Source organism: Oryctolagus cuniculus, chromosome 7, assembly GCF_964237555.1.
Source record: "Oryctolagus cuniculus chromosome 7, mOryCun1.1, whole genome shotgun sequence".
Classification (NCBI taxonomy): Eukaryota; Metazoa; Chordata; class Mammalia; order Lagomorpha; family Leporidae; genus Oryctolagus; species Oryctolagus cuniculus.
Window position 1 is genome coordinate 130,247,589 of NC_091438.1, and position 137,142 is coordinate 130,384,730.

The window sequence follows — 137,142 nt, forward strand, 5'->3', positions numbered from 1 at the left end:
GCCAGCATCCCATATGGGCGCCGGTTCTAGTCCTGGCTGCCCCTCTTCCAATCCAGCTCTCTGCTGTGGCCTGGGAAAGCAGTAGAAGATGGCCCAAGTCCTTGGGCCCCTGCACCCACATGGGAGACCTAAAAGAAGCTCCTGGCTCCTGGCTTCGGATCGGCGCAGCTCCAGCCGTTGCAGCCATCTGGGGAGTGAACCATCAGATGGAAGACCTCTCTCTCTCTCTCTCTTTCTGTGTAACTCTGACTTTCAAATAAATAAATAAATCTTTTTTTTAAAACAAGTGAATGTCAGTAGTAACGGTGAATGATACGTATTCCCAAGAACTTTGAAGTAAGAGAGGTAAGGCTGCCACTGTAGATATATATTTTTGCCACCTGTCATCTAATCACTCAATTCAAGGAGAAGCCCTCCTCCCCTACTCCCAGCCCATTTGTGTGTGATGGAGATGACTCCATTCCGAACCCCCAGGCTCAATAGCTGACCCCTGTCAAGGCCAATTAAAGCTTCCCATTTGCCTGGTCCCAGTGATTAGTTCCAGAAGGGATCCATGACCTAATCAAATCCATGCGATAACAAGATGCAATGATGCTTTTGTGGGAACAATTAGGAGTGAGGCAGTCGCATTTTTTAGCTTGTACTCAAGCCCAGAAGGATAGCTCCAGCTGTCTTTTACCACAGGAGGCGGAAAAGCTGTCCCTGAATGGAGCCAACACAGACAGATGGACAGGCAGAAGAAAGGCTTGAGTCTATAGTCACCAGGCCTGGAGCCAGACTTTCAGCCAATGAATTCTCTTTCCTTAAGCTGAAAGTGCTTAGCTTTAGAATCAACCTGTAATGCATGTTAAGCAGCTCTTGATACATAGAGACAGAGGCAGAGAGAGAGAGAGAGAGAGAGAGAGAGAGAGAGAGATCTTCCATCTGATGGTTCACTCTCCAGATGGCTGCAATGGCTAGAGCTGCATTGATCCGAAGCCATGAGTCAGGAGCTTCTTCCAGGTCTCCCACATGGGTGCAGGAGCCCAAGGACATGGCCATCTTCTACTGCCTTTCCAGGCCATTGCAGAGAGCTGGATCAGAAGTGGAGCAGCCAGGACTAGAACCAGTGCCCATATGGGATGTTGGCTCTGCAGGCGGCAACTTTACCCACTATGCCACAGCACTGCCCCACACCTGGCTAGTTAAACAAAATGTTAATAGATGCAAAGGGAGACATAGACTCCAATACAATAATGATGGGGGACTTCAATACACCACTTTCAGCAATGGACAGATCAACCAGACAGAAAATCAGCAATGAAACAACAGAGTTAATCGACATTATAGACTAAATGGACCAAATGGATATCTACAGAACTTTTCATCCTACAGTTGCAGAATACACATTCTTCTTAGCAGTGCATGGGACTTTCTCTAGGATAGGCCACATGCTAGGCCATAAACAAGTCTCAGCAAATTCATAAAATTCAAAATCCAACCATGCATCTTCTCTGACCACAATGGAATGAAGGTGGAAATCAATAACTCAAGAATCTCTAGAACATATGTAAACAGATGGAGACTGAGCAACATGTTCCGAATGAACAGTGGGTCATTGAAGAAATCAAAAGAGAAATAAAAAACTTTCTGGAAATGAATGAAGATGACAATACAATGTATCAAAACGTACGGAATACAGCAAAAGCAGTGTTAAGAAGAAAGTTTATAGCAATTGGTGTCTACATCAAGAAACTGGAAAGGCACCAAATAAATGCGCTATCAATGAACCTCAATGACCTGGAAAAACAACAGTAAACCAAACCCAAAACTAATAGTAAAAAAGAAATAATTAAAATTAGAGAAGAAATTAAACAAAATTGAAACAAAAAAATAAAACACGAAACATTAGTGAAATGAAAAGGTGACTTTTTGAAAAGTAAACAAAATTGACGCATCATTCAACCAATTAACCAAAAAAGGAAGGAGAAGACCCAAATCAATAAAATAGAGATGAAAAAGAAAATAACAACAGATACCATAGAAATAAAAAAATTAAAAGAATCATCAGAAATTACTACAAAGAGCTGTATGCCAACAAATCAGGAAACCCAGAGAAATGGATAGCTTCCTGGACACATACGATCTACCTAAATTGAGCCATGACAACATAGAAAACCTAAACAGACCCATAGCCAAGATGGAAATTGAATCCATAATAAAGACCCTCCCAACAAAGAGCCCAGGACTGGATGTCTTCACTAATGAATTCTACCAGACCTTTATAGAAGAACTAACTCCAATACTTCTCAAGCTATTCAAAACAATTGAAAGGGAGGGAACCTTCCAAACTCCCTCTATGAAGCCAGCATCACCTTAATTCCTAAACCTGAAAAAATATGAGAGAAAGAGAACTACAGATCAATTTCTCCGAAGAACACAGATGCAAAAATTCTCAACAAAATACCAGCCAATCGAATCCAACAATACATCAGAAAGATCATTCACACAAACCAAGTGAGGTTTATCCAAGGTATGCAGGGGTCGTTCAACATTTGCAAATCAATGTGACACATCACATTAATAAGTTGAAGAACAAAAACCATATGGTTATCTCAATAGATGAAGAGAAAGCATTTAATAAAATACAACATTCTTTCATGATGAAAATGCTAAGCAAATTGGATGTAAAAGGAACATTCCTCAACAAAATCAATGCAATTTATGACAAACCCACAGCCAGTGTCCTTTTGAATGGGGAAAAGTTGGAAGCATTCCCACTAAGATCCAGAACCAAACAAGGATGCCCACTCTCACCACTGTATTCAATATAGTTCTGCAAGTTTTATCCAGAGCCATTAGGCAAGAAAAAGAAATCAAAGAGATACAAATTGGGAAGGAGGAAGTCAAACTATCACTATTTGCAAATGACATGATTCTATACATAGGGTATCCAAAAGATTCCACTAAGAGAATACTGGGACTCATAGAAGAGTTTGGTCAAGTGACAGGATATAAAATCAGCACACAAAAATCAATAGCTTTTGTTTACACAGACAATGCCATGGCTGAGAAAGAACTTCTGAGATCAATCTCATTCATAATAGCTACAAAAAAATACCTTGGAAAAAATTTAACAAAGGATATCAAAGATCTCTACAATGAGAATTACAAAACATTAGAGAAAGAATAGAAGACACAAAAAATGGAAATATTCCACGCTCATGGATTAGAAGAATCAATATTATCAAAATGTCCACACTTCAGAAAGCAATTTACAGATTCAATATGTTGCCAATCAAAATACCAAGGACATACTTCTCAGATTTAGAAAAAATGATGCTGAGGGTCCAGCACTGTGGTGTAGCAGGTAAAGCCGCCGCCTGCAGTGCCAGTATCCTATATGGGCGCCGATTTGACTTCCGGCTGCTCCACTTCTGATCTAGCTCTCTTCTATGGCCTGGGAAAGCAATAGAAGATGGCCCAGGTCCTTGGGCTCCTGTACCCATGTGGGAGACTTGGAAGAAGCTCCTGGCTCCTGGCTTCAGATTGGCACAGGTCTGACTGTTGTAGCCAATTGAGGAGTGAACCAGCGAATCGAAGACCTCTCTCTCTCTCTCTCTGTGTAACTCTTACTTTCAAATAAATAAATAAATCTTTAAAAAAAAAAGAAAACATGATGCTGAAATTTATATGGAAACACAGGAGACCCCGAGTAACTAAAGCAATCTTATACACCAATAAAAAAAAAAGCCAAGGCATCACAATACCAGATTTCAAGACATATTACAGGGAAGTTATAATTTGAACATTGACCAGCCTTGTACTGGAATAGAATAGAAATGCCAGAACTCAACCCACGCATCCACAACCAACTTATCTTTGACAAAGGAGCTAAAATCAATCCCTGGAACAAGGACAGTCTCATCAACAAATGGTGCTGGGAAAACTGGATTTCCACATGCAAAAGTATGAAGCAAAACCCCTATCTTATACCTTACACAAAAATCCACTCAAATTAGATCAAAGACCTAAATCTACAACCTTATACCATCAAATTATTAGAGAACATTGGGGAAACCCTGCAGGGCATTGGCATAGGCAAACAGTCTTGGAAAAGGCCCCAGAGGCACAGGTAAGCAAAGCCAAAATTGACAAATGGGATTCAATTAAATTGAGAAGCTTCTGCACTGCAAAAGAAACACTCAGCAAAGTGAAAAGGCAACTAACAGAATGGGAGAAATTATTTGCAAACTATGCAAATGATAAAGATTGATAACAAGATAATATAAAGAAATCAAGAAACTCAACAACAACAAAAACACGCAGAGCTGTAGCTCACGGCTGTTAGGGACATGTCATTTCACAGCAGGTTTAAATGTGTTTCTAACTATGCACTTTTCATCCCACTTCAGCTTAGTAACTGTTTCACCTAAACTCTCAGTATCTCATGTCACACACGGTGAGTGTTGGGGGGAGGGAGTTCTATGAATTTATTCACAGCCATTTTCTATGATGGGTTTGGGGAACACTTGTCATAACCTTCATACAACTTCAAAACACATCAGCTTTGCACCTCAGATTGGCAATGAGTCCACAGGCTTTGGCACCAAAATGCCTGCTTCTGTGGCCTTGCTGGAAAAGTGTGATCAGGTTCTGGTGAAAGCCCTTTTCCAGGCTGTATCCTGACATGACAGAGTGAACAGCAGAAAGAGTCCTCTTTATGAGACCACTAATCCCAATCATAAGGCTCATTTGTTGAGTGATTTTAATCATCAAAGGGTGTTGGATTTTATCAAACACTTTTTCTGTATCAACTGAGATGATCATGATCATGGGATTTTTGTCCTTCATTCTGTTTTTTTTTTTTTTTAAGATTTTTGTTATTTATTTGAGAGAGAGTTACAGACAGAGAGAAGGAAAGAGAGAGAGAGAAAAAAAAGTCTTTCATCCAGTGGTTCACTCCCCAAATGACTGCAATGGCCACAGCAGGGCTGATCTGAAGCCAGGAGCCAGGAGCTTCTTCTGGGTCTCCCACTTGGGTGCAGGGATCCAAGCACTTAGGCCATCTTCCACTGCTTTCCCAGATGCATTAGCAGGGAGCTGGATCAGAAGGAGCAGCTGGGACTTGAACTGGCACTCTGATATGGAATTCTGGTATTGCAAGTGGAAGCTTAACCTGCTGCACAATGCCAGCCCCTCATTTATGATGTTAAACATTTGAGTCTTCTCTACCTTTTCAAAATTAATCTACCTGGGGCTGGTGTTGGAGTGTAGTGGATTAAGCTCCACCTGCAATGCTGGCATCCCATATGGACACTGGTTCAAGACTCAGCTGCTCCACTTCCAATCCAGCTCCCTGCTAATGGCACCTGGGAAGGCAGTGGAGGATGGCCCAAGTGCTTGGGCCCCTGCACCCATGTAAGAGACCTAGAATAAGCTCCTGACTCCTGGCTTCAGCCATTCCCAGCCCAAGCCATTGTGGCCATTTGGAGAGTGAACTAGTGGATGGAAGATCTCTCTCTCTCTCTCTCTCTCTCTCTCTCTCTCTCTCTCTCCCTTCCTCTCTCTCTAACTCTGACTTTCAAATAAATAAATCTTTTTTAAAAATTAATCCAGCCAATTCTCATTTTTTCTATTTGTTTATTTTCTACTTCATTTATTGCTGCTTTAATCTTTATTGTTTCCTTCTGCTAACTTTGGGCTTCTCCTTTTTCCAGTTCTTTGAGGGATAAAATTAGGTTGTTGACTTGAGATTTTTCATCGTTTTTAGATGTTCACTGCTCTTACCTTCACTGGTGGTGCTGCTTTGATGCATCCTGTAAACTGTGGTAAGCTGCATTTTCACTTTCATCAGTCAATATATCTTCTGATCTCACTCATGACGTCCATTTTGGTTGCTCAGGGGTATATTGCTCAGTTTCACATCTGACAACTTTCGTTTTCCTTTTGCTATTGATTTCTAGTTTCAATCCAGTGTGATTGGATAAAATAATATAGTTGCAATCTCTTACATTCTTTAAGACTTGTTTTGTAGCCAACCCAGTGTTGTATCCTGGAAAACACTCAGTGTTTACATGAGAAGAAGGTAAATCCTGCTGCTGTTGGGCATCCGTGAGGTCCAGCTGATCTGGTGTATTCCTCCAGTGCTGTTTCCTTAGTGATCTTCAGCCTGGTGCTTCTGTTACTGGAAATGAGGGACTGGGATCTCGCTCACTGTGTCACTGTTTCGCCCTTCAGTTCTGTCAGTGTTGTACATATTTGTGCTCTTCTGTTGGGTCCATGTGTATTTTTAAAAATTTTTTTTGACAGATAGAGCTATAGACAGTGAGAGAGAGAAAGAAAGGTCTTCCTTTTGTTGGTTCACTCCCCAAATGGCCACCACGGCCAGTGCTGCGCCGATCCGAAGCCAGGAGCCAGGTGCTTCTTCCTGGTCTCCCATGTGGAAGCAGGGGCCCAAGCACCTGGGCCATCCTCCACTGCCCTCCCAGGCCACAGCAGAGAGCTGGACTGGAAGAGGAGCAACCAGGACTAGAACCCGGCACCCATATGGGATGCCAGTGCCACAGGCAGAGGATTAACCAAGTGAGCCATGGCACCAGCCCCGGTCCATGTGTATTTATTATTGTTACATCTTCCCAAGGAACTGACACTGCTATTATATAAGGCCCTTAATTGTCTCATAACAGCTTTTGAATTAAAATTTGTATTATCTACAAAAAGAAAGCCACCCCTGCTTTCTTTTGCTAAATGCATAGAATGTATTTTTCATCCTTTCTCTTTTTTTTAATAAAGATTTATTTATTTATTTGAGAAGTAGAGTTACAGAGAGAAAGGTCTTCCAACCACTGGTTCACTCCCCAGATGGCTGCAACGGCTGGAACTGGGCTGATCCAAACCCAGTTGCCAAGAGTTTCTTCTGGGTCTCCCATGCAGGTACAGGGGCCCAAGCATTTGGGCCATCTTGTACTGCTTTCACAGGATATAGCACAAAGCTGGATCAGAAGAGGAGCACCCGGGACATGAACCAGCGCCCATACGGGATGCTAATGCCACAGGCAGAGGCTTAGCCTACTGCTCCACAGCACCGGCTCCATTCTTCCTCCTTCAGCCTATGGGTCTTTTTGTATCTATAGCGATTCTCTTGTAGTACACAGCATAGCATCATACATTTTTTTTTTTTTTTTGACAGGCAGAGTGGACAGTGAGAGAGAGAGAGAGAGAGAGAGAGAGAGAAAGAGAGAAAGGTCTTACTTTGCCGTTGGTTCACCCTCCAATGGCCGGTGCGCTGCAGCCAGCGTACTGCGCTGATCCGATGGCAGGAGCCAGGTACCTTTCCTGGTCTCCCATGGGGTGCAGAGCCCAAACACTTGGGCCATCCTCCACTGCATTCCCGGGCCATAGCAGAGAGCTGGCCTGGAAGAGGGGCAACCGGGACAGAATCCGGCTCCCGGACTGGGACTAGAACCCGGTGTGCCGGCGCCACAAGGCAGAGGATTAGCCTAGTGAGCCGCGGCGCCGGCCTAGCATCATACATTTTTAAGACATGTATTTCATTGGAATAGTTCTAGGCAAACTGAGAGGAAGGTATAGACATTCTCTGAACCCCATCGCTCACACTTGTATAGCCTCCCTCATTATCAGCACCTCCTACCCAACGGGCCCATCTCTCCCAACTGATGAACCTACACTGACAACGTCACTATCACCCCAAGTCCATGGTTTGTGTTAGGTTTCACTCTTGACACTGTACATTTTATGGGCTTGTACAATGACAAGCAGCCATCATTAGTGTATTACACCTAGTGTTTTCACTGCCCTAAAAATCCTCTGTGCTCCACCTGTTCATCCCTCCCTCCACTCTTTCTCCTAAACTGCTGATCTGGGGGCTGACGTTGTGGCTTAGTGGGCTAAGTCTCCACCTGCGGTGCCAGCACCCCATATGGGCACTGGGTCATATCCCAACTGCTCCATTTCCAATCCAGCTCTCTGCTATGGCCTGGGAAAGCAGTGGAAGATGGCCCAAGTCCTTGGCCCCTGCACCCATGTGGGAGACCTGGAGGAAGCTCTTGGCTCCTGGCTTCAGATTGGCTCAGGTCTGTTGCAGCCATCTGGGGAGTGAACCAGCAGATGGAAGACCTCTCTGTCTCTGCCTCTCTCTGCAACTCTTTCAAACGAATAAAATACATATTTTTTAAAAAATAAAAACTATTGATCTGTCTACTGTCACCATAGTTTCATTATTTTTTTTCAGAGTGTCATATAGTTGGAATCACACAGTATGTAGCCTTTCCTCATTGGCTTCCCACATTCAGTAATATGCATTTACATCTCTCCATGTCTTTTCACGGCTTGAAAGCTCATTTTTTAAAAAGATTTGTTTATTTTATTCGAAAGGTAGAGTAAGAAAAAGGGAGAGGCAGAGAGAGAGAGAGATCTTCCATTCACTGGTCTACTCCCCAGATGGCTGCCACAGCTGGAGCTGGGCTGATCCAAAGCCAGGAGCCAGGAGCCTCTTCCAGGTCTCCCATGTGAGTTGCAGGGGCACAAGGACTTGGCCCATCCTCCACTGCTTTCTTGGAAGAGAAGCAGCTGGGACTCAAACCAGCGCCCATATGGGATGCCCGTGCTGCAGGCGGAGGCTTAACCTACTAGGCCACAGTGCCGGCCCCACAGTATCCCCTGTGTCAACGCACCACAACATAGCCATTCACCTACTGAAAGACATCTTAGTTGCTTCAAGTTCTGGAAAATGTTAATAAAGTGACCATAATATCAATGTGCACATAGAAACCAGTGGACATATATGGCTGCTGGCTTGATGCTAAATGTTTTTTTTAGTAACTGCCAAACTGTCTTCCAAAGTGGCTGTATAATTTTGGGTTCCCACCAGCAATGAATAAAAGCTCCTGTTGGGCCCAGGGCTGTGGCTTAGCAGGTTACACTATTGCCTGTGACGCCAGCATTCCACATGAGTGCCAGTTCAAGTCCCAGCTGCTCCATTTCTGATCCAGCTCCAGGCTCCTGCCTTCTGCCTAGCCCAGTGCCGGCTGTTGCAGCCATCTGGGGAGTGAGCCAGCAGATGGAAGACCTCTCTCTCTCCTCTCCACTCTCTGCAAGTCTGCCTTTAAAATAAATAAGTAATAATCTTTAAAGGAGGAGGAGGCAAAAGAGAAGGAAGAGAATAAAGTACAGTGGTACATTTCAAAACAATGGGCTTCTGCCTTCCCAGGCCAGAAGCACGAGGGGGCTTCTCTCCCACACTTACTTTGAGAACCTGGCCAAGCCTCCAGAGCTTAAATTCACACATGCGTGCTGCCCTCTCCCCTCTCCAACCGACCAGCTCCCCTGGGGCGTTTAACCCTGTCTTGTGCACACCTGGCTTCCAGACATTCATCAATTACAGTTTATGTTTTCCTGCAGTGGCAGCGGCTCCCCCGGAGGCCGGGTACCAGGATGTTGTACCTCTCCCTGTACACGCATCTGCCTCTCCAGTTTGGGAAGCAGTGCTTTATTGCCCTTTTATGTATCTAAAAAGAGCTGCTGATTCTTCAGTTTGTTCAGCAGTCATTTGTTAGGACAGCGTGGTGACCTCCAAGCTCCCTATGTGCAATCCAGAGCTTGGACTCTTATTTTTAAATCCATTCAGCCACACTGTCTCTTGATTGTGGAGATTCATTTACATTTAAAGTAATTACATGAGGCCGGCACTGTGGTGCACGGGGTTAAGCCACAGTCTGCAGCCTTAGCATCCCATATGGGCGCCAATTCAAGTCCCATCTGCTCCACTTCTGATCTAGCTCCCTGCTAATGCACCTGGGAAAGCAGCAAGGGATGGCCCAGTGCTTGGGTCCCTGCACCTGCATGGGAGACCCAGAAGAAGCTCCTGGCTCCAGACTTCGGTCTGGCCCAGCCCTGGCCGTTGTGGCCATTTAAGGTGTGAACCAGCGGATGGAAGACTTCTCTCTCTGCCTCTCCCTCTCCCTCTCTGTAACCCTACCTTTCAATAAATCTTAAAAAATAAATAAATAATTGCTGATAGGGAGCAACTCCTGTTGCCATTTTATGATTTCGGTCCTGTAGCTGTTCTCTCCTTTCCTTTCCGCTTCCCCTCGTGCTGCGCCGATGATTTCTCTGTGTTGATGCACCTTCACGCGTTTCTCATTTCCTCCGGTGTACCTTTTGTGCTTGCCGTGAGGCTTACACAAACCCCCTACAGTCCTAACAGTCTACACTAGGCTCACAACAACTTTAGTCCTATACAACTGTTCTCCTACACCCTTCACTTCATGTCAAAAATTACATCTTTGTATATTTGGTGTGTGTTAACAGCTTCATCATCACAGTTATTTTATTCTTTTCTCTTTTAAACTCTACCCAGAACTGAAGGTGATTGGCACCATGCTTATGCTGCTCTGTATCTGTGCACACATTCGCCCTGAGCAGCGAGACGCACGCTTTGGGACCACTTGTTTTGCTAACATCTTTCTGTCTCACCTGGGGCGTAACGTTGGCATATCTTGTAAGGCAGGTCTAGTGAAGACGAGTTCCCTCGGCTTTCGTTGGTCCTGAAGTCTTTCTTCCTCCCTCATTTTTGAAAGGCAGTTTTACATCCTTATTTGACAACCTTTTTTCATTCTTTCAGTTCTCTGACGTGATCACTACACTCTCTTCCGGCCTGCAGTTTCTGCTGAGAAATTCCGGATCATTCTATGGAAGCATCCTTCTACGGGATGACTCCCTGTTCCCCGGCTACTTCAGGGGTCTCTCTGGATCTGATGTGGACAGCTGCACTGCACGTTGCTTGGTGCGGGCCGCTCTGGTTCATCTCAGTCGTTCTTTGAGCTTGGGTTTGGACATTCACTTCCTGCCTCAAATCTGGGGAGCTCTCTGGCTCCTTTGCCCTCCTCTCCTTTAGAAACTCCTGTTCTGCACATTTTGGTTCCCTGGATGTGCCGCCCAGAAGTCCCTATGATTTCCTCACTTCCCTTCATTCTTTTTTATTTGTTCCTCTGATTTGATCACTTCAAACCGTTTCTCTTTGTGTTTGCTCTTTTACTTGATCAAATCTGCTGCTAAAATCTAGTGGATTTTTAATTCAATTATTGTATTCTTCAATTTCAGAATTTTTTTCATAGGTTCTGTTGTAGTCTTTATTCATGCATCCCATTTCTGTGGCTTAACAGACTGACTTCATCGGGGAAAACCTTCAACAACCAGCCCAGCTGGATTCTGGGGGTTTCTGAATGCCTCTGTGGGGAACTTCTCTGAGCACCTGCTTTTAATGTCCCCAAGAGGTTTCCCAGTTTCCTTTTCAGGAGTTCTTGATCTTGTGCTCCCCCTGGTGTCCATCTGCAGTACTGCAGGTTCCCTGGAACTAATCTGCAAGCTGCCCGGCCCTCCTCAAAGCTCAGTGGTCCCCATTCAAATTATGCCAGATCCTCCTCGGCACCCCAAACAAGACAAAAATCAATCCTTCAGGCAGCTCCTCCCACCCTGCCTAGGTAGCACCCCAGACCCTTCTCTTCCCTCCCTGCGCAAACCAAGCCGCAAGTTGGGAAGCCTCTCCCAGGGGCGCCTGCCGCTCAGGCTGGGCAGGTCCCCTGGTGCTGCAACCCCAGTCTTTGCTACCAGTGGCCACCACGCATCCCAGCTGTTCCAAGGTCAGTGGCACTTCAAGCTAGGCAAGAAAGCCGGGGGAGGGGCGGCAGTGTGTAAAGTGAAACAGCTCCTCCTCCCCATTTCACTGTGGCCTTTCTTGGCTGCTTGTCTGGGGTACTGAGCCTTCTGAACTTGGGTCCTACAGTGCTCCCAAAGGTATCTAGCCCATTCCTAAGTCAGTGCCTCTGTGGGGGCACAGAGGTTGGGACTTCTTATTCCACCACCTTGCTGAAGTCACTGCCTCATATTTTTATGTGACATTTCACCTAAAATGTCATCAACTTTAAGAACCCTCCTCACTTAAGAGATGTTAAGGCGGGAAAAGAAACCTGTAGCAATGGTAGGTCAGCATGTACAGTAAGATGCACCACAGCCATGTGACAACAGCCCAAGGAGGGACAAGGGCCGAGACGGGGGAGAGGAAGCTGGTGATCTTTGTGATGCCCCCAGGTCTAGAGAGGATCAGGAACTTAGGTCGCTCACTCGCTTACTCCCTCAGTGTGACAGAATCTGAAGAAGCTGATGAAGGCACTGAGTTCTGTGACAGGGATAACAGGGCCAAAACAAAGGCAGCTCACAAGGGCACAGAAACCTCAGATGGATCAACGGGCCATGGACCCCAGGAGGGTACAGAATTGCGGGGAGGGTTTGGACTTCTCCACTGTGTGGAACTGGCAAGGTTCTGAAGCCAAGGGACAGAACTCCCTCTGGCCGGAGAGGGCCCCGACTGGCCCACGGTTCACATAAACAGCACAGTCGCAAATACTTGAGCCTTTTAGTTAATCTTTCATGCTGGCCTAGTGTTCTCCATGAAGGGCGGATGTGACCCTGTCATCCACAGGTTAAAAACTCTTCATTGCCCACAGTCCAAAATGCCTCTGCGTGGCGCTGAGCGTCAAAGTCGGCCGGCCTATCTTGCCAGGCCTCTCTGCTCACACAAGTCACTACTACTACCTCAAGTACTTCCTTGTTCCCTAAAACACCGAGTTTCTCTCCTCCATCTGAAACAACCTTCTGCTTCTCTTTACCCGGTAAACATCTACTCATTCCTCAAGACAAAATTCAGTATCCTCTCTCCCCCACTTCACCACTCAAGTAAATGAACTACTCTGGATTCAAAAGCATGGACTAATTCAGCAACCCTAGCCTGTGAACCTTAGCCTACGAAAAGGGCAAATGAGATTGGCTAGGGAGTCATGTCCCAAGAGTGACACAGGTGCCTGGTACACTCATCTTCAGCCTGACTGGCAGCCGAGTCCCAAAGAGTCACAGCAGGTGTCACTCACACCAAGCATGACCGTGGGTACAGTGGGATCAGACAGACCTTGATTCAAATCAGCTGTTAGTAGGGCAGGCCATGGAGCCTTGCAGGATTCTCTTATGTAGAAAGTGGGGACACCTTCCAGGGTGGCATAGGACTCAAATAGCAATGCTAAGGGCGTAACTGGCCCTTGGCAGCTGTTCCATAGACGGCGGTTTTTATCATTTACTGAATCAGCCATTCAGTTGTACCATTTACAGGTGCAACTTCAGGTGACCATATGCTTACAATACTTTGTGTAGACATTCTCAAGGAGTGGGAAAACGTGTACAGAATGAAAGTGCATACAAATTGTAAAGAGAGAATTCAATTTAAGAGAATCACTGAGGAAGTCTTCCTTTGTAGTTCAAAAAAATTCCAGGGTCAGCTCCTAGCTGTCTGACAGCCTGGTTCCATGCTGTCAAATGCAGGCAATTCTTACCTCACAGGGCTGTGGTGAGAATTCACTAAGATGATGAGTGTAAAGCTCGCGTAAAGGCATATCCCTTCCCGGGCAAGAGGCAGGGCCCAAATCAGACAGCCAGGTGGTCACACTCCACCCACTGGCTACCAGTGAGGAGAGGCCTCACTCTAGCAGCTCTGGGCTCCAGCCTGACAAGAGAGGTAGAGAAGGGTCTGTCGTACTTGTTAGAGGAAAGCTGTGTGGGTGCTAAACTTCCACACGGAACATTCTAGTCTGCCACGTGCAGCCAGCTGTAACCCAGGAAAGGAAGCCAGGCCTGATGCCTGCCAAGCTGCCCCAGCCGTGGGGACTGCACAACTGCCACTCAAGGCAGGGACTCTCTTTGTGGGTCTTCGATTTCTCTTGTCTCACCCCACTCCTCCTCCCATTCCCTGCCTTTGCCATTTGTCCTAGGCATAGCATCAACCGTTCATCTGAAGTTGAAAAGGTTCTCACTTCCCACAGAGCAAACTGCCCAGGGCCAAAGCAAGAGGCCACACTGGCTCCCACCTCCAGCCAGACTCCCAGGCGGCTCCTCCAGAAGCCACCCAGGTGAGTGGAGTGGAAGGAGCAGGACAAGCAGGATGGAACTCCACCTCCTCCACACACCTGCTGCGAGACTCCACAAAGAACCTCTTTCTTCATCACATACCCTTGAGGGTGGCTGTCACAGCTGCACAAGATACAGGATGTCAACGTGGCGGGTAGAACCAACAGCACAGACTGCATACTTGATTAATGCCAGGTCCCACGTTTCCCCTTCTCCCCAAAGGCCCCGGTCTCAGCCGACTTTCCTTTGCTTTCAGAGCAGCTGTCTGTCCATCCATCCTAGACTTCAACTCCTTCCACAACGGCTGCACTGGGACAATCTCCCCGGCTTCCCACTTCCCCGAATAAGTACACAGGTCCTTTTCGTTGAAAGGTTTTACTGCCAATCTCTCTGAGGACACAGATGCGGGTCGGGATGGGGAGAATGGGTACAAACGTGGGGTAGTGTGAAGGTTGCTGGACCATGGCTCCCTGAGGGCTTCCCTGAGGCAGGACCTCAAACCTCTTCTCCAGGCCAAGGAGACCCCTCCCACTGGGAAGGCTGCTCCTTGCAGCCCGGGCATCTAGAAGCTACGTCGGGGACTGCAGGGGGAACCAGCAGGCCATGGTGTTGCACCCTAAGTGGTTCACAGTCTGGAGGACCTTCAGACGTGACCCCATCTCACAGCTACTTCCTGGGAGGCCGGGGGCTGCTGCCCTAATGGCCCAAGCATGTTCTGCGATCATCCCATTCCTTGTTCACCTCGTGCAGCAGAAGCCAGAACTGGGGCCTCTGACTCTCCAGGGCAAGAAACCTCCTGCCAAGAGGCAAGGATTGTCATTCAGAGCCCCTTTTAACACCTTCCCGGAGGCTTCACTGTAATCGGACACCATCCCCCACATGTGGGATGGAAGGGCTTGAGGTCAAGTGGCAGCGGCATACCCTAAAGATCGACTTTCTCCATTAGGTTGGGTCTCGTGCGGTCTCCCTGTCTAAATGGGACCCCCTTCAGCTGCAATCCTTGCCGGCCTGCTCGCCCAGGTGTGTTTTCTGGTGGCGGATGAGGTTGGAGCTCCGGGAGAAGTGTTTGCCACAGAGAGTGCACCGGTAGGGCTTCTCCCCACGGTGGGTCCTCTGGTGCGCCCCGAAGTTGGAGATGTCGCTGAAGGTGCGGCCGCACTCGGCGCACTCGTAAGGCCGCTCGCCTGTGTGCGTGCGGTGGTGCACGCCGAAGCTGGAGCTGTTGCTGAAGCTCTTGCCGCACTCGCAGCAGATGTAGGGCGCTGGCTCCAGGTGGGTCCGGCGGTGCACGGCCAGCGTGGCGCTCTGGCCGAAGCTCTTGCCGCAGATGTCACAGCGGTAGGGCCGCTTGCCCAGGTGATCCTGCTGGTGGGTGGTGAGGTCCGAGCGCCGCCGAAAGCTCTCCTGGCACTTGGGGCATTGGTAGTGCTTCTCCTCCAGGTGGATCCGCTCGTGCCGGATGCGGTTGGAGCTCCTGGAGAAGCTCTTGCCGCACTCGGAACACTTGTAAGGCTTCTCGCCGGTGTGGATCCGCTGGTGCATCCTCAGGTTGGAGGTGTTATTGAAGGTTTTGCCGCACTGGGCACAGGTAAAGGGCTTCCCGTCTGCCTCGGGCCGTGGGTGAGCGATAGGGCCCCCTGGCTCTCCGGCTGGGGCAGCAGCTTTCTGCCAAGGCGGCTGGGGGTGGGTTCCTTGCGGCCCCTCCGACAGGCTCTCCTCCCGAGGTGGGATCTGAGGACCCTCTGGGTCATCCACTCGCCAAGGCTTCCCCCCTTCCCCTTCCTCAGGCAGGGGTGCTTCCGGACTCTGCTCCTTCTCACTGCCCATCTCTGAACCCTGAGAACGAACACAAACGGCCAACACCTTTATTCCTGGGGCCAGGCCAGACCACAGGAAGCTTCTGCTCACTGTGGAGCCATCCGGCAGGAAGCACCTCAGTTAACACCTTCTACTTAGTCACTTTCAAGTGATAAGTTGTCATGGACATTTCAGGCTACCCAACAGAGCAAAAAAGAAGGCAGTGGCTTGGCCTGCCACTGATAGATGGTATCTGTGCGATGTAATGTCACTTCCCGACACCACTGAATGACGAGAGTCTAGGCTATATTTTGTGTGCAAGTACAGGAGCTTCCATTTGGGGATAAGTTCCTTCTGCCCAACTGTAAGTTAACTGAAACTCTTTCAACTTTAATCTCTTTGGGAGACCCTTCCTTAAAAGTATCCATGTACGTGCCTGCTTTCAAACCAAAGTGATAAAAGCTCCTATCCTTGAGGCTCCTCTCATTCACAGGGCCCAGCTGTGAATCCTCGAAGTGTTCTGCCACCCGAGCCCTCTGCAGGCACACCACGGCTGGCAACTAAAGGGTTAACATCTGGTCCCTCTGAGCCTGCTGCAGGGCCTGAGCTGTGTCCGATTGATGGTGCCTGCTCACACCACGCCCTCCCACCACACACACACACACACACGCCATAGCCATGTGCACACACCACAAATACATTCAGTCATGCTGTCACGCCAGTCACATACACCACACACAGCCACATACAAGGCCCCCCCCACCACACATATCACATATACCATCCACAGCCCTCCCAAACCTATAGCCACACACAACACAAGGCTACACACGTTATCTCATACACACATATAGTCACAGACATGGGTACACATCCATACCACACACATACAGCCTTACTCTCACACCATACACAAACCACACTGCCTCTCCCCAACCCCACACACAGAGCCGAACCCACTCACTGCCCGGCAAGGGCCTGCTTACACAGACATCAGTAAACGCCTGCGCAGCTGCACAGACTCCTTGGAGTCCCCAGAGCAGAGGACAGGGAAGTGGAAAGAAAGGAGAGTGCTGGCTTTTCCTCTGGGCCTTGCCCAGACAGTGCCACCTCAGTAGGCAGAGTGGGCTGGTGGAGATGCTGTCCCCAGGTGACACGAACAAAGGGACGAGGCAGGAAGCAAGGCCCATGTCAGGAAGATGGAAGAGTGCTAGTGCTCACTCCTTCAGGGCCCCAAGTACTTTGGGGGGGGGGGCGTTCTGGGAGAAGGGGCACTGACCACATTTAGGGCTGGGTTACAATGTGCCTCACACTCCCTTGATGATGGTGTGCAGACGACTCGGCCACGACTCCGTCCTCACTAACCCTGCGGCCCCTCCCTACGCTGTACTAGAATACACCCTCGGCAGAGTGTGGGACACCGTCCCTCGGCAGAGTGTGGGACATGTATTGTCAGCAAAGGACAGCTGCTCGGACAATTGTCCTAGGCCTGTGAAGAATACAGGAATGAATTAAGATCCTTTAAATGATCCTCTTGGGAGAGAAAAAATGTTTTAATGAAAAAAAGAGTATATGACCTCATGTAATGTAAAATGTGAAATGTGGGCAGAACCCCAACTCTTTAAGGAGCAGAAGTCAACAAACTCTTGCTGCACAGGCCCAGATAACAACTATTTGGGGCCACGGTACCTCTGCTGCCCCTATTCAACTCTGCCATTGCTTTATGAAAGCAACCACAGATAAGACAAAGGAATGAGTGTGGCTGTGTTCTAATAAAACTTTATTTAAAATAGGAGGCCTGGGCTCCTGGGTTCATCCTGGCCCAGCCCTAAATGTTTCAACCATCTGGGAAGTGAACTGGCAGAAGGAAGGTCTTTGTGTGTCTGTGTGTGTGTGTCTGTGTGTGTGTGGTGTGTCTCAGCCCAAGCCCCAATAAATAAATCTTTTTTAAAAATACAAGGTGGTTGTGGTGCAGTAGGTTATGCCTGTAATGCCGGCATCCCATACGAACAATGGTTCAAATCCCAGCTGTTTCACTTCTGATCCGACTCCCTAATGTGCCTGGGAAAGCAGCAAAGGATGGCCCAAGTGCTTGGGCCCCTGCACCCATGTGGGAGACCCCAGATGTAGATACTGGCTGTTGCATCCATTTAGGGAGTGGACCAGCAGATGAAGGGTCTCTCTCCGTCTCTCCCTCTCTGTAACTCTGCAAATAAATCTGGAGGTGAGGGGAAAGTGAGGTTTTCTTGGTTTAAAAAAAAGATTTCAGAGTTACAACCCGCCCCCCATTCTCAGTCCCCCTGCCTACATCATGTCTCTCCTTGTGACATTTTATGTCCACTATTACTTGTCTGACTTCCCCTGCTAAAACATAAATTCAATGAGGGCCAAGATTTTTTGTTTGTTTGTTTTATTCCCCAACGTGACCCAAACTCCTAGAGCAGTGGAAGACATAAGCAGTAGGTTCTTAATAAAATTCTGTTGCCTAGGAGGAATAAAGGCAGGCAAGACCTGCCCCGGAATCCTGTGTCTAGTCCCCCTCGGCGGCGGCAGTCTCCTGATTCCCTCCCACTTTCTTCTGTAGCCACCCACAAACCTTGTGTTTACAACGCCTGGCAATTTCCACGTCTGTGTCCTCTAGTAGTTTACAGGCAACCTGAGGAAAAGGACCAGGTCAACTTAATCTCCCCTCCACAGCACAGTCTGGGTGCTGTGGGTGAATGGAGGAACGGATGTGGTTTTCATTCACTCCGGGCCCCTGCCCACCCACCTGGGGCTCCAGCATCCTCTATACACAATGGGCCACTTCCCAAACTGCTATTCTGAGAGCCTATAATTTGCCAAAGTCTGGCTCTACCCGGGGCTGAATACCGGGTCAGTGTAAGAGCAGAAAGACTGGGGATTATGATGACCACACTGGAACAGCTAATGACACAGTGTAGCGCAGCGGCCAGGAGCACCAGACACCTCCATGCAGTGCAGAAGGCTAAGTCCCAGGGGACTGGGAAAGCACCTGGGCCCTTGCCCCCACTGTGCCCACCCTTCAGTGCCTCCCACGTGACACAGGAACCAACAGCAGTTGGCACTTCCCAAGCTCACGCCGAGTGCTGACCCTGGCGCGGATCTGAATTGCCTCATATCACTTTCACACCTATCATCCTTATTTTAGAGACGAGGAAATGGAGGATCAGTGAAATTCAGGGACATGCCCAGGGCTCATAGGGAGTGGCAGACCTGGGGCCTCTGCCCACCACGCCAAAGCCAATGCTATGAAGCACTGCACTAGTATTAGCAGCCAGGAGGGAGGCAAGGAAGACAAGCAGTGCGGTGGGGTTCGGACAACAGAGGCAGAGAGATCAGTGAGTGCTCGGGGAGATCAGGGAGGGGCAGCCCCACGGAAGAGGTGGCAATGACCTGCAAGTCCCAGGACCCCGGCGCTCACTGCCCACCCACTGAGAAGTCAGCGCAGCTAAGTAGTAGAAAGACACTTGGACACCTCGTTTCAGAGACAAAGGGGCAAAGGGGCCTACTGGGCCTGTCTTCCCAGCCACTCAGTGGCATGGGGAGGAGCAGGGGTGGAAGGAGTTGAGGCAGAGGCGAAGGCACCAGGTCTAAGGAGTAAACACCAAGAAGATGGGGGCTGGGGACCTGGGTTAGAGGGAAGGGCCAAGTGAGGGAGGAGGGGGGCAGGGGGACTTGGAACGACCACCAGGAGCAAGGTGCTGAAGAATGGGGAATGGGGCAGGGAGTGTGGGGGGCGGTGCAGAGGCAGAGAGGATGGAAGGAGGAGGGTCCCGGACGCTCTGCCACCAGAGGTGTCAGAGGACCGCGGCCCCGGGGTCTGGGTGGTGTGTTTCCGGACGGGGAGCAGCTGTGTCGGAGTCCAAGGGTGCACTCTTCTGGAGGACGGGAGCTAAGTTCAGAGAGGCCGCTGGGCTAGGGGCTGGGGGCTGGAGGCTGGAGGGATGGGACCGCAAACGTACCATCAGCAGCAGAGGGGCTGGAGTGCTCCAAGGCCAACAGAAGAAGGGGCCGGAGTGGGGACGGGGACAGCAACCAGCAACGGGAAAGGGGGGACAGGAGCAAGGGTCGGCGAGGAGGGGCCACAGGGCCCCTCTGTTTCCCGCTGCGCCCGGGAAGCAAAGCAGCAGCCTCCAACTTCTCCATGCGGGGGAAGGGGCCGTGCTCAGAGTTCCCCCGCGAAGTCGTGTCCGCCTCCCCCCTCGCTCCGGGACCTCCAGCCGAACCCGGACCCACCTCACTCCCGCCGCTCGGTCAGGGACAGCGCCGCCTCGGTGGGCCGGGGAAGGAGCCGGAGCCGGAACCCGGAAAGGATCCGCCTTCGTTCTCCAGGATTGGGTTCTGGCGCTAATTCTTCATTTCCATTGGTTGAAGTAGCTGTCACAACACACAAGACCAAGGCGAGATTGCCAATAAGCTTTGGCCTCTGGCGTGGCATGCTGGGAGTTGTAGTCCTGAGTAAGACGGTATTGGGGGAAATGTTTGGGAACTTCAGAACAGAGCTGCGGGAACCGGGTTCCGTTTTAAGTTATATTCCAGCGTCCAAGCCCAAGATGCAGGTTAGCTATTGTGGGAAATAAGCCCACCTGAGACCACCTACCCACCAAAGGATGGACTTAGAGACAGGAAGGAAACAGAGGAGGCATTTACTCACTCCCTGTCCAGAGAACGGGACCAGCAGGCGCCGCCCTCAGAAACTCAGCTCCTTTTAGCTCTGCCAGCAGAGGTCCCTTCCTCCAGGTCCTCACTGGTTGCGCAACTTGGGAGTTACAAACTGTACCCCACAAGGCGCCTCAAGCAGAGCCGGTGAAGGCGCTGAGTGGGACGGGAAGGGTGCAGTTAGCTGTTGAAACAGCAAGGATTCCGGGAGATGCTGGCATACTTTGCAAGGAGCATCCTGCAAAGGTAGCAAGTGTGCAAGGTTTGCAAAGCAAGCTGAGCAGCTGACCTGCTCTGGTCATCTCTCTATCCTGCGTGCTACTGAACCCTGGTATCGTGGCTGCACTCAAGCTAAGCCTAGTCTTCTGTAAAAATACGCCATGCGGTCATTTCTCTTCCTGTCCTTGTGGGGAGTTGAAGACGATGTACAGCTAACAGCATGACCTCCAAGGGGTCACACAAAGTTTCTTCCTTGAGTTGGTTGGTGACTCTTGGAGATCCCCTAGACATCTAGGGGAGCCTGGAGTTTATAATTTAAAGAGGTGTAGAACTGGAAGGGAGTTTGAAGATAAATGACCCAAAACAAACTCCAGGCCTCCCATAGTCCCCATGCAGGGATTTTTCCAGGCCCTACCTGCATCCTGGTTAAACCCGAGAGCGATCCATCAATCCAGACACAAGAGGACCAATAACGTAGCCAGGATTGGGATTAGGGGGGAGGGGTAATTTTAGAAGACAATGTCTGAGTATGTAGGCTAACCTCAGGTTTCTCATACCTGCACCACGTTTCAGTGCAAAGAACAATGATTGCCTTCCGAGCTGGGTAGAGCAGTTCTACCTCACCATTTGGAGCACCGTTTTCCTTCTCTATAAAATCCCTGGCAGATTGTTGTAAGAGTTAAATGAGCTCATAGATAGGTAGACAGATAGATGGATAGAACCCTCCACAAATGGTAACTTTTCTATTGAGTGGGGCCAGTATGAACACTGTTAGGTTTAAGATTAAGATATTCAGGAAAGGAGCCAGCTCTGTGGCCACAGCGGGTTAAAGCCTGAGGCGTCAACATCCCATATGGGCACTGGTTCATGTCCCAGCTGCTCCACTTCCAATCCAGCTCCCTGCTAATGGCCTGGGAAAGCAGTGGAGGATGACCCAAGTCCTTGGGCCCCTGCACCCGTGTGGGAGACCTAGAAGCTGATCCTGGCTCCTGGCTTCAGATTGGCTCAGCTCCAGCCATTGCAGCCATCTGGGGAGTGAACCAGTGGTTGGAAGACCTCTCTATCTCTGTCTCTCTCTCTCTAACTCTTTCAAATAAATAAAATAAATCTTTTTTTAAAGAAAAGATATTCAGGAAAGTATTGGTGCTGAATATCTATTAGGAAAATATGAATACCTGATATGTATTATTAGTTTATAAACTGAAAAAATACTAGAGCATAAATTCAGGAATAAAACTGTGACTTTATTATGGACTGGGTGGACTCAGAGCTATGTGGAAAACAATCCCATAATTTACTTTCTCCACCACCTCTCATTCACAGTGAAAATAACAGCATGCCAAACAGCAAATATCAAACTTTTATTTAAGAACTGTACAAAAGCAAATGAAAAAAAAATCCACACAGGCACTGTGATAGTTAATGTATCAACTTGATTGGACCACAGGGTGCCTGGATATCTGGTCACACATCATTCTGGAAGTTTCTGTGGGGTGTTTTGGGTGAGATTAACATTTACATCGGTAGGCTGAGTAAAGCAGGTGGCCCTCCCTCATATATGTGGGCTCATCCAATCAGCTGAAGAACTCAGTAGAACAAAAGACTGAGCCTCCTCTAGCTAAGTATGCTTCCTGCCCGCCTGCCTTCAGGCTGGAATAGAAACACTCTGTCTTCCTGGGTCTCCAGTCTACTGGCCTTCAACCCTGAACTATGCCTGGGATGCCCGCTCGCTGAGTCACCCCCAGGTCTTGGACTAGCCAGCCTTCATGACAAAACGTCCGAGTTCCTATGGGGAGAACTGTATGTACCCCCTGCAATCTGATGGTGTGTATCGCCAGAGGCCAGCTCACAGGTGTGGTAGGAGGTGAAAGTGAGTAGACTTCTCTCTGTAATCCATACCCCCCAAATCAGGTTGCTATTTCATCCTCACACCTGGTCCACCAACTTCTTATTTGAGACCAATTCTGTCTGACCTAAAAGATGGGCTGCTGCTGCAATAGGGGAGTCTTCCAGTCGCGCAGACTTGTGGGTTAAACAGCCCTGGAGTCTAGCTGGGCCGCTCTGAGTCTCGGGAGGACACTGGGAAGGCCACGGTCTCGTCTCCCCAGCCTGTTCAGGGCCACACACAGCTCCCCAGTCAGTGCTCCTGAGGCTGTTCAGGATTATGGCCCTGCATTTAAAGTTCTAGTACCTGGATATCGTCGAGAGATACGTTAGCATTGGAAACCATGCACGTTAGCTCCGGACATCATCACACTGTGCTGTCAACAGCATCCAGAAAACAGAGGGTGGCATGCGTCACCCCTCCCCCACCCCAGTCCTGAAGAAAGAGCTCGGGGGACGATGATGCAAAGCGAGGGGACAAAGCTGGCTCTGGGGGCCAGAGGCCTGAACTGCACAAAGCAAGAAAACCATCCCGGTGGGCGTCACTGAGAAGTCAGGCACCAGAGTGGGGCAGGAGGGTGCTTGTCAGTGTGCCCCTAGCAGGCTCTGTCCCCCAGGGGTCCACAGTCAGCACCTCCCCCTCAACCCAAACTGCTCCCCTGCTTTCCAGGATGTCCCCTTGCAGCGCAGTGGGGACCCTAAGTCTTCAGAGGACAGGTGGTGCTCAGCGCCGAGCCCTGGCATGACAGTGGTCTGAACAGGAACCACCAGGGGGCCTGGGCTAAGGGGCGTTCCAAAATCAGATGTTGCGCCAGGAGACCCCAGGCCAGGGTGCTGGGCTGGCTTGTCATGGCAGCAGGAAATGAGGCAGAGCCCTCCCTACAAGGAAGGAGCCCTGAAGCCCTGAAGGGCCGGGCCCACGTCCGAGGGCCAGGACTCGATCATGTCCCTGAGTGGGGGCAGCTCCGGGGCGGGAGGGGGCCGCAAGGAGGGGTTCAGCTTCAGGGACACGTCGCCATTCGCGTGGCCTTTTCCTTCCGGCTTGGGGGCGAGGGACTCTTCGGACTGCAGCAGTTCGGAACAGATGATCAGAGGCGCCGTGTTCTTCCCTCCGTCGTGGAGACAAGGCTCAAAGAAAGGGCGGAGCGGGCCGGAGAAGCTGTCGGTGAAGCTGAAGATGTGCGACTTGTCAGTCACGTTGTAGAAGGCGATGACTCCCGCTTCGTAATCCAGGAAGACGCCCACGCAGCGCGGAGGCTGCTTCAAGCGGAGGGCCGTCTGCGGGGACGTGAGTGCCTCGTACTCATCCCCACGGCTCTGCCGCAGGAGCCAGTGTCCGTTGGCGGGCGAGGCGGTGACCTTGCCCTTCCTGCTCACCGACTCGCTGCACACCCCAAGGATCCACTTGGTCTTGTCTCCCACGTACACCTCCCAGTAGTGACAGCCGGCCGTGAAGTACTCGGCGCCCAGGACGCTGACGACGAAATCAAATCTCTGGGGGTTGTCGGGCAGGGGCTGCTTTCTGTCGCCAAGCCTCACGCACCTCCTGTCCTCGGACAGAACGAGCTTAGGATGTGCCGTATCCGGATCCAGGGCCACGGCCACTGCAGGGAGCCACAGAGAGAGGTGAGGATTAGGCAGGCTGGGGCTTACGGGAGCTTTGGGATGAAAAGTAACCTCTTGGTCTGCAGTCACTGTCATTGACCCATTCTAGTTCGTGCGTCCCTCCCACACGTGGACTGGGACCAAAGAGTACTGTCCTTCAAACAACATGTCTCTGGGACAGTCCTAAACAAAAGAGGAATAGGTTCTTCGACTATGAAACAACCCTAATCCTCAAGAAATATACTACCTTCGTCTTCGATGTTCCAAAGGAACCTCAAATAAGATCATACATCCAGCCTTGTTAGCGCCTACAGTCACACAGGATGCTTGAGTCCCAGGCTCTGCCACATGCTAGTCACGTGACCCTCTCAGAGCAGCATGCACCTCCAACCTTAGTGTCTGCATCTGTAGAGTGCGAATAAGGACAACTTGTGCTGTGGAGCTGTTGTGCAGACTCAGACAGGGTCTTGACCCCTCAGTGAGTGTGTGTGATGCTTATCTGTAACCTAAAAGTATTGCAATCGTCACTTTTTTTTCTTTTCTTTTTTTGACAGACAGAGTGGACAGTGAGAGAGAGAGAGACAGAGAGAAAGGTCTTCTTTTGCCACTGGTGCACCCTCCAATGGCCGCCGCGGCTGGCATGCTGTGGCCGGTGCACTGCACTGATCTGAAGCCAGGAACCAGGTGCCTCTCCTGGTCTCCCATGCAGGTGCAGGGACCAAGTATTTGGGCCATCCTCCACTGCACTCCCGGGCCATAGCAGAGAGCTGGCCTGGAAGAGGAGCAACCAGGACAGAATTCGGTGCCCCGATGGGGACTAGAACCTGGGGTGCCGGTGCTGCAGGCGGAGGATTAGCCTAGTGAGCCGCGGCACCGGCCACAATCACTTTTAAATGTTAATATAGAAAGACGGATTCTTCCTTAAAAAGGGTGGGTGATGGCCGTCACATGAGTCTCCCTCTTTCCCCAAAGGCAGGAAGGGGTTAAAAATCCACGAAAGGCACACTTGGGTTGGTGGGAGGAAGCCAGACAGTGCCTTAAGACAGAGGCTCCTGAGTTCCCAGAACGCCAGCCAGGGTGGCCTGGAGTCCTCTTCCGTGGCCACCTCCTCCAGTCTGTTGAACAGGAGGGGACGGGAGGGTCTGGGAATCTGACATACCAATAAAAGTAATAAAAATAAATAGACCCTGTTCATCCAGCAGCAAAACACGCAAACTATTTGGAAATGCTTCGAAAGAGAGAAGCGCAATCCTTTAGGGTAGTCTGTACTTTGGAGGGTGTATGCCCAGCCCATTCCCTTCTTCGAGAATCTCTATCACCCTCCAACCCCCTCTCCAGAGAAAGAAGGATGTGGCAGCTGTGCAGAAAGAGACAGAGACAGTGGCTCTTGCCTGACTGTGAGACAGAACGGACTTCCCAGACCTGAAAATACAGAAGAGTCTGCAGGAAAAGACTGATGAATTTGACCACATCAAAATAAAGCACGCATGCATCTAAGAAGCACCATAGGGAATTACAGTGCAACTGAAAAATAATGTGTGACCATATGACAAACAGTTCAGATATTTTAGAAAGAATCCTCAGGGCTGGCATTGTGGTACAGTAGGTTAAGCCACTGCCGGCATCCAACTTGGGTGCCAGTTTTGAGTCCTGGCTGCTCTACTTCCCATTCAGCTCCCTGCTAATGGCCTAGGAAAGCAGTGAAGGATGGACCAAGTGCTTGGGCCCCTGCATCCACATGGGAGACAAGGAAGAAGTTCCTGGCTGCTGGCTTAAGATAGGCCCAGCTCTGGCTATTGCAGCCATTTGGGGAATGAACTGGTGGATGGAAGATATCTCTTTCTTTATCTCGCTATCTCTCTCTTCTCTCTCTCTCTCTCTGCTTCTGCCTCTACCTCTTTATAACTCTGCCTTTCAAATAAATAAATAAATCTTTTGAAAAGAAAGAAAGAAAGAGAAAAAGAATCTTCACAAATCCAAAAGTAGCCCAAATAGGGTAGACACAGACAAGCCACAAAGAAACACAAATGATCCATAAACTTAAGAAAAGTCCAAAGAATCCGGGCCGGCGCTGTGGCATAGCAGGTAAAGACGCTACCTGCAGTGCCGGCATCCCGTATGGGCACTGGTTGGAGACCCGGCTGCTCCACTTCCCATCCAGCTCTCTGCTATGGCCTGGGAACGTAGTAGAAGATGGCCCAGGTCCTTGGGCCCCTGCACCCACGAGGAAGCTCCTGGCTCCTGGCTTCGGATTGGCACAGCTCTGGCCATTGTGGCCATCTGGGGAGTGAACCAGTGAATGAAAGGCCTTTTTTTCTCTCTCTGCCTCTCCTCTCTCTGTGTGTAATTCTGACTTTCAAATAAATAAATAAATATAAAAACAGAAATGAAATAAGCAAATCTGATAAAAGGTAAAATGACAGCCTGCATTCTCAGGTGGCAGAGCCTTAAAGAGGAGAAGGTTTGCGGCGTGGAGCAACTGGGCGCGGGGAACTCACCAAAATGCAGCCGGGCTCTTCTCCAGCCTGGGGGACAGCAGAAGGCACTGTTAGAGTCGTGGAAAAACTGGGAACGCCCTCAGGGTGGGGGCCAAGCAGGAGGAAAACGCATCTCACCTGAGTTGGCTGCAGCTCTTTTCAGTTCTATGAAAGAAGAAACAAGGAGATTAGCTGTCACCGGAACTATTGGGACAAAGGGAGCCGAGTCGGTGAGGAAGTTCAAGGAATGTGGGCAACTTACTCAGCTCATTCCGGAGTTTCTCTGAAGAACAAAGAGAGTTTGACAAGTCAGAACGAGGGCTTGCACAGTGCCCTAACGCCACTGTCCCATCCCAAGCACATTCATGGATGCCCTGGAACCTCCCTCCCTCTAAGTGACGGCAACGGCAATAGCTCCCTGCTAGGGCCAGGGGTCCCCAGAGATCCAGCCGAGCATCAGCAAATCCCCATGTGCGCCAAACCCCACCTGCAGACTGAACAAATCACACATCTCACACCTACAGGGAACACAGCATACGCGTATGTAGATGTGTGTGGGTGAGGAATAAAACGCAAGTTCTTTTAAAAACTATCATGGAGTCTCGACTGGATTTTTGTTATCATGCACATTGCATCGTGCAAAATAAAACAGATGCTGTGTGTCTGCAGGTTCCATTTGCTGGGGAATCCGTGTGCCTGGATCCCCCTAAGGAAGTGCCATGCGTGGGTGAGAAGAGGGGTTTCCAGACGGCTTCCCCCATGGGAGGTATACACTGCTTGGGAAAGCAGCTCCCACTTAGAGAGTAGAAAAGACACGTGCAGGGAAGAGGAGCAGGGGGTCTGGGAGCCGAGAAATCCTCAGGGCTTGGATGCCCCTCCCTTCTGCCCCAGGAAGGGAAACAGCGACAGTCAGCAAGCAGCAGAGCCGTCTGCCAAAGGAAGTCTGTAGCGTGGAGGAGGAGCAGAACTTACTGAGTGCTTTGTGGAGTCTCCCTGAAAACCAGAGAGAGAGAGAGGAGTGAGTGACCGAACCCTGCCCCTCATCTCATCCCTGGAGCCTGGAAGGCTCATCCCCGCCCCCGTTCCGTGATGGAAACAGTGATGACATCTCCATCAGCCCCTTATGCAGTCCCCGTCTCAGTCCCGTCTCACACATGTGGGACCCTGACGGTGCCACTTTCCCAATGAACGGACACCCTTGGTTTCTCCTTCTTCACTTCCTTTCTGTCTGGTTTCATTTCTGCCATCCATGTGAGTGTTCCCACACGTTTACAGCGTGGCACGTGGCACGCGGGCCTCCACCCCAGTGTCCTTCCACAGCCTCCTGTTTAAGGGATCTAAAGTGTAAAAGTCGCTGGAGGCCCAGCACTAACTTGCTGACGTGGCTGTAGTATTCTCTACAGAAGCTCCCCGGAAGTTACACATGCTACAAATGTGGAGGTCCCAGAAGGTGTGGGGACTGTGTGTGCTTGGGGCGAGGCCTGTGGCTTCTCCAGAGGGGGTGTGGCTTGCACTTCCCCCAGGCTAGCACTGGCCCTGCCAGACAACCGAAGTCACACACCGGAGTCCACCCCTGGGCCCTGTGCTAAGGGCTGGGCACACCAGGCGTGAGGCACTGGAGCAATGAGGGGCACCTGCCGCCTGCTGCTACCATGTCCACTACTAACAGCTCCATTCACCATGCTGAGGTGGACCGGGGGGCCTCTCACAACACAGACGCACAGAGCTATTGTTCCTGTCTTACAGAAGGCTGGTCACACGGCTGTCAGATTTGCCCAAGGCCATCCAGTGGCCAGGAAGCAGGATTCAAACCCTACCCTGCCAGGCTTCTGAGTCAGAGGCCCTTACCATTACACTGTGCTGTTCCCTTCTGCTCTTGGGAGGAACAGCCAGGGTGTACCCCACACTTCTCCCCAGTAAGGGGAGAAAAGATGCCAGAACCACTGAACGTGGAATCATCGGAGCCAGGACCTTGTCTCCAGAGGGGTCTGGCGTGTACCCTCAGGGGCCCACGTCCTCAACTAGTGAAGGCGAAATGCAATACAGAAAAGCAGCTCCAAGCACTGGAGTCAATTTTTTAAAAGGCAATCAGGTAGGGAGGAGAGCAGAGCTCCGAGCAGAACAGTGGCCTCTCCAAGGCCAAGGTGGCATACCACGGATCTGCATCAGGGGTCACTGACTCCAAACCCTATGCCCTTCCACTGTATCACAGCACCTCCCCCAAGGCAGGGGCCTGGGGGTCCTAGGGACTCCCAGAGGTCCCATGTGAGCACACAATACACTTTCCACTAACTGCAGGCTTCTATTTAAGTGATTGGTGTTGAGGCTGAGGAAGGGGCCTGTGAATTTTGGCCATGGGCATCCCCTACCCACCACCACCAATTCTGTTGCCCCTTGACATCAGAAATGAAAGTCCAGTAATATTAACTGGGGTATGCACACATATATATGAGGGGTCTTCAAAAAGTCCATGGAAAATGTGTATCATGAAAAACCTATGCATAGATGTCAATAATTTCTGCACCAAAAGAAGCTTACTTTAAAAAAAAAAAAAAGTATTGGAGGGGCAGTGCTGTGACGTAGCAGGTGAAGCCACTGCCTGCCACACCGGCATCCATATGGGAGCTGGTTCGAATCCCAGCTTCTCCTCTTCTGATCCAGCTCCCTGCTAATGTGCCTAGGAAAGCAGAAGATGGCCCAAGTCCTTGGGTCCCTGCACCCACATGGGAGACCTGGAAGAAGCTCCTGGTTCCCAGCTCCTGGCTTTGGACAGACCCAGTTCGGGCTTTGTAACCATTTGAAGAGTAAACCAGTGATGGAAATCTGTCTGTCTGTCCTTCTTGCTCTTAGTAACTCCATCTTTCAAATAAATAATATTGAAAAAAATTAAAATTTATTTATTTACTTATTTGAGAGACAGGCAGACAGAAAGAACTCCCATCTGCTGGTTTACTACTCAGATACCTACACTGGCCTCCAGCTGGGGCCGGAGCTGGGAGCTGGGAACTCATTCTGTGTCTCCCACATGGGTGTAAGTAATCCAGTTACTTGAGCCAGCACCACTGCCTCCCAGGGTTTGCACCAACAGGACACTGGAATCAGGAGCCATGACCGGGAGTTGAACCCAGGCACTCTGATGTGAGACCTGGGCATTCCACCCAGAGTCTTAAAATCCAGGTCAAACACCCTCTCCTAAACTTATCTTTCAATTACCCCTTTCCACAGACATTCTGAAGTATCCTGTAAATGCAATGCACTGTGATTAGACTGTCAGAGAATGTGTTATTTGTTCCCTACCCCTTACTCTTGTAATTACCTTTTTCTTTAGCGTGGTCTGAGAGAAGGTTTTCTAGAGGAGGGAAGGAAAAGAAAGTGAGATTCCACGCCATTACCAGGAGGGTCTCTGTTTCCCGTTGAGTTCACCTGCCCTAAGCCCACCCACCTCCACCTACCTCCGCCCGTCCTCACCCCCACTCCCCCACACTCGGCTGGATGACAGCAAGGGGGCCCCAACCCCTCCCTGCATCCTGTCCCACACCCTCAGCACTGCAGCAGGGGAGCTTTTCTAAGCACAACCCTACAAGGAATACCTCCATCCACTGCTCTGTCACAGCTCTCGGGCTTCAGTTAGAGACTAAAGTGCTCAACAGGCTCCCCAAGACCTCACACCGCCCAGCCCCCAGCACCACCCCCTTCGCTCTGCACCCTTCCAGCTCCCCACACGAGGGCTGCTGTCCACCACCATGTGCCTCGCAAACTCGCTTTCTGTTCTGCGTGATGGCTCTCCATTCCTTCTTCCCTCCCGACTTCCGGTCCTTCGAGCCCAACAGCGCTCCTCCACTCAGACCCGGTGGGTTCTGCCTAGTTGCAGCTGTCGCAGAACTGGAGGCTTTCTCTCGTGGCACTGGATGCATTGATCACATAATTACTGCATTCCTGCAATTTCCCCAACTGGACCAAAAGTTCCAGGAGAGCAAGACTGTGTCTGCTTTTACCCCTAGAACTAGGACTGCCCCTCCAGGGGGGTCTAGGGCAAGTACTAACTGCTCATCAGTTCCTGTTGAATGAATAAAAGCTTCCCCTGTGTTCACCCTATAAAACTCCATAGCACAAGATGAAGCAATGGGCTCACAGACCAAGCTATTCCAAGCAAGAGTCAGTAAAAACTGGGAGCAACAGACTCCGACCTGACCACCTCCACCAAGCACCAAGGGCAGCGGGTGGGGGAACTCTCGGGGCCACCGTCTAGACAAGTGGGTGCTGGAGGTACAGAAATGAACCGAACAGAGCCCCATCTCCCCCACCCCGAGCCCAGGACACTTACCCACCTCCATCACCTGTTCGTAGAGAAGTTTCTCTAGAGGGGAGAGAGAAAGGTCAGCTCAGATTTAGGAAGGGCCTGATGGGATTGACAGCTCGTCACAGCCAGTGTGTGACTTGTGAAAGGATTAGGTCTTCCAAGCAGCAGACAACAGAGCAGCGCTGCCTTGGGCGACTGTCTTGCAACCCTGAGAGCCTGTGTGCCGCATGACTGTTTTTATGAGGGTTTTACCCAGGGGCTATAATTGGGCTTCCCAACTACAAGGCAGTAATTAATTTCTTAGTTAATGAGATGGCTGCCGCAGCCAGTTCTCTACTGTCTCAGAAGATGAGAATTCACATCTCTGCCCAGAGGCCTTGTCGCTGGTCGGTGAATTCCCTGTGCAATGCGAGGCCCCAGGGCACGGCTCTCCCGGTTTTCTCCCAGCCAGCTCCAGGGATCTCCAACCTACAGACAGGCATCGGCTCCATGTCCACTTGCTGCTGGTCTTCTCCCAAGCAGTCAGCATCCCACTCCCTGCCAGCTGGGACTCCCTCGGCCCTCAGTTACCTTTCGATTGTCTTTGCTTCCAGATGAGATACACGCCTGCTGTGATGAGAAGCCCCAGGACAGGAAGGATGGCGGCGAGAGCCACCTCCGAGGCGGACAGCCTTCCTGGAGATGGGGCTGCAAGAGAGATGGCCAGGGACCCCGCCCCGGCCCCTCACCTCAGCTCGCAGGTGGCTCAGGCACCTCCCAACGCTCCCCATCGCTGCTAGGGAGAGCCCTCCAGTTGACATCGCACAGGCTCTACTCTTCTCAAAGCCAGGAGGACAGCAAAGCTAGTTGGGACCGCTAAGGAGTGGTTCAGGTGGTCCTGCCTGCAGACCAAGGTGAGACTTGGCTCCGCACCCTGACAGCATCAGAGCCGGGGGAGCCGGGGGCTCCAGGGAAGCAAGGGCGCCCTCAGCGATCTCCTGGTGTTGGCTGCAGGCTTCTCTGGGCACTCACGCACCCCCAACCCTTCTAGTCCCCGGAGCAGCAGTCGGCTATCTGCCCGAGGGCCATCAGAGCCTTGGGCAGCAGGCCTGAAGCCTGGGCAGGAGAGAAAGGAGGGAAGAAAGAACTACAGAAAGCCCACCGTACTGGCTCTGGTTCGAGCCCCCACTGCCCTACTCCCAATCCAGCTCCCTGCTAATGCGCCTGGCGAAAGCAGCAGAAGAGGCCCAAGTGCTTGGGCTGCTGCACCCATGTGGGAGGCCCGGAAGAGACTCCTGGCTCCTAGCTTCAGCCTGGCTCAGTCCTGGCTGTTGTGGCCATTTGCAGAGTGAACCAGCATTTGGAAGACCTCTCTCTCTGTGTCTCTCCCTCCCCCTCTTTCTGTAACTTTGCCTTTCAAATACATAAATAAAATGAAATGAAAAGCACAAACTGGGCTGTAGCACACAGAGAAGAGCACAGGTGGGTATGTGTCCTTGCCCAGTGACCGGCCTGAGCACCCAGGGCCCTGGGCCCTGCACAGCTGCCTCTGATGAAAGGGGCAGCTGCTCCTAGGACTTGGATGTCTGCCTCTCCCCTCCACCACGCTCCTGCCTGCAGGATAAGACAGTCTCAAGCTTTGCCCAAACACAAGTCAAGACCCACCCAAAGCAGGCAAGCGGCTGAGTCCCTGCAAGCCTGGTTTGCCTCGTCTGTAAGAGGAGCAGGAGTTCCTGTCTCCTGAGGTTTCTGGGCCATGCGAAGAGATCATCAAGGAAAGCACCTAGGGGCAGTGGCAGGAGCAAGGGAAGAAGGGAGGGGCACAGAGAGGGGGAAAAGACCCCTCCCCCCTCTAGCCCCAAGCCCAGGCTGGCTCTTGGCTCCAAAACCACCCTTTTCTGCCAAATGACTCCCTGTTGCTAGGGCCGCTAAAAGGCTCGGTAATTCTGCTTCCGGAAATCCATTCTAATAATGAGAAAGCACTTCCCCAGCATGGGCAGAGATGTTCATTGACGTGTTGGTTACATGGGGGAGAATTGAAAGACATTCAGATGCCCAGAAATGGGCTTGGGTTCATGTATTCTACAGCCATGCAAGGAAGTGGGATGCAGACCCTAAAATCATGCCACAAGCAAATTAATTAAGGATGTGGGCAAAATGCTCGTGTTGTCACCCGTCGGGGAAAAGACCCCAGGCACGGGTACAAGAATACGTCCATGTAAACACAGCCACACTGGGAGATGCACACATGCACATCTTGGAAGACATCACACTGTTAGCAGCCATTCTCCCCAGTTCAAGACATCACAGGCCACCATCTGGCTTCTTTAAAACACTCTGCATTCTTTCACATTTTCTACCATACATGTGCTTTATTCTCAGAACTAAAAAAAAATCTGAAAATATTTTAAACATCTTTTTATCTATTTGAAAGGCAGGGTTACAGACAGAGAGAGGGAGAGACAGAAAAGGTCTCCCATCCACTGGTTCATTCCCCAAATGGCCGCAATGACTGGAGCTGGGCCGATCCAAAACCAGGAGCCAGGAGCTTCTTCTGGGTCTCCCACGAGGGTGCAGGACCCAAGCACTGCCTTCCCAGCCATAGCAGAGAGCTGGATCGGGAGAAGAGCAGCCGGGACTCGAACTGGCGCCCATATGGGATGCTGGCAGCTTAGCCTACTATATCACAGCACTGGCCCCAAACTCGAAAATTCCTTATCAGGTTTCCCCTAGGGTCCGAGTCTCCTCGGGGCCCTCTGACTGCCCCCAGCCCATTTTCCGCAGCCCAGTTTGTACCTGCTATGACCATGACAGTGGTCCTCTCCTGGCCAAGGGCCACGTTGCGCACGGTGCAGGACACATTCCCCAGAGTGCTGTCCCTGATCCTGCTGGCCACTGCTGTGCGGAAGAGCCCTGCCTCGTCCGGGGAATGGACCTCCAACAGGGAGAGAAGCTTTCTGCCCTCCGGGTCTCTCCACTCGGCCCAAGGCTTCGGGAACCATCCCGCCGATCTGCACACCAGCTGGATCCACCCAGCGTCATAGCCGGTCACATGGATGTAAGGATCAGAGCCTAGGACTGAAGAGGAGATGCTGCCTGGCTAACGAGCCCAGATCCAGGCTGGCAGGCTCTTAGCGAGAGCGGGGTCCCTGCCAGAACCTCTCCCCCTCCCACCCCCAGCACCCCCTCTGATGAACAAGGGCATCTGGTTCTAAGACTGGGGTGTCTGCCTCCCCCCACCCTACCACCTCCCCATCTTGGGATAACACAGTCTCCAACTTTCTCCTCATACATTTCAAAATCCACTCAGGGCCGTAACGACATCCCATGATTTAGACTCTTTTGGGTACTCCGGCCCCCTTCTGAAAACGACTCTCCACCTCAAGGGACAAGGTTTGGAAAGCGTCTGTCTACCAACCACAGCCTGTTTTATAGTAGTAGGTCCACCCCCTCTTCTTAGTTTCTAAGTTCTGACCAAAAAGCCCTCACCCTGTGATCATGGAACCTGAATAAGTTAAACTAACACAGACACAAGTTTGGTTTGGTGTGGGCTTTGGTGGACTGGTTTGTTTGTTTGCTTGCTTGCTTGTTTTTAATATTGTAGCTCCTCTGAAACACCTTCTCTCTACCTTGCTGGACCTTTCACAGTTGGGGATCGAGGCCCCAGGGGCCAGCTCTTTAGGTATCCAGTACTGGCATTGTACAAAGTCCGGTTTCCTTCCTCCAAGCAATGAAGGCCTGGCCACCTTCAAGGCTGACATCCATGGCCCTGGGGCAGAAGCCAAGGCTGTGCCCACGGATGCCAAGCTAAGGCGCGACGAGGAAGGTCCCCTGCGAGCTCTTGGAGGCCGCGACCAGCGGCGGGCGCCCACCCCCATCCTCACCTGCAACCTGCAGGCTCACGGCGTCCTCCCGGCTCAGGTTCCCGATCCGGATGCGGCAGCGGTAGGGCCCGCGGTCCTCCAGGCGCACGTCACGGATCTGCAGAGTGACGGTTCCCTCTCGGGCGTCTCTCACCAGCGCCGTCCTGCCCCGGTACTCGGGCAGCAGCTCGTCCTCCCGGTCCTGCCCATCCCGGAACACGTGCACGGCCCCGGCGCGCCCCGGCCCGGCGGCCCGCAGCCAGCGCACCTCGTCGAATGCCACCTGGGGCCACAGCGGCAGCGGGCACAGCAGCTCGGCGGTGCCCCCGAGCGGGGCCAGGTGGTACTTGTCGGCATCTCCTGTGCGGGCACCGACAGAGATAGTGAGAGAGAGACCGGGGGTCTGGGAGCGAGGGGTGGGGGCAGCCTGGGGAGGGCGCGGGGAGTCTTGGCAGAGCGCCTGAAAGGACTGGGGGAAGAACAGAACCCAGGAAGAAGGAAGGTCTCTGGCCAAGCCTCCTTCCTTCGGGGTCACCATTGTCAATGGTCCCAAGAGAAGAGATTCAAGGCCTCCTACCTGACAGGTGCGTCGGCAACTGGAGAAAGACGAGAGTGATGAGGCAGCCAGCCAGCCAGGAGTCACAGGAAGCTGCCATTTCCCAGGGAGTGGGGACAGACACTGGGGACACCAGGAAGGTGAACCAGGTTATGAACTGGATGAAAACACACAGTCCTGGCTTCCAGGATGGGCTCCGCTCCCTCCCTCTTTCTCATACTGTGGCTGAGCCATCCTGAGACTCCGTTTCTTTATCTTTTCAAGAAATTATATATACATATATATGTATATATGTATATATATACACATATATAGTATATATAGACATTATATGTTGCATTCTTTAATTTATTTGAAAGAGTTACAGAGAGAGAAGAAAGAGAAAGATCTTTCATCTGCTGGTTCACTCCCCAAATGGCCACATGGCTGGGGCTGGGCCAGGCCGAAACCAAGAGCTAGGAGCTTCATCTGGGTTTCCCATGAGGATGCAGGGGCCCAAGGACAAATTGCTTTCCCAGGCCATTAGCAGGGAGCTCGATTGAAAGTGGAGCAGCCGGGACTTGAGCTGATGACCTTATTGGATGCCAGCATCTCAGGCAGCGGCTTAACACCCTGTACCACAGGGCACGCCCCAACAAATAATTTTAATACATACATGGGTTCACACCTTTTTGGTTAGCATGTAAAAATTGTACATATGTATGTGGTACAGTGTGATATTTCAAGATATTTATTCAGCATTCAAAGACCAAATTATGACAGTTAAGTCATGTCCATCTAATAGTGCCTCCTTGCAGGAATGTCTCGAGGGTAGGAAGCAGGTGAGCGTCCTGGATAAGTCTACAAATGCTGTGAGTGAGAATGATGATGGAAAAGTGGTAGAACCACCACGTGTGATTTAGAAAGCAAAAGGACAAATCTAGACAAGCAAGAACTTCCAGAACCAATCAACAAACCGCAGAGTTCTGGCATCTGTGTGCACTTAGTGTCCAATGCTTCCAGCCGGACTTCACTCACATGCAGCCTGGAGCTCTTCCCGTGACAGATAACAAACCCAGGTAGTGAGAACCTCTCCATGTCATCATGAAGGCATTCATCTTGCAAACTCAAGACCTGCACTTAGGAAGACCTGGGTTTGGAGATGGCATGGTGGCATCGCAGGTTAAGCCACTGCCTGCAACACCGGCATCCTCTTTGGGCACCAGTTTGAGTCCCAGTTGCTTCACTTCCCATCCAGCTCCCTGCTAATGCACCTGGAGAAAGTAGCAGAAGGGGACCCAAGTGCTTGGGCACCTGCCACCCATATGGGAGACCTGGATGTAGTTCTTAGCTCCCGGCTTCAGCCTGGCCCAGCCCTGGCTGTTGCAGTCATTTAGGAAGTGAACTAGCAGGTGGAAGATTTTCTCTCTCTCTCTCTCTCTCTCTCTCTCTCTCTCTCTCTCTCTCTTCTGCCTTTCAAATAATCTGAAAGAAAGAAAGAAAGAAAGAAAGAAAGAAAGAAAGAAAGAAAGAAAGAAAAAGACAAACCTGGGTTCAAGTCTTAGCTCTGCTCACGTACTAGCTCTGTGTCCCTAAGAAAGCTGCATAACATCGCTGGGCATCAGGCTGCTCAATAGAAAGGGGGTCCCTACTTCACAGGTGAACGAGAGGACTTAAGGAGACCATGCACATAAAGCGCTGGCAGAGCAAGTGCGTGATAATTGTGTGGTGTTCACTGTTCCTGCACTGAAAGAGGACAGCAGCCCTGGGCAGGTGTGCACCTGTGTGCACCACAAGTGTCTCCTACCAGATACCTCTCTCCTACCTACTTGCTGGGAAATCCCCATAGCAGGAAACAGAACCCCTCGTGCCACAGCGAGCATGAAGTTTACCACACAAACGCTCTGCGGAGGGATAACTCAGCTCTCAAATCCTCCCCGCCATTTCCAGTCCAGTCCACAGAGAAGGATCTGCAGAAGGCTGCAGGCCTGGCCTCAGAAGGTCAAAGCTGGGACTTGGAGGGAGAGTGGGGATTAAACATGATGAAAGGTGCTGAAGGGCCGGCGCTGTGGCGTAGCAGGTAAATCGCTGCCTGCAGTGCCAGCATCCCATATGGGCACCAGTTTGAGTCCCAGCTGCTCCACTTCCGATCCAGCTCTCCGCTATGGCCTGGGAAAGCAGTAGAAGATGGCCCAAGTCCTTGGGCCCCTGCACCTGCGTGGGAGACCTGGAGGAAGCTTCTGGCTCCTGGCAGCCATCTGGGGAGTGAACCAGCGGATGGGAGACCTCTCTCTGCCTCTCCTCTCTCTGTGTAACTCTTTCAAGTAAATAAATCTTTAAAAAAAAAAAAAAGTGTTGAGCACGTTGGTGTTCAGAACATCCACTTCTGTTTTTCTCATGGAGGAAAGGCTCAGTGATTTCAGCTTCTGTTTGTGTTTGTTTTTTATCAATGGTGCAAGAAATCCTGGGATGACACCATGTTGCAAATGACACCATGAACAATGGGCCATGTGACATTACGGTTACATTTGGACACAATTTTGCCACCTGTAGCCCACCACATTCCTACAAGCTACTCTGGACTGAAAAAGACTTTAAGTCAACAGAGGCGCTCTCCATTTTATCAAGGGGGTTCAAGGTAGGAGTAGGCATGGGCCCTGGATCTCCTAGAGTTGCCGCCAATCCCCCAAACCCTTCAACAGACTGCTGATTTTGAAACATGCCCTGGGGACACATGCTCAGAGTGGTCCATAGCTCCAAAGTGAAACAGGGCTACCCGAAAGCAAGCCAGGGCCCCGTAGGCCTCCATTCAGACAGCGTCTGCAGTGTGGAGTCAGCCTGGGTCAAGTCCTGGCTCTGCTCATGGCCTTCGGTCAGTTTACTTCTCCAGACCTCCCCTGTGCACACATGAAATGAAGTTGGTATTACCACCCCCCAGAAAGGGCTATAAGGAGGAGCAAGAAAATACATGTAAGATGTTTCTCCCCACACACCTGATAGAAAAGCAAACCAACGGGTGGGTGTTTGACTCAGCAGTTAAGATGTAGCTTGGGACACCTGCATTCCATATCAGCGTGCCTGTGTTCCATCCCAGCTCCTGACTCCAGTTTCCTGCTAATGCAGACCCGGGGGAGGGGGTCTCAAGTGCTTGGGTCCCTGCCACCCACATAGGAGACCCAGATGGAGTTCTGGATTCCTGGCCCTGATTGGCTATTGCAGGCATTTGAGAAGGAATAATAAATCTTTAGTGAAGAAGGAGAAGGAGGAGGAAAAGGAGGAAGAGGAGGAAGAGGAGGAGGAGGAAGAAGAGAGGGGGAGAGGGGGAGGAGAGGGGGAGGGGGAGGCAGAGGAAGAAGAAGGAGGAGAAGAAGGAGGAGAAGAACCTCAAAGTCCACTCAAAGGGGGATCATTATTCATGGATGCATTCGTACAATGGGACAAATGCAGCATTTCACAACCACCTGGCATAGCAATCCTTCATAGCACTGGGGAATTTTGGCTACATTCCAAATACTGTGCTTTTTAAAACCAAGTGTCAGTATGAGCTAATAGGAGGAAGAATACTTAGTGAAGGGCAAGAATGCAGATGCCAACAATGGCTACTTCCGGGGGGGGGGGGTGTTACATGACCTCTGCGACTTTCCTTGCATGTTCCCCTTTATTTATTTATTTTTTCCAAATTTTCTACCTCACACATGTGTCACTGCGGTTATCGGAAAACAAATATATTAAAAGAAGGAGAGGAGGGATGGCCAGGAAGAGGAGGGGAAAGGGAAGAAGAAAGAGTTTGCTTTGGACAAAGACACACATGGCCCAGCAGGCAAAGGGGCAGGGCTGGAGCACACACACACACACACACACACCCGAGCTCTGTTGAACATGAGCCACGGCCACAGCTGCTCAGCAGCTGCGCCTCCGCCTCCCTCCCACGCCCCGGATCTGAGTGGAAAATTCAGAAGTGCTACCAGCTCCTCCGTTGCATATTTTCTCGCATAGATTTGAGACGCATCGGTCACCCTGCTGACCTCCAGGGATTCTTCTCCAGACCTGGATAGCCAGGATGGTTCCTTCTCCCATCATGCCCTCATCTGACACATATCAATATTGTAGTCCTCAGCGTTATGCTAATGTACGACTGAACTAACTCCACATCATAAACACATTTCTTTTTTTTTTTTTTTTTTTTTTTTTTTTTTTTTTTGACAGGCAGAGTGGACAGTGAGAGAGAGAGACAGAGAGAGAAAGGTCTTCCTTTGCCGTTGGATCACCCTCCAATGGCCGCCGCTGCAGCCGGCGCACCGCGCTGATCCGATGGCAGGAGCCAGGAGCCAGGTGCTTTTCCTGGTCTCCCATGGGGTGCAGGGCCCAAGCACCTGGGCCATCCTCCACTGCACTCCCTGGCCATAGCAGAGAGCTGGCCTGGAAGAGGGGCAACCGGGACAGAATCCGGCGCCCCAACCGGGACTAGAACCCGGTGTGCCGGCGCCGCAAGGTGGAGGATTAGCCTATTGAGCCACGGCGCCGGCTCTCATAAACACATTTCTAAAACTTCACAGCGCCCCATAGGAAAAGCTCCCATATGCTGCATCTGCAGGGACACCTATGTATGTCGTCTTCAGTACCAACGGCCACCCCCAAAGCAGCTGTCATTGTCCCCTTTGCACAGGGATCAGGGAAGGCAATCACACCCACACGCCAGGGTACCTTGCAAGCAGATGTCCAGGCCCTTTCGGGGAGCAGATGGAGTGTAAGTGCGGATAAGAAGAGCAATGAGGCCTGCGGGAGCAGCTCCACGCCACGAGTTACAAAATGCACAAATGACTTCCTCACTCGGTAGAGTGATGGTCACAGAATTCCTTGATGAAGAAATTTCCCCTAATAAATGCAAAATATGATCTCACTTCCTATATTTCAATGTACATGCCACCATTGGGGGCTTTTTCTAGCCTATTTGTTGTAATGACGACTGGAAATTAGCTTAAAAAGAAGAAAAATTTGAAGTCACCTGTAATTCTTCCACTCAGCAATATTTCTTTGAATCTTTTTTCTACACACACACATATAATTTTAAAAATTAAGAACATACTATATATACTGATATCTAAACGCTTTCACCAGGAACTTTAAAAACATTTTATGTACTTACTTAATTTATTTGAAAGGCAGAGAGACAGAGAGATCTCCAACCTATTGACTCCCTCCCCAGGGTCCACAACAGCCAGGGCTGGCCCAGGTAATGCCAGGAAACCAGAACCTAACCTAGGTCTCCCACACGGGTGGCAGGGAACCAAGTACTTGAGGCATCAGCCACTGTGCACATTAGCACAGCAGCAGGGAGCTGGAATCTAGAGCAGAGCCAGGACTGAAGCTCAGGCACTCTGCTGTGGGATGCAGGTGTCTCCACCCCATGCCAAACGCTCCCCACCATCGGGCTCTGCATCATGGGTGCTTTCCAGTGCCACCAAATACTTTCCGATGACATCAGTGTTTCTTCACAGAAAAGCAAGAATTTAAAAATCGTCCCATATTGTCGTCTGTTGAGGTTGCTTTGCAATGCATTGCTGTAGTGAACACTGCCACAAGCAGTAGTGGATTGAAGGCTGGGATGAGAAGGCTTCACCCTCGGCTTGGCTTGGTTCCTAACTTGCAGTGTTGCTAGCTAAGCAAGCCACTTAAACTCTCAGTCCCTCAGTCGCCCGTCTTTGAAATGGGAAGACATTGAATTTGCACCACCAAATGTCCTCCAGAAAGGTCATATCAACTTGCCATAGCATATGAAATGGGCTTGTTTTCCCACAACCTTGTCATCCCTACATTATATCATTTTAAAAATCTTTGTCAGGGGCCGGCGCTGTGGTGTAGTGGGTAAAGCTGCTGCCTGCAGTCCCAGCTGTTCCACTTCCAATCCAGCTCTCTGCTATGTCCTGGGAAAGCAGTGGAAGATGGTCCAAGTCCTTGGGCCCCTGCACCCATGTGAGAGACAGCCCCGGCCCCCATGGATCTTTTTTAAATATGGTATCATTTAAAAAGAATTATGTCATTACATCTTAATTTGCATTTCTTTGGTCATTGGCTATTTGGACTTTTGCCGATTATCTTCCTTGTTCATTTTTCTGTTGGGGCATTGGTCTCTAAATAGCTTGCAAAAGTCTCTATATAGTAATATTTTTATGCATTTTTATGCATATTGAAAATTTTTCAAGGGCAGTTGTTTATATTTTAAGTTTGAAATACTTTAATTTTTAAAACTTCTAAATCAGAAAAGATTGCAACTGACCTTCCCAAAAGCAGTTGAAGGAGTTCCCGCCAACCTCCAGGTGATCGGTGTGAAAGCACCCTCGCTGTCACGCTAGCAATGACAGCCGTTATCATTAAGCAGTGGTCTTCACCAAACCCGCCCTTGCCATGGGTTCCCTCTGTGTTCCTTAAGTGACAGCTAAGCCTTGCCCCATTTCATCCTTTAAAATGTCCATTGAGGGGCGGCACTGTTTCGCAGCGGGTTAACGCCCTGGCCTGAAGCGCCAGCATCCCATATGGGTGCCAGTTTGAGACCCGGCTGCTCCACTTCCCATCCAGCTCTCTGCTATGGCCTGGGAAAGCAGCAGAGGATGGCCCAAGTCCTTGGGCCCCTGTGCCCGCATGGGAGACCCAGAAGAGGCTCCTGGCTTCCAGCTTAAGATCGGCACAGCTCGGACCATTGTGGCCAATTAGAGAGTGAACCATCGGATGGAAGACCTCTCTCTCTCTCTCTCTCTCTCTCTCTCTCTGCCTCTCCTCTCTCTGTGTAACTCTGACTTTCAAATACATAAATCTTTAAAATAAAATGTCCATCGATTATCTTTACCAAACTGAAGGACCTGGAGGAAGTTAAGGAACCGGAGGGAGTGAGGAGAGGCAAGCGGCGGGACAACTCACCACCTTTGGAGTCAGAGACCCTGGTCCCTCGCTGGCGAGCGGGAGTCTCCAAGCTGGGAAGGCAGCCTCCCCGCCATGCAGGGAGCCCAGGAGGCAGGCAGGTGTGGCAGAGAGGGCTCCGAAGCTGAGCCCCGAGAAAGCTCCTATTTTATTCTGAAGCCCAAGGCCAGGGTTTCCTTTGCCCCACAGACTCTCTTCTAGCTGTCCCTATACCACCCAACCACGCCCTGCCTGTGTGCCCTGATAAAGAAATGCAGCCAAGAGGAGGCCCCCAAAAAGCGAGGGAACCGTGGATACTACTGCGCACACGGGACCCCTGACCCCTGACCCCTTGGCCAGCGATGCTAGCTGCAAACAGGGATCCCCTTAGGTGTATTTTGACCCTATTGCTCCCTCCTACTTTTCAAATCAGAGTAATGAGGAAGATTGGTCTCAGAGACACCCTCTAATTAGCCACGTTCTTTAACTGAAGGTACCCTTATCTCCAGCTGCACCTGACTGGCCCCTTCTGACAAGCAAGCTTGCTCACTGTCCCTCAACAAGTGATAAACCCTTTCCCGCCTGTCTTGCTCCCGTAGTACTCACGACTATATTCATTATAATAGCAGAGTTGTGTGCTTAACAGTGCAGCATATACTTTCAAATTGTATCGTGAATTTTCTAAAGACGGAGCTGATTGCCCACAATTCCCTCTCATTTCCTTTCTCAACCTTCGTTTCTGAGTCCGGCACTGTGTCCCCTCTGCTCACCGTTTCAGTGTCACTGAGACTTGCAGGCAAGCTGCCAGCACGCCACGTCCCAGGCCACGAACCGCACAAACAGCGCAGCTCTGAACATTCTGGAGGACGTTGCCTGGCCCACGTCGTGGGGTGCCTCCAGAGTGGCCGTTCTTATGGTGGGGTCCACAAAATGCTGGGAGACCCCCAGACCCTTTCACGAGGCCCGCCGGTCAGGTCAAAGCTGCTTGCATAATAGCACAGACATTTCTTGACGTTTTCAAGTGCACTGCAAAGGCAATGATGGGAAAAAATGAGTGGTACCTCAGTACCATGCTCGAGTGGCACTAAACTGCAGTGAGAGTTACTAACTGAAGGAAATGCCAACTGATGGACACACAACTTCTCAACCTTCTGTGGACAAAAAGGAGGGTGCATAGGCAGCTTTGCTGCATTTCCAAGCCCGATGAATTTCCCGAGAAAAGGCACTTCAGTGACTGAGTTGCAGCATCATTCTACCTGAAAGTCGGCCCCACAAAAGGTGAGTATTCAGACTTTGGGATGTAGCAGGCATCTGCCCCAAAATGAATGAAGTGTGCTTGCCCTTCCAGAAAAACCACTGGGACTGGCGCTGTGGTGCAGTGGAGTAAGCTGCTGCTTAAAGAGGCCCATACCTGGGCCAGCGCTGTGGCGTTGCCGGTAAGCCACCGCCTGCAGTGCTGGCATCCCATATGGGTGCCGGCTCGAGTCCTGGCTGCTCCACTTCTGATCCAGCTCTCTGCTATGGCCTGGGAAAGCAACGGAAGATGACCAAAGTCCTTGGGCCCCTGCACCCACATGGGAGACCCAGAAGAAGCTCCTGGCTCCTGATTGGTGCTGCTCCAGCTGTTGTGACCATCTGGGGAGTGAACCAGCAGATGGAAGACCTCTCTCTCTCTCTCTCTCTCTCTGCCTCTGCCCCTCTGTAGCTCTGCCTTTTGAATAAATAAATCTTTTTTTTTTTAAAGTCCATATCCCATATCTCAGTGCCCGTTTGAGCCTCGGCTGCTCAGCTTCTGATCCAGCTCCCTGCTGATGGACCTGGGAAGGCACTGGATGGTGGCTCAAGTGCTTGGGCCCTTGCCTCCCATGCGGAAGACCTAGATGGAGTTTGTGGCTCCTGTCTTCCCAGCCCCAACTGTTGTGGCCATTTAGGGAGTGAACTAGCAGATGGAAGCTCTCTCTCATCACTCTGCCTTTCTAATTATAAATAAATAAATAAATATTTTTTAAAAACTTGTGTTTGTTGCCAAAGAGAAAATTTAATATTTTGAGTGAAAGTTAGAATTTTGAAAAACTTCTGTCTGCCACTGTGAGCTTGATAGTTCCTGGTAATAAAAGATTTTTCTGTTGAGATTGGCAGCAATACGAATGAATATGATTTCTTGATGTTGTATCATGAAATGTGTCAACATTTGGAAGATCTGTGCAACTCAGAGAAGCAATAATTTCCAAATGAACAATCATGCCTTGAAAAAGTCATGTATAGGTAAATAAGACATGCAAAATGCAAGACAATGGGGCTGGGGCTATGGCTCAGCGGGTTAATGCCCTGGCTTAAAGCACTGGCATTCCATATGGGCGCCAGTTCTAGTCCCAGCTGCTCCACTTCCAATCCAGCTCTCTGCTATGGCCTGGGAAAGCAGTACAAGATGGTCCAAGTCCTTGGGCCCCTGTACCCACATGGGAGACCCAGAAGAAGCTCCTGGCTCCTGACTTCGGATCGGCGCAGCTCTGGCCATTGCTGCCATTTGGGGAGTGAACCATGGATGGAAGACCTCTGTATTTCTCTCTGCCTCTCTTCTCCCTGTGTAACTCCGACTTTCAAATAAATAAACAAATCTTTTAAAAAATGCAAGATAAACTCATGAGTTTTACTGTAACAGAGTATAACAAGTTCATTGCTATGGTTTCAGGTTCCTTGATGCAATTAATCTTTAAGAAACTACCACTTGTTGAGTTTTGGTGTTGTACTAAAGAATGTCCACAATTACCTGAACACGTTATTGAAACGTTTCTTTCCCAACTACACACACTTCAGCCAGACAACATATTGCTCCAGAGTGCAAGAAACAGACAGTATGAGAATACAGCTGTCTTCTATAAGTCAGATACTGAAAATATTTACAAAGATATGAATGTCACTCTTCTTTTTTTGTGTTTCAGAAAAGTTGTTTTTTCATAAAATTATGTTAGCTTGTAAATATGTACTATTTTCATTTTAAATGAATTATGTTTTTCTCAATTTTAATTTCTAATGTAAGAAAGTAGCAGGTGATGGCTCAGGTACTTGGGTTCCTGCTACCCACATAGGAGACTTGGATTGAGTTCCAGGCTCCTGACTTCTGCCTGGCTCAGCACTGACAGTTGTGAGTATTTGGAGATAAACCAATGGTTGGAACGTCTATCTCTGGGGGCCAGCATCGGGGGGCAGGGGGTGCAACAGGTTAAGCAGCTGCCTGCCACACTGGCATCCCATAAAAGTGCCGTTTGGAGTCCTGGCTGCTCCACTTCTGATCCAGCTCTCTGCTGATGTGCTGGGAAAGCAGCTGAAGATAGCCCAAGTGCTGGGCCCATGCCACCTATGTGGGAGACCCAGATGGAGTCCCTGGCTCCTGGTTTCAGCCTGGCCCAGCCCTGGTCATTGTGGCTGTTCAGGGAATGAATCAACAATGGAAGATATCTCTCTCTCTATGACTCTCCTTTTTTCTATATAATTCTGCCTTTCAAATAAATAAATTTTTTTAAGTCTATGCCTCCCTCCCTTTCAAATAAGTAAATAAAGAAAGCCGAAAGTTAATTTCTAATGTGGCTGATTAAGAAAATATAACCCATGGGGCTGGCGCTGTGGGGTAGTATGTGAAGCTGCCACCTGCAGTGCTGGCATCCATATGGGTGCAGGTTAGGTTCTAGCTGCTCCACTTCCAATCCAGCTCTCTGCAATAACCTGGAAAAGTAGTGGAGGGTGGCCCAAGTCTTTGGGCCCCTGCACTCACATGGGGGACCCGGAGGAAGCTCCTGGTTCCTGGCTTTGGATCGGCACAGCTCCCACTGTTGAGGCCATCTAGGGAGTGAACCAGCAGATGGAAGATCTCTCTCTCTCTCTCTCTCTCTCTCTCTGCCTCTGCCTGTCTGTAACTCTGCCTTTCAAATAAATGTTTTTTTTTAATAAAATATAACCCTCAAAATAGATCTTAGCAAAAATTAAGAGTGAGAATGTAAGAGGGAGAAGGAAAGGTTGGAGCGTGGGCGCGAGGGAAGGTGGGGAGGGGGAGTGTCACTATGTTTCTAAATCTGTATATATGAAATACATGAAACTGGTATAATTTAAATAAAAGAAAAAAGAAAAAAATATAATCCACATAAACTGAAGCTCTTTGGGATCCTCCCCAATTTTAAAGGAAGTAAAGGATTCCTGAGAATTTATATCTAGAAGCTGTATATGTCAAACTTTTCCAGAGTGATTGCACTAATTTATTACTTAATTTTCATAATTAGTACTTTTATGGCTTCCTCAAAAAGCACTTTTTTAAAGTGTTTTTCAAAACATTATTTATTTATTTGTTTACTTGAGAGGTAGAGTTACAGACAGAGAGAGGGAGAGACAGAGAGAAAGGTCCTCCATCCACTGGTTCACTCCCCAAATGGCTACAACAGCCAGAACTGGGCCTGTCTGAAGCCAGGAACCAGGAGTTTCTTACAGGTCTCCCAAGAAGGTGCAGGGGCCCAAGTACTTGGGCCATTTTCTGCTGCTTTCCCAGGCCATAGCAGAGAGCAGAAGAGGAACAGCAGGGACACGAACCAGTGTCCATATGGGATGCTGCTGCCAGTGGTGGAGGCTCAGCCTACTACGCCACAGCGCCAGCCACTCAAGAAGCACGTTATCAGATAATTTAAATCATCCTATATAATTTTTTAAACTTTCTTTTTTTATTTCTAACCCCATAAGTTGAAAAACAGCAATAGACAGTGATGGAGATATTACTCAGAAACTCAGCATCCGGTGTGATAAACTCTAGTCACCTTTCGGCCCACATACCTCCAGACTTTCCTTTCCCCCAAATTTGGGCCACACTACACACAATAATGAATAAACTTTATTTATCTTAGGTAAATATGTAATAGTTTTCAACCTCAATAGTTATTTCTTGGTTTTGTCCTTAGATTTTTAAATTTCCGTTTGGGGGAAGTCTCTAATCCTTTAGTCATTAGTCACAGGTCAAACTTTAAACATTAAATTGTTTCTGGCTTTAAAGAGAGAGCCAGAGGGTTCCACTTCCCGTTAAACAAGCATGGTTCACTGAACACCAACATTTGCCTGTGTTCCTTCCCGAAATCCCACTAAAAGGACAATCTTGAAATGAAAACAGAGCAGTCCAGGAAGACAACGAGAATGGGCCAGGAAACAACTGGGAAATGAGCTGTCCCTACATTTTTGAAGGAAGAGAAGCAGACGGACGGATGGCTCGTGGCTTCGTAGCTGATCACATAAAGACAGACATCTGGCCCCGGGGGCCTGCTGGCTGGGAGCATCGGCAGGAAGAGAGCAGGTGCTCAGCTCGGCCTCACTGGGGTGCTGCAAGGATCAAAGGAGTGAAAACATGCAAAGTCCTTAGAACAGGGCTCGCAGCCTGGTAAATGGTAGCTATCCGAGGGAAGGTTCCCGCGTGGGAGCCAGAGACCTAGGGAGCAGAAGAAAGCAGTAGTTGAGGGGCTGGCGCTGTGGTGTAGCGGGTAAAGCTGCCGCCGCAGTGCTGCTCCACTTCCGATCCAGCTCTCTGCTGTGGCCCCGGGAAAGAATAGAAGATGGCCCAAGTCCTTAGACCCCTGCACCCACGTGGGAGACCTGGAAGAAACTCCTGGCTCCTGCCCTCGGATCGGTGCAGCTCTGGCTCTTGTGGCTAATTGGGGAGTGAACCAGTGGATGGAAGACCTCTCTCTCTCTCTCTCTCTCTCTGCCTCTCCTTCTCTCTCTGTGTAACTCTGACTTTCTAGTAAAAATAAATAAAATCTTTAAAAAAAAAAAAAGGCAGCCGGCCATAGCGGCCATTTGTCTAACTTTGCCTGTCAAATAAAAAAAAAAAAAAAGAAAAAGAAAAAGATAGAAAGCAGCAGTCGATCACAAAATGAAATATATAAATTAGAGAAGCTCCTGAATCCACAGCACAGAAGGGGCTACCACAAAGCAGTCCAGGGACAACAGGGCAATGAAAAAGTCTTAGAAGGTAAGACTTTGGTAGTAGAAAGGAGAAAATGCAGTACAGGAACTAAAGGATACACACAGTTCAGGAAAATCTCTTGTGAGCTAGAATAACCAAAACTAGCACAACGGAACACATTATAAGGTGAGTCCAGAACTCGGAGAACATTTTCCCACGGCAAAGACTGTGTCTCCTGTTAACAGGGGCCACTGAGAGCTTAGCACAAAGGACGAAGAAGGCCGTCAGGACACAATATCGTGAGAGTTCAGAATGTGAAGAATAAAGGGGGAAAAATTCTAGAAGCTTCCAGAAACAAACACAATGATCACGGGAAGTAACAGAAACAGGTTGTGAGAGTCTGGTCACGTGAGAAGCGAGGTGACAATGGGCCAGTGAATGCCTTTGAAATTCTGAAGGAAAAAAGATCTCCAACCTGGAAATTGGTCAAGAGTCAGAGAAAATAAGCCCATTTTTAGACGAGCAAGGACTCAAAAACTTACTCCCCGTGAAGCCCCTCTGAGGAGCTACTGGAGAAGGTGCTCATCCAAAATTCAAGAAACCAAGGGGGAAACAAGATCCAGGGAGCAGGGCTTTGGCCCCAAGAGGCGGGAAGAGACTTCCCAGACCGTGGTTAGGAGACTCTGAGAGCAAGGGCCGTGCAGCCGGGCTGAGGGGAGTCCAGAGCCAGGAGAGGATGGGCTCTGGCAGGGGTGGGGGACCTGCTGCAAGAAAGAGGAAAAGACCCCGATAGATCCCGGTTTCATGGGATGAGATGGAAAGATGTTTTATAGCTCTGATGGAGAATTCAGAGAAGGATTAACAACAGATGTCTGCAAAGCCATTGTAATCCATAAGCTATACTTCAGAAATTTATATTTACTAAATTAAAATTTTTAAAATAAAAAAACACAATAGACGTCTGCATAATGGAGCACATTTTAAAAATATAATTCTTGCCTTCAAAAATAAAAGACTTGCCCAATAAAGTGAATATAGTCCTAGCATAGTCCTCACCTGTGAAAACATTCCATGGTTACATTCATGTAGACACTGACTGGTGATTCAACCAACCAGGGAATTTAGCAACCTCACCCAGAGTCTCCTGACGCTCACAAGAGCGACAGAGGGGCCAACGCTGTGGTGTAGCGGATAAAGCCGCTACCTGCAGTGCTGGCATCCCATATGGATGCTGGTTCGAGTCCTGGCTGCTCCACTTCTGATCCATCTCTCTGATATGGCCTGGGAAAGCAGTGGAAGATGGCCCAAGTCCTTGGGCCCCTGCACTGGCATAGGAGACCCGGAGGAAGCTCCTGGCTCCTGGCTTCGGATCAGCACAGCTCCAGCCATTTTGGCCAATTGGGGAGTGAACCAGTGGATGAAAGACCCTCTCTCTCTCTCTCTCTCTCTCTCTCTCTGCTTCTCCTTCTCTCTCTGTGTAACTCTAATTTTCAAATAAATAAATACATCTTAAAAGCGAGAGAGAGAGGGAGGGAAAGAGAGAGAAAACAAACTCTTAGAGGAATAGGAAGGGGACTTGGACAGATGGTGTTCAGCCTCCAAGTGCACGCTCCTGGGGTCACTTTCCTGATGAAAGTGACAAACCAGCATCTCCAGCCCCGTGCCTTCTGGACTCTTGTAACTTCTTATTGTACAACTCTCTTATGGTCAGTCCAAGTGTAACCTCTCTCTCTCTCTCTCTCACACACACACACACACACACATATACACACACACCCTAACTTGGCCTCTCACACACACCCCTTACACACACACACACACACACACAGAGGCATAGTAATTTTTACTAACAGTAATCCAACTAGTATTTTAATAAAATTTCTTAAATTATTTTTTAAGATTTTATTTATTTATTTGAAAGTCAGAGTTACACAGAGAGAAGAAAGGCAGAGAGAGAGAGAGAGAGATCTTCCTTCTGTTGGTTCACTCCCCAGCTGGCCGCAATGGCCGGAGCTGTGCCGATCCGAAGCCAGGAGCCAGGTGCTTCCTCCTGGTATCCCATGCGGGGTGCAGGGGCCCAAGAACTTGGGCCATCCTCCACTGCACTCCCGGGCTACAGAAGAGCTGGACTGGAAGAGGAGCAACCAGGACTGGAACCCAGCGCCCATATGGGATGCCAGCGCCGCAGGCAGAGGATTAACCAAGTGAGCCACGGCGCCAGCCCCAGTATTTTAATAAAATTTCTAAGACTAAATGTATTGCACTTTCTTCTGATTGCTAAAGTATAAATGTTCACTGCTGAAATTTTGGAAAATGCAGAAAAGCACAAAGAAGATTAAAAAAAAAAAACTCTCAACCTGTATTAACATTTTGAAGTGTTTTCCTCTATTCTCTTTTCCATGCATATATAATAATCTTTTCCAAAACAAAAAAGCAAATATTATGACTAGACTGCATATGTCTCCTGGTAGCTTATTCACTGAAGATATTTAATTATGTCGACAGTTGTTCCTCTATGCTATTTTAACGGCTGCATAAAACCCTATTATTTAGTTCACCAATCCCTAGTTGGATCAGAAGTGGAGCAGCTGGGACTCAAACCAGTACCCATATGGGATGCCAGCACTGGAGGAGGGAGCTCTACCCAGTACACCACAGTGCTGGCCCCTGGTATAAGTTCTTAGAAGCAGAATTGTTTAGCCAAAGGATGTAGTCATTTCTTTTTACTGTGACAATAAAATTTACCATCTTAGCCATTATTAGTAGTGTTAGTTGGATGTAACACATCTCTAGAACTTTTTGATTTTGCAAAACTGAAACTCTATTTTCTAATTTTTTAAAGATTTATTTATTTATTTGAAAGACATCATTAGAGAGAGAGAGAGAAAGGGAGGTCTTCCATCTGCTGGTTCACTCCCCAAATATGGCCACGATGGCCAGAATTGAGCCGATCTGAAGCCAGAAGCCAGAAGCCAGGAGTCAGGAGCTTCTTCTTAGCCTCCAATGTGGGTGCAGGGGCCCAAGGACTTGCGCCATCTTCCGCTGCTTTCTCAGGTGCATAAGCAGGGAGCTGGATTGGAAGTGGAGCAGCCGGGCCTTGAATCAGTGCACATATAGGATGCCAGCATTGCAGGCGGAGGCTTAACCTACTACCACAACTCCAGCCCCTAAAAGTGAAACTCTATAACCAGTGAACAAGTCCCTTTTTTCTCCTCCCCAGTCTCTGGAAACCAAAACCAGCATCCTATTTTCTGTTTCTTAGAGTCAGGCTACTTTAGATAGTCACACAAATGGAATCATGCAGTATTTGCTGTTTCATGGGATAGGGCTGGTTCTTAAGTTTTTTGATGGCCAGCGCTAACCTGGACTCCCACAGGACTGCAAAACTTACTTTGGAAGTGTGGGTGTCGCTATGGCTACTTCTTCACCGTTTGCTTAGCATCTGTCATTGGATTCAACTCTCCCCAGTTTGGCAGTTTGTTTTGTTTTGTTTTGTTTTGACGGACAGAGTGGACAGTGAGAGAGAGAGACAGAGAGAAAGGTCTTCCTTTTGCCGTTGGTTCACCCTCCAATGGCCGCCACAGCTGGTGCGCTTTGGCCGGCGCACCACGCTGATCCGATGGCAGGAGCCAGGTGCTTCTCCTGGTCTCCCATGGGGTGCAGGGCCCAAGCACCTGGGCCATCCTCCACTGCCTTCCCTGGCCACAGCAGAGAGCTGGCCTGGAAGAGGGGCAACTGGGACAGACTCCGGCGCCCTGACCGGGACTAGAACCTGGTGTGCCGGCGCCGCAAGGCGGAGGATTAGCCTAGTGAGCCGCGGCGCCGGCCTTGGCAGCGTTTTTATTTGGAGACGTCCTGTGGATCCTGGCACTCACTAGCTATGTGACCTTGGACTTCTCAGGGCCTGGGTGCCCTTATCTGCAAGACTCCTACAGTAATACTTTGCTAAGTGGTGGGCGGTCTGTTCGGAGGTTCAGACATCAGCTAAGATGCCCCATGGAATTCTGAGTAATTCCAATCTCAGAATTCAGATTTTACCCATCAATGCCCAGCCACTGTACCAAAAATATTCCCAGGAAAAAGTTGTGTTGGTTGTCACCCGCCCCTGCCCAGTTGTCTCCACCCCTGGCCCACCTGAGCCCGCCCATGACCCCGCCCCCTACAAGGCAACGCAGACGTCCTATCTGCGCACGCGCGACGATTTGTGCGGGCGGGAGGTCTGGAACCTCCAGCGCGCCCCGGCCCCTCCCCCCGCCCAGCGCGCGGCCCCGCCCCGCCCCGGCCCCGCCCATTGCGAGGGGCGGTGGGTGCGGCCTCCAGGACCCGCGGTAGGGAGAAGGCAAGGGTCTGGGGGCTCGCGTGGGGGCTTGTGTGCGAAGCCCGGTAGGAGCCGGTACCGACGCGGCTCGTGAGCCGCCATCTTGCCCGAGTGGAGCGGGGAGGGCGAGAGAGGAGCGGTCCCCTGGGCACTGGACGGCCGGGGCGGGGGCGGGACTGGGGCCCTGAGGGCAGGGTCGGGTCTGTAACCGGCCAGCCGGGCAGTGGGTAGAGAGCCCCGGCCTGGAGGCCGGACACGGGTCTCTCCGGGCCTCGGCGTCCTGATCGTAAGCGGGGCTCGCGGTGCACGGCGCGCTGCGGTGTGTGGAACGCGTTCCCGTGGTGGTCACCGCGGATCCTCACCCCGCAGGCCTGGGCGGAGGCCGGCGGAGGCACTGCCGTCCCATTGTGCGGACCGCACACTGAGGCTCGCAGGGAGCGGTGGCACGCGGGTCTCGGGCCTTCAGGGCCGGCGCCTTCGCCGCGCCGCGGGGTCAGGTGGGCGAGTGACCGCCAGGGCCTTTGTATAACCATCTGCCTCCGTCTGTCCCGCCGCGGTCACAGCTGCCTGAGACGTTCCGGGGCCACGCCATGGATCCGCCCGCGCGGAAAGAAAAACCCAAAGTTAAAGAGCCCGTGAGCAGAGTGGAGAAGGCGAAGCAGAAATCAGCCCAGCAGGAGCTGAAGCAGAGGCAGAGAGCCGAGGTGAGCCGCGCAGGGGTCCCGGTGCCTGTGGGCTGGGCTGGGCTGGGCTGGCGGGATGGAGAAACAGGGGCAGGTGTTCTCCCGGGGCCTGCGTGGCCGCCCGAGCCGCAGGGCAGGTGGGTGCCGGAGCCCCACGGGGCCCAGGACTGCGGACGGCTCCTGGCGCAGGGCTCTGGTGGTGGGGACTTGAAGGAAGAAGGACGCAGAAAAAGAGGCCGTGTGAGTGAGGGGAGGGGTGGGGGGTCTGCATTTGCTGCAGAAAGTAGCTGCTGCCAGGCAGGTGAAGGCCCACTCGGGAGTTCCTTTGTTCTCTAACGCTTAAGGACAGTTTGAGAATCAAAAGCTTTAAACCACATCTTCATGTCTGATTACCAGGAGAAGGCGTGCTGGTCTCATTTTCCTCATTCGTTTTTATGTTTTTGAGAATTTTTAAAAATTTTCTATATTTCATTGTTATTATGTGAAAGGCAGAGAGACAGAGGCAGAGCTGGCCCGTGTGCTGGTCTGCAGTGCTGTCCCGATTTCCCACGAGTGGAGGGAATCCCGGTACCTGCTGCCCCCTCAAGTGCACGTTAGCAGGAAGCTGAATCCCAAGTGGTGCCAGGACCCGGGCCCAGGCACTCTGGATGGGCTGTGGGCATCCTGAGCAGCATCTTTTTTTTTTTTTCCTTCAAGATTTGTTTTTTATTTATTTGAAAGAGTTACAGAAAGAGGGAGATAGAGAAAGATCTTCCATCTGCTGGTTCACTCCCCAGATGACTGCAACGTCTGGGGTTGGGTCAGACTGAAGCCAGGAGCTTCTTCTGGGTCTCCCACGTGAATGCAGGGGTCCAAAGACTTGAGCCATCCTCCACTGCTTTCCCAGGCCACAGCAGAGAGCTGGATCAGAAGTGCAGCAGCCAGGACTCAAACTGGCGCCCATATCGGGGTGCCAGTGCCACAGTGTTGGCCAATGCCCACTAGATATTTTTTAAAAGTAGATAAAATAAAACTAGTATAAGAACACTGAGTACCCAGACCCCTAGATTGGTAGTGGTAAGCATTTTGTCAGGCTTGCCTCGAGGCTTCTTAAAATAAGAAAAATAAAAAATAACGGGCAAATTTGAAACCCCGTGACCATTACCATTTCCTGTCCTACACCCTTTGTGCCCTCTCCATGAGTGGTCACTGTTTTTATACATTTATATTCAGATAGATTAATGGATGTCATTGAACAATATATAATATTCCTTTGTGTAAAATTCCATACATCTTATTTTGTATTTTGTTTGCATCTTTTTTTTTTTTTGTAGATTTATTTTATTTATTTGAAAGGCAGAGACAGAGAGAGAGAGAGAAAGGCCTTCTGTCCGCTGGTTCACTCCCCAAATGGCCACAATGGCCAGAGCTGCGCCGATCTGAAGCCAGGAGCCAGGAGCTTCTTCCAGGTCTCCCACGTGGGTGCAGGGGCCCACCTTCTGCTGCTTTCCCAGGCACATTAGCAGGCTGCTGGATTGGAAGCAGAGCAGCTGGGACTCAAACCGGCATCCATATGGGACACCAGCGCTGTAAGCTGGCTTTAACCCACTGCGCCAAAGCACCGGCCCCTAGCATCATGTTTTTTGGGACTTTTCACATTAATATAAGAATCTATTTGCATCACTCTTTAAATAGTCTGTTTTGTAAGTCCATTGTGTTTACTGTGTTTACCTATTCCTCTAGTGACAGAGAGTTAAATTATTCCTTGTTTTTTCTGCTATTACAAACACCTTGATAGGGAAAAACTTTTAGATGCCCCCTTTGGCACCTGTGCTAGCATTTCTGTGGGGCACTTCACTGGAAGAATCACGAGGTACATTTTCAGTTTTACTAGGTGGTGCCAGATTGCTTTCCAAAGGATTGTGCAAGTTTGCACTGGCAGTGCCAGAGAATCTCATTTGTCATTTCTTTTGTAGCATTTGATATTGTCAGAACTTAATCTGTGTTAACGTGATCCAACCATTAAGCAAGTGTTTGAGCTGTGACTGCTTGCCCGGCCCTGTCCTGGGAGCCTGAGACCCATGACCAGCAAAGCTGGGAAGAGGCCCTGCCTGCATGGAGCTTACTCACATAGGAAGTGAGCTGGTGGTATGTCTGGAGGAGTCTGTGAACTGAGCCTTGCTTTGGAGGAAGGCACACCCTCCGAGAGCGGTCATCCCGGCTCTTGCCTTGGCTTTACCTTCCCACGCTCACCTGGCCCCAGGCGCCAGGTGGTTTCAGTACTGAGCGGGCAGGCTGAGGGTTGCTGTAAGAAACAGCCCTGTGACAGCATCCTCTTGTGAACCTTGTTCATGGCTCACAGACACCACAAGGTGAATCTACCTGACTTCAGACCCCAGCCCCTCTGTGAATCCCAGTTCTCTCTGTGTGACCTTGGGCAGGATACTTAACCTCTCTGAACCTCAGTTCCTCCTTGATAAGATGGAAGTGATGCCAGGTACCTCATGGAGCTTGTGAGGAGTGGGAATCTTCCATGTGAAGTATCTAGGCAGTGTCGGGCCCAGGAGAGTGGCCAGTAGGCGGTAGCATCCGCAACCCGCAATCGCAGCGTCCATGAGTGCCTGGCTCGTGTGTCGCGTGGACTCTAGGCTGATAGCTGGTCGTGTTGGCGTTGACTCGCTGCGCTGCGTCCTGTTGGGTTTGCGCTCCAGCTGCACCTGTTGAGACCTCACGATGCGCCAGGGCCGAGCCTGCACACGCGTGACCCCATGTAGTCCTCACACCGGGCCCTTGAGGCAGGTGTTCCTGTCACCACCATGGGCACCTTTGTGCACCCTTCCTAGAATGACATGGGGATGACTGAGTGTGTGATCCCGAGGGAAGAGGGGTTGCCCTCACTCTGAAGTGAAGTGACGCGGCCAGAGGCCCCCGTGGATACGGGGCAGGACTGTGCCCTAAACAGCCCCAACGACCCTTGCTCTGCTTGCTCTGCCCTGCAGGCGCCATGCTGGTCAATCTGTGTTGCCTGGGATGTAATCTCCTAAAATAGGCAGCGGCAAGACCCCCCACCCCGGGGTGGGGGGCACAGAGTTTCCATTCAGTTCTGCAAAGATGCCAAGGCCAGAAAGGGAGATGTGAGGCGTGAGTGGGAACAGAAGGCACATGTGGCCGGTTAAGCAGCGCCGACACTGCTGGGGACCCTTCTGCTCTGTCCATCTTCCTGCCTCGGCCCTGCCCCCGGACTCACTTCGAGTTCTTCTTACTTTGTTTTCCCTGCTTTCTTGATATGGAAGTCTCCACAGTGTCTGTAATAGCCCTCTCTGTCCCTGGTGCAGTAATGTGCGGGTACAAATGCTCGTCAAATAGTAATTGAATGAGGCAATGGGTTTTAAAAACACACACGAGGGCTGGCGCCGTGGCTCACTAGGCTAATCCTCCACCTGTGGTGCTGGTACCCTGGGTTCTGGTCCCGGTTGGGGCACAGGATTCTGTCCCGGTTGCTCCTCTTCCAGTCCAGCTCTCTGCTGTGGCCCGGGAGTGCAGTGGAGGATGGCCCAGGTGCTTGGGCCCTGCACCCCATGGGAGACCAGGAGAAGCACCTGGCTCCTGCCATCAGATCAGCGCGGTGTGCCAGCCGCAGTGCGCCGGCCGCGGCGGCCATTGGAGGGTGAACAAACGGCAAAAGGAAGACCTTTCTCTCTGTCTCTCTCTCTCACTGTCCACTCTGCCTGTCAAAAAAACAAACAAACAAAAACACATATGAAGTCTACAGCCACACCACCCTGAATGTGCCTCGTCCCATCTAAAAACATATATGAGGAGTCTTCAGAGAGTTCATGGAAAATGCATAATGTGAAAAACTGCGGGGATTTCGAAAATGTTTGGCACCAAAATAAACATCATTTAATTCCACTTTTCTACAGACTTTTCAAGTCCCCTCGGATGTGTTAGAAATGTGTGTGTGTGTGTGTGTGTGTGTGTGGTATATACAGCTTAGAGAAGTAGAAAATAAGCACCTTTGGGTTCACCCCCCCCCCCCCAGCTAAACAAATAGAGCATGACCTGGAACTTGGAGTCTCTGCGTGCCTGGGTCTGGTCACATGCCTGTCCCGCCCACTAACAGTACCCTCTTTGCCCGATTTAATGCCAGTCATTCTCTCAGTGTTCTGTATTAATTTAGAGCCTCTGTCCATGTGCCCCTAAGTAGCATTCTGAAGTACAGCAGTGCACTGTAGAGACTGGCTCTATTCACTCAGCATTCATTTTTTTTAACCACTCACATTTTATTTTTATCGTGGTAAACATTGGTAACACAGGTTTACCATTTTCACCATCAGCAGCGTCACCTCTGAGGCTCAGCCAGGTGTTCGTGACGTTTTCATTGGTGGAGTCCCATTTTCCTTGCAGAGCGTTCAAGCTTCTAGGCAGTTGTGACCATGTTCCGTTTTCTGGGAGTTTGCTTCTTGAAGCTGTCAGATGGACTGGCACGAAGCTCGGCATGTTCTTTCTCCCCATCGTGTCAGTGTCACGTGCTCTTCCTAGCGCCCGTGTGCCCTCCCTCTTAGGCTGAGCAGCTCTGGTAGAGGTTTGTGGGCTTGTCCATCGGGTGGTTCCGACTCCACTGACTCTACCCTTATTTTGTGTTTTCTGTTTGTCCTACTTGTCATTTCACTTTTCTCCCTTTCTTCAATTAATCAAGTCGTATCTTACACAGACACACACCCCTTCATTTCTTCTGCAATTTGGGAAGGCTTATGATCTGCTCCTGTTCTTTGGTGGTAGATCAGGCACTGCGAGGTGGAGGAGGGAGCAGGAAGGCGTAGACACCTTGCTTTGTGCCTTAGACTGTGTTCCGTGGTCTTCCCCCGACTACCTCCGCCCACCCCGTGCCGTAGCCCTGCCCTGGGGTCACAGTTCCTCACACGGCTCCACTTAGCCTTGTCAGAGCACGGGTAGAACCCTGCACACTTACCCTCGCCAGCACTCCGTGGTCCACCAGAGGAAGTCCGGAGTCCCTGGCAGGGCGTTTAAGGCTCCCCAGCGCCCATGCTCCACGCTGCAGTATCCTTCAGATTGGCAAGCTGGCAGTTTCCAGACTGCCCTGGACTTCCCCATCGTATTTACGAATGCTGAATACCCTCCCCCGTTACTGTCACACCCCATCCCTTCAGTGCCACAGCAGGCCCTGCCTCACTGCCTGCCTCCCGTTGCGTTCTCTCTGCGTTGCCGGTCCCGGGCTGTTCTCCAGCGAGGCAGGCCTGTCGTGCGTGGAGCCTTGGGAGCAGCCACTCCCTTGCTCACAGATGTTTCTCCCGTCCAGATCTACGCCCTCAACAGAGTCATGACAGAACTGGAGCAGCAGCAGTTCGACGAGTTCTGCAAACAGATGCAGCCTCCCGGAGAGTGAGGAGGAGCCAGCCCTGGGGCGTGCGCCTGCCCCCAGTGTGAGCTGATGTGCCCGGTGGAGCCTTACAGAACTGTGCTGGAGTGCACCATGGACGATCCGGACTCGCTTCCTGTGTGGAACCACTGCACTGGTCCCCGGATCTCACTGGCCCAGTGTTTGCTGAAGAGACTTCTTTTCTTCTATGATGAGAGATTCTTTTTTTAAAAAAAAACCTTTTTCTATTGTTTAAGAAAAATCAGTGTTTCTTGTAAAACTGTATCTTCTCCAAAAATGCAAATAAAATACTAATAACGTGTTCGTTTGCTCATACTTCACCATGGGCGTGGCTCACCACAGGCAGTGAGGCAAGAAGGAGTGCAATGGGTCAGAGGGGTGAGGCGAGCAGGAGGCGCCGCCGCTCCTTCAGAGGGGAGAGGAAGAAGCGGGCAGCGCAAGTTCTCGTTCTTCCCGGGGCTGAAGCTCTGCAGACCCCGGTGACCATGTCACCAGCACGCAGGTAAAGCGTGTGCCGCCGCCCCACCCCCCCCCCCCCGCCCCTCCAGGGTGAGCCACTGGTCAGGGCCAGGAGCTTAAAGCCAGGACTTCCTGGGATGTGTGCTGGAGTGAGCAGCAGGCAGAAGGCAGCGTGAGCACTGTTTGCCTTTCATTTTTGGTCTAGAAATCAAGTTGTGATGGGGCTATTCAGACTGGACCCCAAAACCAGGCCCTCCCCATCCAGCTGCCATCTTTAGGTATAGAGATGTGAGGTTGGGCTTCACACGTTTGTATCGGCAACAGCAGTTTGCTCCCGAATGCTAGCAGAGTTACTTTAATGTCAAGCTAAAGGAATTGTTCTCTCAGGATGCTTTATTTCCAGATACTCCCTGGAGCAGGGGTAGAAGGGTTTCAGAGAGATGAGTAAAGATGGACGTGAGAGGGGCTGGTGCTGTGGCGTAGTGGGTGAAGCCACCTCCTGCAGCACCGGCATCCCATGTGGGTGCTGGTTTGAGTCCTGGCTGCTCTACTTCCGATCCAGCTCCCAGCTAATGGCCTGGGAAGGCAGCAGAAGATGGCCAGCCACTTGGGCCCCTGCCACCCACATGGGAGACCTGGATGAAGCTTCTGGCTCCTGGCTTCAGCCTTGCCCACCCCCAGCCATTGCACAAGCCATCTGGGGAGTGAACCAGCAGATGAAACATCTCTATCTGTGAGTTTTAAATAAATAAATAAACAGACATGAAATAGATCACTTGGCAACAGAGCAGCCACTGCCCCTCCCTATCTTACACCCAGTGGGAAAAGCCTCTGTTATCCCTGCTGGAGCTGGGAATGGCTCAGCTGACCCCATCCCTGTCTCCTAGCTGCATCTGAAATCCCTGAGAACACTGTTCCCACGGCTGTGGCTTGTTTTAGGAGTGAACTGGGGAGTTCCTGGGGCATTAAGAAACCTGCTACCACTGTGAGAGCCCGAGTTATAATGAAGGGTCATCTCTACATAGGTTATACCCCAAAGTGGTAATTAGGTTCTACAGCATCCTGCTTAATTAATGGATGTTTTGGTTTAGTTTGGGGGAACTGCAGGGAGTTGGAGCTATCCCCATAAATAGAAGGAGATGCTGCTGTGTGCTAGAAAGAGCACAGTTTTGGAAGCAAATGTCCTGGGGTCAAGGACCAGTTAACCTCTCTGAGGTTAACATAATAGGGTGGTTTTTTCTTGTTCTCAGATCATTGTTGTAAATAAAAAAAAAAAAAAGTTCTTCCCTTCCTGGCTTTCAGATAGTTTCACAGGAAAATTTTCAAGTTTCAAATAATGAAGGAATAACACAGGGGCATTGTCGGGAAAGATAGGGCTCCTTAGTGGGAACTGCTTGCGTTGAAGCGTCTCAGCTTTGGGGATATTCTGGTACTGGAGGAGCACTCTAATCGGGCAGAGTTTTTCAAACTGCAGGTGATTGTAAGGTCAGTTTTGCAAATTAAGATCAGTTCTTCCTTTTATGAAATAATAGTGGTGGGGCCGGCGCTATGGCATAGTGGGTAAAGCCACCATCTGCAGTGCCGGCATCCCTTATGGGCACTGGTTCGAGTCCCAGCTGCTCCACTACCCATCCAGCTCTCTGCTATGGCCTGAGATAGCAGTAGAAGATGGCCCAAGTCCTTGTGCCCCTGCACCCATGTGGGAGACCCGGAAGAAGCTCCTGGCTCCTGGCTCCTGGCTCCTGGCTCCTGGCTTCCGATTAGCACAGTTTTTTCTGGTGCAGCCAACTGGGGAGCTGAAGACACCACCTGAAAACATCTGAGCTCAAGTGTACGCATACAGTTGTCACCACATTATGATAATCTCAGTTAACTTACTGGAATCCACAACTAAATTTGTATACAAAGGACACCGTTTCTGAGTGCCAGGTACTGTGGGCAGATAACAGAAATACATAAACTGAGGGAGATGGGGAGGTAGGTGTTATGACACAGGTAAGCTGCCACCTGTGACATGAGCATCCCATATCTGATGAACCTTGGATCACATCCCCCTTCGCTCTCTCGGCTTCCTGATAAGATGCACCCTGGGAGGCAGCAGGTGTACGTGGGTCCCTGCCACCTACGTGGGAGACCAAGATGAAGTTTCAGGCTCCTGGCTGCTGCCTGCCCCAGCCCCAGCTGTTACAGGTGTTTATGAGGAAATCATCAGATGGAGATCTCTCCTTCTCTTTCTCTCTGTCATTCTGCCTTTCAAATAAAAACTTTAAAAATAAATAAAATTTTTTTCAAAAAAGTAAAATCTAGGGGCTGGTATTGTGGCACAGCAGGTTAAGTCGCCGCCTGTAACGCCGGCATCCCATAGAGCACCAGCTTGAGTTCCAGCTGCTCCACTTCTGATCCTGCTCCCTGCTGCTGTGCCTAGCAGCAGAGGGCCCCAGTGCGTGGGTCCCTGCATCCACATGGAGATCCAGGTGGAGTTTCAGGCTCCCGGCTTCAGCCTGGCCCAGCCCGAGCCGCTGCAGCCATTTGCAGGAGTGAACCAGAAAATGGTTCTCTTTTTCTCCTCCTCTTTCTATCTCTTCCTCTCTCTCATTCTGCCTTCAAATACAAAAATAAATAAATCTTAAAAAAAAAAATCTAGTGAGATAGATAGGCATTTGGCCTAATGGTTAAGATGCCACTTGGGATCCCCACATCCCATATCAGAGTACCTGTTTAGTCCTAATTCCACTCCAATTCCAGCTTCCTGCTAACGTGAACACTGGGAGACAGCAGGTGATGGCTCAAGTACTTGGGTCCCTGCCACCCATGTGGGAGATGCAAATGGAGCCCCTCACTCCTGGTTCTGTCTGGCCCAGCTCTAGCTGTGAGAGCACTGAGGGACTGAACTAGCAGAGCACAGCAGAGATCTGTCTGTCTCTCTGCCTCTCAAATAATTAATTGTTTTAAGTAAGAGATTATGATTTTTCAGATATCTTTCCTTTTTTAAAGATGTATTTGTTTATTTGAAAATCAGAGTTACACAGAGAAAGGAGGAGAGGCAGAAAGAGAGGTCTTCCATCCGCTCATTCACTCCCAGTGCAACTGCTGGCTGCAATGGCTAGAGCTGTGCCCATCAGAAGCCAGGAACCAGGAGCTTCTTCTGGGTCTCCCACACAGATGCAGGGACCCAAGGACTTGGGCCATCTTCCACTGCTTTCCCAGGCCATAGCAGAGAGCTGGATCAGAAGTGGAGCAGCTGGGACATGAACTGGTACCCATAAGGGATGCTGGCACTGCAGATGGCGGCTTTACCCGCTACACCACAGTGCTGGACCCAATCAAATTTTTTAAAAGATTTATTTATTTATTTGAAAAGAAGAGTTACAGAGAGGCAGAGAGAGACAGATAGAGAGGCCTTCCTTCTTCTGGTTCATTCCCCAAATAGCTACAACAGCCGGAGCTGAGCCAATCTGAAGCCAGGAGCTTCTTCCAGGTCTCCCACATGCGTGCAAGGGCCCAAGGACTTGGGCCATCTTCTACTGCCTTCCCAGGCCATAACAGAGAGCTGGATTGGAAGTGGAGCAGCCAGAACTAGAACCAGAGCCCATATGGGATGTTGGTGCTGCAGGCAGTGGCTTTATCCACTACACCACAGTACCAGCCCCTAAATAATTAATTTTTAAAAGTCTTGGGAGAGAGGGCTGGCCACCTCTGACTCCTCCTTTAAAGCTTTCCTCTTAAAAAACAAGTAGGGTGAGCATTTTGGTGCAGGAAGAGGTTAAGATGCCACTTTGGAGATCCAGATTCCATATGCCCAGGTTCAAGTCCCAGCTGTTTCTCTCTTTCTTTCAATATTTGATAGTTTGGGATTTTTTTTAAAGATTTGTTTATTTTTCAGAGAGAGAAAGATATTTTCCATCCACTTGTTCACTCTCCAGATGTCTACAATGGTCATGGATGGGCCAGGCTAAAGCCTGGAGCCTGGAACTTTATCTACTCTCCCACATGGGTGGCAGGAGCCCAAGCTCTTGGGCCATCCTCTGCTGCTTTCCAGGTGCATGAGCAGGGAGCTGGCTCAGAAGTGGAGCAGCTGGGACTTGAACCAGCACTCTGATACGGGATGTAGGAGTCTCAAGCAGTGGCTCAACCCACTGCACCACAATGATTTTTGAGATGTAGCCATCCCACGTGGCGCCTTAACCTCAGCTCTGTTTCTGATTCTGGCTTCCTGCTAATGTGCACTATGGGAGGCAGTAGGTGTTGGTTCAAGTAGTTGGATCCCTGCCACCCATGTGAGAGTCTCAAACTGAGTTTTTAGGTTCTGGCTTCAGCCTGGCCCTAGCCCTAGCTGTTATGGAATTTGGAGAATGAACCAGTGAAGCTCTCTCTCTGTCCTGTCTCTCAGATAAATAAAATCTAGTGGGACAAATTCCTCTCCCCATGATAAAATAAATAATAGACAGGAATAGAGAGAAATGGAGAAGATGGTGTTATCTGTTCAGGGCCAAATCATAGTAATGTGGTGTTCTTTGGGTTTGTATTTTTAAAAACCTAACTTTAGACTTGATGGATATCTACCACACACATTTTTCTGGCACCATCTTTGGGAAAGGGGCAGAGCGTTTGGCATAGTCATCTGGGGGGTGGTCACTGCTTTCAATGGCCCCAAGTTCTCTGTGAAGCACAAGTTTATTATAGAAGACTGCTTCTATTTCATGTGAATCTGAGAGTATGAAGTGGCAGGGGCACATGTTTGGCACAGTGGTGAAGGCGCCTCATGGGATGCCCCATCTCAGGTCAGAGCGCCTGGGCTCACGTGCCGGCCTCACTGCAGATTCCAGCTTCTCACCAACGTGCATCCGAGGAGGCAGCAGATCGTGGCTCAGGTGTTGGAGTCTGATACCCACGTGGGCATGGAGACCCAAGTTGGACTCCCAGCACTCACTCACACTCTCACTCACTCTCTCCCTTTCTCTCTCATTGCCTTTCAATCAAATCAATTTTTTGTAAAGATTTGTTTATTTATTTGAAAGTCAGAGCTACACACAGAGAGAAGGAGAGGCAGAGAGAGAGAGAGAAAGAGAGAGAGAGAGAGAGAGTCTTCCATCCACTGGTTCTCTCCCCATATGGCTGCAACACCCTGAGCTGGGCTGATCTGGAGCCTGGAGCCAGGAGTCAGGAGCTTCCTCCAGGTCTCCCATGCAGGTTCAGGTGCCCAAGGTCTTGAGCCATCTTCTACTGCTTTCCCAGGCCATATCAGAGAGCTGGATCGGAAGTGGAGCAGCCGGGACACGAACCAATGCCCCTATGGGATGCCAGCACTGCAGGTAGCAGCTTTACCCGCTACACCACAGCACTGGCTCCAAACAAATGTTTTTAAATATTTATTTATTTATTTGAAAAGAGGAGTTGTTGCGGTGGATTCATTCTGAGAGGAGGAGCATGGTGGGGGCAAGATGCGTGGAGTCACCACACAAACCCCGGGAGTCGGGTAAAAGGGGGCCAGAGGCGAGTAGCCTGCAGACTTGTTTGTTTCAGTTGGTACAGTGGCTTAAGTAGCCAAGGCAGCCAATCCAGTCAAGGGGCGGTTTATGCCCTAACCAATCACAGCCTGTTGCCAGGCAGTATCCAAAGCCATCCAATCACAGCCTGTTGCCAGGCAGGCTCCATTTGCCATGTGGTTTCCCAGGGGGTTTCCTAAGCCACTCCTGAATAACTGACAATCACTTTGCAGCGGCCATCTTGGCATGGCCTTCTCATTCCACCACAAAGAGTTATAGAGAGGCAGAGAGAGAGAGAGGGAGAGGGGGAGAGAGAGAGAGAGTGAGAGAGAGAGAGAGAAGTCTTCCTTCCTCTGGTTCATTTCCCAAATGGCCGGAACAACCAGAGCTGCACCAATCGGGAGCCAGGAGCCAGGAGCTTCTTCTAGGTCTCCCACACTGTTACAGGAGCCCAAGGACTTGGGTCCAAGCACTTGGGCCATCTTCCACTGCTTTCCCAGGCACACTACCAGGGAGCTAGATTGGAAATGGAGCAGCCAGGACTTGAACCTGCACCCATGTGGGATGCTGGCACTGCACATGGCAGCTTTGCCTGCTACACATCAGTGCTGGTCCCTCAATCAAATAAAATTTTTAAAAGAACATGAAGTAGTGTTTGAGTATCCAGAGTGTGGTATTTTCGAGTTTAGGGAAGAAAACACTTAATGAGATCCTGAAATCAGAAGAGGCCCTTGTGCTGCCGAGGCATGTAGTCTCAAAATGAAGCTAACGGCAGATGCTCCGAACTGTAAAACACACAACTGTGAAGTCACCAAACCCCACACGCATTCCCAGTGGGTAACATGATTCTCCCGTGGCTGCCCCTGCTCTCAGAGCCAGCCTCTGCACGTGTAGGGGATGCAGTAGGGAGCTGTGATCCCTACTGTGATGCAGTAGGGATGAGGCGGAGCTCTGCCTATCCTAAAGGTCGCGCCCCTGTCCAAGGGATGAACTGCAGCACACAAGGTCACCCGCTAGGAGCAGAGCTGAGACTCAAATCTAGCCCCAGTTTAGCTTGGCTCTGAGTGGCGTCTGTTCTACACGGTGCATATGAGTATCATAAGGCAAAAGCCACAGCCCACTCTGGGTTGCTCTGGTTCAAGGGTACAGAGATACCATGTGTCCAGCGTATGGCAACACAGATGCAATAAATGCTTTAGTGAAGATAAAGCAAGGCAGGATCCCACGTGCTGGTGCAAACCCTGCAGGGCTGGCGGAGCCGATGGACTGTTTCCTCGCTGCTATAGCCTGAGACAGACCGCCTTGCCCCACAGGGCATCCGGGAAGAAGATGTAGGAGAGCGACCACAGGAGGCAGTAAAAAGCAGTGAGAGAGAACGGGGAGAAGAACATCATGATGACACCTGGAAGAAGCAAAGACGAGACTTCAGTTCTCTGGCGCTGTCTCCCGCCGTGTCTCCTCGCCGCCCTCCTCCATCTGTCACGCACAGCGCCCTGTCTTTAAGTCCAGCTTTATAGATCAGTATGACAACCTAATGGGATCTCAGGCTCCATTTGGGCCAATTCAGATCAGAGGTCAGTCCTAGCCAAGCGTAAGTTGCCTGGATCCCTTGTTAGGGAAACAAAAATCTTCCACGGAGAGCGTGTGTGGAAGTGCTAAGAGCGGAGGCCTGGGACTGAGCCTGCTCTGCCTAGGACAGCTGCTCACAAGCCTGCCCCTTAGCCGACGGCGGACACGTGCAGCAAAGCAGCTCCTAACACCCGCATACATTTCCCACCGCATGCAAGCAGCGCCTGCACCAGACGGTCTGTGCAAGCACGGTGTCTGCGCTGAACACCTGCTTCCCTTCAGGGAGCCCAGAATGTTGATGCACCTGGGGCAGAGAGTGCCTGGGTGGCCAGCACTCCCCGCCCCCCCGCCCCGCGCAAAAGTCTGGGGCACTCAGGCCTCCCGTGAGCTTCCCTGGCAGACCACACACACTTCCCGCACGCTATCACGATTCCATGCTGGAGGAGCCATGTGCACCCGGGGTGCCCCCCGGGAGAGGACTCTCAGAAGCTTGCCCCTGGCCTCCTCTGAACTTGGCCTGGGCAGCTCTTCCCTCGACTGCGTCTGATGTGATGGACCTCACCCACGGAGTCAGTCTGAGAAGGGCTACATGCTGAGTCCTCGCAGCAAAGCACCAAACCCGGGCTGGGGGCGGCGGGGGTGGGAAGGTTCTGGGCACTCCCGGTCCACTCTGAATCTCAGCTTCACCACCGAAAGGCACAAGGGATGTCCGAATCCCTGCACTGGGCGTTCAGTGGATATTGCACATAAACGGTTCCCTTCGCATTTCAGTGCCCTGTGATTCAGAATTACGTCTGTTTGTGAGGTGAGGAAGTGGACAGGAGGTACCCTTGGCTGCCTGACATAAGACCCTTACACTGTCAGGGAAGTATTCCAGGGGAGTAACCACCAATAAGAGAACCAGAACACAGGATCCGACACAAGACCACCCAAGGGATGCAGAGTAGCTGAGGGCAGGGACTGCCATTCTGGGGGTTCTGCATTTTGAGAACAGTCATTGACCTGTGAGGCAAGTTCGGGGGTATATTTCAAACCTGGGAAGTACATGACGAGGGCTCAGAAGCTCTCAGGGGGAGAGGGGACCCCTCTCTAAAATGGTGAGTGGTTTACCCCAGGCAAGAGGAACAGCAGTTGCTTTGCGATTCACCTGTAGGGCTGGTGTTAGTTACTCCACAGCAGAGCTAAGGCCAGGAGCGCGGCTCACGTGGAGCAGAGGGGGTCAGGAGTATCTACAGGGGCAAAGAACGCTGTGGGCAACACCATTGCTAAAACCTTGCTATGACATAGGAGAACGGCAGGTGGACGAGCAAATGGGGGCTGGAAATTACCGTTCACAGCGCGCATGTGCACCAGAAGAGTCACATTCGTGATCCCATTTAATATCAATAATCCTGCAAGATAGGGACCACTGCCCTCACTTTATAGGCAAAGGAAACTGAGCTCAGAACAGTGGGGTATTAGTCCAAGTTCACACAACGATTATGTGCTGCCGATAGAACCTGAACCCAACTCTGCTTGGCTCCAAGTCAGCTTTTCCACTCCGCCATTCTGCCTCCGTCACCAAGGGTACTGGAGGGACCAGCACCTGGAACCTGCCAGGGTTGTTGGTGCTGACACCAAGAAAGGTGGAACCCAGAGCTGCTGTTAGGCACAGCAGGTTAAGCCACCACTTAGAACGCTAGCAGCCCATATGCTTGCTGGTTCAAGTCCCAGCTACTCTGCTTTCTATCCTCCTATTTCTGCTAATGCACCTGGGAAAGCAACAGAAGATGGCCCAGGTACTTGGGCCCCTGCCATCCATGTGGGAGACCAGCTTGGTGTTCCTGGCTCCTGGCTTCAGCCTGGTCCAGCCTTGGCTGTTGAGGCTGTGTGAGGAGTGAACCAATAGATGGAAGACCTCTCTCTCTTTCTCTCTCTCTCTCTCTCTGTGTGTGTGTGTGTGTCCCTCTCTCTGCAGTTCTGCCTTTCAAACAAATAAATCAATCTTTTTTTTTTTTTTTTTTTTTTTGAGGACTCAAACCTTAAGGGGAAGGTCAGGATGGAACTAAGGACCCTACAAACTAGACTGGACTCACCAAAAGGGAGAAAGGGGGAACCTGGTGTCCCCATAGATGTGTGTCTTGTTTACATGAGCACATTTTAAAATAAGGAAAACAGGTGTTCCTCGGAGGCCCCAAATCAGTGTGAACTCTAGGGAGGTATTTTCCAGGCCCCATGAGAACCTAGAACCCGCACTAGGCTGCTGAGGCCCAGAACCCAGAGTCGCCCATGGCCCCTCCTCCTGCCTCGATGTCAATTCTGTTCTACCCTTCTCTCAAATCCAGTCACTCCTCTATCTCCACAGCCGCATCACCTGGCATTGGGATCTGTCATTGGTCTTCCCACCACTGTTCTCCGTCCCCACAGTCTGTCCTCCCCACCGCGGCCAGGTGACCAGCGACATCATTTCCCTGCCTCAGTCCCTCGCGGGGCTTCTCGTTTGCCTTGGGGAATAGGGTCCCCGTCCCACGCGGTCCGCCAGCTTCGCTTGCCTCTGTTTGTGTCACTGGCTGTGTCCGGGCAAGTTCCAGATGCCCTGTTCCACCAACACAGCAGCGTCTTCTGCCCTCAGGCCTCAGGGCCCCCACAAAGCACTGCTTCCTCTCCGGCACTGCCTCCTCCTGCCCACTGGCTGCGCGTCTTGCAGGTCTCCCTTAAGTGCCATCTCCTAAGGACCCTGTCTCTGCCGTCAGGTCATGCCACTGTAAGTTAGGTCACCCCCGGCACCCTTTCAGCACAACCTGTGCTCCCACAGTACCTTAACACAGGGTGTTTCCGGCTATTCCTAACCGTTACTTGTTCACCGTCTGTCTCTCCAGACACACCATCAGTCTAGGTTATCAGTCTGATTCCCAGTACTTGACACACGATAGGTGCTCTAGGTGCTCCCTAAATTTCACCGAGCTCGTCAGCATCCAACAAACACTTACTGAGCACCTACCATGTGATTAGCCCAATTCTAGGCGTTGGGATGACAGCCCGACTAAAAGGCAGGCCTCTGCTGGGGTAGAGCTGCTGATCGGTTCCACACAGCACAGGGTAAGGAGACCAGGAAGGCAGAGTGAGGCGTGGGTGGCGACCAGTGGCAGTGATAGCGAGCGACCGCCGGAGACGGGAGAGCAGCCCTGCACTCACCTCCCATGTACACCACCTTCTTCCAGCTCTCCGACTCCAGGATCTCGTCTTGGGGATAGGAGCTCTGGTCGATCATGAAGAGGATCATCAGCGAGGCCATGCAGCCGAGGATGAAGGTGTTGCCTTTGGTCAGGAGCGAGGTGGAAGCCAGGACGCAGGAAGCGTAGGGGCAGGGCAGCCCCTTGTAAGACACGGGTGCTCCTCCTGGGGGAGACAAGCACAGGGCTCAGCCGCTGGCCCTGTGGAAAGGCGTCCACACGAGGCCGGCCCCTGCGTCTTCGGGTCTTCCCTCCCCAGGCCACAAAGTCCCCTTCCAGCCGGCGCCAGTGGCAGGCTACACAGCCTTCTGCTTGCGGTTCCCAAGGGCAAGCAGGCAGCCAGCGGGGAGCCGGGGATGTCTGCTGGAGGCTCCGGGGGGTTCTGAGCGTATCTGCATGCTTTGTTCCACCCGGATGTCCCACAGTGAGGAAGGCATAGCTGTCCCAGGCAGTGAGTCCCGCGTCCCAGGCAGTGAGTCCCGCCTCCCAGGGCAGGCTTCTGCAGTGCAGCCCACAGCCTCCTGTGGGCACAGAGCATGGGGGAAGGAAGCAGGGACCCCTCCAACAAACGCGACGGCGCCTCCCCTCCGTGGGCCCCTGCCCTCCGTCCTGAGGCCACCGAGTCCACTCACCAGTTGGACAAAAGCACAGGCGGAAAGAAGCGGCTAGCACATAGATGATGGCCAGGAACCCATTCAGAGGCCCATCCACGCCTAGGAGCAGGGCCGAGGCCAAGCCGAAGGTGGTGAAGACAGCAAAATCGTTCAGCTCAGCTCCTGCTCCAGAGGCCCCCGGTTAGAACGCACACTCCCCTGGCTGGCGCCCTAGTGCCCCTCTGGTCCGGAAGCTGGAGTCCTCAGGCCCCAGGGGGCAACAGCGGCTCCCTGGGGCGGTCTGGGTCTCCCCCCAGCTCTGCCTCCGATTGGCCGTGTGCCCTTCAGCAGGGCCTAGCTTTCCCATCCTTCAATATGCAAGGGCTGCACTTGAACGACACACAAACCGGTGGGACCCCCTCCCCAAGCCACATCTTGCACGGGAACATTTGTGCTTCAAGCCAGCCACGTTGCTTGGGAGATTTTTTTCTCTCTACACTTTACGCTTCTACCCCCACTCCAACATCTGGACCGTCCCAGCTGGGAGAGGCTGGGCAAGCATGGCCCCTGAAGGCCAGGGCAGGACAGGGAGCAACCACAGATGGGTAAGTGAGCCCACAGAGGCGCTGGAGCCAGATTGTGCAGCTGCCTGGCTCCTGCCCCAAGGATGTGAGCAGGAGTGGGTGACAGGTGCAGGCCAGTGGAGTGTCAGAGGACGGGGTGGTGACCTGATGGGTGCCCCCAGGGGCAGGGATTAGGAGCCTGGGGTCTGCACTCACCCAGCTTGGAGCAGACAGGGAGGTGTCTGGTCATCGTCCCGATGATCGTGTCTAACAGGAAGCTGATCAGAAGCATCCAGGAGGCACACTGGGATTTCCTGCAGCGCAGGCCAGCAGGCCCCAACAGGCGGCCCTTTCATGGTCTCCACTGGGCAACCCCACCCCACACACCTGTACCCTTCCTACACGTGTCCTGTGTTTGCACATCTCCCACACTCACGTCCTTTCTGCTCTAAACTTGGTACACCTGCCGTACGCACATACTCTTAACCCACAATCACGAAGAGGTGCCCTGAACTCCTCATCAATCACTAAGGACCCACCCAGCTCTAAATTCCAGATATGTCGGATGGCACAGCCTCTGCACCATCTCACTGTGGGCTCTCAGATAAATCACAACCCCCTCTCTAGGCATCTGTGGCCCCATCTATAAAACAAGGGTTGATTTTTTTTTAATGGATCTAAACCTGTTCAGATAACCTCCTTCCCCGGTGTGGATTTAAGTAGCTCGTGTCTTTTAAGGAACTGATCCATCTCATCGGGGCTACCAAATTTGTATGCCTAGAGTAGTCTGTGGTTTTCCTTCATTATCCTCTCATTGTTGGTGGGACCAGTAGGGATGGCCCTACTTTCATTTCTGACTGATAATTTGTGTTTTTGTTTTTTCTTGGTTAGCATGGCTAGAGGTATATCAACTTTATCAATCTTTTCAAAGAACTAGCTTTTGGTTTCATTGATTTTCTGTTTCCTATTTTGAATTAATTTGATTGCAGCTCTACTTTTTATTATTTCTTTTCTTCTGCTTGCTCTGGGTTTAGATTATCCTTCTTTTTCTAATTCCCTGAGGTGGGAAGCTTAGATGATCAGTTTTAGGTCTTCTTTTCTAATCTATGCGTTCAGTGCCATCAGTTTCCCGCTACATGCTGCTTTCCCTGCATCCCACAGACTTTGCTAAGTTGGATCTTCATTCTCATTTAGCTCAAAACACTTGTAAACCTCTCTGGAGACTTCTTTTATGTGTCATTTAGCAGTGTATTGTTTGTTCTCTGAATATTTCAGGACTTTGCATCTTTCGGTTACTGATGTCTAGTGCAGCCATGTATGGTCTGAGCGCATCCTTTGTGTGGTTTCTACTGTCTTCAGTTTGTTGAGATGCATTTGCTGACCCCGAGTACGGTCTTCTTGGTGAATGTGCCAGGTGGAAAGTGTCACCCGCTGTTGTTGGCGTGACGGTGCCGTCAGTTCAGCCGTGTGCTCGCGTCTTGTCTGCAGCTCTGAGAGTGGATTTGCTCATTCTTCTCACTGTCCTATCAGCTGTTGTCTCCCGGGCTCTGTGCCCTCTGTGAGTCCCAGGATTCTTGCAGACCCCACACTGCTGGATTCTGTGCCTCTGTCCACACACGCACCCAGGTCCCTTGGAAAGCAGCTGCCACAGTCCCAGGCAGACCTGCCCCAGGAGACCCATTCTCAGACCTGCGGCCTGTTTGCAGCTGGCCCGGCAGAAGCAGAGAGCCTGGCTCCAGATCTCAGCGGTCCCCAAGCCAAGTTCAGCATTTCCTTTGTGTACATCCAGACCCACATATCTAGAGGGGCTAAGTAAAAATCCTGGACCCACCACCATGGCATTAAAGCCCACACTCCGAGCAGACTTACTTGTCTGAACTAAGAAGATAGCGATTTTTTGCTACAGATGTGCCTCACCTTACCATACTCTAAAAACCCAGACTAAGAGGATGAGCAAAATTTCAAGCTGGATGGGAGCAACACCTGGTAAAGTCTCCTTCTGTTGTGGATGAGAAAGACCCAGAGATGCTGTGGTTATGGAGAATCAAATCAACGAGGAGGGTGTTGTTTGTATTACAAAGGATTCTCCTTACAGAGCTAATTCCCACAGGCATTGAAATGTGACTCTGTCCACAGAGATATAATTTACTTGCAGCTTTTGGGGGGCACATATACATGCCTCAGACTTCCCAGAATAGTGCCAATTGCAAATATTGTGCAGGCGCATGCATTCTAGTTTAAGAAGCAGAAAACATATTAACAGCAGCCGACCCAGGGTTGCAGAAAGGCCACCAGGACAGAATCCTTTTGTGCTCACAAATGCTCTTCTAGACTGCCACAGCTGAAGGCACTAGGGAGATGAGAATGCAGGCTCCCTGTTTCACAGGAGGAGAGACTGAGGCCAAGGCCACATACCAGGTGGGTGTCAGTAAGGCTCCGGGCCTGGGCCCTGACTCCCAGGCCACTGCCCCGCTCCCCAGTGGGTCCCTGACTCACTGCTCCGCTAAGCCAGCTTCATTCACCAAAGGTTATCAGTAGCTGCCTGGCCAAAGCCATCAGGACCCTCAAGACCTTCTTATGCCAGGGCCCCTCAAAACCCAATACAGGAAGCAAAGCAGGCCAGGGAAATCTGGGGTGGGGGAGGGGGTGGGGTTAAGAGGGAGAAGAACTGGCCGTGCACTCTCTCCCTATGACTCACTGAGTGGTCTCTCCTGGGTCTCAGTGCCCCTTCCTCCCTCTTCCCTCATGTCATTGGCTCCAGCTCTTGGCCAAGAGCATGCTGGGTCCCAGACTTACCTGCTGAAGCTGCAGAAGATGGAGAAGAGCCCCAGGACCATGTTGGCCAGGGATAAGGCATTGGTAATATCCTTCCAGGAAAGTTCACTTATCTGGGAGTGGTTGTGTTCATTGCTCAAGGAGAAAGAGTTGCACTGACCTGGGCCCCAGGAAAGAAGGGCAAGGAGTTCCCAAGGTCAAGAAGTCCAAAAAAAAAAAAAAAGGTTCCAGGAACCTGGTACTCACATTCCCTTAGACCTCATGCCAGAGCAGCAGCCTTCCCCGCCCTGGTGCTCTGGCTGGACTAAGGGAGAAGGAGTAGATGGAGGGGACACAGGAGGTGAGGAAAGAAGATGGACAATACCTGGGAAAGTGCAGGCAAATGGAGTGAATGGACACAATCCCAGCGTGCACTCTGTCTCTCACACAACCCCTTGCCCCACAGCACAGACACCCCCAGCACATATGCTGACCCCCCAGCACCTCCCTGGCCAGGACAAGAGAGGTACAGGCCCTCCCCACTGAAGAGACAGGTCTTTGTCGTGCACTTAGGGCTGGCTTGAGAGAGCCGTGGAGCAGGAGCCCCCTTTGTCCTGCAAGCCGAGCTCACATCTGCAGAAGCCTAGGGCTGCAGCTGAGGTGCCCCAAGTCCCTGACCAGAAGAGCAGGCCTACCTCCAGCCTCCAACAGGAAGACGTGAAAGGCAGAAAATGAACACACACGACACCCAACAGTCCAAAAAGCACATGCAGGTATTCTTACGTCGGATCCCGACGACCTGCTGAGATGGCTAGAATCCTCCCCCATGCATGAATGAGGAAACCGAGGCTCAGAGAAATGCAGGTGTTTGCTCAAAACCACACACTAAGCCCGCAGAGACAAAGCCCTGTTCGGCTCTAAGTCTGCTGGGGGCACAGAAGCCAGCAGGAGGAAGCCTGCAGGACAGGCACAGGGAGGGGGCTCAGGTGACCAGGTCTGCTGCATGGTACCGCAGGCCATGGCCAGGCCTCCCCAAGCCACCCAGTCTCTCCCGGTGCAGAGAACCATCTGCACAGGCTGTCTCGTCTGTGTTCACTCAGGCTGAACGTGTGAATCCCTTACCCAGAAACTGCCTGTGAAGCAGAGGGCCTTTTGGAGAAACCCCGGTCCTCTGAAACAGAGAAGGCCCTCTGGCTGGGGTAAAACACACCAGTCACAAACAGGGATTCTGCACTTGAGCAAAACACACAAGTCCCAAGGTCTCCCATGCTGTCTGCTCGCTTAGCCCCCCAACGGCAGAGGTGAAGGAAGTCGGGCTCCGCCTGCATCCAGCCCCTCTGCAGCCCCAGACCCTTCCAGTCTGCGTAGGAGTCGACCAAGTCATGTTCCTTTTCCATAAACCCTGCCACCAAGATGTCAGAGGCTTGGAGCGGCTGCACTTGGGGTTTGGGACTGAGGAGTTTCTCGGGGCTCACTGCCCAACAGGCCAGCCTCGGGCCCCACAGGGTATCACCAGCTGCATGGCCAAAGCCATCCTTCCAAGGCTTTCTCATGCTAGGGCAGGAGGCAAAGCAGGCCCGGGAAGTCTGGGAGGGGAAGGAAGCCAGACCTGGCTGCACACCCCTCTGCTGTCTCTCCTGGCTGTCTCTCCTGGCTGTCAGGGCTGACCTCAGCAGGACCAATCACCTGTGCCAGGTACCTCGTCACCTGCCAGTCTAGGAGTCAGTCTTCCCATGACCAGGCACTGCGACACCTGCGTGCCACTCCACACCTGTGTGATTTACTGTATCATCTCTCTCACTGCAACCTCCATTTACCAAGCACTGCCGCATCCAGGATTTCCCTTGGCCCTGGGAACTCTGCCAGACAAGCGTCGTTGTCCCTGCTTCCTGGGCAAGGCAAAGACCAAGAGAGGGGAGGAGCCTATTTCAAAGTCACACCAGAAGTGGAGAGCAAGACTAAGTGCCCTGCTGGCTGCCAATCAACAGGCCTGTACAGCCTACTGGCTGTATGCTCAGCCTGAGCCAGACGCTGGGAGGGCCCTCATGGAATGTACAGACCGCCCGTGGGAAATGAGACTCGAACATGTGCACGGACACTCGCAGACTCTGCTCACGGAGGCCCCTCGGGGTACAGATGGGGAATAGGTTTCAGGACAGCTAAGTCCCAGTAAATCATGGAGCCAGGATTGGAACCGGGCCTCCTGTTTCCCAGCTGAGTACTACCTGCAGCCTAACGCACAAGTCCCAGGTGTGAAGGGACGTGGGGTCGCCAGCAGGGGCTGTGAAAATCTGTATTAATAAAGAACAGCCCTGCTAATTAAGCAATCATCCAGTCGCAAGCAGCATTTGGTGCCTGGTGCTTGGGACACAGGGAGGATGAAGACGTGTTCTCATCTCTGAAGAGCAACCAGCGCTGCACAGACAGGAAGTGGCCAGGCAGCCGAGGGGGCACCAGGGGCACAGCCTGCCAGCGGGCGAGAGGGCTTACCGCAGGAGGGGCGAGCTGATGCTTCGGCCAGCCCTGGTCCACAGGAGCACATCCCGTCACTCCCTAGCTTCCTGAAGCCCACGAGATGGAGTCCAAGTCCTTCACTGCCACTGTGGCCCTACCCAACCCTTGTACTTCCTCTCTCTGGTCCCTGGGCCCCTTCCCCAGCCTTCCCCTACCCCCCACCCCCGCCCGCAGCCTGTTAGGTGCTCCTCCTCTGTGTGGTCACATCCCCTTGTGCTCACCGTGTGACACTTGGCAATCGGTACTGACTTCGCCTACCTTGTCATCTTCCTCTTTTGCTACAGGGGATGCAACTTGAGTGCAGACGGAGCTCCCCTGGGGCCAGTATGAGGCCTGACAATAGAAGTCATTCAGTGTTTATTAAATGACTATTGTGCGTCAGGCTGGCACTTCCCCGGGAGCCTTGCACTGGACCAAACCCTGTGTACCCTGCCTCCAGCCTGTTCAATGCAGCCTCCAAGAGGCCTTCTTGGAGCTGGTGTTGTGGCACAGCAGGTTAAATCTCCACTTGGGATACTGACATCCCATATCGGAGCGACTTTTGAAGTCTCAGCTGATCCACTTCCAATCCAGTTCCCTGCTAATGAACCTGGGAAAGCAGCAGAGGATGGCCCGAGTACTTGGACTCCTACCACACACATGGGAGACCCAGATGCAGCTCCACTGGGGGAGTGAACCAGAGGATGGAAGATTTCATCTGTCTCCCTCTGACACTCAGCTTTTCAAATAAGTAAATCTTTAAAAACTTTTTTTTCTCAAATGAACTTCAAGAACCAGCTACCCAGTCCTTGCGTTCTTCCACTTACTCATTTAAATGTTTGTTCTGATGTCTGGCTGAGTGTGTTTGGGGGACAGAGGACCAAGAGCCAGGCTGCGCCCTCTATAGGCTGAGTCTGGTAGGGGAGGCAGCTGGGTGTAGGCACAGGTGTTAAGTGCGTCCGGGGACATTCCAGCTGCCCTGCGTGCACCGGGAAGGAGAGACTAAGTCTGCAGTGGGGACAAAGGAAGGTCCCATCAACGCCGTGACAGTCAGCAGGGTGGCTAACAGTGTGTGGAGGGAGGGGGTATTCTGGGCAGCGTTATGGCAGGTGCAGAAGCACAGCAGGGAGCAGGTGCCACTGGCGGTGGGGTGGGCGGGGCGGCCGCAGGTCAAGGGTGTGCATAGGCGACCTTGACTGAGGCTGTGGGAGAGCAGTGATCAGTGTCCCTGTCAGATACTGGTCGGGAGCAGAGGGTGTCCTGGAGCGACAAACTGGAGAAAAGGAGGCATGAAAGCCCTGACTGGGGCGAGAGATGTGAGCGAGGGGGAGGCAGAGTCGGCGCTGCGCAAGCGGGCTTGACCAGGACTCCACGGTTCCCAAAGGAGGGCGCTGCGGGCGGGTTCCTCGCCGGGAGACGGCACCACGCGAGCGGTCTCCGTGCAGCATCCGGCCGGTGGCACCTGGCGCCAGGCCGCGGGGCCGCGCTCCCCTGCTCCCCACGCCGCTCCTGGCGCACCCGCCCCACCTCGGGCCACCCAGGCCAGGACTTCCGCGGAAGACGCAGGCGCCGCCGCCGCTCACCTGGGGGCAAGACATCCCTAGATGGGTTTAGGCCCGCGCTGCGTCCCCTGCCTGTGCGGTGGAGAGGCCGCCCCGGGCGAGAGGACGCAGCTCCAGACCAAGCCTCTTGGCCCTGACTCTTAGCTCACAATCCCCGGGAGCAGGGGAGGGGCTGAGGGCCTTTGGCAGGGTGAGAGGGGCCTCAACTTCCAGGGGTCTGCGGGCCTGGAGGGGCCGCTCCCTGGGTCTGAGAGGACCTGGGAAGCTTCGCAGGCAACGGGACCCCAGCGCACAGCCCCGGTCGCAGAGCACCGGGCGTGGAGGTGGGCGGGGGGGGTGTGTGTGACTTGGCCGGGAGGGGCGTGAGCGAGGGGAAAGCTGGCGTTCCCACTGGTTAGGGCCGGCGAGCAGCAGCGGCAGCACCACACGGCCGGCCGTGCCTGGTGCGGCTGGCTTCTGGGCGGTTCTCTGTGCTTGGCTCTAGATCTGTCAGATGGATGACCCAGCCCTGAAGATAATGTTTTCTTTGTATTTATTTTCATTGTTCTATTTGAAGGGGCGGGGGGGTCTTCCATTTGATGGTTCACTCCCCAATTGGCCGCAACGGCCAGAGCCAGACCGATCCGAAGCCAGGAGCTTCTTCCAGATCTCCCACGCAGGTGTAGGGGCCCAAGGACTTGGGCCATCTTCTACTGCTTTCCCAGGACATAGCAGAGAGCTGGATCGAAGTGGAGCAACTGAGACTGGAACCAGCGCCTTTATGGGATGTCAGCACCACAGGCGGCAGCTTTACCCTCTACGCCCTAGCGCCAGTCCCCATCATCATCACTGTTATTCTTAGATGGTCATGTGTGTGTGATTCTGGACGCCCCACAGCATCCATCAGGAGAGGGAAGGGAGGCAGGAGTGGCTGGGAAAGATGCTGTGCCCTCGCCCCACATTTCCAGCTTCCTCCCATCCTGGATCTCCTGCAGGGGGTGGCAGTGGAAAGGTGTGGCCATGGACACTTGGGCTAATCTGGTAGCCACCTGCCACCGGAGCACCAGGGCTGGCCTGCATTGACTGGTGCTGTATGCATCAAAGGCGCGTATACCAGAGTTTGAAATCTTAAAGAAGTGTAAGATAACTAATGTTTAATGTGATTTGTTAAGTTGCTAATATTCTGGATATACTGGGTTAGATAAAAATGTATTATGAAAATTAATTTCACTGTTTTTTTTTTTTACTTTTTAAATGTAGCTACTAGAAAGTCTTTTTTTAAAGAAAGATTTATTTACTTATTTAGAAGGCAGAGTTAGAGAGAGAGGAGGAGGAAGACTGAGAAATCTTCCATCTGTTGGTTCACTCCCCAGACGGCTGCAGCAGCCAGAAGCTTAATCCGGGTCTCCCTCATGGGTGCAGGGGCCCAAGCACTTGGGCCATCTTCTGCTGCTTTCCCAGGCCATTAACAAGGAGCTCGATCCGAAGTGGAGCAGCCGAGATGAGAACCAGCACCCATATGGGATGCCGGCACCACAGGCGGTGGCTTTACCCAGTACGCCACGATGCCAGCCCCAGGAAATCGTCAGCTGCAGCTGTGGCTCACATCATACTTCTAGGAGCTGTCCTGACTTAGATCCCTTAGCTGCAAATGCCCATGCATGCATCCGCTCATCGTTAGAGAAGTCATTGTGTACCAGGCACCACTTCAGGAGCCAGATACCAGCACAGCAGTCTACAAGACTAACTCAGCTCTGTCCTCACAGAACTCACCCTCAGGTATGGGAGGCAGAAAGTCAATCATTCCTGGCCATGGAAGATGCTATGCAGAGCAAGGCAGGACCAGAAGTCACTCCCACGTGAGAAGACGTGGGGTTTCTGATAGAGTGCTCGGGGAAGTGATACCTTAGCAGGGACCTAAATAAGAAGACTCAAACCATGTAAAGATCTTGGGGGCAATCCTCCAAGCAGGTGGGACAGCAGGAACCGACTCAGGACCGAGCGTGGTGTGTGGGTCGGCACAGCAGGAACACAGGGAGTACTGCGAGAGGCCTCACACAGAACCTTGGCAAGAAGTGCGGGTGTTATGCTAAGTGTAATGAGAACTCTTGGAGCTTTTAAAGCAGAAGTGCTGTGATTTGACTTACAGTCTCCATGGCTGCAGACTGAAGGAGGGCGGGTACTGCACCAACCCAGGCTGCAGTGTTGATGGCCCAGGCTCAGGGCAAAGGGTGGATATGGGGAGGAGCCGTCGGAGTCGGGACAGATTTTGAAAGCAGAGCTGAGATGACTTGCTGCTTAATGTGGGCAGAACAAATGGAATCAAGGTCTTCAGCCTCCACAACAGTGGGGAACAGGGGCCAACGGACATGAACACTCAAGAGATTAGTTGTGGACAAATGAAATTTGTAACGAGGAGCTGGTACTGTGGCATAGAAGGCTAAGCCTCCGCCTACAGTGCCAGCATCCCATCTGGGTGCTGGTTCGAGTCCCGGCTGCTCCACTTCTGACACAGCTCTCTGCTATGGCCTGGGAAAGCAGTGGAGGATGGCCCAAGTCCTTGTGCCCCTGTACCCATGTGGGAGACCCGGAAGAAGCTCCTGGCTCCTGGCTTCGGATCAGTCTGGCTCTGGCTGTTGCGGCCATTTGGGGAGTGAACCAGCAGATGGAAGACCTCTCTCTCTGTCCCTCCCTCTCTCTCTCTGTGTATCTCTACCTCTCAAATAAATAAATAAAATATTTTAAAAATAAAATGTTTATTTTGGTGCAAAAATTTTGAAATCCCATGCATAGATTTCTGATAATATGCATTTTCCATGAACTTTTTAAATATTTACTTGAAAATCATAAAGAGAGAGAGAGAGAAACAGAGATTTATCTTCCATTAACTGGTTCACTTCCCAGATGGATGTAATGGCCATGGCTGGGCCAGGTTGAAGCCAGGAGCCAGGAGCTTCTTCCAAGTCTCCCATGTGGATATAGGGGCCCAAGTACTTGGGCCATCTTCTGCTGCTTTCCCAGGCACACTAGCAGGGAGCTGGATTGGAGGTAGAGCAGTTGTGATATGAACTGGCTCCCATATGGGATGCGTCATCACAGGTGGCAGCTTCACCTGCTGGGCCACAATGCCGGCCCCTCCAGGAGCGTTCTGAGTACCCCACGTAAGTCCCCTGTATGCCATCGCTGCACACTCGGGGCACCTACAGCTGTAGTGTCTCACATGCACGTCTTCCTCTCTCCTGTCTGTAATTTAACTTTGTCGTTATCGCCACATTGAGATAACAACGTAGATTGGAAACAGAGACTGTCTTCATCAGGCAAAACAGGATGAAGGTTATGACTAGAATGTAACAAACATGACTCTGCTTCTACGACTTTTTACCAGTAAAACCATGGGCCAGTTTCCGACTCTGCGGATCTTTGAACTCCGTAAAACAGGAATACTGCATGCCTCATTGATGCAGGGTTTTGTGAGGATTAAATGCAATAATGGACACATTTGGCAGAATAAAGGTTCACTAGGGGCAGCTGTTTGGCCTAGTGATTAAGATACCATTAAGGATGCCCGCATCTCATATTGCAGTGGCTGGGTTCAAGTCCCAGGTCTCCTTCCACCATCCTGCTAACATGCACCTGGGAGGCAGCAAGTGATGGCTCAAGTGGTTGGGTCCTTGCCACACATGTGGGAGACCTGGATGCAGTTCCCAGCTCCTGGCTTCGGCCTGGCCGAGTCCTAGCCACTGTGGCCATTTGGCAGATGAGAACATTCTTTCTATCTTGTGCTCTCTGCCTCTCAAATTAAAAAAAAAAAAAAAAAAAGGCTCACTAGACAGTTTTTGTTTTGTTTTGTTTTGTTTTTTTGACAGGCAGAGTTAGACAGTGAGAGAGAGACAGAGAGAAAGGTCTTCCTTCCATTGGTTCACCCCCTAAATGGCTGCCATGGCAGGCGCGCTGTGCCAATCCGAAGCCAGGAGCCAAGAGCTTCCTCCTGGTCTCCCATGTGGGTGCAGGGCCCAAGAACTTGGGCCATCCTCCACTGCCTTCCTGGGCCACAGCAGAGAGCTGGACTGGAAGAGGAGCAACCGGGACAGAATCCAGTGCCCCAACCAGAACTAGAACCTGGGGTGCTGGCGCCGCAGGCGGAGGATTAGCCTAGTGAGTCGCAGCGCCGGCCACTAGACAGTATTTATCATTGCTGTATCTACAACATCAATGCGCTCAATGTTTGTGGACGGATAGTAACTGGAGAAAGTAAGGACACAAGCAAGCCCTCCAGTCCTCCTAGACCTCTAGGGTGGACAGAGGGCGCCCCAGGCAGCTGGACAGGGCCAGCAAGTGGAATAAGCAAACACAGGTCACTATACTCTGGAAAACAAGATGTCGCCCTCTCCCATACCGGGTTGCAGGGATCCCATACATTCACACCAGAAACTGAAGCGTTACCTGACTCCCCATTCCCCTGCATCTTGCTGTTTAACAAGATGCCTATCTATTGTACTTTCAAAATGCACGCTCCATCAAATCTAAATGGCACCTGCTGTAAGACACCACTATTTTATGTAGCACCAAGGAAGACAGACAGACTCTGCCACTTAAACATGCCACTGAGTTTCAGAAGCACCCAGGTATGAGAGACGCTGAACGTGCGGAAACTAAAGCACATCTTCAAGTGAGGAGCTCTGGCACCCCCCGTTCTGCCACTGCTTTTGTTCAGAGCCCATCATCTCTCGCTGGCCTGGGGACAGAGGTGCCTAATGGTCTTCCCTTCATCCTGCCTCTGCTGCCGAAGTGAGGGTTCTGGTTTTTTTTCTTTTCTTCTTCTTCTTCTTCTTTTTTTTTTTTTTTTTAAGACTTATTTATTTGAAAGGTAGAGTTAGAGAGAGCGTGACATCTTCCATCCACTGGTCCCCTCTCCAAAAGGCTGTGATGGCCATGCTGAAGCCAGGAGCTTCTAGATCTGGGTTACCCACATGGGTGCAGGGGCCCAAGCACTTGGGCCATCTTCTGCTGCTTTCCCAGATACATTAGCAGTGAGCTGGATCACAAGTGGATCAGGGGCCGGCTCTGTGGTGCAGCAGGTTAATGCCCTGGCCTGAAGCGCCAGCATCCCATATGGGTGCCGGTTCTATTCCCGGCTGCTCCTCTTCCTATCCAGCTCTCTGCTATGGCCTGGGAAAGCAGTAGAAGATGGCCCAAGTCCTTGGGCACCCGCACCTGCGTGGGACACCCGGAGGAAGCTCCTGGTTCCTGGCTCCTGGCTTTGGAAAGGCGCAGCTCTGGCCATTGCAGTCAATTGGGGAGTGAACCAGTGGATGGAAGACCCCTCTCTCTCTCTCTCTCTCTCTCTCTCTCTCTCTGCCTCTCCTTCTCTCTGTGTGTAACTCTGACTTTCGAATGAATGAACCAATGCCCTTATGCGATGCCATTGTTGCAGGCAACAGCTTAACCCACACTGCACAATGCTGGCCCCCAAAACTGAGGTTTCTAAAAGACCAACGCTACCAACTCCATCCCCAAATCCTTCCTCAGTTCCCCACCCATGGTGCCTGAGCCATCGTCCTCACCTTAGACTCGTCCTTGTCCCCCACATGTCTCATCTGGAATGGCTTTTCCTCCCCTTTTCACCTCTCCCTGGGGACAGAGGTGCCCAGAGGTGCCTGTCAGAAATGAGCATTTCCTGGCCAGGACATGTGTCACTCTACCCCTCCCGATGACCAAGATTCCTCTGGCCAATGCAGTTTGTTACTAGGATGCCCCCTTTCTTCATTTACAAACAAAGGTCATCCAAAAACAAACCCTAAAGACAGTCTTCCTACAGAGAGGACATCGGGAGCCCCCAACAAGTTCTAAGTCTTGCTTGTTTTTCAGCACCCAGTCAGGTGTCAGGTCCTCCAAGAAGCCCTTCCAAACCCCCAGGCTGAGTCAGGGACCCTGCAGTGCTGCCACAACCCATGCCTGCCTCTGTCACAGTCCATCACCACACTGCAACTATCGGCTGGCTTCTCCCCTCTGGACCAGAGCTCCTTGGAAACTCAGCTGTTTTCCCCAGAACCTGGAACCCGGACAGCACTTAATACTTAGGAAATTACTGGGAGAGTGAAGAGTGATTGCCGGGGCGGTGTTGGCAGGCGCTGGCAGGCGCTGCAGTGCAGCAGGCTAAGCTGTCCCTTGGGACGCCCCTGCCGCACAGGTTCTTAGTCCTGACTACTCCGTTTCCCATCCAGGTAATGCTAACGGGGCTGGGAACCAGCATATGACGGTTCCAGTGCTTGGGCCCCTACCACCCATATGGGAAGCCTGGATAGAGTTCTGGGCGCCCTACTTCAGGTGGTCCAGCCCTGGCCACTGCAGCCACTTGGGAAATGAACCAGCAGGTTGAAAATTCTCTCTCCCTCCCCATGCCCATCCCTGTTCACTCTGCTAACAAGTAAATCTTTTAAAAAGTGATTACTGCACAGAATCACTGGATCCTAGTCCCTCATTCTAAGGTGCTGCATCTCAAAATCACCTCACTGCTACTGAATTTACTTCCCAAGTACAGTAATTGACTTAACCAGGGAAGCGAAATGGCACCCCCTGGTGGTCGGCTCAGAGAGTGCACCCATGGAACAGAGGAGCGTTCCTGAATCTCAATCTCTAGTTCCTCCAGGTTAGGACTTGTGATTAGGAGAGTGGAGGGGATTTGCATTTTCAAAACATCCAGTTAATGGACTGGAGGCAGGTGAGGCGGGTGAGGCAGCTAAGGCGAGGGAGGCAAAGCAGGAACTGCCTAGCACGTTACTCTGTCAGTGTTGGGCGTCTAGTCCAGACTTCTACTGTCACAAGTAACACCTGTGGGCTGCCTCTCGTACCCAGGACCTTCCCTTCTCCCTGCACCGAGCCTTGTGGCTGAGAGTCTAGGAGCTCCCCTGTGACTCCGTGACCTCTGCCTTCAGGTATCCGCGCCCTGCGCAGTTCCCTCCTGAGTGTGACTGGCCTAGAGACTTGCTTCTGACTAAGTCCGGCCAGGCTTTTGACACGTGGTTGGACTGCGTGGGATCAGAACTGCCATCCCACTAGCAGGCTCCCGTCCTTGTTTGCACAGAGGCTCACGGGCAAGGCGACAAGGGCGACCTCGGGCTCAAGGGTAGCCAGCGAACGAAGCCCCTCAGCCCGACAGCCCTCGGGGGACTGAAATTCTGCCACACGCCTGGGAGCGCATCTTGCCCAGTGCAGCCTGGAGGTGAGAGCCCAGCCCTAAACAACTTGATCGCAGCCTGGGTCTGAGAGAAACCGTGAGGCAGAGGATGAGCAAAACTATGCCTGAACCCCTGATCTAAGGAAGCTATAAAACAATCTGTTACTTTATGCCACCATGTTATTTGATAATAAGGAATCTATGCAAAATGTGTCTTGACTCACGTCAGGACCTCCTAGAATCCTGGGAACTTCCTGTGCTCAGAAGCAACCATGGTACCACTAATGTGTTCCCCGGGCAGACCGCTGCAGCCTCGGAGCAGGGGGCTTCTGTGGAAGCCTTCTGAGTCCAGCTCACTGAGAACTCAGCAGGTGGCACCTGGGACCCTGTCAGGGCCTGGCCTGCAGTGCCTGGGTTATGGTTTGTCCCCCAGTGGTTTATCTGCTGGAAGCCTGATCCCCAAGGCCATGCTACTGAAACGGGGCAGGGCAGGGCAGGGCGGGGCAGAGGTGAGAAGTGACTGGGTCATGGCTGCCCTCATGAAGGGATTCACACTGAGCCTGCAGTGTGTCAGGTCTCACTGGTGTGGATTAGCTCCCACGAGAGCGAGCAGGTGGCTAGAAAAGATGGGCCAGGCCCTCCTCAGTCGCTTCCTGTTTTCACGGACCGTTCTCTTGCATTCCCACCATGGCACAGCCCAGAGGCCCTCGCCAGAAGCTGACGCCACCACGCTGTTCACTTTCCAGTCACCAGAATCACAGGCCAGACAGACCTTGGAGCCTTCTGGTACACAGTGCCGACGCTAGCTCACCAGGGGCACATCCAGCACAGCCACCAACACCGGAATGGGGCTAGGGGGTCACCCAGCAGCTCAGCAGGAGCAACGTCCGCCCCAGGAAGCCACCGGGCACTGGTGGGGTCCAGGCCACAACACCCGCCCCTTTCACAGCAGTATAGGCACGGAGGAGAGCACAACTGTGCTGTGAATGTAGTTAACTCTGCTGGGCAAACACGAACCGCGGTCACCCGGAAGCCAGCCAGAACCAGAACTCGAGCAATGCAGCCAGAGAGGTGCTGCCTGCTAAGTTCTTGAACAACTCTGGTCGAGTCTCCGTGTAGGCTGACCTGTCATCAGCGTGGCCGCTTCTCCTTCGCCTCACTGCCCGCCTGTTCTCTCCCTCACACCACTGTAAAGCTGCCATCTGGCTGGGTGTGTTCTGCGGCAGGCAGCCACACTCAGGATCTCTGCTCGCGGAGGCTACAGAGGGAGTCGGATGTGATAGCCTCCTACATCTCTCCCAAGTCTAAAACTCGGGGTTTAGAAGTGGACCCTCCCTGAACCTGGCCCTCGTGGCTAACTCGATTCTGCCCTCTAGCTGGGCAGGCAGAGCTCCAGGCGTGCCCCGACAGCCCCACAACACAAGTCCAGCAAGCTCCCAGTCGCTCTCCATTAGCCAGCATTCTTGGTCCCAGAGGAATGCAGCCAGAGTTACGCCAAACGTGAAGATCCCTCAACCTCAGTCTTAGGTCATCTTAAATTGTTATTTATTTGTTTTAGAGGCAGAGAGCGCCAGAGCTCTCCCATTTGCTGATTCAACTTTCCAAATGCCTGCAATAGCCAGGGCCAGGCCAGCCAGAAGCCAGGAGCCAGGAGCCCAAAGCAGGTCTCTCACCAAGTAGCAGGGCCCCAGCTCCTCGCGCCATCATGGCTGCCTTCCTGAGCACACTTGGCATGAGGCTGGAGTCGGGAGTGGAGCCAGCATGGCTGTGCGCATCTCCAGTGCTGTCTTCCCCGGAAGGCCCAGCACCCGCCTCCCTAACTCCAGCCTCAGAAGAGGCCTGAAAGCTATCCTGTCTGCACAATGACCCGCCGGCCTTTTTGTGAGAAGCAGCAGCTCTTCCATGAATGCTTCAACTTTCAGGCAGAACAGGAGGAGAGGAAGAAAGACAGCTCACCCACCGGCCGATACCCAAAACTGACTGGCTGGGCACTGGTGGCCCAGAGAGGACCCAACAGACAGCGTCACATGATTCCCCACACCCCAGTAAAAGTCCTAAGGACAACAGTATGCAGATTCACACAGGATCTCCTGCCGAGAAGTCATGATTCACCTACACGCCCTCCAGTAAGGCAAAGAACGGGTGACGGGCCCTTGTCACGACCGCCGCTCGTCCGAGTTCCCTCTCAGTGAGGCAGTGCCCGGAAGCTGGGTTCGGAGCACGGAGGCAGGGCCACAGGCTGGCCCAGCACCTTGTCCATCATGCTGATTTTAGCATCTTGCTTCTCAATGTCCTCGTATGGAGTCCAGGACAAGTCGTGCTGCAGCTTGTAGGCCCCCAGGAAGTCATGGGGACAACCTGCCCCCCACTCCTAGAAGAGGCAAAGGAGACAGTTCTGGTCAGGGCAGGATGTGAACAAACCAAGGTGAGCTCCCTCCCTACACCTATGTAGGACACAAATCTCTATTCCAGCTTTTCATTTCAGGCTAGTCGGAACCATACTTAGACAGCAGTGACGTCGGGGCCTGCGTTGCGGCGTGGCAGGTAAAGCTGCTGCCTGTGATGCCGGCATCCCACGTAAGCACCAGTCCATGCCCCAGCGGCTCCCCTTCCGATCCAGCTCCCTGCCAACGGCCTGGGCAAAGCAGTGGAAGATGGCCCAGGTGCCTGCCTGTGCTCTTATCACCCACATGGGAGACATGGATTAAACTCCTGGCTCCCGGCTTCAGTGTGGCCCAATGCTGGCCATTATAGCCACTTGAAGAGTGAACCAGCAAACGGAACATTCTCTCTCTGGGTGACTCTTCAAATAAATAAACAAACCCTTAAAGTAATAATAATAATAATAATAATATAATAATAATAAAGTCGCATTACATGTCAGATCCCTCTCTCAGCAGTCTGTGGAATAATTTAGGCACGCCAGATCTTTTAGAGTCACGTTTGCACTGACGCCACCCCCAGTGTTCTAGAAAACCCTTTACCAGTGTACATGCCTACATCTTCACATAGGCTGAGAATTTCTCAAAGGCTACAAGAGTGTTGGGCAAAGAGTAAAGGTCCTTACCTTTGGAGAAATAATGGAAAAATACTGCTGGCCACTCTCGCGTTTATAGAGGTAGTAAATGTTGCCGGGCTTTTTCACCATGTTACAAGCTACGTGGTGCAAGTCGGCATCTCTGCGAGCATCTTCCAGTACCTGGGAACCAGAGGTGTGACAGACCCGCATCCGAGGAAACAGACCCTCACGCCGGCGATCGTGTCAATAAAAATGTGGAAAGCGGGGCGGGAGCTGCGGTGCAGCGGGGTAAGACACCCGTATCAGAGTGGGTCTCAGTCCCAGCTGCTCTGCTTCCGACCCAGCTCCCTGCTAACACACCTGGGAAGCAGTGGAGGACGGCCGTCACCCACGCAGGAGACTTGGCTACTGCAAGCACTTGGGGAGTAAACCAGCAGAACACACAGTGTCAGTGTCTCTCTGCCACTCTTTCAAATAAATAAAATAAATTAAAAAAAAAAAAATTTACCCTGAACTTCCAAAGCGTATGCTTTCATTTTACTCACCACCTCTGCGCTTCTAGGAGACACCGAGGACAGACAAGCGGCAAGCAAGCGACAATGACTACAAGCTCAGCAACGCCCTGAACGAAATGAACGCAACAAAAGCCCGAGCTGTCCCTCACCTTCCTGGCCTGTTCTTGCAGATGCTGGATTTGCTCAGCGATGACCGTCAGCTTGTTGGTGGCATTTGCTCGGATGAACTCATCAGCCTACAGGTGAGAGAAAACCAAACTGTGGGTTGAAAAAACGCTAAGGCTTCCGTGACGTTCTTACTGAGATCCAAAGTGAAGAGCTACGTCGACACCTCTGCCCACACTTGACACTCTCCCCACTTTGCTATGGATTCCGTGTGGTTTCACGTGTGCCCCCACCAAGGTTCCTGTGCTGGCTGTCAGCCCAGGGTGGTGATGTGGAGAGGTACAGGAACCTCTGACTCAGTCAGTGGAGGTATTTATCATGGACTACAAAGCCCTGCATAATCTGATCCCCCAGAATGAAAGGGGGATCAGATTATGCAGGGCTTTGTAGCCCACGATAAATAATTTGTATTTTGTTCCTGGGATAGAAGGGCCTCATGGCAATGAGAGCAGAGTAGTTTCTAGAGCCAAGGCAGTTCCAGGTTAGAGTAGTGTGGTATAGTAGGCTGAGCCTCCACCTGCAGAACCAGCATCCCATATGGGCGCCAGTTTATGTCCCAGCTGCTCTTCCCATCCAGTTCTCTACTTATGGCCTGGGAAGGCAACAGAAAATGGCCCACGTGGGAGGCCGGGATAAAGTTCCTGGCTCCTGGCTTCAATCAGCCCAGCTCCAGCAGATGTGGCCATTTGAAGTGAACCAGCAGATGGAAGACCTTTCTCTCTGCCTCTCAAATAAATAAATAAATCTTAAAACAAACAAACAATAAACAAGAATAAGATTGAGAGATGAGGCAACCTGTCCAAGGTTTCACAGCTAATAAATGGCAGCTAAAGGCTGTGAACACAGAAGCCTGATTCCAAAGCTCACACTTTAACAGCAGGTGCCTCCTAAGCTTCCTGAACACACACAGGTGTTCAGAGGTGACAGAGGTCAGTCCGGGTACAAAGTACACTTCGGACGTGGGCATCTGGCACAGTGGTGAAGACGCCACCTGAGATGACAATGACAATGGACCCTATCAGAGTGCCCGGCTCAGACCTGAGCTCCTCCACTCTGATCCGGCATCCTGCTGATGTGCACCCTGGGACGGCTCAAGTCCTTGGGTCCCCGCTACCTATGTGGGAGACCTGCATTGAGTTCTGGATTCCTGGCATCAGACAGATTTGTTTCAAAGAGATTTATTTATTTATTTGAAAGTCAGAGTTACACAGAGAAGGAGAGGCAGGGAGGGAGAGAGAGAGAGAGAGAGGGAGGGAAGAGAGGGAGAGAGAGCTCTTCCTTCTGCTGGTTCACTCCCCAACTGGCCGCAACAGCTGGAGCTGCACTGATCCGAAGCCAGGAGCTTTCTCTGGGTCTCCCAATGCGGGTGCAGGGGCCCAAGGGCTTGGGCCATCTTCTATTACTTTCCCAGGCCATAGCAGAAGCTGGATCGGAAGTGGAGCAGCCAGGTCTTGAACTGGTGCCCATAAGGGATGTCAGCACCGCAGACAGCGGCTTTACCCGCTACACAACAGCGCCAGCCCCTTCAGATAGACTGATAACTCTCTCTGCCCTTCAAATAAAATGAAAGTACATTTTTGTTTTTTAAAATTTTTAAAGATTAATTTATCTATTTGAAAGGCAGTTACAGGGGCCGGCGCTGTGGCGCAGCAGATTAAAGCCCTGGCTTAAAGTGCTGGCATCCCATATGGGTGCCGGTTCTAGTCCCGGCTGCTCCTCTTCCGATCCAGCTCTCTGCTATGGCCTGGGAAAGCAGTAGAAGATGGCCCAAGTCCTTGGGCCCCTGCACCCACGTGGGAGACCTGGAAGAAGCTCCTGGCTTCAGATTGGCGCAGCTCCAGCCATTGCGACCATCTGGGGAGTGAACCAGTGGATGGAAGACCTCTCTCTGTGTAACTCTTTGAAATAAATAAAATAAATCAGAAGGGGGGCGGGGGGAGAAAGGCAGTTACAAAGAGAGAGAGAGACTTTCCAAATGGCTACAATGGCCAGGGCTGGGCCAGGTTGAAGCCAGAAGTTTCACCTGTGCCTCCCACATGAGTGGCAGGGGTCCATGCTTTCCCAGGTGCATAGCAAGGAAGTGGAGCAGCTGGACTCCAGTGTCCCAGGTGGTAGCTTAACCCGATATGTCATAATGCCAGCCTTGTAAAAAACTGGAGGATTTTTTTAACAAAAGAAAGTATATATCAGTACACAGAAAGTAAATAGACTTGATTGAGCTTTTCTCTGTAGTATGTTTTTTTCAGTTTCTCAAAGACTGGTTATAATAGAGAAATGGAGCATTACAATATTAAATCCATACATCAAACTACGTTATTGGAGAAAAGACAAAAAAATCTGTCCCTTCTTTCTTTGGTTCAGGCCACTGACTGAAGACACACGATGTCTACTCAATTCACAAAAGTTTACTTTGCTCTTCACCTCTCTAAAGAAGAGAAGACACAAACAAGGTTTGAATTCAAAGACCTTCATAAGTATTTGAATTTTTCTTAATTAAAAATAGTAGAGGTGTTTGTGCAAGGGAAGTTGAGCCCATTATCAAATATTTTTGAGCAACACAAAGACTTTGGACTTAACCAAGGCCAAATCTGATAGTGTATTCAGGATCAGGGCACCCAAGCTTTGAAGCAGCAAGGCCCTACGTGCACCCTGCAGGTCTACAACTGGAAGTCACCTAAGACTGAACGAGCTCCTACATGAAAGATATCTGTGAGTGAGATCCCGGTGGGAAGATGGGGCCATCAAAGAAGGAGGTGCCTTTCTCTGAAGGGAGGAGAGAACTTCCACTTCAACTATGGCCTTGTCTAAATAAGGTCAGAGTTTGTGAACTCAAGAGCTTCCATAGCCTTGGCAGCTCATGACAAGAGCCTCGGGTGATCACTGACGTCATGAATAAGGCGTCAATTGTTAAATCAACAACAGGAGTCACTGTGCACTTGCTCCCCATGTAGGAAGGACCTCTGTCCTTAATGTGTTGTACTATGAGAATTAACAGTAAAACTAGTCTTCAAACAGGACTTTATACTTTGTGTTTCTGTGTGGGTGCAAACTGTTGAAATCTTTACTTAGTATATACTAAGTTGATCTTCTGTATACAAAGATAATTAAAATGAATCTTAATGAAGAATGGGATGGGAGAGGGCATAGGAGTGGGATGGTTTGGGGATGGGAAAGCAGGAAGGGGGGTTAGAACTGCTATAATCAAAAAGTTGTACTTATGAAATTTATATTTATTAAATAAAAGGTTTCTATAAAAAAAAAAGACTGAATGAGGTCAGAGCTTTCCATCTTGGACCTCTCTTGTTTCCAACCCTCCCTCTCAGAGGTAAAGAAGAGGACGTTCAGAGAGAGGTAATTTGCCTGAAGTCCCACTGCAAACTAACATCAAAAATGGGACTAAGACTTGGGCCCAAACTTCCAATGCTGTTTCCATTATTCTGCATTTCTGGCTAAGCACTAGCCTTGGAAATTCTGTATGCAGTGAATGAGGACCCTGGACTATTTTAAGAGTCCTTGCTCCAAGAAGCTGTTTAGCTAAATTCTACAAACTCTCGGGTAACATTTGAAGGTCTATGGGAAGCAGTTTAAAAAAAGAGGCCTGGGGCCGACGCTGTGGCTCACTTGGTTAATCCTCCGCCTGCAGCGCCAGCATCCCATATAGGCACCGGGTTCTAGTCCCGGTTGCTCCTCTTCCAGTCCAGCTCTCTGTTGTGGCCCGGGGAAGGCAGTGGAGGGTGGCCCAAGTGCTTGGGCCCCCGCACCCACATGGGAGACCGGGAGGAAGTACCTGGCTCCTGGCTTCGGATCAGCGCAGCGCTGGCCGTAGCGGCCATTTGGGGGGTGAACCAACGGAAGGATGACCTTTCTCTTCTGTCTCTCTGTCTATAACTGTACCTGTCAAATAAATTAAAAAAAAAAAAAAAAGTGGGGCCGGTGCTGTGGTGCAGTGGGCTAAGCCTCCCTGTGGCACCGGCATCCCATTTGGGCGCCGTTTCATGCTCCTAGCTCTCTACTGTGGCCTGGGAGACCAGAAGATGGCCCAACTGCTTGGCCTCTGCACCCCCATGGGAGACCTGGGGGAAGCTCCTGGCTCCTGGCTTTGGCTCAGCCCATCTCCAGCCGTTGCAGCCATTTGGGGAGTGAACCAGAGGATAGAAGACCTCTCTCTTTGTCTCTCCCTCTGTGACTCTGCATCTCAAATAAGTAAATCTTTTAAATAAATAAAAAGTAAAATAAGCGGCCTGCGCATACCTGAAGAATCTGGGTTGGGGCGATCTCGAAACTTCCACGGCAACTTTTATTCATTCAATAGGCGGGAGCAATGGCTCCGGCGCCTGCTGCCTCCCAGGACCGACTGAAAACGCGATGCAAACCTTCCCACGAAGGCAGACTGCGGGCCCCCAAGCTGCTCTCAGTAGCTCGGAGCCCGGGTCCTGCCACCGACCCCCCAATGACGGTCGGTTTCCCTCCTCTGTACAAGCGAGACACAACAAACAGGACCCCACGTTCGGTGGCTGCGTGAATGACGAGGGTGGTTCAGGCCCCCGGCCGCGCCTCCTCACCTTCTGCACCTGCTCTGCGAGCGCCACGAGGTCTAAGGGGTCCCCGGCCCGGTGCGTGTGGTAGGGGCTCACCAGGGCCAGGCCGCCGGGGGTAGCGGTGAGCTCCACCAGGGCTCCTGCGACACACACCCGGGAACACAAGCCGTGAGCGCCCGCCCTCGGCCCCCGCGGAGCCCCGGAGACTAGCCGTCCCCCGGTGCCGCCTGCCCCGCGTACCTCCCCGACCTGCCGGCGACCGCACTCCTGGACTTTCAGCCGCGGCCTCCGCCCGCCCGCGCGCTACCGCGTCCTCCATGACAGCCACCTGTCCCTCCCTCCCACCTGGGCGGAGCGAGTTGGAGAAAAATGCGTAAAAGGCGGGTGGGCGGAGCTTCTCTATTCTTCCGCCACTAGGCGTCAGAGCCCGCGCTCGGAGGCGGGGCTTCGGCTGGGGCACTACGCTCCGCTAAGGGCCAGTTGGTCAAAGTCAAGAGGAGGCGGTGCAAGCCTCCTGGGCATGCGTCGCCCTCTCGGGAGGCGGGGCTTCCCCCGGGGGCGGGGCTCCCTCGAGGTGGGGCTCTGGCCGCGGCGGCGGGAGGCGTGCTGTCCCGTTAGGTCTCTGGAGGCGATGGCGACGCGCGCGCTGAAGCTGCTGACCACGCTGCTGGCTGTCGCCACCGCTGCCGCCCAAGCCGAGGTCGAGTCCGAGGCGGGATGGGACCTGGCAGCGCCTGACCTGCTCTACGCCGAAGGGACCGCGGCCTACGCGCGCGGGGACTGGGCAGGGGTGGTCCTGAGCATGGAGCGGGCGCTGCGCTCGCGGGCCGCCCTGCGCGCCCTCCGCCTGCGCTGCCGCACCCGGTGCGCCGCCGACCTCCCGTGGGAGCTGGACCCGGAGTCGGCCCCGAGCCTGGCGCAGACGTCGGGCGCCGCAGCCCTGCAGGACCTGCGCTTCTTCGGGGGCCTGCTGCGCCGCGCCGCCTGCCTGCGCCGCTGCCTGGGGCCGCTGACCGCCCACTCGCTGAGCGAGGAGCTGGAGCTGGAGTTCCGCAAGCGGAGCCCCTACAACTACCTGCAAGTCGCCTACTTCAAGGTGCACACCTGCCCGCAGCCGGGGTCCTGCCGGGGGCGGGGAGAGGGTGGTTGCAGGCGGCCTGGGGGCACTTGCGGGGCCGGAGAAGTGGCCGAGAGAGGGAAGGTGGGGAGCGCTCCTGGGACACAGCGAGTGGGCAGACGCAGACCGCAGAGGTACGGCTTGGGGGTTCGCGCACAGGCCAGAGAAAGTTGGCCTCGTGTTTCCCCGGGAGACCTCGTGGAGAGAGGAGACGGGAGCGGCAGCTTGAGGCTCCGACCTGGTTCGGTTCGGTGTCCTCGTGGGAAGCCGGGAGCCTCGGCGACTTCTCCTTCCGGTTCGCTTCCCAGTGATGCTGTTCCTGCCGCCGAGCGCAGCAGTCGCCGGCGGGACGTGGGATTGCCACGTCGCCAGCAGGGGCTGCCGGCGCGCTCCGTGCGGGTCCTCGGGCTAGTCCGGCAGGTTTCCGAGGAAAGTTGGTCGTTTGAGGAGAGCCAGTGCCAGCTGTGCAAATGGGCTGGAGGCACCGCGGCCGTGTGCGGTGGCGGCGACGATGGTGATGGCAACCGGAGCCGGCAAGAGCTGCCCGGCTCTGTTGCAAGCGTTTCGCCCCGATCCTCACCCTCTCCTGTGGGGTGGATGTTGTCCCCGTCAGCCTAAAGAGAGACCCCCCACCCCAGACTTTGGGGGACCCCTTCACGCATTCTGCTTACACACCTCCCCTCCGAGCCACCCAGTTACTCGGAAGAGCCCTGGACTGGGGACCATGATACTGAGGCTGTGGCTTTGGGCCCATCCTAAGAGCACTTTTTTAAATTCTGTAACAAGCACTCAACTGAATACCTGCTCCATTCCAGTTCCTGTGCAGGTAACCCAAATGCCTCCCTGGTTTTTTGGTTTTGTCTCACTTTGCTCTGAAGAACCACTGTGGTTCATGGAACCACAAAGCAGAGAGAGTCTGGCTTTTGTCTCTGAAGTTAGTCTTGAAAGAGTTGGCGCTGCCTCCTGCCCCGAATATTGCTAAGGAGAGAGGCGGGATGGCTGGGAGGAGGAGAGCCCCGGCGTGGTGTATTCAGGGAAAAGCCAGTCAGTTACGGCTGCGGTATTGGGGTGTGTGGGGAGCAGGAAGGGTGACGCCCAGAGGAATCTGCAGGCTGCAAGGATTCAGGGCGTCAGAATCGGGTTTTAGACAGCGAATTCTGGAAGCCAGACGGAATAAGCCCTGGAAGAAAGTGGCGGCAGGCCGAGTGATGAAGACACACGGGCCTCGGGTCTCCAGGGAGAGGGCAGGCAGGTGCCCCCGTGCCTGAGGAGGCGGGCGAGAAGACGGAGCAGTCTGAAAGATAGGGGAGAGGAAATCCACAAAACGGGCAGGCCCAGAAGCTTTTTGAAAGACTCTCTTATTTATTTGAAAGGCAGAGTTATAAAAAGAGACAGAGAGAGATCTTCCATCTGCTGGTTCATTCCCCAAATGGCTTTGAAGCCAAGAGCCGGGAGCTTCTTCCAGGTCTCCCACATGGGTGCTGGGGCCCAAGGACTTAGGCCATCCTCTGCTGTCCTCTGTGGTGCATTAACAGGGAGCCTGATTGGAAGTGGAACAGCTGGGTTTTGAACCGGCGACCACATGGGATGCCAGCAGCTTTACTCACCACGCCACAACGCTGGCCCCTGAGAGTTTCTTTTACAGCTAGAGAAACAGGTACGAGATGGGGGACTTAATCACCATGGTCACTTAGCCAACACTCACTGCCTCTTCTGTGTGCATTTACTAGTAGCGATCATAATGAAAAAAAATTCTTATAGTGGCAATAACAGCTAACATTCATGGAGCACTACATATGTGTTATGTATTAGAAATGAGATGATTTCATCTGTTTAACCACCCACCAATCCTGTGAGGTAGGTAGTGCGTGCTCCTAGGATGGCTTGTAGGAATCCGAGTTTAGAGGAAACCTTAACTTGTCTGCGGCCCAGCAGGTGAGGACTTAAACCTGGATGGGTTCCTGGTCTGTGACATCAAAGCCCATGTAGAGACTTAGAGACTGGCATTTGGTGCAGTGGTACAGATGCCACTGGGGATGCCCACATTCCATATTGGACTCCATTTGGGGTTGGACTCCCAGCCCAGCTGCAGAGTGCTACTAATGCACACCCTGGGAGGCAACAGGTGATGGCTCCAGTAATTGAGTTCCCGCCACCCACATGGGAGGCCTGGATTGAGTTCCTGGCTGCTGGCTGCGGCCTATCCCACCTAGGCATTTGTTGCAGGCATTTGAGGAGTGAACCAGTAGATGGAAGATTCTCTCATTCTCATTCTCTGTCTCTCTGCTTTTCTAATAAATTTTTTTTAAGTCCATGTCTTTGAAGCTGGCATCATGATGTAGCTGGTAAAGCCACTGAGCCACTGCCTGTGACACCAGCATCCCAAACGGGCGCTGGTTTCAGATCCACCTGCTCCACTTCAACCTGGTTCCCTGCTGATTGCCTGGGAAAGCAGTAGATGATGGCCCAAGTACCCAAGCCCCTGTCATTCATGTGGGAGATCCAGAAAAAGCTCCTGGCTTCAGCCCATCACTGGTTGTTGTGGCCATCTGGGGAGTGAACCAATGGATGGAAGATCCTCTCTCTCTCTCTGTAACTCTGACTTTCAAAATAAATAAATCTAAAAAAAAAAAAGTCTATGTCATTGATCACTAGATCCTCTGTGATTTATTTTGAATTCTGTATGTGAACTCCGATACAGTGTAGTCCATTACTGTGGGCATTTCTGTGGCCTGTAGCACGTTTTTCCCTCTAGATCTTTGTTTTGTTTTTTTTTCTTAACAGATGTGTGTTGTAACCTCCTGAGCCCTGGGCTTGGTGTCAGAAGATACCATGTCCGGATTTTGTAAAGGACCCTTAGGATTTTCAGTCACCACTTTTTCCCTGAATGTATCGGAAGCAGTTTTATTTTATGCCAGAAAAAGTATATTTTAAGAGAATTCATGGGGCTGGTTTTGTGGCACAGTGAGGTTAAGCCTCCGCTCGTGACTCTGGGGTCGTATATGAGCACTGGTTGAATCCCAGCTTCCCTGCTAATGTGTCTAGGAGAGCAGTGGATGATGGCCCAACTGCTTGGGCCCCTGCACCCACGTGGGAGAGCCAGGTGGAGTTCCTGGCTCCTGGTTTCAGCTTGGCCCAGCCCCAGCCATTGGGGCCATTTAGGGAGTTAACCTCGTAGATGGAAGGTGTGTGTGTGTGCGCGCGCGCGTGCACACGAGTGTCCTCTCTGTAACTCTGCCTTTCAAGTAAATCAATAAGTCTTATTTTTGAAAAGGCAAGAAAATTCTTGGACACGGGTCTGATTGTTGATTGCTCTTTTTTCCCCACCTCTAAATGCTTGAAGCCTTAGGCTTACTTCAGCTCAGTCACTGCATCTGAGTATGGAAACTGTGTTGGCAGCAGTCTTTCCCACCACACTCCTGCATTGTCTTAGAACAGAATGTTCACGTCACTGAGGCTTCATTACCTCCTGTGATGCAGGGGCCCTGCCCCTGGTTTAAGAAGTGGCTGCACTCTGCCCCGGGCACTGTGCCCCGAGTCTCTGGGATGTTGCTCCTGAGGCAGCTGTGTTTTCTGGGGTTGGCAGGGGCCGGGCACACTCAGGCTCAGAAAGACCAGGACTGCCTGTTTGCTGTGGACTGCACATCTGAGCAGGACTGGATGTGAGAGTTACCGTGGGTGCTTCGTTCTCAGATAAACAAGCTGGAGAAAGCTGTAGCGGCAGCGCACACCTTCTTCGTGGGCAACCCTGAGCACCTGGAGATGCGGCAGAACCTGGACTATTACCAGACCATGTCTGGGGTGAAGGAGGCGGACTTCAGGGATCTCGAGGCGAAGCCCCACATGGTGAAAGCCACTATCCCCTTCTCTCCCTCTCCCTCTCCCTCTCCCTCTCCCCTCCCCTCCCCCTCTCCTTCTCTATTTCAAGTGACCTTTAGTAGTAGGGCTGTCTTTTGATTACAGAAGTCCTACTCATTGTATAACAGAACAATGTCAGTATTTTGTAAAAATCATTTTTATTACTGTCACCCTAAAAAACAGTAAATATTTTGTATTATTTTAAAGACTTTCATATCTAATTTTTAACCTATAAGCCTTTTCTTGTATCTTCAGGTTTCCTTTGAAAACACATTTTTTACATAAAAATCTCTGCATTTGTAATTCGTTTCTCTTAGAAAGAGTGTGACAAGAGAGCATTTTTATAAAGAGCTTATGCTTTCCTGCGTTTTAAGAACTGAGAAGTAGGACCAACAGAAACATCAGGATGACATTTTTAAAGTAAATTCTGTAGTCTGACAACTTTTAAGCCTATGGAAAAGTGCAAGCAAATGACGGTGCGCCCCCTTGTGTCTCGTCCAGATTAGGAGTATTGAAATTCCAAAAAGGAGGCCTGTTGAAGACCGTTGACAAAAGGCCTTCATTACACAGCAGCCCCGAAGTCAGTCCTTTCTGTCCACAGCCCGGCTGCCAGGGGGCCCGCAGCAGGCAGAGGGCCCCTCTGCGGCCTCTCTCACCGCCCCTTCCTCCTAGCAGCACGAGTTCCGGCTGGGAGTGCACCTCTACTCGGAGGAGCAGCCGCAGGAGGCCGTGCCCCACCTGGAGGCAGCGCTTCGAGAGTACTTCGTGGCCAACGAGGAGTGCCGCGCCCTCTGCGAGGGGCCCTATGACTACGATGGCTACAACTACCTGGACTACAACGCTGACCTCTTCCAGGCCATCACAGGTGCACCCAGTTCAGAGCCCGCCTCGGCTGCCCCCCCCCCCCCCCAGCCCTGAGGTCAGCGTCTTGGTATCGCCCACTCAGCATGCTGAGCCGTGTTCCTAAGTTCCTTAGATCTGAGCCTCCCCTCCGACTACGAGCTGCTTCCACTTGAATTTGTTCATCTTAGGCAGAATTTGAAGGTTGAGCTCACTGTTACTCCCGCTCTGTGTTTCTTTCCAGATCACTATGTCCAGGTCCTGAGCTGCAAGCAGAACTGTGTCACCGAGCTGGCGTCCCACCCGAGTAGAGAAAAGCCCTTTGAAGACTTCCTGCCGTCACATTATAATTACCTGCAGTTTGCCTACTACAACAGTAAGACCTCGCTTGTTGCTCTCTCTCTGTTGCCTTATCTGAGACGGTAAGAGCATATTAGGGGGGGTTCTGACCCTGTGTTTCTTCAGTGTGTTTGGCTTCTTTCTGTGGCTGTGGGTGGCCCCAAGCCAGGGGATCCCTTTGTTAAGAGCTGAGATGTAGCACCTCTCTTCCCCTCTAGAACATTTAATCTATTTTTTACAATTGAATTAAATAGCGAAAGTAGAGGTGTCGAGGGTTGGCCTTTGGCCTGGCAGTTAAGGTGCTCCCAGGGACACTGAATGCTGTGTGGGAGTGCCTGAGTCTGGCTCTCCTGCCAGCTCTCTGCTGATGCACACCCTGGAAGGCAGGACTTGATGGTTCAGCTAGTGGGTCCCTGCCACCCGTGTGAGCTCCCAAATGCCTGCAATGGCCCAGGATGGACTGGGCTGAAGCCAGGAGCCCAGAGCTTCATCTGGGTCTCCCACATAGGTGGCAGGGCCAAGCACTTGAGCCGTCATCCACTGCCTGTCAGGATGCATCAGCAGGAGGCCAGATTAGAAGTGGAGAAGCCGGGGCCGGCACCATGGCATAGTAAGTTAATCCTCCGCCTGAGGCACCAGCATCCCATATGGGCACCGGTTCTAGTCCTGGCTGCTCCTCTTCCAATCCAGCTCTGTGCTGTGGCCCGGAAGGGCAGTGGAAGATGGTCCAAGTGCTTGGGCCCCTGCACCCATGTGGGAGACCCAGAAGAAGCTCCTGGTTTCGGATCGGCACAGCTCTGGCTGTTGTGGACATTTGGGGAGTGAGCCAATGGAAGGAAGACCTTTCTGTCTCTCTCTCTCTCACTGTCTGTAACTCTACCTGTCAAATAAATAAATAAAATCTTAAAAAAAAAAACTCATAAAAAAGAAGTGGAGAAGCCAAGATTCAAATTCAGACATGGAATTTGAGCCTATCCAACAGTGTGTTAGCTGGCTGTGCCCACCCACCTGCCCCAGTCGTGTTATGGAGCAGGCACCGCTTACATCACCGTGTCCTGCGCTGAGACTGACGCGAAGTGGTTCCTTTTCTCTCAGCCGTTTTTAATTGTATCTGTTGTATTTATTTGTTGCTGTGCAGTTGGGAACTACAGCCAGGCTATTGAATGTGCCAAGACCTACCTCCTCTTCTTCCCCAGCGATGAGGTGATGAGCCAGAATCTGGCCTACTACGCGGCGATGCTTGGAGAAGAACAGGCCAGCTCCATCAGCCCCCGTGAGGTGAGAGACCTGCTCCAGTTAGGGGGTAGGGCTGCGTGTGCAGGGTCGGGGTGGGTGCCCTGATTGTCGCTCTGGGCAGAAGGGAGCACTAGGAGCTGGGGCGGGGGCTGGGGAGTACTTGGGCCCAGAGCCAGCGCAGGAGGCCTAACGGCAAGGCCAGCGCTCCCCTCCTCGGCACCCCGTCCTCGGATGCTCCGCACCCTCTGGCCAGCATCTGTCACTGTTCACTTGGCGCTGGTTGCTCGCGTCACCTGTTTTCTGTTTCCTCGCCGCCTTCCTTCCTGCCATCGTCTGTTCTCTTCCCTCCTTCAGCAGTCTTGCTCGTCTCTCTAAAACAAGGACGATCCGTATGACACAAAGGCTGCCGCTCAGAAGAGAAGCGCAAGGGTCGCCCTTCCCGGCCCTGGAACCCTGGCTCTCCGGTAGACACGATCCTGTTGCCGCCCTTCCGGGGAAGACCGCCTGTCTGTAGTTGCTCCTTTGCCCACCAGGTGGTGACAATCTGGCTTTCAGATGCCACTTCAGTCTCTTTGTCTCGCTTGGTTAAAACTCTCACCCCCCTTTTTCTGATCATACTAGTGAGTCTGGAAGAGAGAGGGAAAATAAGCCCACATGGGCAGTCTGCCATTTTTAACTGGAGCTCCCTTCTGGAAAGAAGGTAACTCAAATTTGCTGAGCCCCTATGCGAGCCTAGCTCTCCTGTGAGCTGGGCACTCTTGCTCCTGCCTAGAGATGGGGACATTTAGGCTCTGAGAGCTGAAGTGACGTACCCAGGGCCCGTGGCTGGCCCCAAAGTCTCCACTGCCCACCCTGTCCTAGTACCAATGCCCATCCTGAGACAGCCGACAGCAAGTCCACGTACAATCACGACACAGCAATCACTGAGTCCCTTAGCTTTGCCCTCCTTCAACTGCTTCACCTCCTACCTCTACTGCCAGTGTCTTCCTTGCATCTTCCTTCTGCTGCTCGGAGACTAGCAGGGTACCGAGGGCAAGGTGTGACCCCAGGAGGTACTCCGGGCCCCCATGCTGGGCAAGCCAGACCCAGGCTCTGCATCCCAAGAGACGTGAACTCTGCTCGGGCCTGAGGAAGGCAGGAGGCAGTGCAGAAAGCATGTGGGGCCTTGGGCTTAGAAGGGCAGATTTTTTCCCAGTCGTGGTGGGGAGACACAGGGTCAGGTGCCGGGAAGTGGGGTCCCCCAGGGTGAAAGCGGGCCCGAGTTCCAGGGCTTCCTTCCTGTGTCCGCAGAATGCCCGGGAGTACCGACAGCGCAGCCTGCTGGAGAAGGAGCTGCTTTACTTCGCATATGATGTTTTTGGAATTCCCTTTGTGGACCCGGTGAGCCAGGAAACAGAGGGGAAGGGAAGCGCGGTGCGGGCTGGGGCAGGTGCTACTGTGCAGCCTGGGCGGGTCGGGGGTGCTCTGGAAAAGTGAGCAGGAGGAGCAGGAGGGGCAGGGTGAAGGGGGACGGGCGCCCCGGGGCAGCAGAAGTGCTTTGGCCCGGGATTCCGCCCACTTTGTCTCTGTGCGGGGGGGTTTCCCCTGTAGCCCTGTTGTGTATGTGGAGACCTGGAAGACTAAGGAAGTCCCTACCTTGTTCCTTTCTTCCTGGCCTACTTTTAGGATTCGTGGACTCCAGAAGATGTGATTCCCAAGAGACTGCAAGAGAAACAGAAGTGAGGACCTTGAAGAAACTGCATGATTGGATCAGTCTGATGAGGCACTTGCGGCTTCCGGAGCCCAGGCAGATGTGAACTCTGGGCACGGGGTGGGCAGGTCCAGCGTGGGTGCTGGGGTGGGAGCCCAGGTCTGGCTTGGGCGCAGGCCTCAGGGCGGCTGTGCTCACAGGTCGGAGCGGGAGACGGCCGTGCGCATCTCCCAGGAGATCGGAAACCTCATGAAGGAGATTGAGACCCTGGTGGAGGAGAAGACCAAGGAGTCGCTGGATGTGAGCAGGCTGACTCGGGAAGGTGAGAGCAGGAAGCCCAAGGCACGGGGCAGCGCACCATGGCTGCACAGGGCCCTGTGGGCCAGCCTTGGGCTGAGTCCAGCAGGCGTTAGGGCCTCACCTCACCTTTCCAACTCACCAGCAGGACTTCCACCTGGAAAGAGCCCTGGGCATTGGGCTTTGGCCAAGAAGCAAGATTCCTGTGTCCCAGAAATGCTGGTTTAGCTCGCTTGGTGCCTGCTTGTAGGACACAGACAGGAGCCTCAGAGGCCCCAGGTCCCTTCCGGCTCCTCTTCCCCCTTGCCCATCCCCTCCATCCCCCTGCCTTTTTCTTTTTCCAGTGCCTCTGGCTCCATCACCCACTGCCAGCAGTCATCTCTCCTCGTCCGGTCTATCGTGCGCCTCCCACGGCGGGTGCAGGCCCAGCTTGCGAACCCTGGGACACTGCCCCAGCCTCCTGCCTCACAGGGCAGCTCCTTGTTCTGGAGCCTCCGCTGCTCAGTCTTTGGGCAAGCTTGTCCCTCCTGCCAACACACTGCCCACACTCTTCTGCCCAGGAACGCCTCAGATACACCCTACACAGCCTTTCTACACCTCCCAGCCAGTCGGGGTCCCCTTCTTCTGAACTCCTTAGGGCATCACAGCCTCCCTGTGGTGGTTGTTGAGTGACTGTTGGAGAACAGGTGTGGTCTCCAAGTGCTGACCCCTCACCTTGTCTGGCGCAGTGCTTAGCACACTGAGGCCTCAGCAAACAGAGGAATTGATTGGAGTCTCCAGTAGGTCCCTAGCACAGAGACACCATGAGAATGGTGAGGAAGGTTGGTCTTTGCCCTACAGTTGCTTAAATTAACAGTGACTGGTTCAGCAGCGTTAGCATGGCACAAGGATTTGTCCAGCACTTCTCCATTCCAGAGGCCTCTGTGTGCCTCTTATAGCTGCCTGAGAGGTGGGCTGGGCTCACTGTGAAGTGACCATTGATTTTTTTTTTTTTTTTTGACAGGCAGAGTGGACAGTGAGAGAGAGAGACAGAGAGAAAGGTCTTCCTTTGCCGTTGGTTCACCCTCCAATGGCCGCCACGGCCAGCGCGCTGCGGCCGGCACACCGCACTGATCCGATGGCAGGAGCCAGGTACTTCTCCTGGTCTCCCATGGGGTGCAGGGCCCAAGGACTTGGGCCATCCTCCACTGCCCTCCCTGGCCACAGCAGAGAACTGGCCTGGAAGAGGGGCAACTGGGACAGAATCCGGCGCCCCGACCGGAACTAGAACCCGGTGTGTCGGTGCCGCAAGGCGGAGGATTAGCCTAGTGAGCCGCGGCGCCAGCCAGACCATTGATGTTTAAGTGACCATTGATGATGGCAATGATTATGATGGTGATAGAATGGTAGCCAAGGGTCCGGCGCCATGGCTCACTTGGTTAATCCTCCGCCTGTGGCACCATCCCATATGGGCACCGATTTTAGTCCCGGTTGCTCCTCTTCCAGTCCAGCTCTCTGCTGTGACCCGGGAGGGCAGAGAAGGATGGCCCAAGTCTTGGGCCCCTGCACCCACATGGGAGTCCAGGAAGAAGCGCCTGGCTCCTGGCTTCAGGCCGGTGCAGCGCCAGCTGTAGCAGCCATTTGGGGAGTGAACCAATAGAAGGAAGACCTTTCTCTCTGTCTCTGTCTCTCTCACTGTCTAACTCTGTCAAATTAAAAAAAAAAAAAATGCTAAGAATGCTAGCCAAAACTTTTGAGCCTTTACCATGTATCAGATACTGTGCTAGGCTTTTAACTTCCCTTACTTGTTACCATCAAACTCAGGAGGTGGGCGCTGTTCAGATTAGAACGTGAATGAATTCAAGGTTAACCAAGGGTTAACTCCCCAAGGGCATGAGGCTAAGAAGTGGAGGACCCAGGAGTCAAACCCAGCTCCTGCTGGTTGTGGAGCTCTTGTTTAAGAATGCGTTTATCATGTTCCTGCACAATGCATGAAGGCCCAGCAGCCTTGCTAGCAGCACTGGGACTGGCTCTTGGGTCCGTCTTTGGACTCCAGGCCCCCCTCCAGACTACCCTACCTTTGGGAGGGACTGTGATTTTTCCGGCGAGTGGGAAACAACAGGAACTTCTGCTCCCGGCACAGAGGCGGGATCCCGTGAAGGGTCTGTGCAGACAGAGCTGCAGCGGAGTCCGGTCTTTGCCTTGCAGGTGGCCCCCTGCTGTACGAGGGCATCAGTCTCACCATGAACTCCAAAGTCTTGAACGGGTCCCAGCGGGTGGTGATGGACGGTGTGATCTCTGATGACGAGTGTCGGGAGCTGCAGAGACTGACCAATGTACGGGGCGGGCCGGGGTGGGGGGCGGTGAGCGATTGCCTGCCCTTGCTGCCCCCAGTGACCACCTCGACTCGCGCCCTCCCCCAGCCATCATGGCTGATGTCGGGAGCTGCAGAGACTGACCAACGTACAGGGCGGGCTGGGGTGGGGGGCAGTGAGTGATTGCCTGCCTCTGCTGCCCCCAGTGACCACCTGGACTCAGGCCTTCCCCGCCGCCCCCCACCCCCGCCCCTGCCGTTCCAGCTGATGTCATGTTGATGTTGGGATCTTGCAGGCAGCAGCAACTTCAGGAGATGGCTACCGGGGTCAGACCTCCCCACACACCCCCAACGAGAAGTTCTATGGCGTCACCGTCTTCAAAGCCCTCAAGGTACAGTCGGTACCAGACGTTCTGCAGCCGTGCATCTGAGGGGTGGGAGGAGGCACAGAGCTCACACCTGCCTGTACTCACTGTCCAGCTGCAGCGGAGTGAGGCTCAGGCCCCTGGCACGAGCTCAGCTTTCGAGTCCATGTCCCTTAGACCAAGCGTAACAAAGACGAGTGAGCACACACGATGCTCCCTGAAGCTTGGCTCGTTCCAGAGCGCTGCACGTCTGTCTGCGCGGGAGGCACAGGTTATCCATGAGGAGAAGCGTGAAGGCCAGGGGACGGGGGTGTTGCAGTAGGGGCCAGAGACTGTGCCTTCGGCAGGGGTCGCGGCGTGTGGCCTGTGCCTTGGTGTGTCTGGCGGCCACAGAGGGCCCTCAGGGCAGCTGACCGCCTGCTTCCTTTGCAGCTGGGGCAGGAAGGGAAGGTTCCCCTGCAGAGCGCCCGCCTGTACTACAACGTGACCGAGAAAGTGCGGCGGGTCATGGAGTCCTACTTCCGCCTGGACACCCCCCTCTACTTCTCCTACTCGCACCTGGTGTGCCGCACTGCAATCGAAGGTGGGCCCTGCTGCCCCTGCAGCACCCCGAGCACGCTGTGCCCTGGCACTGCATGGCATGCTGAGGGCAACAGATCCACAGCAACTCAGTGTCACAGCAGCGTGGAGGAATACAGTCAGCCTCCCTGGAGGCCGGAGGGCTCCCCAGAGGAGGCAAAGGCGATTCTGCAGGGTGAATACGTTGTGCCGTGCACAGGGCAGTGGGCAGATGGGCAGCCCAGAGAGGGCACAGGAGGCCCTGAGCATCCTGGTAGCTGAGGGAACTAAGAAAGTCGCCAAATTGTGGGAATGTGTTCAAGAGTTTATTCTATTTGCTGTTTTTTAAATTTATTTATTATTATTTGTTCTCTTTATTTGAAAGGCAGAGTTACAGAGAGAGAGAGATCTTCCATCCTCCGATTCACTCCCCAAATGATGCAATGGCCGAGGCTGGGTCAGACCTAAGCCAGGAGCTTCTGCAGGGTCTCTCACGTGGGTGCAAGGGCCCAAGCACTTGGGCCATCTTCCACTGCTTTCTCAAGTGCATTAGCAGGGAGCTGGATCAAAAGTGGAGCAGCCAGGACTCAAACTGGTGCCCACGTGGGATGCCAGGGCTGTAGGTGGTGGCTTAACCCACTATGCCACAGTGCCAGCCCCCAGAGAGAGAGATCTTCCATCTGCTAGTTCACTCCCCAGATGACCACAACCGCCAGGTCTGGATCAGGCCAAAGCCAGGAGCCTGCAACTCCAACCCCATGTGTTCCATATGGGGAACAGAGGCTCAAGTGCTTGGGCCATCTTTTGCTTCTTTCCCAGGCACATCAGTAAGGAGCTGGATCGGAAGCAGAGCAGCTGGGACTCTAACAGGCCCTCACATGCCATGCCTGTGTCGGTGTCGCAAGCAGTGACTTAACCCGCTGCACCACGATACTGGCCCAAGAGTTCTTTTGTTACCCTTTAGATCAGTCCTGAGCCATGCTACAAGCTCTCTGGTCCCAGTTGCTGAACACCACACCTGTGAGAGAGCTCCTTGACTTACAGGTAGAGGGATCCAAGGTTATTCCTTATTCTCCCGCTGCCACCTTCCCTTCTGCTTTCCTAAGAGGGGTGAGATGGAACAGGCTGTAGGGATCAGATGTAGCGCTGGTGTGCCTTTGGAAGGTGGCCAGGGGCTGGCGTTGTGGCATAGCAGGTTAAGCAGCTGCCTGCCGCACCAGCATCCCATATGAGCACCAGTTCCAGTCCCAGCTGCTCCACTTCCAATCCAGCTCCCGGCTACTGTGCCTGGGAAGGCAGCGGAAGATGGCCTAAATCTTGGGCCCCTGCGCTCATGTGGGAGACCAAGATGCAGCTCCTGGCTCCTGGCTTCCGTCTGGCCCGGCCTCTGCTGTTGCAGCCATTTGTGGAGTGAGCCAGTTCATGGAAAATTCTCTCTCTCTCAATCTGCCTTTCAAATAAATAAAATAAATCTTTTTTAAAAAGGTGGTGCAGATTAGAGGGCTTTGCCTTCCTTGGGATGAGTAGAGTTCTGCCAGTGTGGGCATGCCCAAAGCAGTCTGTGTCCTGGAGCCACAGGGTGGAGTTCACGGCAGGGCTGCCCCATGGAGGCCTGTCAAGCAGCGGACCGGCAAGGTCCTGGTTTGTTAGAAACCAGCCTTGCCACTGCGCCGAGATTCTGAGCCAGAGGCAGGGAAGCTCGTGAGCAGTGACTCCGGGGGAGGCGGACGAAGGCCTAAACCTGGAAAGGGCCAGTGGCAGTAGAGAGGGTGGGGAGGACCTGGTGCCCGACACAGGCGCAGCAGGGAGCAGCCGGCTGGACAGGCTGCCCCGCGGGAGGGTCTGCCTGGCACTCTGCGTGACCTCCCTGCTTGGTTCCCCAGGCGGCCCGCCCCGCAGCTTGCTGCTGGAGTGAGTTCCTCAGGGCTGCGGGCCCCTCCCCTGCGCCCTCGCCTGCAGGTCTCCTCCCTGACTCTGCCCTGCGTCCAGCCTGCCGCCTCCTGACTCCGCCTGCCCACTTCCCCAGCCCTCCCTATTTTGGAAGGTCTGACTGCCAGCCTGTGTGTGCCATTCAGCCACGATCCGCCTGTTCCCACTTGCAGCCATCCCTGAGGCCTGCAGACATAGGACTGCTAGGCTTATGGCTTAACCAGAGACACACACTGACCATGTCCATGTGCCCCAACCCATCTGGGGAAGCATCCCATCCATGCCAGTGGAAGGGCTGTCGCGTCCCCTGTGGTGTCCCCGTGCTCACCGGTGTTGCCTTGGCCCAGAGACGCAGGCTGAGAGGAAGGACAGCAGCCATCCAGTCCACGTGGACAACTGCATCCTGAATGCCGAGACCCTCGTGTGCGTCAAGGAGCCCCCCGCCTACACCTTCCGGGACTACAGGTGAGTACAGGGCAGGTGTGGTGAGGCAGCCAGCGCCCCACGCTCTCTCCCCCCGCCCCCGACACGTGCACAGACTCACTGCTGGGGCCAGCTGTTCCTGAAACCAGTACTTCATCCCAGCACCCTCTGGGTAGGGAGACCCACATGAAGGATTCGTCACAGCAGTGTGATGTGTGCGGTGCCGTGTAGGTGGGCTTGCTACAGAAGCCCCCGTCCCCTCCCACCATGGGGGTGATGGGTTCTCTAGGGCAAGGGCGTGCGGTGGGAAGGTTGGAGGTTGTGTTCGTTCTGCTTCAGAAAGGGTCCTGCAAAGGGCCGCCCCCGGCTGCACGTGGCAGTGCAGGCCCGGGAGAGCGGGAGGAGGAGATGGCAGTGTTGCGCGCTCTCTCCTTCCCAGCGCCATCCTTTACCTAAACCGGGACTTCGACGGAGGGAACTTCTATTTCACAGAACTGGATGCCAAGACTGTGACAGTGAGTGTCCCCTTGCTCTCCTCTCTGAGAGACGAAACTCCTGGTTTCTGGAGTTGACCTCCCCAAAGTGCAGTGGACAGAGTGAGCAGCTGGCCTCCCTGGCGGCCAGCGCCACCATCCCCAAATGAGAGGGGAAGGGGGCCGGGGGGGCTTTCAGATGGGTCCTTCACACTGCCTGGCCTCCCTTTCTCTGGCTCTGGCTTTGGAAAGAGCTGCCCTCAATCCTGGGCCTCAGCGAGCCCATGTCTCCTCTAAGGGCGGGCTCCACTCTGCCCTGTGCGCCCCTGTTTTGTCCCCTCTAGGCAGAGGTACAGCCCCAGTGCGGCAGGGCTGTGGGATTCTCCTCGGGCACTGAAAATCCACACGGAGTGAAGGCTGTCACCAGGGGGCAGCGCTGTGCCATCGCCCTGTGGTTCACCCTGGATCCCCGCCACAGCGAGAGGGTGAGTGGCCCTGGGCCCGGTCTGTTCTCACAGAGGCCCTGTGCTGCCTTGTCCGTCCCCAGGCCTTCTTGCCACTGGCTTCGGAGCTCCTCACTCCAGCACTGTGTCCCCAGGGTCGCATCATGTCATCCTCACTGGGCCTCCTTCCCTCCCTGGGCCTGCAGCCCCAGGTGGGGTGTGGGGGCGCAGATGGGGAGCAGTGCTGCGTTCCTGGCTCCTGCTGAGAGGGAGGGGCGCTCGCGGGCTGTGGGGCAGTGTCTCCGCCGCTCTCGCTGTCAGAGGTAGCCGCTGAGGGCCGCGAGCACCTGGCCAGGGGCCTCTCTGAGTCGGCCCGGCCCGTCCCTACAGGACAGGGTGCAGGCCGACGACCTGGTCAAGATGCTCTTCAGCCCCGAAGACGTGGACCTCCCCCAGGAGCAGCCCCTGGGCGCCCAGCAGGGCCCCTCACAACCTGGAGAAGACGCCCTCGCAGGCGGCGAGTCAAGGCACAAGGATGAGCTATGACAGTGTCCGGGCACACGCCCGTGGTGCTTAGGCCCTCAGGGAGGAACTCTGTCCCACACCCTGGACTGGCTGGGCCTCAGGGCCGCCGAGCTGTGGGCTCGGGTCTGCTGTCCCGCCTCGGGGACCCTGCTCACAGCCTTCTGCACGGTGCTGCTGCTCTTGGAGCAGACTTGGCAGGACGCTGCTCCCCTCTGGACCTGGCTCCGGGCTCAGGACGCAGCCCCGGAGCCACCGCGGCGGCCCATGCGGGGAGCTGCTGGACGGCAGTACAGTATTTAAGTGTCTGTAGACAACCAAAGAATAAATGATTCGTGTTTTTTTGCTTGGTGGTTTGTTCAAAGATTGGAAATAAGCCCGTCTGCCCTGGAGGCCTGAGGTGATGAAAATCACTCTGGGCAGGACGCAGCGGCAGGTGTGGTACCGGAGGGCCTGGCCCGGGCCCCAGCCTGCCACTTCTGTGTAGCCTCAGGGACCCGGCATTGCCATCTGTGTTAACGGGCTGCCCATTACCTGCCCACCTTCCGGGGCGGGGGGTGGGGGGCGGGGTTGGGGGGGTGTGGCCCAGATGCAAGCTCAGCTGTTGCAGCGCTGTGAATGCCGGGATTATTTCTAATCCTCTCCTGGCAGGGAGCGGGGTCAGCAGCACCCGGGCACGGTGCCCCGCGTCAGCCACGTGCTTCCCGCTCTGGCCTGAGAGCCCGCACCCGGGGCCTCCGTGTGCAGGACGCCGCCCCTCCAGAAGACAGGCTAGAACTGGAGCTCCGGCTCCTGAGGCTGTGTCCCTGGCACCAAGCCCATCGCCCTTCCTGGGCTTGACGTGCGGTAGGGCAGTGAGCCTGCGCACCTGCAGTCATCGATCATTGATTCAATCAACCGGTGTTCATTCACTGAGCACCAGCTACCTGCCTGATGCTAGGAATGTGGTAGTAAACCAAGCAATGTGGTAGTGAACCAAACAAGTCCCCCACTCATGAAGCTTGTGTGGTGTAGGGGAGACATGATAAATGTGTCCATACCTGTGTTTGTGTGTATAACCCTTGGAGGAGGAAAAGCAAGCCAGGGCCCCGAGGCAGAAGGAACAGCAAGGGGGCCAAGACGGCGATGCAGACTCCGGGAGGTGGGCGGAGCGTGGCCGGGGACCTCGGGGGCCTTGGCCACTGTGGAGTCTGGGCGTCTGCTCAGCAAGACAGGAGTCAGGAAGATTCCTAGCATGGGAGTTATGGAGTCACACTATAAAGCCTTTGAAAGATTTCTGCTTCAGAGTAAGTCTTGGGGGCTGAGACCAGGGGTGCAGGGCAGGGTGAGGGCACCAGGGCCTGGGCCTGGGATGGGCAGTAAAGGTGGCAGAGACCAGTTCTGGGCGTGTTTTTAAAGCAGAGCCAGCAGGCGGTGCCGATGGATGGAACAGGCGTGAAGACGACGCCTAAGCAGCTGGGAAGTGAACTGCCTGCTGCCGTCATCGGCCCACCACTTGGCCCACCGTGGACAGAGACCTAGCGAGGACACCGTCCTGAGGAAGCGGGGCCGCAGCCTCAGCAGTCGTGCCCGGGAGAAGGCACCAACGCTGTAGTAGTGCACGGGCCCTTGGGAGAGGGGAGACCCAGCCAGGAGGCTTTGGGAACAGAGCTTGCATCAGGCACTGCCTTCGGCGTTTCTGGCTTCCCAACAGCATTTCTCATGTATTATCCGATCCCTGTAAATCCACTCATGAAACAGACAGGTCAGAGGCATTCGCAGGGCAGGGAATTGGCATCGCCCTGATGCTGCCCTGGGGACACCTGCATGGGTTCAAGTCCCAGCTCTGCTCCTGACTCCAGCTTCCTGCAAATGCGCACCCGGGGACACAGCAGTGATAGCTCAAGGAGTCGGGTCCACGCCACCCTTGTGGGAGACCCAAACTGAGTTCAGGCTCTGCTTCAGTCTAGCCCAGCCCCGGCTGTTGTGGGCATTTGGGACGTAAACCAGCAGATGGGAGGCATCTGTCTCTCTGCCTTTCAACTAAAAAGTTTAATTTTAAAATTTCAGGTTGGGGGTGCAGCACTGTGATGTAACAGGTAAATCCCATATAGGCACCGGCTCAAGTCGTGGCTGCTCCACTTTTGATCCAGCACCCTGCTAAGGCACCTGGGAAAGCAGTGGCAGACAGCCAAGTGCTTGGGCCCCTGCACCCACGTGGGAGACCTGGAAGAGGCTCCTGGCTTCAGCCTGGCCCCCCCTGGCTGATAGGGCCATTTGGGAAGTGAACCAGTGGATGAAAGATTCTCTCTCTCTCTCTCTCTCTCTCTCTCTCTCTCTTCCTCTCTCCCTGTAACTCTGCCTTTCAATAAATAAATAATAAATCTGGAAAAAAATTAAGAGGCTGATGTGTGGTGCAGTGGGCTAAGCTTGGCACCTGCAACACAGGCATCAGTATTGATGGAACAAGGACATAGGTCTCAGAGCCACTTTGGCTCCTGGCCTGAGAGCAGATCCAGTCCCCCAGGGGACTCCCTAGCTCCTGTGTTCTTAGGTCGGCTTGGTCCCATGCCCTGTATTCTCCGCCCCACCTCTGCATTCTTTTCCAACTTACAGTTGCAGTTCAAGTCCCGGCTGCTCCACTTCCAATCCTGCTCCCTGCTAATGTGCCTGTGAAAGCAGTGGAGGATGGCCCAAGTGCTTGGCTCCTGCCACCCATGTGGGAGACCCAGATGGAATTCCTGGGTCATCTGGGGAGTGAACCAACAGATGAAAACCTCCCTCTCTCAAAAGCTCTGTCTTTCACATAAATATATAAATAAATCTTTAGGGTTGACATTGTGGCATAGCGGGTAAAGCCACCACCTGCAGTGCCATCATCCCATATGGGGGCTGGTTCAAGTCTTGGCTGCTCCAGTTCCAATCCCGCTCTCTGCTATGGCCTGGGAAAGCAGTAGAAGATGGCCCAAGTCCTTGGGCCCCTGCACCCGCGTGGGAGACCTGGAGGAAGCTCCTGGCTCCATAGAAGCTGAGAGACTTGCCTAGTGTCACACAGCTTTCCGCAGCAGAAGTAAAGCTGGAACTCTGGATGTCCTGTAATGCAAGGGAACACACTTTAAGCAGTGACGGTGACATACGCCACTCCACGGCAGTTTCGGTTAGCTCTGAATGGGGGCTAGGGAGGGCACCCCCAAAAGCTGGGGGTCGGGGTGCCCAGTTGCAGAAGCTGTGTGGGGTGTGGACACCACTCCACTTACGCTATATAAACCCAGATCTGAGCCCCAAGGCGCTGGCACCTTGGTGAGGGGGTGGCCATGGGAGCAGGCAGGACAGACTCAGAGTACCTCAAGTGACCAGGAGAAGGCATAAGCAGAAGAGCCTGGCTCTGGGACTGCCCAGGATGGAGGAACAGGCATCTCCGCTCCCTCACCGAAGGGGCGTGGCCAGCAATCTCAGAGGCTCAGAGACGTCATCCAGGTTGGTCTCACCCTGTACCCTTTGGGGGAGATGGGGCTCGGCCTTCGGGAGCTGCACCTGCTGGGCCAGGTGCGGCCCCAGGCCCGCTTTAAGCTGATGGTTTGTTTTGAGGGGGTGGCACTGAGGCCCCGTAGGCAGCACAGGCTGCCTCTATGAGGGGGTCTTAGGCCCGGGGCCCCTCAGAAAGGCAGGTGTGGGGAGAGACCCTGGGAGTCAGCGCGGCTCAGATCCTCATGGGAAGGCTCCCTGTGGCCTTCTGCAGGGGCTGCCTGATGGACTCAAAGAATGAACCGGGGTTGGGGGGGAGCTGGGGGCAGGGTGGGGGGTGGGGCAGTGCCTGGCTGAAAAAGAATTTGAACTCAGGACTGACTTGGCTGCCACTGTTCGAGGCCCCACTTGGTCTCAGGGCCCGCAGGCCGCCGCAGCACGCAGTGGATGCACAGACCCATGCGGCTCTGACCTTCCCAGCTCAGAGGGCCTCACAGGGACCCAGTGTGCAGACCTGCAGGCCAAACAGCGCCCACCCTGACCCCTGTGAGGGCCGGAGCTGCAGGCCATACCAGGAACCCACGCCCTGGGCGGGCACACAGGGCCGCCATTGTCCGAGCTGTGCCTGGCACCCTCTCGTTTGCATAGCCACGTGAAGAATGCGAGGGAGCAGGCTGGGGACAGGTCCTTGCAGAGGGAGGGGGCAGGGACTGTGGGGGAGGCAGCTGGCTGGGGTCTGCAGCAGGACCCTGTCTCCCCCCAGTCGGTCCAGGGAAGGCCGGTGGGCTGCCAGGGATGGAGGGGGCGGCCGGGGCTGCAGGCAGTGGGGACGAGGTTGTGACATTCCTGCTGCACCCACGCCACGCCAGGGGCCAAGTGAACGTGAGGGGATTGCTAATGAGGCTGAGGAGAGTTAAATATTCCCCTGCTCCTGAGGCCTGAGCTGGATGGAGGAAGAAAGGGGAGGTGGGGTACTAGGAGGGGGCAGCCTGAACCCCAGGAATGTGTGCAGAGGCCACTGCCCGCGCCAGGCTGTTCTGGAGCCAGGGGCCAGGGGCCGGTGTCCCAGCAGGAGCTGCTCAGCCGGCCAGCCAGGGGATTAACGAATGAGCACTCCGCTCTCCCTCAGGCTGATGCCAGGAGGTCGGTGCTGTCTCCCCAGCTCCCCGCCAGGCCCCTTGCTGGCCGGCAGCCAGCTCTGGCCCAGCCTCAGTGGGGCCCCCTACTGACTCCTCAGATCTCAAACAGACCCCACGGAGCCTCACACACCCCCGCACCTGCCAGGACCCCTCTCCCAGCTCCCCAGCCCAGCCCAGCATCTCCGCATCTGGCCCCAGATCCTTTGCCAAAAAGGTCTCCATGGTGTCTAACTCTAGTTTGGCCTGCTGCGAGCTGGAATTCCGTCTCCTTTCTGTCCTCAAGTCAGAGGGCAGAAAACCCCGGCGGTCAGATCAGATCAGCCGCACGGGGCAAAGTCCAGTTTCCCAGGGCTGGTGCCTGGGTGGGATTATGAGAATTTGAGGGCACTGGAACCAGGTTCCTAAGGGTTTCCTTGGGGGGAAAGGCCCTGGAGGCAGTGGAGCTACTCCTCCCAGCCCCTCCCTTCCCAATCCCCAGGGGCGGGGCACGGGGACCCACCTGGACGTTGGGCCGGCCCCTCCGCCCCAGGGGGCTGGGCATGAGCTCTGCTGGGACCCTGCCCTGGCTTAGCCAGCAGCTGTGGGCGGGCCCCTGGCCTTTTCCAACCCCAGAGCCTCCCCCTGCATTCTGGAGTCCGGAGCTGTTGCCTCTGCTGTCGCTGCCGCTGCTGCCACCGCCACTGCCCTTGATCGCTCACTGCTCCCCCGCCCAGCTGCCCTTCTCACCTGGCCATGCGCACAGTGCCCCTGGGGACTCCAGCCCAGCTCTGAGCCCTGGGACCCTCAGCCCCCTCTCCCCCAGGGCCATGGCCAACTCGGGCCTCCAGCTCCTGGGGTACTTCCTGGCCCTGGGCGGCTGGGTGGGCATCATCGCCAGCACGGCACTGCCGCAATGGAAGCAGTCCTCCTACGCGGGCGACGCCATCATCACTGCCGTGGGCCTCTACGAAGGGCTGTGGATGTCCTGCGCCTCCCAGAGCACCGGCCAGGTGCAGTGCAAGCTCTACGACTCGCTGCTTGCCCTGGACGGTAGGTGACGGGATGGGGCCGGGGGGAGGGTGTTTATCTCGGGACAGCAGGGCTGGGAGGTGGGCTAGGGAGGCAGGGAGGGTCAGGAGCAAACTTTTCCCAGTCTGGGGTCAGTGTGGGGCTCCACGGGCTGGTGCCACCCCTGACTCCCCACGGCCGCCCTGTGCTCCGGGAGAATCCAGCCTGGGATCCTCTGTAACCTTGAATGAGTCACCCAAGCTGTGAGCACTGGGGGTCCTCCCTGAGAAAGGCAGGGCTAACACCTGCTGTAGGACATGGGCAGGGCAGGGGGCGGAGGCCCAGGTAAGACCCCCCTCACCTCTCCCACACTTGTGTGTGTGCACACCTTCACACCAGGCTGCCACCCTGGCAGGTGCACCCCATGGGCAGATGCACACACTCACAAGCACGGGGGCTTGGGCACAGGCCTCTCCAGGGTCTGGAGTGGTAACAGACAGGTGGCTGGGCAGGGGGTGTCACTGTGGAGCTGGGCCCCCACCCACACTCTGCCCTGGGCCCTCAGAACCGCCCTCAGCACTGCGCTGGTCCAGGCAGGTGGTCCCGCCTCCCTCAGGGACCTAGGTCTCTAGAGCAGGCCTGGGGCCCAGAACTGGCCCCCACATGGGTGGCTCCCCGGGCAGGGGGGAGGGGTCACTGCAGGGCCTCCGACACCCTCAGAGGCTCCTTGCTGAGCCCCAACAGGAGCTCCACCCTCCCACTGCTTGGGAGGGTGAGGCAGGCCCAGAGGGAGGCCGGCCCAGGAAGCAGAGGAAGAGCGGATTCCAAGGACGCGGTCACCACGCGCTACGGCAGAGCCTGTGATGGGGTGTGGAGGAGGAGAGTGAGAAATGGGAGGATAAAGAGGGGACTCTCCTAGCCCTGGCCTCGATACCTTGGTCTCACCTGCTGGCCGGCCAGCTCCTGCTCAAGCCCCTCCCAGGCTGGGCCCCTCCCACGCTGGGCCCCTCCCACCACAGTCCAACCCCAGGCTCCGCCCCACACTGAGTGCCGCCCCGCCCCGCCCAGGTCACATCCAGTCTGCGCGAGCCCTGATGGTGGTGGCTGTGCTCCTGGGCTTCGTGGCCATGGTCCTCAGTGTGGTCGGCATGAAGTGCACGCGCGTCGGGGACAGCAACCCCATCGCTAAGGGCCGTGTGGCCATCGCCGGGGGCGCCCTATTCCTCCTGGCAGGTGAGTGCTCCCCGCTCCTCCACCATCCGGGCCTCGCAGGTGGCCGGCGGGAGTTGGATGGGAGGGCACCCTAACGGAGCTGAGCATCCCGCTTGGTCCGCAGGCCTCTGCACCCTGACGGCCGTCTCGTGGTATGCCACCCTGGTGACCCGGGAGTTCTTCAACCCCAGCACGCCTGTCAACGCCAGGTGAGTGCCAGCTGGGCTCCCGCTTCACCTGGGGGCGGGGGCGCTGCCTGAGAAAGTCTGGAAGGGAGCCAGGCAGGGTGTGGCCGGGCGCACTGCAGGGGAGCAGCGAGGACCCTCCGGGAGCTGACCAGGTTTAATCCCAGCTCTGCATAGATTGAAGGTATAATCTGGGCACCTGCCTTCTCCCCTGTAAAGTGAGGGGCGGCACACCCGTGGTTGTGAGGCCGACAATGCAGGCAGCCAGGTAGCCGGTGCCCAGACCCTGGAGGATGCTGGGTAACCCTGGAGACAGCAGGGCAGCGGTGTCCTGCAGTTATGGGGGGCAGGGATGGGGCTGCAGCCTGGTGGAGGCAGAGCAAGGCTCCCAGCTTGACTAGGGCAAGGGGAGACTGTAGGACGGAGTGGTCAAGGTCTGGAACAGGGGCCTAGGGCCAAGGAGGTAGCAGAGGAAGGCAGGCTCAGAGACACTTAGGAGGGCTTGTCAGGCCCCGCCGTGGGCTTCTTGGAAGGGCCTGGCCAGTGAATGGGATAGTCCCAACTCCAGACATCTCAATGGGCCTCGGGCCCTGGAGTCAAAGGAAGGTGAGAAAAATTGCCTGGGCTGCTTTAGCAGTCAGGAAGACTTCCTGGAGGAGGCAGAGGCGTGGAGGGGGAGGAAAAGGAGACCTCAGGTATGCGGCTTGTTCCCCCTGGTGGGTGTCTACAACCACAAAGACCTGGCTCAAGGATGCCAGGCTGGAACATTGCTTCAACAGGCCCTGAGGCTGCCAGGTCCCGTGCTGGACCCTGGGGAACAGACAGAGCCCCCTGGGGCTAGAGCAGCCTCCTGGTGAGGAGTCTGGTGGGGCAGGCGGAGCACAGAGGGGGCCAGGAAGCTCCCCAGGAGGTGGCCACGGAACTGGGCTCTGAAGCTGGGGAGGTGGAGACTGGGGCAGGTGCCTGGTGCTCAGGCACAGAGCTAGGGAAGTGGAGGTGGCAGCCAGCAGGGCCCCTGTGCAGAGCCCAGAGGGCGGGGCCTTCTCCCAAGGGAGCAGGGGTTGTCCTCTCCTCCCATCTGGAGTTCATAGGCCCTCCCCTGCCCCTCCACTGGCCGGATGAGGAAGTGAGCCCAGGTTGCTCAAAGCGGAGCATGGAGGGCAAACCTCAGGCCTGCAGTCCCCCACCTCCCCACTCCCAACCCCTCGGGCCTGGGCCACCTGTGGGATGGCACTGTCCTGGGTGGGGGCAGCAGGAAGGATGGGCATTCACCCCACTTATCTGGAGGAACCGGGGAGGGCTGTAACCCCAAACTGCAGGTCCCCCCGCCGCTGTGACTGGGAGGGCCTGGGGTCGCAGCCACACCTGACGTTCTCCCTACCCCTTGCAGGTATGAATTTGGCCCCGCCCTGTTCGTGGGCTGGGCCTCGGCTGGCCTGGCCATGCTGGGAGGCTCCTTCCTCTGCTGCACGTGCCCTGAGCCCGAGAGAGCCAACAGCAGCCCGCAGCCCTACCGGCCCGGCCCTTCGGCTGCTGCCCGAGAGTACGTCTGAGTGCGCCCGCCCGCCCGCCCAGCGACGCCTCGCCCGGCACTCCAGCCAGCCCCCACGGTACCCGGGGCAATGGCGTGTCCCCTGAGCTCAGGCCAGGGCTCTGGGCAGTTGGTCTGTAACATGGACACCCACCCTGCGATCTGAGAGCCAGACCTAGACATTTGGAGAGGGGCGAGAGGCAGGGCCCACGCCCGTCTGTGCAGCCTCATGGGCAGCCTGTGAATAGCACCAGCCCAACTCACCTGCCCTCGAAGGGCTGCCAACCATCTACCATGTGCTGGGCCTGGGGCAATCCACCGTGACCAAGATGGGTCTCAGTGCCCGGCACCTTCGGGTGGGGAGAGCCCTTCCCAGTCCCTGGTCTCAGGGAGGGCTCCTCCCAGGAACCCCATGGAGGAGGCAGTGCCGGGAGGACCGTCCCCATGTTGCACATGAGGAACCCGAGCCTCAGACCAGCAGGCTCGGCCACGCTCTCTGGCTCCCTCCAGTGCGCCCGGCACTGCCTGGACACTCGCACTGACCGCTAGGTCAGCCCACCTGGTGCCACCCTTAGGGACAGGTCGCAGGCAGCCCACTGGCCAGGCCCCGTGCGGCCAGGGCTCCACGGCCCCTGCCCCTCCCACTAACCTACTCTCTCTCTTTTGACTTTCAGACCAGTCGTTAAATTGCCCGCCTCCGCCAAGGGCCCCCTGGGTGTGTAAAATCCAGATCCCCAGCCAGGCTCTGTCCCCTGCCACATCTACACTGTGTGTTTGATATTTTATGGAAAAAGAAGCGACCATCAGCCCTAAGTGCGGTGTCATTTGGTCTGTCCCTGGCGTGGCGTGGAAGGGGCCAGGCTCAGGGAGCTCAGGGTTGACCCCTGGGGCTCTTGCTGTGGGGTTCGGGGCCCACCCAAGGCTGAGCAGGAAAGAACCGGGGGCTCCTTGCCCTCCCCAGTAGGGTGCCCGGGCTGGCCTCAGGTTTGGCACCAGGACCTCCGGGAGGGGTGATCCTGCCCCCTGGAGGCTGCCCTGAGGCCTGGCCCCGCAGACCCCCTTGGAGGAGCCCCCGGGGAGTGAGGCCCACAGGTGACAAGCTCTGCCTGTTACCCTGGGTGCCAGGCAGCAGGCTGAGCAAGGCGACCTCGTGTGGTAGGCTGCTCAGTAGAAAAGGCGGCAGGGAAGGACACTGGGACCTCTGGGCGTCAGGGCTGAGGCCACCCACCCCAGTCCTGCCCCGAATCCAGGTCTGCGAGGCCCCAGCCTCGCCCCAGAGCGGGAAGGGGGGCAGGCCGGCTGTGGACAGAGCTCCGCGCAGCACCCAGAGGTGCAGTCAGAGCCGGACAGGATTCCGGTCTTGAAGTCTGGGGGTCACCTCCCCTGCAAGCAAGGAGGAAAGGCTGGGAGGAATGCAGGGAGCCCCGCCCAAGTCAGCCAAGACTGTCCTGCGCCCTTGGTGTCACCCCACCCACACAGGGCTCCTCCACGTGCAGGCCCCTCCCACCCAAACCCCCTCCCTGGACCCTGCATCTCTGTGTGGCCACTGCCCCCACCCCTCCCGCCGTCCACACAGCAACCTCAGGAAGGAGTTGTTACAACCTACAACCCCTTCCCCTGCCCCTCACACCCCGCCTCTGCCTGGCTTCCTCTAAGTCATTGAGTCCCGAGGACACAGCTCGGTTCCCACCTCGAGCCCGATGCTGAGCAGTAAAGCCATGGGAGTCAAGTGAGACAAGCTGGCTGTCACGCAAACTGCAGAGGGTGCAGAGGTGTGACGAACGAGAGAGGCAAGTGGCAGGGGCTGCTGGCCTGGCTGCAGAGGGACGGCCACCTGGCCCTAATAGGTGCACTGGGAGTCCTGCCACCCTAATTATGAATGGGACAGCAAGGTCCTGGCTGGGTGCCTGCAGCTGAAATGCTGTGGCTCTCACCCGCCCTGGAGTGCACATCAGAGTCGCCGGGAAGGCTGACCCCAGGCTCTGCCGCAGACACCCTGGGTGCACCTGCTCCTCAGAGCTCCGGGAGCCCTAAGGGGGCCTGCAGTGTACACTCAGCACAGAGGCGCCTCTGTGAGGCCGGCTAGGCCACTCTGAAGGGTGGAGAAGAGCAGCGAGCCTGCAGCAGAAGCCGCTCGTCCTCCTGCCTGTCCTGAGTCCAGATCCTGTTCTTCCCATCAGCACCCCTGCAGGATGAAAGAATCCCGAGTTTGAGCTGTGCCACACACAGCCAAAAGAGCACCGGCTAACGTAGACTTGGCCGAGCTGCAGCTGAGCACGGCACTGGGAGTCCCCGTGATGTGGTGGGGCTGAGCAGGGACAGATGGTCCTCTTCCTCCTGCTCTGGGATTCAATGGACCTGGTCACGGAACAGCTGGACAAACGTGTGTTGTCTTTCCCTGTTCGTGGGGTGCTGGAAGCTGGGGACTTGGCAGGAGACTGGCAGGGAGTTAACCGTGCTGCCTGCTTCTCGCGGGTTCCAGGGGCAGCTGTGAGAGAAGCAAGATCCACACAAGCAGGGGACCTGGCAGCCAAGAGGGAGCAAGCGCCAGTCTGAGGCTCCTTTAAGGGAAGCTCTTCCTGCGCATAGCCAGGGACTAGAGGCGAGGGGCAGGTGCACACAGACCTCACCAAACTGCACAACCAATCAGCATACTGATTCAAACCAGAGGGCAGGCAGCTGGCACAATGCTTAAGATGCCGCTGGGGACGCCCACGTCCCATATCCCAGCACCTGGGTTCTAGCCCCAGCTCCACTTCCGGTTCCTGTGGATGTGAACCTAGGAGACAGCAACGGATAGCCCAAGTCCCTGCCATCGACATGTGAGTCCCGGGCTGCTTGCTTCAGCCTGGCCGAGCCCTGGCCATTGCGGGCATTGGGAGATTGAACCAGGACTGATGGAGGATTTCTCTCTCTGTGTCTCTGCTTCTCAAATAAAAAAATGAAAACAAATATAAATACATTTTTAAATTGTGGTGAGATCCTAGCAATGGGAAGGAGATATCAGGAAAAAACGCAGAGTTTGGAGCTCCAAGAGCAGGGAACCCTGACTCCCCAGCCTCTCCTGGGGCAGCCCCTCCTCCCCCCCTCCAAATGTGCATGTCAAGGTCAGCGGGGCTGCCCACCAGATGCACACGCGGTTCCAGGTTTTATGGCCGGGCTGTTTGTTTACTATCCTAGCCTCAAGGCTACAGGATCGGGCTGAGACGGAGGGTGTGGCTGGGACTCGAGAGCTGTGCTTCTAAAACACTTGGCTGTTAGGAAGCAGGTTTGCGTGAGAACAAAATCTGCAGCCTGTAAGATAGGATTTTAGGCTGAATATGCCTAAGGGCCCGTGCCCAGGGGCACCGCCACCGGAGTTGTTCAGCTCTGGGGAGCGGGCCTGGGGCCTCTGGAGTAGCCCACCAGGAAACTCATGCAGGACCTGGGAAGGGCCCATGAAATGCACACGTGAGGCTACGGCCTGTGGCATATTAGATGCTTTGGGGGAATCTGCTAGCTTTGTGTTGTAGATCGTGTTAATTTCATGTGATAATGATGCTGTGGTGATTACTTTTGCATCCTGTAAAGGCATGCATTGAAATGATACCGTGGCTGGGTTTGCTTTAAAATGCTCTAGGAAAAAAAAAAAAGAAAAGAAAGAAAATGCTCCAGAAACAAAAGTTTCAAGGGCAAGGAAAGTTATCAGACTGGTAAATGCCAGTGGTACTTAAAGGTTCATGCTACTCTTCTCTCTATGTGTATGTTTGCAAATGAAAAAAAATAAATAAGAGGGATAAAGATACCTCTAAGGTCATGTTTTCCGGCTGCTGTGATTCACCGTACAGCATCAGAGCGGGGAAAGAGGGTGCTGAATGCACAGGTCCCGGGCTTGCCATGGAGTGACGGCTCAGCAAGCTCATCATAAGTGGGAAGCATTGTAAGTCAAAAACCCATCGCGTACACCTAACCTACGGAGTGCTGTGGCTCGGCTTTGCCTACCTTAATCGTGGCAAGAAAACTTAAGAGTAGCCAAAAGTGGAACACCTCATCTTATGCGAAGCCTCTTTCACAATTAAGCTTTGAGCGCCACCTGTCATTATTGTGCACCTGTATCCAAAAACTGCTGATGACAGGAGGCTGCAGAGCAGCAGCTGTTTCCCTCATGATGGTGGGAATGATGGGGAGCTGGGGTACCCCAAGAGGATCATTGCTAACACAGGAAAATATCAAAGTTCAAAATCGGAAGTACAGTCTGTAGTGAATGCATATCGCTCTCACACCATCCTGAAGTCGAAATCTTAAGTCAAATCGTTGTGCTCCAGTTCCTCTTGCTACTCAAAGTGCAACCCTCGGGGCCAGCATTGGGGCGCAGTGGGTTAAGGTGCAGATTGCAACACTGGCACCCCATATTGGAGTGCCAGCTGCCCTGCTTCTGATCCAGCTTCCTACTAATGCACCTGGGAAGGCAGCAGAAGATGGCCCAAGTGCTTGGGCCCCTGCCACCCATGTGGGAGACTCACATGGAATTCCAGGCTCCTGGCTTTGGTCTGGCCCAGCTCTGGCTGTTGTGGCCATTTGGGGACTGAACTAGCAGATAGAAGCTTCTATCTCTCTCTCTCTCCCTGGGTGTGTGTGTGTGTGTGTGTGTGTGAGAGAGAGAGAGAGAGAGAGAGAGAGAGAGAGAGAGAGAGAGAGAGAGACCTTCCCTCCCACAACCTCTCTGTGACTCTGCTTTTCAAATAAATAAATAGAAAGCAACCCTAGAAATCTGGGACCTCAGGCCCTACCCAGACCTAGGTAGTCAGAGTGCATGCTAACCGGCTCTCCGGGGACCTCGTGCACTTTGGAGTTAGAGACTCAAGCATACGTGGGCCAGTGAGCACTGTGCGGCTGTGTGGTGTCTCTCCTTTCTTAAATGAGAATTTAATGTGAGCTGATGCTGTTTCTGCCACCTTTCCTATATTAGGGATATTGAAAGCATTTCATGGATGATTTTGTCTAGAATTGGCAATTTATGCGGACCTACAACTAAACCTGATCCAGGCAAAACTTAAACGAGCAGACAACATCCCCAAGTAGCACTTCCCAACGCTTTCTTCTCATCAAGAAGATGGCCTGTGCTGTTATCCTGAGAACCCTCCTGCTACGAACAACTCAAAATGGTTGGGTAAAGCATGAAAAAAAGCTTCAAAGCTCACAAGACAAAACAGGATCCCCAAGTCCAAGCTGAAGAAGCCCCTCCCCTCTCAGCTACGCAGTGCCCACAAGGTCCCCACAAAGCTGCCGGTCCCTGGCTGGCACGGTGGCAGATTCGTTCCAGGTGAGGAGCTGAGCAGTGATCGTCCGTCCTGAAGGCAGTGGGGCCGGGCTTACCCCGTCACAGAGCTCACATGCTCAGATGGGAAGGACCAGAATCCAGCCTGTGGACCTGCATTGGAACTGCAAGTGTCTGGATGAACTCAGGCTTGGTTTGCTTTCATTCATTTATTTCCATTTTATTTTTCAAGGCAGAGGGACAGAGACACTGAGACAGATCTCCCATCCACTGATTCACTTTCCAAATGCCTACAACAGCAGGGCCGGGGCCAGGCCAAATGAAGTCAGGAGCCCTGAACTCAGTCTGGGTCTCCCACACGAGTAGCTTGAGTCATCACCCACCGCCTCCCAGAGTGCATATTAGCAGGAAGCTGGAGTCAGAAGTGCAGCTGTGACTTGAACCCAGGAACTCTGATATGGGGAGTGGGCATCCCAAGCAGTGTCTTCACTGCTCTGCCAAACACCTGCCCCACTGTGGGTCTTTTTTTTTATTTTTTATTTTTTTTAATTTATTTGAAAGGCTGAGTGAGAGAGAGAGAGACAGGCAGGGTTTCCATCTGCTGGCCACTCCCCAGACAGAGACAACAGCTGGGGCTGGGCCAGGCTGAAGCCAGGAGCCAAGAATGCCCATTCCAAATAGGTGGCAGGAACTCAAGTACTTGAGCCAACACCTGCTGCTTCCCAGGTGCATTAGCAGGCCGCCGAGTCAGAAGCAGAGGAGCTGGGACTGAACCTGCACTCTGACATGAGACGCAAGGGTCCCGAGAGGAGCCTGAAGCCGCTGAGCCACAATGCCTGCCCACACATGGTTTTTCTCAGTTCTAGGTAAATATCAAATTAGATACCAGTATGTGTGTGTGTGTGTGTGTGTGTGTACATGCACCGCGCGATGTAGATACACCCATGTATCTATGAGCTCTGCTCCCTGGAAGGCCTAGCTGCAATGACACCCCACTAGCAACAGGTACCCCTAAAGCCATGTCTTCCGTCTGTATTCCATCCTCCACTAACAGGTGGAGCTCCATGGAGAAGTGGCAGAGGTAGGGAAAGTACAGAGTAAACTTGGAGCATCAGAAAGGAAGAGACTGCTCCGGGAGTACCAGAGACTGGGCTGGAGGGCACAGACGCCAGATGAAAGACGCTTCCAGGGGCTTTTCCTGGGACAACCAGAGCATCCAAACAAATGACAACAGTGCAAAGTGGATTGTAGCCCACACAATAAAAACGAGACTCCAGTAGCCCATACTGATCTGGATAATCAAATACATAAGAAAGCTCTACCTTAGAGTAAAACACCAACTAACCAGAGTAACTTGTTAACTAGTAATTATAAAACAACTTTATAGACATCTCAATCCAGTGAGAGGTGACACTGCCGGTAATGAGACAGATCAAAATGGGTGCCCCTTGGGTCCAGCGTTGTGACACAGTGGCTTAGGCAGCTGCTAGTGATGCAGGCATCCCCTATCAGAGTGCTGGTTCAAGCCCTGGCTGCTCATCTTCTGATCCAGTTTCTAGCTAATGCTTCTTTCTTTCTTTCTTTCTTTATTTTTTTGACAGGCAGAGTGGACAGTGAGAGAGAGAGACAGAGAGAAAGGTCTTCCTTTTGCCGTTGGTTCACCCTCCAATGGCTGCCGCAGCCGGCGCACCGCACTGATCCGATGGCAGGAGCCAGGTACTTATCCTGGTCTCCCATGGGGTGCAGGGCCCAAGGACCCGGGCCATCCTCCACTGCACTCCCTGGCCACAGCAGAGAGCTGGCCTGGAAGAGGGGCAATCGGGACAGAATCCGGTGCCCTGACCGGGACTAGAACCTGGTGTGCTGGCACTGCTAGGTGGAGGATTAGCCCAGTGAGCCGCGGCACCGGCCTCTAGCTAATGCTTCTGAGAAAGCAGCAGTTGATGGCCCGAGTGCTTGCACCCCTGCCACCCACGTGGAAGACCTGGATGAAGTCCCCGGCTCCTGGCTTCAGCCTGGCCCAGCTGCTGTGGCCACTGGGGGAGTAAGCTTAGGAGACGGATGATCTTTTTTTCTCTCTCTCCACCCCCATACCCATCACTCTGTCTTTCAGGTAAATAAACGCAAACATTTTTAAAATGGGCGTCCCTTGAAATAACGCACCGAGGAGACAACGGCGTGTCGTGCGCACCTGATAATCCTGCCCAAGGGGTGTGGCTTGAATCAACTTGTGACAAGAAGGAAAAACGGCCCAGAACAGCCGGCCTGCACTGTTCAGCACTGTCCCAGTCAGGAAGACCAAGACACGGGAGACGGAAGAGCTGTTACCACTTAATGCAAGGAGCGGTCTGGGGACGACCTGAATGGTAGGTGGCGCTGACGCGGCAACATTCCGCCGGAGCTCATCTCCTGAGCTTGATGACTTAAGCTTTTTGGAGGACACTGTCATGGTTTTTAAGGAATTATGCACTGAAGTACAAATGCTTCTCAAGTTACAATGGGGTTTTCAACTCCTTGTATAAACCCCTAATAACCCACTGTGGGTTGAGGGCCCCATGAAGTGAAAAATGGATTTAGTACACCTAACCCTCTGAAGCCCTTGCTTCGCAGCCCCGGGCTGATGGGGAGCTGTCCAGCACCACAGCCGAGTTTTGTAGCACATCTGGCTAGCTCAGGAAAAGATCAGAATTAGAAGTTCAATTTCTGGGGGTGAGCATTGTGGGTTCAAGGCCTGGCCTACTGTGCCGCTGGCATCCCATACGGGCGCCACTTCAAGTCCTGGCTGCTCCACTTCTGATCCAGCTCTCTGCTAATGAGCCTGGGAAAGCAGTGGACAATGGCCCAGTTCCCTGGGGCCCTGCACCCGGGTGGGAGATCTGGAATAAGCTCCTGGCTCCTGGCTTCAGATCAGCACAGCTCCACCCATTGCGGCCATCTGGGGAGTGAACCAGCAGATGGAAGACCTTTCTCTCTCTTTCCCCCTGCGTCTGCTTCTCTGTAAATCTGCCTTTCAAATAAAAAATTATAAAACATCAAAAAAAGTTCAGTTTCCACTAATTGCATATCAGTTCCTTTTTTATTATGTATTGTACGATGTGTAGATTCATGATGTCCCAGGCAACTCTCTCTGGAAGAGTCTTTCATTATGGTCTCCGCAGATCTCTACAAATAACTTAAACACAGTATATGGCAATCATTCAAAATTAATCAAGCCCAGGGCCACCACTTGCCATGCTGGCATCTCATATGGGCACCTGTTCAAGTCTTGGCTGCTCCACTTCCGATCCAGCTCCCTGCTAATAAGCTTGGGAAAACAGTGGAAGATGGCCCAATTGCTTGGGCCCCTGCAGCCATGTGGGAGACCCGTAAGAAACTCCTGGCTCTTGCCTTTGGCCTGGCCCATCCCTGGCCATTGCACCCATTTGGGGAGTGAATCAGAGGATGGAAGACCTCTCTCTTTCTCTCTATCTCTCCCTGTCTCTCTCTGTAAACTCTGCCTTTCAAATAAAATAAAGAGAGAGAGAGAGAGAGAAGTTCACATAAAAAATTACCCACAAAGCATCAGTCATTGCATATCTTCCAAATTAAAAAAAAAAAAAAAAAACACCAAATTGCCTAGACTACAATTCTAAGAGGGAAGCAATAGTCTTTTCTTTCTTTTTTTTAATTAATTAATTAATTAATTTTTTTGACAGGCAGAGTTAGACAGTGAGAGAGAGAGAGAGAGACAGAGAGAAAGGTCTTCCTTCCATTGGTTCACCCCCCAAATGGCTGCTATGGCCGGCGCACTGCACCAATTCAAAGCCAGGAGCCAGGTGCTTCCTCCTGGTCTCCCATGTGGGTGCAGGGCCCAAGGACCTGGGCCATCCTCCACTGTCTTCCCAGGCCACAGCAGAGAGCTGGACTGGAAGAGGAGCAACCAGGACAGAATCCGGCGCCCCAACCGGGACTAGAACCCGCGGTGCCAGCACCACAGGCAGAGGATTGGCCTAGTGAGCCACGGCGCCGGCCTGCAATAGTCTTTTCAACAACTGGTGCTGGACATTCACATGCAAACGGAAGAAGTTGGACCCCTATGAGACCCTAAATAAGCATTAACTCAAAATAAATCATAAATCTAAAGGCAAAAAATTAAACCACCTTAAAAAAAAAAGATTTATTTATTTGAAAGGCAGAGCAACAGAGTGCAAGAGGGAGATCTTTTGTCCACTGGTTCACTTCCCAAGAGGCTGCAAGAGCCAGGGCTGGGCTGGGTTGAAGCCGAGAGCCAGGAGCTCAGTCTGGAGCTTCCTTGTGGGTGGCAGGGCCCCAAGTACTTGGGCCATCATCTGCTCCCTTCCCAGGAGCAATAGCAGGGAAGCAGAATGGAAGCAAGAGCAGCCTGGACGCAAACTGGCATTCCGACCTGGGAGGCCAGCTTAACCCACCGCACTGCAATACTGGCCCAGGATGTAAAACTCTTAGGAGAAAACAGAAGAGTAAAAGAATTTTTAAGACTCATTTTATTGATTTGAAAGGCAGAGTTACAGAGAAAGAGGGAGAGATAGAGATCTTCCATCCACTGGTTCACTCTCCAAATACCTTCAACAGGAGCTTGGAACTCCATCCAGGTCTCCCACATGGGTGCAGGGTCCCAAGCACTTGAGACATCTTCTGTTGCTTTCCCAGGTGCATTAGCAGGGAGCTGGATCACACATGGAGCAGCTGGACCCAAACCGTGCCCATATGGGAAGCCACTTCGCAGGCAGCAGCTCGTCCTGTTGGGCCACAACACTGGTCCCAGTGACAGTCAATTTTTAAAAAATATATTTTCATGGAGCCATTGCTGTGGCGTAGCGGGTTAAGCCTCTGCCTGAGGCATTGGAATCCCACATGGATGCTGGATTGTGTCCCGTCTGCTCCTCTTCTGATCCAGCTCTCTGCTATGGCCTGGGAAAGCAGTGGAAGACGGCCCAGGTCCTTGGGCCCCTGCACTTGTGTGGGAGACCCAGAAGAAGCTCCTGGCTCCTGGCTTCGGACTGGCGCAGCTCTGGCCGTTGCAGCCAATTGGAGAGTGAACTAGCCAGATGGAAGACCTCTCTCTCTCTCTCTCTCTCTGTACTCTGCCTTCAAATAAATAACTAACTCTTAAAAAAAAAAAAAGAAAGAAGCAAACCATCACTCACGTAAATATATGAATATATTTCTGACATTGGAGTGTTCCAGAAGATAATAAGGAAATGATAGCAGCTCCAGAAATACCAACTGATTTTAATCTACTACAGGAGTCAGAGACACATGTTTCACCTGACACAAATGTTGAAGACATTGAAGGAAAAAACCAAAGCAAGGCAAAGGCAAAAATTTGTAAAAAAAAAAAAAAAAAAAAAAAGGGCCTAGGAGAAAAGGCCAAAATTGGAAATGGTGAAAATAAATAAATAAATAAATCTCTAAAAAGTATGTTGCAGAGCCAGCACTCTGGCACAAAGGGCTAAATGCTGTTTGGAATGCCTGCATCCCGTATCAGAGTGACGGCTCAATCCTGGCTGCTCTGCTTCTGAGCTGGCTTCCTGCCAATGCACCTGGGAAGGCAGCGGGTGAGGGCCCAAGTACTTAGTTCCCTGACACGCATTTGAGAGACTAAGATGGAGTTCCTGGCTCCTGGATTCAGCCACCAGCTGTTGTGGCCATTCAGGGAGTGAAGCTCCCACCCCCCCACCCCCAACCCCCACCCCACCCCCTGTCACTTTGCATTTCAAATAAATGCAAAAAAATATTTTAAAGAGAAACACAGCTTGTTCACTTCCCCAAATGCCTGCGACAGCTGGTGCTGGCCAGATTGAAGCCAGGTCCCAAAACTCAGACTGGGTTTCTACATGGGTGGCAGGGACCCAAGCCCTTAAGCCACCACTTCCTGCCTCCCAGAACACGCATTAGCAGGAAGTTGGAATCAGAAGTGGAGCTGGGACTTGAACCCAAGCACAATGCAGGTCTGAATCCCATATCAGAGCGCTAGTTTCTAATTTTCCCTCATCCTCACCAACATATGGTATTTAACAGTGTGAAGTGGACTCCCATAATTCTTTTTTTTTTTTTTTAAGATTTATTTATTTGAAAGTCAGAGTTACACACAGAGAGAGAAGGAGAGGCAGAAAGAGAGAAAGGTCTTCCATCGCTAGTTCACTCCCCAGATGGCTGCAACAGCCGGAGCTGCGCCAGTCCGAAGCCAGGAGCCAAGAGCTTCTTCTGGGTTTCCCACGTGGGTGCAGGGGCCCAAGAACTTGGGCCATCTTCTACTGCTTTCCCAGGCCATAGCAGAGAGCTGGATCGGAAGTGGAGCAGCCAAAACTTGAATGGGCGGCTATATGGGATGCTGGCACTGCAGGCGGTAGCTTTACCCGCTATGCCACAGCGCCGGCCCCCCATAATTCTTTTAATTTACATTTCTTTAACAATACTAGTACTGAGCATCTTTTCACATGCTTAATAGTCATTTGAGTGTTCTTTGGCAAAATGTCTATTCAAATCCTTTGCCAACTTTTTTGGTTTGTCCATTTGCTGTTTTGGGTTCTTGAGTTTTAGTTCTCTACATATTCTGGATAGTAACCCCTTATCAGAGATAGGATTTGCAAATGTTTGATTCCAATCTGTGCATCGTTTTTTACTCTACTGGCAGTGTCTGTTAACATTTATTTATTTTCACTTTATTAGAGAGAGATATCTCCATCTTCTGGTTCACTCTCCAAATGCTCACAACACCCAGGGCTGGACCAGGCTGAAGCCAGGAACCAGGCACTCATTCCAGGTCTCTCACATGGGTGGCAGGGGCCCAAGCCCTTGGGCCATCATCTGCTGCCTTCTCACGGGCATCAGTGGGGAGCTGGACCGGAAATGGGACAGCTGGAATACCAATATGGCATGCTGGTGTTGCAAGCAGCAGCTTAACCCACTGAGTCAAACACTGACCCCTGTAGTAAGTTTTCAAATGAGAAGTGTGAGTCCTCCAGTTTTGTTATTTTTCAAGATTCTTTTGGCTATCTGAGCTGCCTTGAGACTCCATGTGAATTTGGGCATGGATGTCTGCATTTCTGTAAAATGTCTTTGGGATTTTGATAGAGATTGCTTTGCATCTATAGAATGCTTTGGGTAGTATTGATATCTTTACCATATTAATCTTCTAATCCATGAATATGGCCGTGTTTCCACTTACTTATGTCTTCTTTACTTTCTTCCAGCCATATTTTGTAGTTTTTATATACAAGGCTTTCATCTCCTTGTTAATTCAGAAATGTTTTATTCTTTTTGAGACTATTCATCAGTTTTATAGATGCAACTGATTCTTTTTCTATGTTGACTTTGTATCCTGCTATTTTGCTGAACTCATTTACTAGTTTTAATACTGTTTTGTGGAATCTTTTAGGATTTTCTTCATATAACTTCAAATCAGACAGTTTACTACCTCCTTTCCATTTGGTACCTTTTATTTCTTTTTCTTGCCTAACTGCGGAGACTCAGCCATCTGGTGCTGTTGAACGGAAGTGCCTTCTGCTTGTCTTTTGCCACTGAATGCACTGAACATGATATTCACTGTAGATTTTTCATACGTGGATTTCATTATGTTGGGGGTACTTTCCTTCTGTTCCTAGTTTGTTGAGTTTATTAAAACCATGAAATGTGGAATTTTGTCAAATTCTTTTTTCTGCATCATCAGAGACGGTCATGTGGATTTTCTCTTTTGTTCTATTATTGTGGTGTAGTACAAAGATCCACAGGGTGAACCATCCTTGCACTCCAGGAATGGATTCCATTTAGTTACGGTGCATAATCCTTTTACTACGTGCTGAATTAGGTTGGCTATGCTCAGTCTGTGAGGATTGCTTCACCCATGTTCATAAGGAATAATGACCTGTAGTTTTATTTTCTTGCAATGTCCTTGTCAGGCTTAATTATCAGGGCAATGCTGGTCTCGGAATTAAGTGCTCCCCATTGAGAGAAGTTTGAGGATTAGTGTTGTTCTATAAAAAATAAATATAATTCACCAGTGAAATCATCAAAACCAATGCCTTTGTCGGGATATTTTCAATGATTGATTTGTATTTCTTAATTCAGCACTGGAAAGTTTTGTGCTTCTAGGAACTTGTCCATTTCATCTCAGTTATCTAGTTTGTTGGTTCATATTTTTTGAGAAAGATGTATTTACTTATTTACTTGAGAGAGAGAGAGAGAGAGAATCTTCCATCCGTTGATTCACTCCCCAAATGGCTGCAATACCTGGAGCTGTGCCGATTGGAAGCCAAGAACCAGGAGTTCTGGGTCTCCCACAAGGGTGCAGGGGCCCAAGCACTTGGGCCATCTTCTACTGCTTTCCCAGGCCATAGCAGAGAGCTAGATCAGATGTAGAGCAGCTGGGGCTAGAACCAGCGCCCATATGGGAGGCTGGCACTGCAGGTGGCGGCTTTACCTGCTATGCCACAGCGCTGGGCCCCCCACAATCAGTTCTGATTTTAGTAATTCAGCCCTTATTTTTTTTCATAGTATCTTCAGATAGAAGTTTGTCAATTTTGTTGATCTTTTTGAATAACAAATGTGGTTTTAAAAATTCTCCTTTTTTTCTATTCTCCATTTCCATTTTTGCTGTTCTGATCTTTATGAATGCTCTCCTGTTGCTAGGCTTTGGTTTTAGTTCTTTTCTTAGCTCTTTATGCTGTAAAGTTAGGTAGCTGATTTGAGAGCTTTCTTTGATGTTTTAAATTTTTATTTTAAAATTTTATTTATTTGAAAGGCAGAGGGACAGAGAGACACAGAGAGACAGACAGAAAAAGATGTCCCATCCATTCACTCCAAACTGTGCACATCATCGAGACTGGACCAAGCCAAAGGCAGGAGCTGGGTCTCCTATGTGGGTGGCAGGGACCCGATTACCTGAGCCAGCACCTGCTGCTGCCAAGGTGCACATTAGCAGGAAACTAAAACCAGGAGTGAAGCCAGGCTTCCAACCCAGACACTCTTACGTGGCACGTAGGTACCCCAAGCAGTGTCTTGACCACTATATCAAATGCCCACGCCCTCTTTTTTCTTTTTTAATGCAAGCATTTATTATAGCTATGCATTTCTCCTGCAGCACTGGCCTCCTTGGTTTCCATGTTTTGGTATGTTGTGTTTTTTCTTTCATTCAACTCTAAGTATTCTCTAATTTCCCTTGTGGTTTCTCTTTGATCCATTGATTAAGAGTGTATTGCTTAATTTCCACAAACACTATTTTCCAGTTTCCCTTCTGTTTTTGATTTCTTTTTTAAGAATTCGATTTATTTATTTGAGAGGTAGAATTACAGTGAGAGGGAGAGACAGAGAGAAAGGTCTTCCCTCGCTGGTTCATTCCTCAAATGACCACAGTGGCTGGAGCTGAGCAGATCCGAAGCCAAGAGCCAGCAGGTTCTTCCGGGTCTCCCACTCGGGTGCAGGGGCCCAAGCACTTGGACCATCTTCCACTGCTTTCCCAGGCCATAAGCAGAGAGCTGGATCAGAAGAGGAGCAGCTGGGACTCGAACTGGCACCTATATGGGATGCTGGCACTGTAGGCAGAGGCTTAGCTCACTACACCACAGCATTGGCCCCTCCATTATTGATTTTTTTTTTTAAGATTTATTTATTTACTTGAAAGTCGAAGTTGGGGCTGGCGCTGTGGTGTAGCAGGTAAAGCCACTGCCTGCAGTGCCAGCATCCCGTATAGGCACCAGTTCAAGTCCTGGCTGCTCCTCTTCCAATCCAGCTCTGTGTTGTGGCCTGGGAAAACAGTAGAAAATGGCCTACGCCCTTGGGGCCCTGCACCCATGTGGGAGACCAGGAAGAAGCTCCTGGCTCCTGGCTTCAGACTGGCACAGCTCCAGGTGTTGCAGCTTACTGGGGAGTGAACCAGCGGATGGAAGACCCCTCTCTCTCTGCCTCTCCTTCTCTCTCTGTGTAACTCTGACTTTCAAATAAATAATCTTTTAAAAAAAAAAAAGTTACAGAGAGAGAGAGATCTTTTATCCTCTGGTTCACTCCCCAAATTGCCACAATGGCTAGGGGTGGGTCAGACTAAAGCCAGGAGCCTGGAATCCCAAGCACTTGGGCCATCCTCCACTGCTTTCCCAGGCACATCAGCAGGCAGCTGGATCGGAAGTGGAGCAGCCGGGACAAAACCATGCTCCTATGGGAGGCAGGCATCGCAAGTTGGAACTTAAACCACTATGTCACCCATGTGGGAGACCTAGATTGAGTTCTCAGCGTAGGTACTGAGGAGTAGGTACTGGGGAGTGAGTCAGCAGATGGAAGATCTGCCTTTCAAGTAGATAAAAATATAGAAAATTAAAAAAAAAAAAATCAGGCAGGCAAGGAGTTTGGGAAAGGGCTGCCATTTTAAGCAATGTGGGCAGGCAAGGTCTTCCTGGCCAAAGACCTGGGAGAACGAAGTAGAAAGTCCCTTAGCTATCTGGGGGATGTTCTTTCAGGAAGCAGGAAAACCAGCCTAACAGCCTTCGAGGGAGGCGGCCTTGGGAACCTGCAAGGGCAGGGGCGTGGCAGGGTGGGTGAAGGTCAGAAAATGGCACCAGATGTGGCTGGCGTTGTGGTGCAGCAGTAACCTGCTGCCTGAATCCCCAGCATCCCTTATGGATGCTGGTTAGATCCTGGCTGCTCCACTTCCGATCCAGCTCTCTGCTGTGGCCTGGGAGGGCAGTGGAAGATGGCCCAGGTGCTTGGGCCCCACCTGGGCGCATGAGAGACTGGGAAGAAGTGCCTGGCTTCAGATCAGCTCAGCTTCAGTCGTTGTGGGCATCTGGGGAGTGAACCAGTGGATGGAACATCTTTCTGTCTCTCCCTCTCACTGTAACTCTACCTCTCAAACAAATAAATAAAATCTTTAAAATATATTTATGTCTTAAAAACAGAAAATGGTGGTGATCCCTGAAGGCGTCTGAGCATGTCCTGAAGCTGACACCTGTCCCAGGTCTGAGGTCCGAGCGCCCCCTCAGGAGGCGACCGTGACTGCCCAGGAGACAGCGTGGCCCCATGTGGTGACAAGTGCTCAGACTCTGGAGGTTTCAAAGCCACAACTGGCGGCATTTGTAAGCTCATCGGATGTGGAGTGAGGAAGTGTGACTGAGTACCTTTCACGGCTGGCCACGTGACGTGGTCAGTGACGTGTGTGGAGTGAGGCGGCCTTCCTCCTGGGCCTGCCGCAGCCTGGGGCCCCCGCCACACTCCACAGAGCTCCCACTGCCGCCTCCCTGTCACTTAGCTCCACAGACGCGGCAACCCCAGGAGTACAAGATGTCCCTTCTAGACTGGCCTTTTTTAAAAAAAAAAGATTTATTTGAGAGACAGTTACAGAGAGGCAGAGGGAAAGGTCTTCCATCCGCTGGTTCACTCTCCAAGTGGCTCCAATAGTTGGAACTGAGCTGATCCAAAGCCAGGAGCTTCTTCCAGCTCTCCTACATGAGTGCAGAAGTCCAAGCACTTGGGCCATTTTTCACTGCTTCCCTAGGCACATTAGCAGGGAGCTGGATGGGAAGAGAAGCAGCCAGGACTTGAACCAGTGCCCGTATGGGATGCTGGCGCAACAGGCAGAGGCCTAGCCCCCTATGGCTTCATTTTTCCTAGCCATCACTTTTATGTCCTTGGCCTTACTTCAAAAGTCTGGGTCTCCCCTTCGCCTCTCCACAATGCTGCTGGAGTGATGCGGCCTCACCCATGGCCACAGCTCCCAACAGCCCACACCTGCTTCCTCAGCTCACACCTTCCTGCACTGCCCAGGGGTGCACCACGGGCACCTCAAGCTTCTTACTGATGGCAACACGCAGCTCCCACCTCCTTGGGCACTCGCAACAAGCACCCTCTGCGTCAGCGCGGGGTGGGGTGGGGGGGACCACGCTCGGACCCGCCCTCTTCCCCAGCTCTGCCAGATACACTGCCTGCCTCTCTGAAAACTTGTAATCTGGCCCCTGCTTCCTTACGCTCTATCTCTGGGCCAGTTCTGCCTTCTCTAGACTTCTGCCACGTCTGAACTGGGGACTGGCACTGCGGCACAGAGTTAAGCCACTTGCCTCCGAAGCCGGCCACCAGTTTGAGTTCTGGCTGCTCTACTTCTGTTCCAGCTCCCTGTGAGTGCGCCTGAGAAAGCAGTAGAAGACAGACCAAGTGCTTGGGCCCCTGCAACCATGTGAGAGACCCAGAGTGCAGCCATCTGAGGAGTGAACCAGCAGATGGGAGATACGTCACTCTTTCAAATGAGTAAATCTTAAACAACAACAACAAAAACTACAAAAACTAACCAGAATCCCTATTCATCAGCTCCCCGGCCTAACAGAACAGAAAGTGCAGGCAAGCTGCCCAGAGTCTGAAAAGTGCTAAAATACCTCCAGCCCCTTCTCTGAAGGTTCCTGTGGATTTTTCGTACTCAACCTGTAGCCAGACTCACTGTAGGACACTACTGCTCTCCAGTGGTGGCTCCTCAACCCCGTAGGCCAAATTCCATGATGCCTGGTAGCAGGCTGCTGTCTCCTCCACACTACTACTTTTTTAAAGAAAAATAAATAGATATTTGAAAGCCAAAGAGCAAGTGTGAGTGAATGAGTGAATCTCCCATCTCCTGGTTCATTCCCTAACTGGCCTCAATGGGAATCTGGAACTCCCTCTGGTCTCCCACATGAGTAGAAGGGGACCAAGTACTTAGGCCATCAACTTCCACTGTCCTCCTGGGCATATTAGCAGGGAGGCAGATTGGAATGGAGTAGGCAGCTGTTGAACCTGTGCTCACATAGGGAGATAGCGTCGTCGTAGGCAACAGCTCAACCTGCCACATGCCAGCCCCACTTGTAAACCAAAATTCCAGTTCTTTGAAGCGAAAGCCTCCAACTCCATCACCCAGTCATTCTGCATTCATTCTTGGGTCTCTGGCTTCGTCCTCTTCATATCCACCACTACTGCCCTCACTTGTGGCAATTTCAACCCACACAGAAGACATCAACTCCACAGTCCGTACCTTTTCAACAATTTATTTGAACAAGGAAAGGTTTTAAAATCAGGCAGCTCCCCAGACCAAAAATGGTCCCAAATGCTTCCTCCTGCACCCATCCCCTCAACAGTGAGCTCCTTGTATAACCAGTCTGGCATCTGATTTATTTGTATATCACCAGGGGGCCTTCAGCCGGAGTGTGGGGGTCAGCTACTGTGGTTGGCTGAAGTGCAGTTGCTGTCACACAAGCATATATTCATCTGAGGGTAAAACCTGCCTGCATATCAAGCTTTTTTTTTTTTTTTTTTTTAAGGCAGAGTGGACAGTAAGAGAGAGACAGAGAGAGAGGTCTTCCTTTGCCGTTGGTTCACCCTCCAATGGCCGCCGCGGCTGGTGCGCTGAGAGAAAGGTCTTCCTTTTTCCATTGGTTCGCTCCCCAATGGCCGTTGCGGCCGGTGCACCGTGCTGATCCGAAGCCAGGAGCCAGGTGCTTCTCCTGGTCTCCCATGCAGGTGCAGGACCCAAGCACTTGGGCCATCCTCCACTGCACTCCCAGACCACAGCAGAGAGCTGGCCTGGAAGAGGGGCAACCGGGACAGAATCCAGCGCCCCAACTGGGACTAGAACCCGGTGTACAGCCACTGCAAGGTGGAGGATTAGCCTGTTGAGCCGCGGCGCCGGCCAATCAAGCTTAAATTCTACTTCCTGGGGCTGGTGCTATGGTGCAGCATGTTAAAAGCCCTGGCCTGAAGTGTCAGCATCCCATATGGGCACTGGTTCTAGTCCTGATTGCTCCTCTTCCACTCCAGCTCTCTGCGATGGCCTGGGAAACAGCAGAAGATGGCCCAAGTCCTTGAGCCCCTGCACTCATGTGGGAGACCTGGAAGAAGCTCCTGGCTCCAGGCTTCAGATTGGCACAGCCTCAGGTGTTGCAGCCATCTGGGGAGTGAACCAGCATATGGAAGACCTCTCTGTGACTCTTCCAAATCTTAAAAAAAATTCTACTTCTCTATCTATAGAGGTCCATTTATGCCAATCTTGTCTAATATTTTCTAGTGAAACAGCACCTCCCTCGTGCACGTGTGCATATGCACCTTTAACAATAAACCTAGTGTTTATATTTTAATTTCAAAGTGGAAATACTAACCATCTGAGTAGGGATTTGAGGCACAGAACCTAAATTATGGAAGTTAAAGCTCATGGTCCATTTCTGACTTCACACAGCAAGACTTCTTGCTTTTCCTTTCACATCCAGTCTTTTACATGGCCATAACCTACACTCGGTCACTGTCAAGTGTACCACACCTCACTGCAACCCAGGACGTCAGAGCCAGCTGGCTCCCTCTTGGTACTCCTTCATGGAACGAAGCTGGGACTTACTCATGGTAGACCAATTCTAACCACTTGAGAATGCTGCACACCTGGGGTCGCTGCTCCACTTCTGA

General features: G+C 52.8%; 7 protein-coding genes and 1 long non-coding RNA gene across 20 annotated transcripts; 4 read left to right on the forward strand and 4 right to left on the reverse strand.

The window, feature by feature from the left end:
• Window positions 1-14,312: 14,312 nt before the first annotated feature.
• On the reverse strand, window positions 14,313-20,088 carry ZNF691 (zinc finger protein 691). Its single transcript, XM_008265436.4, has 2 exons — window positions 20,008-20,088; window positions 14,313-15,789 (listed from the first exon to the last, which is right to left on the reverse strand). Exon 2 carries the CDS (start codon window positions 15,778-15,780, stop codon window positions 14,941-14,943), a length of 840 nt encoding a protein of 279 aa, XP_008263658.1. The 5' UTR covers window positions 15,781-15,789; window positions 20,008-20,088; the 3' UTR covers window positions 14,313-14,940.
• A 1,784-nt stretch (window positions 20,089-21,872) lies between these two features.
• On the reverse strand, window positions 21,873-48,382 carry ERMAP (erythroblast membrane associated protein (Scianna blood group)). 2 transcript variants are annotated; one of them, XM_008265438.4, is made up of 12 exons: window positions 42,208-48,382; window positions 35,335-35,436; window positions 34,779-35,117; window positions 33,691-33,972; window positions 31,486-31,602; window positions 30,940-30,972; window positions 29,932-29,964; window positions 27,588-27,608; window positions 26,878-26,898; window positions 26,754-26,780; window positions 26,637-26,663; window positions 21,873-24,137 (listed from the first exon to the last, which is right to left on the reverse strand). In XM_008265438.4, exons 2-12 carry the CDS (start codon window positions 35,411-35,413, stop codon window positions 23,413-23,415), a joined length of 1,704 nt encoding a protein of 567 aa, XP_008263660.1. In that variant the 5' UTR covers window positions 35,414-35,436; window positions 42,208-48,382; the 3' UTR covers window positions 21,873-23,412. The 2 variants fall into 2 exon arrangements, with proteins under 2 accessions (XP_008263660.1, XP_008263663.1); XM_008265441.4 differs by lacking the exon at window positions 31,486-31,602.
• A 3,917-nt stretch (window positions 48,383-52,299) lies between these two features.
• On the forward strand, window positions 52,300-58,803 carry SVBP (small vasohibin binding protein). Of its 4 annotated transcripts, none has more exons than XM_002715176.5 (3): window positions 52,300-52,449; window positions 53,003-53,143; window positions 58,422-58,803. In XM_002715176.5, exons 2-3 carry the CDS (start codon window positions 53,030-53,032, stop codon window positions 58,506-58,508), a joined length of 201 nt encoding a protein of 66 aa, XP_002715222.1. In that variant the 5' UTR covers window positions 52,300-52,449; window positions 53,003-53,029; the 3' UTR covers window positions 58,509-58,803. The 4 variants fall into 4 exon arrangements, with proteins under 4 accessions (XP_002715222.1, XP_069934730.1, XP_069934729.1 ...); XM_070078629.1 differs by having other exon boundaries at window positions 52,313-52,460; XM_070078628.1 differs by having other exon boundaries at window positions 52,319-52,504.
• A 6,812-nt stretch (window positions 58,804-65,615) lies between these two features.
• On the reverse strand, window positions 65,616-82,046 carry TMEM269 (transmembrane protein 269). Of its 6 annotated transcripts, XM_008265445.4 has the most exons (7): window positions 77,215-82,046; window positions 75,874-75,985; window positions 73,181-73,319; window positions 70,601-70,698; window positions 69,861-70,004; window positions 69,191-69,394; window positions 65,616-65,849 (listed from the first exon to the last, which is right to left on the reverse strand). In XM_008265445.4, the coding sequence occupies exons 1-7, from the start codon at window positions 77,227-77,229 to the stop codon at window positions 65,728-65,730; spliced, it is 834 nt and encodes a 277-aa protein (XP_008263667.2). In that variant the 5' UTR covers window positions 77,230-82,046; the 3' UTR covers window positions 65,616-65,727. The 6 variants fall into 6 exon arrangements, with proteins under 6 accessions (XP_008263667.2, XP_051712584.2, XP_051712582.2 ...); XM_051856624.2 differs by lacking the exon at window positions 75,874-75,985 and having other exon boundaries at window positions 77,215-77,233; XM_051856622.2 differs by lacking the exon at window positions 77,215-82,046 and having other exon boundaries at window positions 75,911-75,985.
• A 3,831-nt stretch (window positions 82,047-85,877) lies between these two features.
• Window positions 85,878-92,971, reverse strand: C7H1orf50 (chromosome 7 C1orf50 homolog). Of its 2 annotated transcripts, none has more exons than XM_002715707.5 (5): window positions 92,827-92,971; window positions 92,611-92,726; window positions 88,033-88,119; window positions 87,417-87,548; window positions 85,878-86,720 (listed from the first exon to the last, which is right to left on the reverse strand). In XM_002715707.5, the coding sequence occupies exons 1-5, from the start codon at window positions 92,903-92,905 to the stop codon at window positions 86,535-86,537; spliced, it is 600 nt and encodes a 199-aa protein (XP_002715753.2). In that variant the 5' UTR covers window positions 92,906-92,971; the 3' UTR covers window positions 85,878-86,534. The 2 variants fall into 2 exon arrangements, with proteins under 2 accessions (XP_002715753.2, XP_008263666.2); XM_008265444.4 differs by having other exon boundaries at window positions 92,836-92,954.
• On the forward strand, window positions 87,548-91,065 carry LOC138850666 (uncharacterized). Its single transcript, XR_011390752.1, has 2 exons — window positions 87,548-88,125; window positions 90,295-91,065. It is a non-coding gene; the product is annotated as an uncharacterized lncRNA (long non-coding RNA).
• A 162-nt stretch (window positions 92,972-93,133) lies between the features above and the next one.
• P3H1 (prolyl 3-hydroxylase 1) lies at window positions 93,134-109,311 on the forward strand. Of its 2 annotated transcripts, none has more exons than XM_070078625.1 (15): window positions 93,134-93,682; window positions 97,397-97,549; window positions 98,234-98,426; window positions 98,646-98,777; window positions 99,879-100,018; window positions 101,267-101,356; window positions 101,642-101,694; window positions 101,867-101,988; window positions 104,151-104,278; window positions 104,553-104,648; window positions 105,054-105,204; window positions 107,456-107,573; window positions 107,971-108,046; window positions 108,349-108,489; window positions 108,838-109,311. In XM_070078625.1, the coding sequence occupies exons 1-15, from the start codon at window positions 93,218-93,220 to the stop codon at window positions 108,991-108,993; spliced, it is 2,214 nt and encodes a 737-aa protein (XP_069934726.1). In that variant the 5' UTR covers window positions 93,134-93,217; the 3' UTR covers window positions 108,994-109,311. The 2 variants fall into 2 exon arrangements, with proteins under 2 accessions (XP_069934726.1, XP_002715223.4); XM_002715177.5 differs by having other exon boundaries at window positions 93,135-93,682; window positions 98,237-98,426.
• A 4,665-nt stretch (window positions 109,312-113,976) lies between these two features.
• Window positions 113,977-118,280, forward strand: CLDN19 (claudin 19). Of its 2 annotated transcripts, none has more exons than XR_011390753.1 (5): window positions 113,977-114,581; window positions 115,608-115,772; window positions 115,876-115,960; window positions 117,327-117,546; window positions 118,142-118,280. XR_011390753.1 is itself a non-coding variant. In XM_002715178.5 (5 exons), exons 1-5 carry the CDS (start codon window positions 114,092-114,094, stop codon window positions 118,188-118,190), a joined length of 942 nt encoding a protein of 313 aa, XP_002715224.2. In that variant the 5' UTR covers window positions 113,978-114,091; the 3' UTR covers window positions 118,191-118,280. The 2 variants fall into 2 exon arrangements, 1 of the variants encoding a protein (XP_002715224.2); XM_002715178.5 differs by having other exon boundaries at window positions 113,978-114,581; window positions 117,327-117,479.
• The last annotated feature ends 18,862 nt before the right edge of the window (window positions 118,281-137,142 follow it).

What these genes read in the sequence shown, in the direction of transcription:
- SVBP (XM_002715176.5), top strand. Translation starts at nt 53,030, where the DNA reads ATGGATCCGCCCGCGCGGAAAGAAAAACCCAAAGTTAAAGAGCCCGTG. An exon ending in AGCAGAGGCAGAGAGCCGAG is followed by an intron (nt 53,144 to 58,421) that starts GTGAGCCGCGCA and finishes TCTCCCGTCCAG; the next exon opens with ATCTACGCCCTCAACAGAGT.
- P3H1 (XM_070078625.1), top strand. Translation starts at nt 93,218, where the DNA reads ATGGCGACGCGCGCGCTGAAGCTGCTGACCACGCTGCTGGCTGTCGCC. An exon ending in AGCTGCAGAGACTGACCAAT is followed by an intron (nt 104,279 to 104,552) that starts GTACGGGGCGGG and finishes GGGATCTTGCAG; the next exon opens with GCAGCAGCAACTTCAGGAGA. An exon ending in ATCCCCGCCACAGCGAGAGG is followed by an intron (nt 108,490 to 108,837) that starts GTGAGTGGCCCT and finishes CCGTCCCTACAG; the next exon opens with GACAGGGTGCAGGCCGACGA.
- ERMAP (XM_008265438.4), bottom strand. Translation starts at nt 35,413, where the DNA reads ATGGCAGCTTCCTGTGACTCCTGGCTGGCTGGCTGCCTCATCACTCTC. An exon ending in CGAACAGGTGATGGAGGTGG is followed by an intron (nt 29,965 to 30,939) that starts GTAAGTGTCCTG and finishes TCCCTCCTCTAG; the next exon opens with AAAACCTTCTCTCAGACCAC. An exon ending in AAGAGCCCGGCTGCATTTTG is followed by an intron (nt 24,138 to 26,636) that starts GTGAGTTCCCCG and finishes GGCTCCCTGCAG; the next exon opens with TGGCCGTGGCCCTGGATCCG.
- C7H1orf50 (XM_002715707.5), bottom strand. Translation starts at nt 92,905, where the DNA reads ATGGAGGACGCGGTAGCGCGCGGGCGGGCGGAGGCCGCGGCTGAAAGT. An exon ending in TCGCAGAGCAGGTGCAGAAG is followed by an intron (nt 88,120 to 92,610) that starts GTGAGGAGGCGC and finishes TCTCACCTGTAG; the next exon opens with GCTGATGAGTTCATCCGAGC. An exon ending in TGCAAGAACAGGCCAGGAAG is followed by an intron (nt 87,549 to 88,032) that starts GTGAGGGACAGC and finishes TCTGGTTCCCAG; the next exon opens with GTACTGGAAGATGCTCGCAG.
- TMEM269 (XM_008265445.4), bottom strand. An exon ending in ATCTTCTGCAGCTTCAGCAG is followed by an intron (nt 70,699 to 73,180) that starts GTAAGTCTGGGA and finishes CCTGCGCTGCAG; the next exon opens with GAAATCCCAGTGTGCCTCCT. An exon ending in GAAGGTGGTGTACATGGGAG is followed by an intron (nt 65,850 to 69,190) that starts GTGAGTGCAGGG and finishes TGCTTCTTCCAG; the next exon opens with GTGTCATCATGATGTTCTTC.
- CLDN19 (XM_002715178.5), top strand. Translation starts at nt 114,092, where the DNA reads ATGAGCTCTGCTGGGACCCTGCCCTGGCTTAGCCAGCAGCTGTGGGCG. An exon ending in AGCACGCCTGTCAACGCCAG is followed by an intron (nt 115,961 to 117,326) that starts GTGAGTGCCAGC and finishes TACCCCTTGCAG; the next exon opens with GTATGAATTTGGCCCCGCCC. An exon ending in CCTTCGGCTGCTGCCCGAGA is followed by an intron (nt 117,480 to 118,141) that starts GTACGTCTGAGT and finishes TTTGACTTTCAG; the next exon opens with ACCAGTCGTTAAATTGCCCG.
- ZNF691 (XM_008265436.4), bottom strand. Translation starts at nt 15,780, where the DNA reads ATGGGCAGTGAGAAGGAGCAGAGTCCGGAAGCACCCCTGCCTGAGGAA.